Source organism: Maylandia zebra, linkage group LG6 (genome assembly GCF_041146795.1).
Source record: "Maylandia zebra isolate NMK-2024a linkage group LG6, Mzebra_GT3a, whole genome shotgun sequence".
NCBI lineage: Eukaryota > Metazoa > Chordata > Actinopteri > Cichliformes > Cichlidae > Maylandia > Maylandia zebra.
The window spans coordinates 4842350-4986528 of NC_135172.1; the positions used below are offsets into that span (position 1 = coordinate 4842350).

Here is a 144179-nt window from a genome sequence, read left to right on the forward strand (position 1 = left end):
ATGCCTCTAAGTATACATGGTTGAATATTTCCTAATACAAATAACTACATGCAGTATTCTACCATATGCAAACTTATATCACTAAAAGATTATACTGACTACTAAATACAATTTTCCATTGACAGTATCACTCCGCGAGGCTCCACCTACGATAGCCGTAATGCTCCAACAATCCATCAAGCGGTGCGGCTTCGTAGCCGTACTGAAACATCTGACAGATTTTCGAGCGCCGTGTACATAAAATCGTTTCGAGGTCAGTAAACACAACCAGAATTCATACATAAGGCACACGGGATTTAAAGGGGCTCTGTCAACTTTCAGAAAAATCAAAGGATTGATCAGTGCTTTGTTGTGTATCTGACGGACGAAAAGCTAAACCAGTTCCACACCACTGAAGTCGCAGCATTTTTACAAACCAATTCTGGTTCATCGTTTCATTCAACGATCCACTTTCGCCCTTCTCGTTCTCCTGCTTTTTCCGCCATGCGCGTATGAAAACAAAGGCACTGCGCATGTGCGTTTTACCCATATTCTATCGCGATATTTCATTTTCTTATTGTTGCCCAACATTATACCAGTATTACTGTGAATGGTATGATATGGCCCAGCCCTACTTGTCGCCCTTACAGGGTGAAGAGAAATCTGCCAAAATCTGGAGGTTGCGTCTAGTAATGAAAACATTATGGCCCACTCAGTTTTGCAGTAATTTCCTCTGCATTCAGGAGAATGTATCTCTCTTTCTTTACTGCTTTGTTTAAATTCTTCAAATCCACACAGATGCAAATCATTTTTCCGAGGAACCGGCACCATTAGTGCGCACCAGTCTGAAGGATCAATCACAAATTCAATAATACAATTCTCTTCCATTAGCTTTAATTCCTCTTTTACTTTTTGCAAAAGAGGCAAGGGGAACACATGAGCAGTGTGCACTCTGCATGGCTGAGCATTTTTTTTTTTACTAGATTTTAACAGGTTCTGTTTTAAGTGTTCACCAGCCCTGTCTTCATTGTTGTGTTTCTTCTGAGCACATTGTTTGTATTTTGGCCACTTCTGACATATACTAGAAATAACAACTTTTCTTTATATTTTATAAATATAAAGAAAGCCTGAAACTTACCTAAATAGACCAAATGACCACCCGGGCTGCACATTGTAACATTAGGCTTTATTTCCATCTTGGGAGTTAATTTATTAAGTGTCTCTTGTCCCATTATGTTTGCATCGACACCTGTGTCTATTTTGAATTTCACTTGTATTGCTCCAATTGTAAACTGTATTGCCCATTGTTCATCAAGCCCTATTTCTTTTTGTGGCTGCACCCAGGAAATAAGGTGTCTGTGCAGCAGTCTCCCTTGTCACTTCTGTAAATATTTTGCTGTGACGTTTCCGTTCTCAATTACCCACCTTTTAACACTTGTTGCATTTTGAATTCTTAGTGGGGCACTTTTCTGTGCCTTTGTGCTGTATTTTTTCACATCCTCCACATTTTGAATCTCCATGCTCTTCTCTTTCTTTCCTTTTGGGTTTCCACTTGGCCTTTCCCCTGTCTGTTCTTTTCCTTGTACCCCTTGCACTGCGGTGTATGTCTCCCCCTGCTGGCACACATTGAGCATAACTTCACAGAGTTCACTATAGCTTATTATAAATTATAAATATCCAGAATATTATGATGAAACATATATATATATATATATATATATATATATATATATATATATATATATATATATATATATATATATGGCTTTTTACTCTAAACTGTGAACTTGTGAACTGTAAAGCTTTATTTATGGTAAGAAGATGTGAAAAAGGATGTATAAATCTGAATGTGCTCCTGTGACTGGCCAGCACGTCATGGAGTGGGTGGGAGATATTGTCCAACATTGGCCTTATCTTGGACAACATCTCTCCAACACCACCTCTCTGGCACCACCTTGAGAGAGTGCAGCTCCATCCCCTTAACATTACTGGCCTTGCGGATCAGTTAATTGAGTCTGTTGGCATCTGCAACCCTCAACCTGCTGCCCCAGGATGCATGGGTAGGTAGATGATGGTGTCCTCAGCTCCAAGGTGGGGCTGGTAACCTAACTGAAGGGGATCCTGATGTGGCCTTGCAATAGCTCGGAGATAGTCAAGCATGACTTTTTAAGCAGACTTGCCTGAGTGGAGTCTTCTAGTTTGTCTCTGAACCTGGTCATGAGTGAGAGTGGTAGGTGGGGGAAGGATGTTAGGACTTTCATAGGTGCAATGTGGAGACAGAGGGAGAGCAGGCTGACTACAGGTGAGAGGTGAGAATTAACTGCAGTGCCAAATCTTTTGAAAATAAAAAAATCAACTCATTGACTCCTCTACTGTTGGATGGCCTGTATCCAGTCTGTATCCAGCACATTCTCTTTTGAGATTGGTGAGTAGTGTTTTAATTGTTCATTGTTTATCTGCACTTTTCATGAGTCCATTGTAGGCAAAGTGTTCTAGTGTTTATTGGAAAATTGTTTACAAACACTTTGTGGAAAACTTTATTCAATCTATTGGGGGAAAAAGCATTTGAAGCTGATGCACAGATTATTGTGTGTTTTACTGTTAATTTTCAATTTGTAACATGGGTAACGTTGCAAATAATACATTTTAGGTGATAGTGAACTGTGATTATATGAGAACTTAATATGTCCTATGACACTGTCGTTGACAGGTCAGGTTTTTTTTGTTTCCCTTTGTGTCTTCCTTTTGATGCATTGCAACAAATCCTGTAATCAATGGCGAGCCAACCCCGTTGACGGACCAATTGACTTTGTTCTGTGCTGCACAGCAGAGTGTGGTAGGCCAGCTGCAACAAAAAAAACAAACTTGCTGTTCCCCTTCTTCACACACACCCCCCTGGACTTGCGGACAGTTTATTTTAAGGACTTTTTATGGACTCTACACATCCCACAAACAGGAAGGGAAGTGGGTGTGAGCGGTTGAATCTATTTTTCCAGCTCAATGGTTGTTGCAATTTGTTAACAAAGTCTATAAAGTTGCAAATGAATGTTGCCATTTGGATTTTGGTAATTGAGATTGTGGTTCATTTTGAACGTGAACTTTGTACATTTAGAAGGGTGCACCCAGGTAAGGTTTTTTTTAAAGTGATTACTGTGATTGAACCACAGAGTTGTCACTGAGGAAAATACTGGTACCAAAAAGAGATACTTTTATTTTATCGGGGCGACCATGGCTCAGGGGGTTGGGAAGCATATCTGTAACCGGAACGTCGCCGGTTCGATCCCCAGGCTCTCTGTCCTGGTCGTTGTGTCCTTGGGCAAGACACTTTACCCTACTGCCTACTGGTGTTGGCCAGAGGGGCCGATGGTGCGATATGGCAACCTCGCTTCTGTCAGTCTGCCCCAGGGCAGCTGTGGCTACAACTGTATCTGCCTCCACCAGTGTGTGAATGTGAGAGTGAATGAATAGTGGCATTGTAAAGCGCTTTGGGTGCCTTGAAAAGCGCTATATAAATCCAATCCATTATTATTTGTAAAGTTTTTGTATGTTTGTCATTTTCTTTCTTTTGCTTTCTGGGTGAGTAAAATACAAAAGCCGGCATTTTCAAAAGTCACAGTTGCCTGAGTCTCATTCAGTTTGCCTCTCCTGTACGTAGTCAAACCTACTGGTCCAAAGCAGTAAGCTCTTTCACATCAAAATTGGGTGTAGTGCATTTTTTGCTCACTCAGTTTTAATTGTTGTATCAAATCACTTTCATCAGTGCTATTTGTAGATGACTACTATTACAGCTTTCTAATGGGCAGACAAAGACGGCATATTTCTTTATATTGCCTTATTTGGAAAATGACAAACATCTAGGGAGTTAGCCTTCTTTTTTTGTCTTTGCTGTGTCCCTTACACCTTTTCAGACCTTTTATTTAATCTTTCAGAATATCAGAATAAATAGGTGCACCATGCATCTCTTCATTATGATGTTTAGCATACATTTGGAAATGGTGCTGAAAGCTATATCACTCTATTACACACACAGTACTTTAATAAAGTGAATCAAGATGTCAGATATTTGATATGAAGACCTTTCTGAACCGAGACATTCTCCTGGGCTCCAATAGACCCATCTGAAAACATTCAATGATGTGAGAGGTGATCTGCCATAAATAAAGACCAGTTTTTATTAAATATTTCATGCTCCATGTGATTGACTGTTTCATTTCCATGTTTGGAAGTCAGATTAAATGACCTTATATAGAATAGTGTGGTTTTTTTTTGTTTTTTTTTTTTAAGGATTTAATATTAGCTGGGCCAAGGATCTGCCAGTGCTGGCGGTTACTGTGTTTTTATAACCAGAAGATTGGACTAGCAGTGCTGCCTCTTTGTTTTTGTTTCTCTGTCATATACACTCACTATACCCAGGAGGGCTTCAAATGTGTTACATAAAAAACATTTTGGCTGATAGGCACCCCATGTGATAAAAGCATGTTCAGGGTTAGTGGAAGGCCAGGTGGTGCAGAGGTTTCAGCGGTGTAACAGATTTAGATACACTTTATACTGAATTTTTACTGAAACTCCAACTGACCAAGCACATACCATACCTCACCTCCCTTTAACTTTGTACAAAAAATTGACTTGAAACGTTCCTTTTAAATATACTGTGGTTATGACTAGGGCTGCCACAAACGATTATTTTGATAGTCGACTAGTCACCGATTATTTTTGCGATTAGTCGACTAATCAGATCCATTAGACGTAAAACTACAGCTTATTGCACCAGCAGCATCTGCTCTTATATAACTATCATTAGCTTACAGCTTTAAGTGTTTAAGGTATGTGCTCACTAAAAGTAAAGACAAGATGATAGTTTGTTAAATTTTTATGAAATTTGCAGATTGTTTCGGTGAAGTTTAATAAACTCCTTGCTATCTAAAATATAACAGGACACCGGAGTAAATTCTTGAGCATCTCACACTTCTGATAATCAGCTGTCTGCTTGACGTTTATTCAGCTGTGTAAAAACTATAACTTTAATCTCAGACTGATTTACTCAGGAACAAATAAAATACTAAAAAAAAAAAAGCCAAACAATAACATTTTAAGTTATCTAAGTGACTCATATATATTTAACCTGAGTAGCGAAAGACAGCGGTCGGTTTGAAAACGATTTGTGGGGAGTCCGGTGTTCTCACGGCGCTAGTGAGCCTAGCCCCCGGCTCGCTAACGAGCTAGTGGGTAACAGACGTCTCCGAAAACGTCGTAGCACTTTTGCAAATATGTGATGTCTTAATAAACTAAGGAGATATTTAAAGTTTTCACGGCTACTTTCTCGCCTGAAAATATGTTAAAAGTTTATTTTGTGACCCAGAAAGTTTAATAAGAGTAATATTAAAACTTAGTAGCAGCCGCCATTGTTGGAAACTGGAATTGGCTGGGCCGCGCTATGAATCCTGGGATATGGTGGGCCACGAAGGAAACACCCGACCCATCCTTCAAATTCGGGGAAATGAAGGACGCATTTGTCGGCTGCATTTGAAGGAGTCGATGAATTGGGACAGCCTTCGTCGCCTGGCTGTGACATAATTGGCCTTCAAATGTGCATGGGTGGATGACTGGATATGTAAAGCGCTTTGGGATCCTTAGGGACTAGTAAAGCGCTATATAAATACAGGCCATTTACCAAATGTGGTTCCTTAACATAAAGGTCATTGTTGCAGCACTAAAGTGATCCCATTAAACTGATTTTAAGTGTCGTTATTTTCCTCTGAGTTATCCATTATGTCACTAGTTAGCTGACATAAACTAATGTAAGTTTGTTAGCCACAACCAACCAAGCAAATGATGCCACATTCTGTACTGACAGAAGATGGCGCTAAACATGTTTTTAAAGCTTTAATTTTAAGCACTAATTTCTTAAATCCGGCCTCACAGTCAGTTACATCTCAAATTCAAATTCAAATTTTATTTGTCACACACACAATCATACACAGTACAACATGTAGTAAAATGCTTATTGCTGTGCAATGTCCAAACATTATACTACAGTAAAGAAATTTACAGACTTTACAAATTTTTAATTTTAGAAGTTTACAATAAAAAATAAATTACAGTTCGAAAAATTAAAGAGAAAGAGGTAATAGTGGGTGGCTGTAGCTCAGGTGGCAGAGCAGGTCAGCCACTAATCAGAAGGTCTGTGGTTCGATCCCAGGCTGCATGCTAAATATCCTTGGGCAAGATACTAACCCCATGTTGCCTACTGGTGGTGGTCAGAGGGCCCGGTGGCGCCAGTGTCCGGCAGCCTCGCCTCTGTCAGTGCGCCCCAGGGCAGCTGTGGCTACAATGTAGCTTGCCATTGCCTGTGTGTGAATGGGTGAATGACTGAATGTAGTGTTTGGGGGACCGCTTTGGGGTCCTTAGGGACTGAGTAAAGCGCTATACAAATGCAGGCCATTTACCATTAATAAGAGTTGCTTAATAGAAAAAAAAAAGTCTAACAGATGTAAAGAATAAATAAAGAATTTAACCTAACAAGTAAAGACTAAACTAAGAGTTACAGGTAAATTATAAGATAAGAAAGTAGAATGTGCAAATAGAAAATTTAAGAAAGAAATCGTAAGAAGTGTGCAAATAAACAGTGTGCATGCGGTGAAGTGATGTATAAGAGTCCAGACTGCCCCTGGTTCAGGGCCCGAATAGCCTGGGGGAAGAAGCTCCTCCTCATTCTCTCTGTTTTTGCCTTAAGGGAGCGGAAGCACTTCCCAGACCTCAACAGTGAGAAGAGTCCATTGCTGGAATGGGAGAAGTCTATCATGATCTTCCTGGCTTCGGTCTTGCACTGTTTAGTGATGATTCAACAGCAGGTCAGGAAGCTCAGAGTGAATGACGCGTTCGGTGGAGTGCACCACTCTTTGAAGAGCTTGTCTGTCCTGCTTGGTGTTGTTCCCAAACCAGGTGCAGATGTCTCCCATTAGGAAGCTCTTGAGGGTGCAGCAGTAGAAGTTCTTAAGCACCCTCAGCGGCAGATGGATGCCCCTAAGTCTTCTGAGGAAGAAGAGACGCTGGCGGGCTTTCTTGACCAGGGTGTTGATGTGACAAGACCATGACAGGTCCTGAGTGATGTGGACACCCAGGTACTGGAAGCTGTCCACTCTCCACTGGTGCATCGCTGATGCTTTGTACTTAAGTCCACGACCAGCTCCTTCGTCTTGCTGACGTTTAGGAAGAGGTTGTTCTTCTGGCACCAGTTCTCCAGGGAGGCCTTCTCGATATTGTCGGCGATTGGGCCCAGAACAACAGTGTCATCGGCAAACTTGACAATGGAGGTGGTGTCTGTTGTGGCTACACAGTCATAAGTGTGAGTACAGCAGGGGGCTTAAGTGAGATGGAGGTACTGAGTGAGATGGAGGGAGAGACACGTTTTCCCACCCTCACTGATTGTAGTCTGTCTGTGAGGAAGTTGAGGATCCACTGGCATAGTGATGAGTTGAGTCCTAGATCCTACAACTTGGTGAAAAGCTTTGAAGGGATTATTGTGTTGAATACTGAACTGTAGTCCATGAACAGCATCCTAACATAATTGCCAGTGTCCAGGTGAACCATCGTCTGTGGAACGATTAGTCCGGTATGCAAACTGAAGTGGGTCAATGGTGGCAGGAAGTGAAGAAGTGATGTGGTCTCTCACCGGTCTCTCAAAACACTTCATCACTGTTGAAGTCAGTGCTACTGGGCGGTAATCACTGTCGCAAGCGGGTTGTTGTTTCTTAGGAACAAGAACAATGATGGACTGTTTGAAGCATGTGGGAACTGCTGCTTGGGCCAGGGAGAGGTTGAAGATCTCCGTGAACACTGGTGCTATCTGGTCAGCGCAGGCTCTCAGGACCCAACCAGGGATTGCATCTGTGTCATTTTTTTGAGAGCAGGGCTCAGTGGTTTAAATTAGCCTTTGTATGTGTAGCATTTCATGGCCCCTTTAAGTACATTCTCATGATTACCTACAGCAATCATGATTTAATTAAAGACTTGTGCACTTCAGTTGAGTTTGAGAGCTTACTACTCATGTGATACATAGCTAATAAGGAGAAAATTATTTTTGTTAAATGAATTTGTCACTAAATCACTCAATCACAACAGATGTGATCATGTCAAAGTTAGCATTAACTGCAAGTGGACAGGGTCTCCTCCTACATCACCTTCTTTGAGGAAAACATGATCCCCTCTAAAACTGTCACCATCTTCCCTAATAACAAACCCTGGGTAACAAAGGAGTTAAAGGGGAAAATAAATAATAATAAGAAGCATCTTCTTCTCTGACTCTGAGCTTTAAAAGGAGGTCAACAGAGATTCCAAGAGAGCCATTAAGCTCGCCAAGCTTAACTACAGAAACACCCAGTGGAACCACCAATCAGCTTAACCTCATTACATGCATCACTCCAGCATTTCTTCACCAGGTTTGAGACCAACATATTTACTTAAATAGCCAATCAAGCTTGGCTATTCTCCAATCAGATTCCAAACCAACGTCGTGGTGAGGGCCCTCAAGAGGACCAAAGCTAATAGTGCACCTGGTGCAGACAACATTAGTGGCCAGGTCCTCAGACACTGCACTGACCCAAGACCCTGAAAAAAAACTTCACCCTGTGGTCCTCACTTCCCTTGTGATGAAAGCCATAGAGAGAATCATGAAAGAACACATCTTCTCTTTTGCCAACTCACAGCTCAGCTGGCTCCAATTTGCATGTCGGACAGGTAGAGGTATCAATTATGTCAAAGCCTTCATCATCGACACCTTTACCCTGGATGACTAGCTCATTCTCTGGAGCCTTGACTTTCTTACAGGCATCATAAAGAGAGTCTGGGTCAAAAAATAGACTCTACTTAAAGGAGTTCAAGTACATGGAGACCATCTTCAACACCCACCTGGGGTTCTCCTCCAACGCTGAGGTGATCCTGAGAAAGTGCACCCAGGGGTTGTACCTCCTTAGAAAACTGCTTTCTCTGTCAGTAATAAAATTCTACTGACCTTCCACTACACTTTCATTGACAGTGTCATCACATTTTCTACTGTCTACTGGTGGATAAAAAAAAAAAAAACTTACACAAGAATGTAAAGCTGTGTTCTAAGATTACTGGACTTCCTCCCCGATTCCTGGCATCTATTTAAGAGCAGCAGGTTTGCGGCCTGGCTGTCCCAATTCTCAAGGACTCCTCCCATGCTCCTTTTCCTTCATTTGAGCAGCTGCCATCTGGTTACAGAGTCCACTGTCCAGCCTCCTGGACCAAGAGGAGAAGAGTGACCTTTGTTCCTCTTTCTGAGAACAGAATGAGTTAAAGCTGTTCACAAGGGTCAATAACAATAAATGGGTGGTTTTAGTGTTGTAGCTGGACAAAGTGTGTGACTTTTTTATTACTTGCCACATCTGTCTCTACTTTATGATTTAAAGTTACTTTTGCAGTTTAATTTTGGATTAAATTTCTGTTTAAATGTGTTTGAATCTAGTTGGTATTTTGTAATGTCAAATATGTATTTGTTTCCATGAACTTATAAATCCATTTAAGTGAATGTTGTAAAAGATCAATAGTATAATCTTGTGGTTTTATTTTATGTTTGATCTGCTTTTTGAAATGGAACAACAGCAAAGAGTCCAGGCGCCATTGAAATTTTTGGTATATATGTTATGTAAGCATAAACTATAAGAGGTCATTCACTTTTAAAAGCGCATGTATATCATGGACATACATACTTGAAGTGTTTCATTCTATTGTTTATCTAAGCAACTGACACACCCAGTACCCCCATTTCCCTCTTACATGGTAGCACTCTCTCTCCCTGTCATTAACACACACTGACAAACACACAAATGTCATAAGTCAAAGAGGATTTTCAATGGCAGGAAGGGAGTGGGATTGTTAATACTGGACTTTACAGTAATATATGGTGTGAACAACTTTCTCTTCCACCAAGTACAGAAAGTCTAACTCCCCTCTACACACACACACAATCACAAATGCGCGCACACAAGCACACACACAGACATACACAATCACAAATGCTGTGTGCCAACATCTTATCGCTTCATCAGCAGACCTGGGTAGTTCCATTAGCTTCCTTCCCTATTATGCTATTATGGAGAGTCATGTTTACGTTTGTGTATGAGTTGTGTGCACTGCGCTGTTTGCTGGAGCCTCTACAATTGTCCCACCTTTACTTCCTGGAAACTACAACAAAAGCAAATTTATAAAACAAAAATACCAGAATCTAATCCCTAAGATATCCAAAAGAAAAACATAACATATAGACCACTTTTCACGTTTTCATTTATTATTTAATTTATTCATTGCTCAGAAGGCACTTTGAGACCTGTTCATAGTTTGGTGGGACAAACGCACACACCTTTTTCACACCAAAATTAGTGGATCTGTGCAGGTGTTTTGAGCACTGGTTACTGCTTTATTTGCTGTTTGATTTGTGATCACTTTAGCTAAGGGCAGGTCATTTACTAATCGGAAGGTTGGTGGTTTAATCCCTGGATGCTCCAGTGTCCAGTCTGGATGCCTAAGTGTCTAAGTGATAGTGACTTCCAAGTTGCTCTCTGATGCTTTCATTAGAGTATAAATGCGTGTGACTGTTAGAAAAACCTTAGGTGTAGAAAAAAGTGCTTATATGAATGGGTGTGGATAAGGTACGTTGTATAAAGCACTTTGGGTACTCAAGTAGAAAAGTGCTATATAAGAAGCAGTCCATTTACCTTTTGATTTCACAAATTATCTGAAAAACAGGGTCTATCAATGAAAAAAATAGCAGTGAGACCAGAACAATAGTAGTCATTAAGAGATATTTTCAAAATGTATTTTATTTAAATCTTTTCTAACTTGTGATGATGGAAGTAAGTATAATATACATAAACTCCTAATAATATTTGGGTTCTCTGTTTATGTCTGTTTTTTGACTAAGATTTGGCTGTAAAGAGTTTTTTTTTTATTTTTAATTTATCTAATGTTTTAGTTGCATACAACAATTCTTGTTTGTGCAAGAAATACATCATTAGTACAAATACTTCACTATTGTACTTAAATAGAACTTTCAGGTATCTGTACTTTCCTTTAGTCTTTTTTTGTCTGACAACTTTTTACTTTTACTCCCTACATTTTTAAACAGTGTGTGCCATAGTCAGGGGTTAAAGTGGGCCGGTATTTTTGTTTTGTTTTTGTTTTTTTCTTTGGCACAACACCGGCACTGGACTCCAGGTTAAAGTTGCAGTTGCGGTACTTCAGCCTCTAGCCAGCCATATAGAAGATGAGCAAGCATAAAGGTGTAACATGTTGTGGCAGATGATTTCAAATTTAAGGTTTTTATCAGGTCAACAAACATCAGCAAACACACAAACTGTCTGTGTGCAGTTTGATATACATTTTATTTAAATTTTATACATTGATTAATGACCTGCAGAATCTCATCATATTAAGTGATTCATAATTGTCACTTTATGCTTTCTCCATCTCTAAAGTGATGACATCCTTGCATTACATACTTTAGGTTCATTTTCTGCAGGCAGGTTTCTGACAGAGAACAGGCAGATTTACACTATAACATGCAGCGTTCTATAGATGGACACATAAAGAAATGAAAAATTACATGTATGTGCTAACTTTCTAAACACTTTGTTACATTTATGATAAAGTAGATTAAACACATTTATGTCGGCCTTGGCTCATAGTTCTTGTCTGTAAATTAACTTTGTCTGTGTGTGTTTCAGGTACTGCACTCTCAAAGACTGAATGAACCAGCATTGCAGCCTTGGGTCATGGTGAGCATCACAGGGAAGGTCGAAGCCGCCCACTGCACCTGTAAGGCCGGAGTCGCGGAGACCTGCATCCATGTCACTGCTCTTCTGTTTAATGTAGAAGCCGTGTAAATAATTTGCATTTACTGAATATGTACTGACTGAGTCCCACTGTTCAAAAGTTGAATAAAGAAACAAACAAATGTGTGCCTCTTTTTTTTTTTTTTTTTTATTATTAAAACAATTTTATAGAACATCACATCAGTTACAGTGTAGAATCCATGTAATTTATAGTTTACAAATGACAAAATGTTTACACAAAATCATGACAGTGTTTACATGATATCACCCACTACTAACATTTCATTGGCTGGTTTGCTGCAATAATGCCAAATAATTAGCAACTCTATAAATAGGAGGTAGTTCTGCAAAATCACTCAGTTTGTTCTAATTTGCTATGAGCTCAGAGCGCATCACAAATAAAACTAATAGGCTATAAAGAGTGATATGAACATATTTAGAACTTACCGGAATGAAAATGTCTGGAGCACCAACAGATATTTGGAGATGGAAGAGAACTGCACGTCAGCTCGTCTCACAGCTGCTATCCAGGCTAGACGCCTTCGTTTGGTAACCGATACACGAGCTGCGTCATGTTGCTTCCAGGTTGGGAAAGAATGAAAAGACAAACCCTTTTCAAGCTTATTCTCTTGCTGGTCGTGCGATCGAACATTGCAGCCGACCACACAGCAAATACAAACCATGGCTGTTGCGTGTCTTCACTCCTTTTTCGCTTGCGCTTTGTTTAGAACCCCAAAATGGCGGATCGGGCCAAAATCCTTTCCACGCCCACCCCCGTGACATCACGCTCCAAAGCCCTATAATGTATGCAAATAGACCCTGTGCACGAGAAAATGCTGACTTCCTGGTTTGAGATGGGATGTGGGGTTGTACATTTTCGGTAGCTTTACTTTGCGGTCAATCACTACTGCGAAGATATCCTCCAAAATCATGTCCAAAACTCGAAAACGGAAAGATCGCGTTAAGTTGCAAAGAGCAGAAGGTGGGAACACTCACCACTGTTGTGTCAAAAAATCTAATGATCAGTTTTGACGTTTAAAGCGTTTAGATCGATCAGTTGTTTACATCACTCAACACAAGCAGAACTGCATCACTGCAGCAGAAGACACATCGTCCACATTCAGAAGCACATCTCTGTGTAGTGACTGGTCTCATGATTTAAACAGGCAAATGTTCAGCGTTCAAACTACAGGTGAAGAATAGTCAAACCAGATGTTTCCCCCGTTATGTCGAGATCAGCTCGTCAAGTACACACCTACACAGCATGTTAACAAACCCTGAAAAAAAGCCACACAAAAAATGAATGATTGCTGGTAACGGTTTCTATACGTTAGTATTTACGAAGGCTATGTTGTGACTTACCTTCAAAATTACAGCGGTTCACCTTTCACCTCGCTGTTTCGCAGATTTTTTAGTGCAAGTTTGCATGCTTATTTTTTTTTACATCACATTGTGTCCTGCGTCCTGATCGCTGCAGACGATCTCCTCCGTGACGTCTCTCCTGTACAGTACAGAATCGCTGCATCGATCTCTGGCAGTGTGACTCTGAAGTGCAGTACTGTATGTCCACGATGTCCATGAAACGTTTTGCACCGTCAAAAAATAAAATTGGCTACTTGATTTCACCTATCACTGGTTGTTTTTAGGACATAACACCCGCGATACACGAGGGACAGCTGAGAAATATAACATTTGAATCCCTTTTCTCTTTTGCTCTGAGGCGCGGGGGAAAAAATATCGACAAGTCGATGAACATCATTTACAGAGATATTGGATAAATGCCCGAGACATCTATAGAAATGTAAATCACTGCTTGATTCATTCATTTGCTTAATTTGTTTTGGACCGTAAACAGGGCGCGAATAGGACACCGGAAACAAAGCTCCCCACAGGAGTTTCCGCACCGGAAGTAGCATATGCTAACGTGCACATAGTCTATACATGCGGGTCGAAATTCTCTCTCTCGCCATTACCATCAGATAGCTATCTGATGGTAATGGCATCCTCCACCGATTTGCTCTGTAAGCAAACTGTTGTGGGTTAGGGGAGGAGGGTAGACAGTCTCTGATGGTGCTGACACACTATCTGCTCAAGGTACTTCATGACTAAAGACATGAGGGCTATAGGTCTGTAGTCATCAAGGCTGTCTATGCCAGTCTTTTTGGGAATGATGGTGAAGGCCTTCAGAGAGGTGGAGACCGTCTTCTTCCCTGCCAGTTGGTTGCGAGTTTGAGGCTGCTGTTGGGGTTTGGGGGGTTCTATCCTTTGTAGTTAGTGAAAGTTTGGATACCTCTCCACACCTGGCGGGGGGTTGTTGTCAGTGAGGAGTCCCTCTGGCCTCCTTGGCCTGTTTGATGCTCTTACTCAGATTGGCTTTGGCAAAATGTTGTGCAGAGAACTTTTCCTCAGCCTGAAGGCTGAGTTGCGAGTTCTGATCACTGTCTGGACTTCACTCGTCATCCAAGGTTTTCGGTTAGGAAAAACCCAGATGGTTTTTGTCAGTGTTACATTTTCTACACAACACTTAATGTAGAAAAGGACAGACTGAGTGAATGTCTGCAGGTCCTGCTGTTCACAGACGGACCATTCTGTCAGATCGAAACAGTCCTGTAGTTGGAGGAGAGCATCATCTGGCCATCTTTTAATGACCCTGTTTCTTGGAGGATTTTGTTTCCTGAGGGAGATGTAGGCAGGGATGAGGAGCAGTGAGAGGTGGTCAGATTGTCCCAGGTTGGGGAGGAGTGTCTCTCTGAAGCGACCAACATGTCACTTAACATGTTGGTGGAATTTGGGGAGTACAGGTTTTAACCATACCTTAATATATCCCCTGGAACAATATGGATGCCCTCTGGGTGCTCTCTTTGCTGTTTGCTGATGATAAGTTGGAGGTGATTGAGTCAGGTGAGCTTAAGTCAGGTGAGCAGTGACTGTCTATATTTCTTCTATTATGGCACCAGTCCTGAAGCACATAAGCACAGAACCTACCACCCCTTCCCTTACTGGTTTCTTTGTTGCAGTCCTGGCAGTGTAATGTCCAGCCCAGTAACTCCATTAATGGCCTGCGGATGTTTGGATGGATTTTGAATTTAGTTACAATCAGTAGACTTCGAGACAAAGCACAAAGCGGTTGTACTAAATCTCTAATTGTAGCTCCTCGTTTTGTTTGCGAGGGTTCTGGCGTCGGTGAGGAAGATGGAGGCAGGGATTTGTGCTGTTATTTTTGCAGCTGGATGCAATAGCCAGCTCTGCATCCTCACTTTTGTTTCCTCTTCCTGCACCATCTGCGCTGCTTGCTGTTCCCGACAATAACCCACAGAGCATTAGTTAAGAGTGCTGTGCAGCTGCATACATCCATACAGAACCAAAATATGTGTGCCAAGAGAGCTGAAATCGGGATACTGACAAGATGATGGGACAATATGAAGCATTGCCCTGGTTATTGAAAAGCAGATTGTCCTGGATGATGTCTGTGACTTTCAAACTGTATTTGCCCTTTTGTTTGGACTCATCTATGCACTTAATGTGGACTATCCAGAGGACTTTTGAAGTAATTCAAAGGGTGTTCATTGGTCTTGGTACCCATTGCTCTGCCTGGGTTAAGACGTTAAAGAATCATTTGCTGAAATAGCCTGTCAGCAAAGTGCTCATGATAACAAAGCCTGTTCTCATGCTGGATTTTTTTCTTTTCTTTTTGTTTTACTGACCAAGTGATATGATTTGACTGTAACTTGGTCAATAAAGTAATGATGAAATCTTAGTGCATACACTGCAGTTATTTATTCTATGTTCATTCTAGAATGGAAAAAAAGCAATATCTGACTAATATTTCAGAAATGTCCCATTTTGATATTGTAAAGATAAAACATATTGGTAATGGCATTTTTATTTGGTATCTTAGCAGTTCTTGTTGAGGTAATATCTTTTTAACTTTGTTGCAGAGCTTTTCATGTGCACTACACTGAAGGGTAAAATATTAAAGTTTTATTCAGGAATGGTCAGTCACGCTACCTGTGGTCTTTGAGCAACTTCGTTTTGTTGTCAGATCATCCAGGGTTAGGATACAGTTAGATGCGATAATATATACGACATACGATACCATTTCAATGGAATGTAGTTACTAGAGAACGAGTGTGAAATAAATCAGGAAGTCCAAAATAGTTACTGGGCCTGAATTATTATGTAATAAGTTGTTCATAATTGTCTCTTTCTTCTTAAATGTAATTCCACACAGAAAAATACAGAAAAGTAACTGTTGACTTTGAAGTTATTATTGAAGTACTTATGAAAGATCCAACAACTAGGAGGAGGTTCCTAATTCATACCCATTCTTTAGTAGATGTGTATTTGCTTATTGTAACATGCTAGCCGATATGTCTGGTTCTGCGTTCAGGATGTATTAGAATTTAATGTTGGGTTTTTTGTTGTTGTTTTGCTTTCATGTACTATCAAATAGGTGTTCTTAGGTTGTTGGGGTTTTTTTTATTCACTTTGCATGGCAGAACTTTAGGGGTGACACAGGACTTTGTATTGCTAGAAAAACTCATTTTAAGGATGTATGTAGACCTAATAGAAATGGTATTTTTGGTTTACAGAAAAGTTTGCAAATTTTGATATTTAAAAGCCCATTGTGGAAAACTTTTCATGGTCCTTTTGTTTCAGCTTGTCCACAGCAAAACTGTACAGTTTCTAACTAAAAAATAAGGGCAACACAGCAAAAGATTTTTGAATATACTTAACTATCGAGCAGTGAAGCTAAACTAACAAAATACTTTAAGTTAAAAGTAATGTTCTCTTAACTAAAAATATGCAGTGCTGTTGTCGCATGTTGTCAATTTCTATACTATATATATATATATATATATACTATATATATATATATATATATATATATATACTATATATATATATATATATACTATATATATATAGTTCAGTCATAATGTTATGCCACATTTTTTATTTTTTAAACTTAAGTCGACACAACATTATAGCCCTTACTGGAGTGAACTCAAAAATCCTTTGTTGCTTTGCTTTTTTAACTTTATTCAAACTTTCTTCTACAGTGTTGTACAGTGTTGCTACAAAAGAATGGATCAGTGTTTAGGTTCGAGAGGTAGGCATTAAAGGTGTGAGATTACAAGGAAATAACTGGAGGCTTTGACAGTGTTTGTAACACTCACTATATTTTGCAATGCAGGAGCACAATAAACAACTTAGAAGACTACATTTACTGGGTAAAAATGAACGGTGATTCCAAACCAAATCAAATGTAAAAAATTTTTTAAATGCCACTACAAAGTAGGTATGGGTAGGATTTATACAAATAAAAACGTAATAACACAAGTTCTTTAAGTCTGTTCTCTCAAGTTCAAATTCGCTTCTTTACACTCAACTCCGGTCCAGTCAATACTTAGTCTGGCAACTTAGAAGAGGCCAGCATTGCGTTATTATCTTCTCCAAGATGCAGAGTATTCAGTATACCCAATGGTATTCGTCGTCAATGATGTGTAGGCTTCGTTTGCGTGGCCGGGGAGAGGGAGGTCTGGGCTTCTCTGCTTAGGGTGCTCCCGGAACCTAGCCCCGGATAAGGGGAAGAAGATGGATGGATGGATGGATGGATAAATAAAATTGAATTGACTTCAACATTTAATATGCTAACTGAGGTCTGCGTTTTTTTTTTTTAATGTAACTCTTGGGTTTTTGGAAGTTCCTTTGCTAATAGTAAATAATTTATACTTTATTTTTAATCAAAGATAAAATAAAAGTTAAATGAAAAATGAACTGAGTAATGAAAGTATTCTTTCTGGATTTCGTGTGCATAGACATGATCCAGCTTTGACCTAGGTAGATTAGTGTATGTGTAATGCTGCAAGAATATGAAAGATAAGACAAGAGAAATGGTATTAAGTGTCGCAATTGTTGAACATAGAACAATACTTCAAATGTGATTTTGCTCATAGTTAATTGATGCTTAGTTGCTTAATCTAGATCAGAGAATAACCAGGTATAGATTTAACAGATATAACAAAAAAGAGAAATACAGTAATGACTCTAGGATAGGCCTCACACTGAGTCTGTGTGAAGACGGCCTTGGAAGGATGGGCGGGGTGATTGAGCGACACCAAAGAGCCACTAATCTAAAACAATGTATGACTTTTTAAATGTATGTATTTTAATAAAAGAAATTGTATTGAGCATATTGTGATCAACAAACTCAGTTTCAAAGACAAGTAAAAGAAAGTATTGTTATATAACTAGATTAAAAGGAGATTATGTAGAAATTGATTTTCATGTGAGAATGAACTGAGGATAGATCTAATTGAAGATAAATTGTATGAGCTTAATGAAACATGAAGTAAAATATAATATTATGTGACTAAATGTTCGGATAACGGAATTTTCTATGTTAAGAAAAACATAGAAAAGAAGAAAATGTGATTATGTGATTTTAAAATGTAAACTTTGTTTTAAATTATGCATGCGGAAAAGTCAGATAGTCAGATTATAAGGTGTGGCTGGAAATCAGGTGATTAGATGTGATTGGATGTCATCATAGGTGAGGTGTCAACTCAGAGGATGTGACATCCAGTTAGAAAGCAGGGAGAAAAGATGACCAGGTATAAAACTTTGTGCAGAAGAGATAAGTGGTTCTTCCCTTCATTTTCTGTAAAATGAGCATTTCAGACGATTGGACCTAATATGTTGACAGTTTGAAATGAAAGCCGAGCCCCAGAGGCAATCCCTGCCCAAACTGTGAACCTGCAAATTGGCTTTTTCTCTGCTCATTTTTTATAGAATCAAGAGGATTTGGATTTCTAAATAACAGAAAAGACAGAGATAAGTGTGATCCTCCTCACAAGATCTACTCAGAGTACGTTGATTAGATACGGGCAGAATAAATGCCATTGCCAGAGTATACAGTTTACATTTCATTTCAACAACTGCTCTGTAAAATATCTACATAATATCTATCAAACATGCCTTGCATCCTCAGAGTCACTAGCTGCAGCTATTGTAATTGGAAAAACATGGTTCTTGATCATAATGTCTGTGTTTAGACATTGTAACAATAACACAGCGCTGCCACTATGGTTTGCCAGAGAGCTTATTTGTGGAGTTTGAGTGTTCTCACTGGAACAGTGTGGACTTCTTCCGGGTATCCTCCCATAGGACATTCATGCTATGTAATTTAAAATGACCAGTTACTATGAACATTTAAGGCTGTCTGTCTGTTTGTGTTAGCCCAGCAATAAACTGGTGATCTGTTCTGCTGTGAAAGCTGAGATAACAGACTGGATAACAACCTAAATTAACAATATATAACATTCAGTATACTTTATTTCACATATATATTTTATATGATACAAAAATACTGATCGGTGTATTTTTATGAAAAATACAGAAATTGCAAGAAAGTTGAAAAATAACCTTTAATAAATTATATAATCAATATCTGACATAAGAATACTGCGACATAATTGATACAAAAACCCCTCAAATATTTTAAGAGAAATTACTTAGACAGTATCTTAGAAAAAGTGTCTTTCCTTCCAATGTTCATCTCAGATCAGTCTCCCATAAAAATATCTTTATATCAAAATCAGTGCATTTATCACCTTCAACTCATCAGTTTCCCATATCTTCATCCTAATCACTAAGGTTTCGCCACATTTTTTAGGGCCCACACACGTAGCTGCCCCCACATCTAATAGGGATACTTATGACCAGTAGATCTGAGGAGAATGGGTGATAAATAGTTTTTTTGTTTTTTAAGTTTAATATAATCTTGTTAATGTCCCATAGCATGGAGGTTAGTCTATCCTTCTCCAGTGGGATGGAACGCAGCGACATATTTCATCGCTGAAGAAGAAATCTGGTTCACACCTTCGCCTTCTTACTTCACAGGAAGGCCTGACGCAACTGCAATGAAAAAAAAAAAAAAGACAGGACAGGATTAGCTTCAAAACCACTAACAGTCCAGTGTAGGTCAGGATATGTATTGTACAGTTTTAGTTAGCTGTTTACATACACTCATAGGCATATATCATGCCTATATATACAGATACATATATATATATAGATATATATATATATAGATATATATATAGATATATGTATATATACACATATATACAACAGGGCTCGCAAAATCGCTAGCCCGACGTCCCGGGGCTAGCGATTTTTCCAGTCAGGCTACCAAAATCTATCTCTGCCCTGCCCATCGGCCTATCATAGGAAGGAAAAATATATGTCAATGCTTTTGCATTCTTTCGGAAATGTAGCTGGGTAATTATGTCATTGGCATCGGTGAGCCACTGTCAATATGTGACATATTGAAATCGCGTTTGAATTTGCGCTTGTTTTTTGCTTTCACTTTGCAATCGCGCGAACTGTGTATAGAGAGCGACAGCACTGATCTGTGAGTGATGATAATTTGCGCACCAATTCCTCTGACATCGTCTTATCAATCGTTAGCTTACTATGCAAACATGACAAGTGAAATCTCCCGCAGCTTAAACATGTGAGAGGTTGATCGCGCAGAGAATCGCTGAGCATTATGTGAGTGCGTGTGTGTAAAAGCAGCAGCATATATATTTTAGTTCTGCTGAGCCAAATAAGACAGGTCAGGGTGAAGAAGTGACAGCCAAAGAAAAGCTTACCACAAAACGGAGAAGTTATGACAAATCAGACTATAAGGCAAAAAGAAAGTGCAGCTTTATGGTTTCATGGACAAAAGAATTTCTGTGGCTGCGATATGACAAGTTAAAATAACCAGGGCTGCACATAAGTGGTCCACAGGTGCGCATTCGCTGTCAAAATAAAAAACGCGCACAAGATAAGAAGTTGCAATGCGTGTTTGCATACATAGGATTTTCTGGAGGAGGACAGACATTTGTTTAGAACTCTTAAAGATGTCGAAGAAGCTCCTTTAAGCAATTACTGTGATGTTCCTCCACCTCCAAAGAAATGTCAGGAGTCCGAACCACAAAAGAAGCGCGTATTCTCGGAAAAGTGGTTGCAGGAGGTGAGCTGGCTTCAAACAAATGATGAACGCACAGAGATTTGGTGCAGAATGTGCCCTGAAAATCCCACTCTAGCGGACAAAAACAGTGCTTTTTATATGGACGCAAACTCGCGTTGCAACTTCTTATCTGGTGCGCGTCTTTTATTTTGACAGCAAATGCGCACAAGCGGACCACTTATGTGCACCCGTGTAAATAACATAATGTTCTGCCGAGTGTGTTGTTGGTTTTCCCTCGATTTCTCGATATTTCATTTTCTTATCGTTGCACAAAATTATACCGGTATTACCGTGAACTGTATGATATAGCCCAGCCCTACTGACTACGGATACTGACTACAGAATGGAGCAGTTGTCAGCCAGCTCCTCTACATGAATGACATCGAGCTGTATACCAAGAGTGAACATCGATTCAGTGATATAACCTACTAGGATCTACAGCAATAAAATTGGAATGTCGGACTGAAGAATTGTAGTCAGATGGTAACGAAGAGAGGGAACATAGTCTGAGGGGATTGCACTACCAGACTGAAGGATTGGAAACATCGAGGACAGCTACAAGTACCTGGGAATACCTCAGGCAAATGGGAACCACAAAGAGGCTACTAAGAAAGCCACAACCACCAAGTACCTGCAGAGGGTTAGGCAAGTCCTGAGGAGTCAGTTGAATGGGAAGAAAAAGATCTGGGCAATCAACACCTGCGTCCTGCTGGTGATCAGGTACCCTGCTGGGATGATAGCCTGGCCGAAGGAGGAGATAGAAGCCACTGACATCAAGAGAAGGAAGTTCCTTACCACCCATGGAGAGTGTCACCCCATAAGAAATGGAAGGACTAGTGAGTCTCAGAACCACTGTTCAGGATGAGACAACAAACATCCATGAAGATCACCACAATCGGCTGTGTGCTTAGTAAATACCTCAGGCAGCAGAAACCTGAGAAATAAGAGAAGCAAGGAGAAGAACCATCATGGAAGGACAGGCCCTTGCACGGTATGTACCACCAGCTGATATAGGAAATAACTGACATCCAGAAATCCTACCAGTGGCTGAACAAAGCTGGACTGAAAGATAGCGCGTAGGGACTAACTATGGTAGAACAGGAACAAGCTCTGAGCACAAGATCCATCGACACTGGGATCCACCCAGCAGGGCGCAAGATGCTTGCAGGCAGGAAATACATGGAATGCCATAACCAAGTGGCTGGCATAACATCTGTGCCGAATACGGCCTGAAAGTCCCGAGGTCAAAATGGGAGACACCCCAACGGGTGGTTGAGAATGACCGTGCTAAGATCCTATGGGACTTCCAGATACAGATGGACAAAATGGTGATGGTTAACCAATCAGATGGGGAGATATGTGACACACATAGTGGGTAAAATTAAATAACTGTATGGCATGCTCAAAGTAACTAAATGAGCATGTCAACTTTTTTCTATTGACATGACATTTTTTCCTAATGTCAATAACAACCCATCCAATCCGCACATAACAAAATCAAACCATAGATGTCCATAAATTCAGATGCCCATAAATTATGTGTAATAATTAGAAATGACATAGGGAAAAGGTACTGAACACACAAAGAAAGGGAGGTGCAAAAAAGCACAGAAAATCATGGCACCGGCTGAAATTTATTATCAGAACTAAAATCAGCTGGTTCTGTCTAATGGCCTCCAAATAATGGCCTATAAAAAGTGCCTCTTTACCAAGACACAAGAAACAGCTCATGATGGGTAAAATCAAGGCCATCTCTCAAGACCTTTTCAACCTTAGTTTTGCAAAGCATACTGATGGCAATGTTTACACAAGAATTTCTCTTTCCATAAAACTATTAAAAGAGCCATAATTCAGAAGTGGTAAGAACATCATTTTACTATAAACCGGCAACAACCAGGTACTCACTGCAAGATTTCAGACAAAGGGTTTAAAAGGAATTATCAGAAGAGTTGTCCAAGAACTAAGGATCACTTGTGGTGAGCAACATAAAATCCTGGAATCAGCAGGTACAATTGTTTCAAAGAAAACAATAAGTAATATGCTAGTTGCTATGGCCTGTATGCACGCTCACTATGCAAGGCTCCATTGCTAAAGAACAAAAGGGATGTGGAAGGGGGTTTAAATTTAGCTGAACAACATTTAGATAGGCCTGTGAAATACTGGGAGAATACAGTCTGGTAGGATGTGACCAAAGCTAAACTCTTTGGATGCCATAATACTCACCATGTTTGGAGTTCACAATATACTGCATATCTACAAATATACTTGGGCTCATACAGTCCCAATCAAAAGTTTAAGACCACTTGAAAAATGGCAAAAAAAAATATCATATTTTGCATGGTTGCATCTTAACAGTGTTTTAAGTAGAGCTTCTACATGCAACAAGAAGAAATGGGAGTGAGACAAAACATTTTTAACAACCCCCCCAAAACAGAAATCAAAGTTCCAAACATGACCTCAGTAATGAGTAGCTCCACCGTTATTGTTGATCTCTTCAAAAATTTGTTGCAGCATGCTTGATGCAAGCGTTTCCATGAGGTGAGTGGGGACATTTCTCCAATTGGTGAAGACAGTCGCATGAAGGGCATTTACTGTCTGGAACTGTTGTCTATTTTTGCAAACTTCCATTGTCATCCATCCCCTAAGGTTCTCAATTGGATTTACATCAGGGGAACATGCAGAATGGTCCAAAGGAGTGATTATTCTCCTGGAAGAAGTCCCTTGTCCTGCAGGCATTGTGTACTGTAGCGTTGTCTTGTTTAAAAACCCAGTTGTTACCACACAGTCATGACGGATGCTCTCTGCAACATCTGCAACATCAGCAGCTGTTTGATGCTCCTGCACCTCCTGAAGCTCTATTGTTCCACTGAAAGAGAAAACACCTCCACTGTGGTGTGTGGAAAACATCTCAGGTGGGATCTGCATGTCATGCCAGTAACACTGGAAACCATCAGTACCATCAAGGTTACATTTTTTTCTCATCAGAGAATAAAACTTTCTTTCACCTTTCAGTGTCCCATCTTTTGGTGCTCTCTTGCAAAGTCCAAACGGTCAGTTCAGTGGCACATTTTTGCACAGATTTGACATTTTAAAGGTATGTGGTCCTAAACTTTTGATCAGCTGTTAATCAGCCTGTTTCAGTTTAAGCGTTGTTTTCAATAAATTGCATGCTCAAAAAAATGTTTTGTCGCACTCCCATTTCTTCTTGTTGCAGGTTAAGATCCAACCATACAATTTTTTTTTTTGCCTTTTTTCAAGTGGTCTTAAACTTTTGATTGGGACTGTATATATCCCTGTACATATGTGTAATAAATGTTCTGTGTTCTGTGTCCCAGAAGCCTGCAAGTTCTCACTTCAGCCAACACGGCTTTAAGACAAACACTTTCCTGTATGTTAAAAAGGTCAAAGGTTACAAATAGTAGCCCAAACTACTCCCTTTAGAGTTACCAAATGATTTATAGCCAATGCCAGATTTACCAGAGCTTTCAACACAACAGAACAATGTGAATGTTTAAATTTCTTACTTTCCATCTTGATGCAATTAATCTTCTTTGAAATTATCTGGAGTTTTTTTTAGCCTAATAAGAAAAAAGTCAAATAACTGACTACTTAGCTATTTTGGAAATAAAAAAAATGTTCATTTCTCAGTCATAATTGGCAACAGAAAAAGAGCTTACATATCTTAAAATGATATGTCCTAGCTCATGTTTGGTTGACTATAACCTAAAACGTAGGCCTCATTGTCCAAACAGACAGACAAGCCTTGTAGCCAAGGAAGTTTAAGGAACAAACAATGATTTAATCCTTTATTATACATACTTTATCATTATAAATTCTGCAATCGCCCATGCTTTTTCAGCTGCACAGGGTCTCACGTGGTGAATGACAGAATATTTAGTTGCTGTTACTTAATACGACCAATAAAGCCCCTTTGAAATACACAGATGAGTTCAAATGGACAAGCATAATTTCTTTTAGACGCATGTTCATAGTTACATATGCATAATGATCAGATCCCAGACACTAGATTCCTACTGTTATGTTCTACTCATAAATCACACTCAGACAGGGTCACAGTGGGTTGAAAGTGGACCAGATGGAAGGATGTGTGTGTATGTGTGCACGTTTCCTCCTGTGCCATAGAGGAAATGGTTAACTGACAGCTAGGAGAAGTCATTAGCACACTAGGGTCTTGTGTTACACACCGTTGTACTGCAACAAACCCCTACATACTGGTGTGGGATCAGTGCCTTACACAGTGCCACTAACATCCTGAAGGTTTGAGTGTGTGCATTTATGTGTAGCTGTAGAGATCTTTTCCATGAAAGTGAAAAAAATGAATTGCAAAGTACATCATTAGTTAAAAAATACTTGGTACATACAGTAAATTTGCTAAAATGTTTATACTAGCATGCTTCACCTACCAAGTCAGTAAGGTAAGGAGTGAGGAGTCACAAAACACTGACCAGAAAATAGAAAAGAAAGCTTTTATTATTGCATGTAGAGGGCTGGCCATACACTGTACAGCATACACTACATTGTTAAGTTTCTAAACACAAACTTAACAATGTAGACATAGAAGAGCCACCTCCACAGGACAAGACTCAGTCCATCTTCATCTAAAGGACAAAGGTCACTCTTTCGAGGATGCCAATATTCACATTTTGGACAGAGAGGACAGATGAGTTTGAAAGAGGAGTGAAAGAAGCCATTTACGTCCACTGTGAACGACCATCTTCTCACCACATTCCCAAACCAGAAACCGTGGATGGACAGATCGATCCGCACTGCAGTAAACGCCAGGACCGCCTCCTACAACGCGGGTCTCGCCACTGGCGATATGAGCGCCTACAAAGCGGCCTCATACGGCGCGCGGCGCGCGGTGAGAGATGCCAAACGCCGGTACCGGGAACGTGTGGAGTCCCACTTCCACCAGGGCGACACACGGAGTATGTGGCATGGACTACGCACCATTACGGACTACAAAGCCAGGGACACTGCGCTGATCAACGCGGACTCTGCATTCACCAACGAGCTGAATCAGTTCTACGCCCGTTTCGAGGTTAGCCAGGCAGCTAATGCTATCTACCGCCTGACTACCGAGGACAGTGACGTCATCAGCGAGAGACCGGTGACCAGCATCGCGGAGCATGACGTCCGAGCGGCACTGAGGAGAGTGAACACAAGGAAAGCGGCGGGGCCAGACGGCATCACCGGCCGTCTGCTGCGCTGCTGTGCTGACCAGCTAGCAGGTGTGTTCACTTACATCTTCAACGAGTCCCTGGCGAAGTCTGTGGTCCCCACATGCTTCAAGAGATCCACCATCATCCCTGTGCCCAAGAACAGCAAACCCTCATCCCTGAACGATTACCGGCCAGTTGCACTGACCTCGGTAGTAATGAAGGTGTTTGAGAGGCTGCTGAAGAACATCATCTCCTCCTCCATCCCAGACACCACAGATCCGCTGCAGTTCGCCTACAGATCCAACAGATCCACAGAGGATGCCATCGCCCACGTCCTACACACCACTCTCAGCCATGTGGACAAGAAACAGGGTAACTATGTGCGAATGCTGTTTGTTGACTACAGTTCAGCGTTTAACACAATAGTGCCCTGCAGACTGTTCACAAAGCTCAGGGATCTGGGACTTAACATCGTGGTGCCAGGACAACCACCTCCAGCTGAACGTCAGCAAGACCAAGGAGCTGGTGGTGGACTTCAGAAGGGGTCAGCACAGAGACAACAAGCCCATTATCATCAATGGAGCTCCAGTGGAGAGGGTGCAGTCCTTCAAGTATCTTGGTGTCCACATCTCCTCAGACCTGACATGGGCTGCCCACATTCAGGTCCAGACCAAAAAGGCTAGGCAGCGCCTGTATCACCTACGACAACTGAGGAAGTTCAGGGTCTCTCCAAAGATCCTCAGGATTTTCTATACAGGCGCTGTGGAGAGCATCCTCACACAGAACATGACATCGTGGTTTGGGAACAGCTGTGTGAAGGACCAAAAAGCTCTCCAGAGAGTGATCCGTACAGCAGAACGCTGCTGCAGGATTGCTCTCCCCCCGTTTCAGGACACCTACACCAGGAGATGCCGGACTAGAGCAGCGCAGATACTGAAGGACCCGTCCCATCCTGGCAACAAACTGTTCCAAGGACAGAGAGACTCCTATCCCCAAGCCATCCGTGCCCTAAACACACACACCCGCCCTCTCACATCATCTATAATTGACTGAGTCAGGACTCTTCCAGACACTAAACCAAGGCACAATGTACATTTCAATTCCTTTAATTTTAAATATGTTTATATTGTCTATCCTGTAAAATAGTCAGATGTCTATTCATATTAATGTACAGAATTCACCTGCTTGCTGCTACTACTGCACATTCACCCAATGTATATACTACATATATATATATATATATATATATATATATATATATATATATATATATATATATATATATACTACATATATATATATATATATATAACAAAAAAAAAAACACCCAGCACGCCCCTGCGGGCGGTTTATCCTTCAAGCTCGGGTCCTCTACCAGAGGCCTGGGAGCTTGAGGGTTCTGCGCAGTATCTTAGCTGTTCCCAGGACTGCGCTCTTCTGGACAGAGATCTCCGATGTTATTCCCGGGATCTGCTGGAGCCACTCGCCTAGCTTGGGAGTCACTGCACCTAGTGCTCCGATTACCACGGGGACCACCGTTACCTTCACCCTCCACATCCTCTCGAGCTCTTCTCTGAGCCCTTGGTATTTCTCCAGCTTCTCGTGTTCCTTCTTCCTGATGTTGCTGTCATTCGGAACCGCTACATCGATCACTACGGCCGTCTTCTTCTGTTTGTCTACCACCACTATGTCCGGTTGGTTAGCCACCACCATTTTGTCCGTCTGTATCTGGAAGTCCCACAGGATCTTAGCTCGGTCATTCTCCACCACCCTTGGGGGCATCTCCCATTTTGACCTCGGGACTTCCAGGTTATACTCGGCACAGATGTTCCTGTACACTATGCCGGCCACTTGGTTATGGCGTTCCATGTATGCCTTGCCTGCTAGCATCTTGCACCCTGCTGTTATGTGCTGGATTGTCTCTGGGGCATCTTTACACAGCCTGCACCTGGGGTCTTGCCTGGTGTGATAGACCCCAGCCTCTATGGATCTTGTACTCAGAGCTTGTTCTTGTGCTGCCATGATTAGTGCCTCTGTGCTGTCTTTCAGTCCAGCTTTGTCCAGCCACTGGTAGGATTTCTGGATATCAGCCACCTCCTCTATCTGCCGGTGGTACATACCGTGCAGGGGCCTGTCCTTCCATGATGGTTCCTCGTCTCCCTCCTCTTTCTTGGGTTTCTGCTGCCTGAGGTATTCACTGAGCACTCGGTCAGTTGGGGCCATCTTCCCAATGTATTCTTGGATGTTCATTGTCTCATCCTGGACTGTGGTGCTGACACTCACCAGTCCCCGGCCCCCTTCCTTCCGCTTAGCGTACAGCCTCAGGGTGCTGGACTTGGGGTGAAACCCTCCATGCATGGTAAGGAGCTTTCTTGTCTTTATGTCAGTGGCTTCTATCTCCTCCTTTGGCCAGCCTATTAATAATAATAATAATAATAATAATGGATACTTTATTGATCCCCATGGGGAAATTACTTGTTTTTCTCTGCATTTGACCCATTCACTCAGTGAAGCAGTGGGCAGCCCACTAAGCAGGCGCCCGGGGAGCAGTGTGTAGGGACGGTACCTTGCTCAGGGGTACCTCAGGGTAGCCGTTAAGTGGATTCGAACCGCCGACCTTCCGATGATGGGGCGACCACTTTACCTACTGAGCTATCCCTGCCCAGCAGGGTACCTGATCACGGGCAGGGCATACGTGTTGATGGCCTGGATCTTGTTCTTACCATTCAGCTGACTCCTCAGGACTTGCCTGACCCTCTGCAGGTACTTGGTGGTTGCAGCCTTTCTAGCGGCCTCTTCATGGTTCCCATTTGCCTGCGGGATCCCCAGGTACTTGTAACTGTCCTCTATGTCTGCAATGTTGCCTTCTGGTAGTTCAATCCCCTCAGTTCTGACTACCTTCCCTCTCTTTGTTACCATCCGACTACACTTCTCCAGTCCGAACGACATTCCAATGTCTGTGGCAACCTGCTTGAGACCAAGAAAATTGCAACTAGGTTTTCACTGCACTACCAGGAATTTCACACTAGTGACTGCCAGCAACCACTTGCCAAACACTTGCCAACCAGTTGGGGAATATAGATTTTTCCCTTGCAAAGTCCTTCTCTGTGAGGTTGAAAGAGCGGCAAAAAAAAAGAAAAAATGTTTGGACTTTTCTCAGAGGAACCTAATATTATTCTTTTTTAAACTTGCTCAGTCAATCCTATCTGAATCCATTATCACCATAGCTGTTATTGTTCCTGCTGTTTTGTTTTTCAGTGTTCCTACTCAAAAACTGTTCACACCTGGCCCTTATATATATATATATATATATATATATATATATATATATTTTGGAACAGAGGATCGCAAGTTCGATTCCTGCCTGGGGCGTCTGTATCCAGTAAGGGTCCTAAGGCTAGACCCCCTATGCTAAGCGAGCCTACCGCAGACATGAGCGAGACAGATAAATATGAAGGCATGCCGGCTCGGACGTCGCCCGGATCAACAAGGTCCGCGTCAGGTGTTGAGGAACCAGGGCACCCTGACGAAAAGTGGGCTACTGGAACAAGAAGGCATCGGTGGGCAAGAGACGAAAACAGGGCGTTGTTGGAATGCTACTACGCAAGTAACCCCGGCGGAAGGGGCTACATGAATAGGATGAGGGACCTATGGATTCTTCGATACCCAACATCCACAATGACGGCGAAACAACTAGTAGCTCAGTGTTCCAACATTCGAAAGAAGGGACTGCTCTCACAGCTAGAGATTGACGAGGTACAACACAAATGCTACGGCAAGGAGGAGTCAGGACGCCAGGTCAGGGGGGCGATATCATCACCCCCACCCGAGATTGGGTACATAGCCCCAAGTGCGATAGGAGAAGGATCGTTGAGTGCGAGAGGAACTGACCTGAAAAATAGGATCATGGCCAAGCTTGAAACCTGGATCCCCCGTAGCCGGTTACCAAGATTACGTGAAGTACCCTCAGAAGGTCTGCTAGATGATGTTAATGCAGCACTACGGGCAATACCTACAACCACGATTACCGACACTAACAAGCTGATCTACAATACGGCAGCAGTGATCAGTGAGATGCTTGGCTACAAGTTGAACAGCGACAAGGGGCAGTACCCTCCATGGAGAAGGAGGCTAGAGGGCAAGATCAAAGTAGCACGGAGGGAGGTTAGCCAACTAACGGAGTTGCAGAAAGGTAAGACAAATAAGGTGCCTAAGAAATACAGCAAGCTGTCCATACCTGAGGCCTTGGAAACTGCCAAGCAAAGACTCACAGCCTTGGCCAGCCGCTTGAGGAGGTACACCAGAGAGATAGAAGGCAGGAGAATAAACCAGCTGTTCTCCACAGAACCAGCAAAGGTGTACTCTCAGTGGCAAGGGAACAATAAGAGAACAGCACCACCAAGGCTGGAGACGGAGCAATACTGGAAGAGCATATGGGAGAAGGATGCAACCCATAACGGCAATGCTCAGTGGCTAGAGGATCTGAGGGCAGACCACAGCGACCTCCCCGAACAGGGTCCAGTAACCATCACAGTGGCAGATATCCAAGAAAGGGTCTCCAGTATGAAGAGTTGGACAGCACCAGGGCCCGACATGGTTCACGCCTACTGGCTGAAGAAGCTGACTGCACTCCACGAGCGTCTGGCAGCACAAATGAACCAGCTGCTAGTTAACGAGAGACACCCGGAATGGCTAACTGAAGGCCGGACGGTCCTGATCCCCAAGGACCCCAAGAAGGGACCGGTCCCCTCCAACTACCGACCAATAACCTGCCTCAGTACTACATGGAAGCTCCTGTCAGGCATCATATCAGCTAAGATGAACAGGCACATGGGTCAATACATGAGCGGGACACAGAAAGAAATTGGCAAGAATACCAGAGGCGCAAAACACCAGCTACTGGTAGACAGAACAATCAGCCGAGACTGCAAGACCAGACTGACCAACCTGTGCACTGCCTGGATTGATTACAAGAAGGCCTATGACTCAATGCCCCACAGCTGGATACTGGAATGCCTAGAATTGTACAAGATCAATGGGACCCTAAGAGCCTTCATCAGGAACTCAATGGGGATGTGGCGTACAACACTAGAGGCCAACTCCAAGCCCATAGCACAAGTCACCATCAAGTGCGGGATCTACCAAGGAGATGCTCTGTCCCCACTGCTGTTCTGCATAGGCCTGATCCCCCTCAGTGAGATCAAAGAGAGGGAAGGTAGTCAGAACTGAGGGGATTGAACTACCAGAAGGCAACATTGCAGACATAGAGGACAGTTACAAGTACTTGGGGATCCTGCAGGCGAATGGGAACCATGAAGAGGCCGCTAGAAAAGCTGCAACCACCAAGTACCTGCAGAGGGTCAGGCAAGTCCTGAGGAGTCAGCTGAATGGTAAGAACAAGATCCGGGCCATCAACACGTACGCCCTACCCGTGATCAGGTACCCTGCTGGGGTAATAGGCTGGCCAAAGGAGGAGATAGAAGCCACTGACATAAAGACAAGAAAGCTCCTTACCATGCATGGAGGGTTTCACCCCAAGTCCAGCACCCTGAGGCTGTACGCTAAGCGGAAGGAAGGGGGCCGGGGACTGGTGAGTGTCAGCACCACAGTCCAGGATGAGACAACGAACATCCAAGAATACATTGGGAAGATGGCCCCAACTGACCGAGTGCTCAGTGAATACCTCAGGCAGCAGAAACCCAAGAAAGAGGAGGGAGACGAGGAACCATCATGGAAGGACAGGCCCCTGCACGGTATGTACCACCGGCAGATAGAGGAGGTGGCTGATATCCAGAAATCCTACCAGTGGCTGGACAAAGCTGGACTGAAAGACAGCACAGAGGCACTAATCATGGCAGCACAAGAACAAGCTCTGAGCACAAGATCCATAGAGGCTGGGGTCTATCACACCAGGCAAGACCCCAGGTGCAGGCTGTGTAAAGATGCCCCAGAGACAATCCAGCACATAACAGCAGGGTGCAAGATGCTAGCAGGCAAGGCATACATGGAACGCCATAACCAAGTGGCCGGCATAGTGTACAAGGAACATCTGTGCCGAGTATAACCTGGAAGTCCCGAGGTCAAAATGGGAGATGCCCCCAAGGGTGGTGGAGAATGACCGAGCTAAGATCCTGTGGGACTTCCAGATACAGACGGACAAAATGGTGGTGGCTAACCAACCGGACATAGTGGTGGTAGACAAACAGAAGAAGACGGCCGTAGTGATCGATGTAGCGGTTCCGAATGACAGCAATATCAGGAAGAAGGAACACGAGAAGCTGGAGAAATACCAAGGGCTCAGAGAAGAGCTCGAGAGGATGTGGAGGGTGAAGGTAATGGTGGTCCCCGTGGTAATCGGAGCACTAGGTGCGGTGACGCCCAAGCTAGGCGAGTGGCTCCAGCAGATCCCGGGAATAACATCGGAGATCTCTGTCCAGAAGAGCGCAGTCCTGGGAACAGCTAAGATACTGCGCAGAACCCTCAAGCTCCCAGGCCTCTGGTAGAGGACCCGAGCTTGAAGGATAAACCGCCCGCAGGGGCGTGCTGGGTGTTTGTTTTTTGTTTTATATATATATATATATATATATATATATATATATATATATATACATAATGTTTTTCCTCTACACCCCCCCCCCCCCCCCAATTTTTTTGCACATGTCGAGGAGCGTGTCAGGCTACATTTCACTGTGTGTTATACTTGTATAACTATGCATGTGACAAATAAAGAACCTTGACCTTGACCTTTGGTGGTTTACAACACCAGCTTTCTGCCATCTATCCAGTTTTGAGATCCTTCCCAGATGCCTTAACGCCCACTCACATCCTGGGCCATCTGACCTCAGGAAATCACATGATAGGGTGGGGCTAGGTTTCACAATGAGCTCACCTGAAACCTTGGCTGACTGTGACCTACACCCGTTTTCACACCTTGGCTCATGTGATTAGGTAGAGGATCATTAGGGGGTCCTTTTGTCCCTCTCAGGGGGATTATCCCACAGGGCTTAAATCTGGGACTCCCCATCATTTGACCCTAGAACTGAAGAAGCTTCTCGGATGAGAGGTGAAACGTCTTCAAGCAACTTAAAGAAGTCCAGACGGTTTTCTTTCCAAGCTCCTCAGACAACAGGGTAACACAGCTGGGCCTAATCTGACATAACAAGACAGGGAAGAAGCAATACACTAACACAGGACACAGCTCTATCAAAATAAAACAGGAAACATGAGACAGAGGGTAAGACGCAAACTTTACACTGTGATCAGTGAAGAACAGACATGAGAACACAACTAACTTGACATGACACATGGAACACAGGGGAGGCACAGTAACAAAACTAACAAATATAACCGGGGCATAACTAAGGAACCTCGAAATACAAATGACCATACCAAAAATGATACCAAATCAAAGATAATTCAAAATCAGAAACTGTCATAAACACTGGGTCCCCAGACTCAGGACCATGACACAGCCACTATAAAACTTATGATTTTATAAAATATGATGCAATGCTGTCGATTAAATCAAGTATTAAGTGCTTAAAATAAACTCAATCTAAACATCTGCAACAGTAATATTAATCCATATAACACTGATGGTAACACCTTGCTGCAAAATAATAAAGATAGAAAATAAGTACTTTTACTTTTGATCATTTATGGAAAATAAATTTATTGTAGCCATTATCTAACTCTCTGTGAATAGTACTCATGGTCATTGATCAATGGTCATATTAATAATAATGAAAGTGAGCTTGAAACTCATTGTTAGCTAGTGATCTGATCCTAGTTTTAGTCATTGTGCATCTGGACCATGTATAAATCCAGGCATTTTTCCTACTGAAAATGCAAATGATTTTTTGTGATTTGGCACTATATAAATAAAACTGAATCAAATTGAACTGAAAACACTGCATCCAGAACAACAAAAACAACTTTCTAGGAAACCCTTCCCTAGTTTATTGACCATGAATCAAAACTAATAAACTGATGTTTTCTTTGAAGTTATTTTGGTCCCTGTTGGTTTCTTCTTCAGTGTGCATCACCTGTCCCTGAAGCAATAAATCATTCCAACTTATACTGCTACCTCAAGCCTCGACCATAGGTACAATATCCTATTTTTGGACATCTGTGTTTGGTTTATGCCTCATGTAAAAGAGCTTTCTGTCATACTGTTAGGTTGTCTGAACATAAATCTTGTCCAAATGTATATAAAGTCTCTGAATGTTGATCTAGGAAAACCTGTAGGCTTATATTAACTTTACAAACCTTTCCAAAATGATCTATTTTCTATCTATTTTTGAATATTTTGCATCTGGTGATCTCTTTTAGTCAAATCTGTCATGATCCTGGGTCTTTTGACCCAGCATTTTGAGTTTTAGTTTATGTTTAAGCCCTTCAGGTTTTCTAAGTTCATTTTTCATCATGCCTAGGTTGTTATAGTTCTTTGTTATTAGATTCCCCTTGTGTCTTCCACCCATGTTAAGTCTCCCTTGCCCTTCATGTGTTTCATGTCTGTGTCTTACGTTGTCTAGTTCAGGTTGTCATGTCAGCGTCTTATGTTTCCTGTTTTATTTTGAAGAGGTCTGGTGTTCCTGTGTTCCACTGTGACGTCGTTATGTTCATGTGTGTCAGCCATGTGTTCCCACTTCTCTCATTAGCCTCCTGTGTGTATTTAGTCTGTGCGTTCTCATTCAGTCTTTGTCGGATCGTCTGTGTTGTTCCCATGCCAAGTCCTGCGTTCAGGTTTTCATATATATATGCCCGCCCAGCAGTCCTCCCTGTGTTCCAGAGGCTCAGGAGAGTTCAGTCCACAACCATCATCTCCACCATTACTACTGCATGCATTTCAGTCTATAGCTCAGTCATTAGCTCTGTTAGCAGCCCAGTCCATAGTTCATTTTCCTGTGTTTCCGTTAGCTCAGCCATCTCCCCAGTGTTCAGCTCCGTCATTTGTTCCACCACCCGCTCAGCCTTCTGTTCAGCCAGTGGTCTCTGCCCCTACTGGTCCTGCATCTGCGTCAGCTGGAGGGCCCGAGGAGCCTGTCTAGCCACCTGCAAGGCCCGAGGAGCCCGTCCAGCTACCTGCCACGCCACCTGCGGCTCCGTCGCCTGGTCCAGCTTCTGCACCGCCTGGTCCAGCTTCTGCACCTCGGAATCGCCAACCACTTTCCGGGCCACCAGCTGGACGTCGCTGCCGTCCGCACGGTCGGCTGCCAGAACTGTTTCCACACCGCTGCCATCCGCACGGTCGGCTGCCAGAACTGTTTAGACTCTGGTGCTGCTGTCCTCCGGGTTGGCCCACTGAACTGAGCTTTGGACTGTCCCCTGTGCTTCTGGTGGACATTTTGTTTTGGACTTTGTTTGGACTTTAGTCTGTGCGTTCTCATTCAGTCTTTGTCGGGTCGTCTGTGTTGTTCCCATGCCAAGTCCTGCGTTCAGGTTTTCATATATATATGCTCATCATCATTGCCATGTTTAGAGTTTTGTTTGTTTTTCTGTTTGCCAGGGTTTTTCATAGTTCGTGCTTCCTTTCTAGTTTACCCAGTTTAGGTTATTGCTTAGTTTGCATTGTTTTTGCCCTTTTATTTTGTACTGTTCTGTCTGCCTTAATAAACAGCTAATCATCAGTTAAGTTTGAGTTTTAGAATGTCTGTACCTGGGTCCACTCTTCACACTCCACGCAGTTTGCCTCGGCAAACTGTGACAAAATCTATGCATCTAAAACTTTAAAAGACGTTGATTTAACGTGGCTGATAACAGTCTTTGGTGTATCTAATCGGTTATGTATAAGCTTAGATTTAATATTCACGCTGTTGATTGAAGACAAGGTTCTATCTATTCCAATCCCATTATTCTTGCCAACAATGTTATTTTAAATGAGTAAACGGCAGATGGAAGGTAGTGAACTTCTGACATCTTTCCTTACCTGCATGTGGCTTGGTGGAACCTCCTTCCTTTCAGGAAGCACTTATTTGGCGACTCATTGCATTCACAGGAGCACTTTGTCTTGTTGAGAGGCTGATGTCTTGGGCATGTCTTGCTGCATGTGCACTGACAGGTCTCCTTGTTGAATACATGGCAGGATAGGCTAGGTGGCAAGTTGCAAACACACTGGCAGGTATTGCGATTCAAGTGATGGTTAGGACCACAGTCTTGAGTTTGGTGGCACACACACTGACAACTTTCCACGTCCAGTTTCTTATTGGGGCCACATAAATCTGCTGAGAATATGTCTGTAGAGTTGGAAGAAAGAGAGACACTGATGAAGTTGGTTACTTAAACTTAGCATGAACTACATAGATCAGCACAAACTGATGGCCAAACATTCTACTTCAGGATTTTCTGGTACAGAGCAGAATTACTTTCTCACACAGATCCAGGTAGAATAGAATAGATTGAATAGAATTTTTTTTCCATTAATAGATTTCCATTAAATACACTGCAGGGTCCTGGCCTGACGAGGTAGCTCTTCTGTGTTGTGCCATCCGCTTCGCCAGAGGTTGTTTGGTTTCCCCGCTGTATAAATCCTGGCAATCCTCCTGGCAATTAACAGTGTACACTATATTACTCTGTTTGTGTCGGGGGACCCGATCCTTGGGGTGGACCAATTTTTGGCGCAGCGTGCTTTGGGGTTTAAAAGCCACAGAGACCTGGTGTTTAGAAAAAATGCGTCTCAACTGTTCCGATACTCCTGACACATACGGGATCACTACAGATTTTCTCTTAGGCAACGGTTGTCCATTTTTACAAGAAAAGGGAAAAGCCATCTCTGAATCGAGGAGGGGGCTTAAGGGTACATCTTTCTAGTGATGGGATTTCCGGCTCTTTTTAGAGAACCAGCTCTTTCGGCTCCGAACCGGCTCTTGAGGTTGTTTTGTTGCTTTAATTAATTTATTATTAACAATAATATAAAAATATGGAAAAGGAATTACTGATGTAAAAAAAAGTGGTTTTATTTATATATGCTTAAATATAAATATATGCAGTGGCCCGTAGAGACAAAGCACGTACAAACTCCAAAACACATTTCTAGCGTTAACTGAACTTCCAAAACAGAGCTACTATACAATTGAAAGCATATGTATATTGTTTGTGTATTTATACACAAGCACTCATATATATATTCAAATGATTTTAAAAAAAAATGTTAATTTACCTGTTACTACCACACACCAAATCCGGTCGTTGGTAGGTCCTGGCTTGTGTAGCCACTAGGTAACAAAAGCTCAACACTGCGCTCTAGCATCCTGGAGCACTTCTGTTGTCTTTTGTACATGTTTTGGAGTTTTTACGTGTTTTGACTCTAGGGTACCGTAAATATACTTTTATTTATTCACTCCACATAAAATGTAATAAAGAAATCTTTTAATACAAAAACCAACTATTCACATTTCAGCTTTTAAATATTTAAATTTTCAGCTTTTTCCTTTTACAAATTTAAAGTGAAACAACACAAAACACTGCAAACCACAACACAATTAAATAGAAATTACAATATGAAAACAAAAAGAAGATGCACATTCTCTGTCATATGGGCCTGCATGAATAAACTTTCTGAATCCTTTATCATCTGCAACTGAAAATAGTTGTGGATGATTACTATACCTTTATAATGTGACGTTGTTGTCCCTGGCTCTCTTTCTCTCTCTCTCTCCCTCCCGCTCTGTTCCTGTGCTACTGCCAGTGTAACTACTGCCCCTCCCCCCTTTTCCCACCGACACATCACTATTCCTCACCCATACAAATCATTGAATTCAGATGTTCTAATCACTTACATGGCCACAGGTGCATAAAATCAAGCACCTAGGCATGTAGACTGCTTCTACAAACATCTTTGAAAGAATGGATCGCTCTCAGGAGCTCAGTGAATTCATGAGTTGTTTCGTGATAAGATGCCACCAGCAACATAAGTCCAGTCGTAAAACTTCTTTGCTACAAAACATTTCAGTCAATTGTTAGTGGTATTATAGCAAAGTGGAAGCAACTGCGAACAACAGCAACTCAGCCATGATGTGATAGGTTCGTTAAAATCACAGAGCAGGATGCTAAGGTGCTGGCCAATTTTCTTACACCAAATCATAACAGACCTCCAAACTTCATATGGCCTTCAAATTAGTTATAGAACAGTGCACTGAAAACTTCATGGAATGGGTTTCCATGGCCATGAAGCTGCATCTAACTCTTACCCAATGCAATGCAAAGCATCGGCTGCATGGCATGAAGCATGGCGACACCGTACTCTAGAGCAGTGTAGTGATGGATCACGCTTCCTTGTCTGGTTATCCAATGGATGAGTCTGGGTGTGGTAGTTGTTAGGTTTAATGTATGTGTTGTAGGTTTCCATTTAAAAAGCTAGAATGCTTCTGTTTGCTCTCTATGTAACCCACGCATATGAGTACGTGGATTATTATACCTTTCTAATGTGACGTTGTTGTCCCTGGCTCTCTTTCTCTCTCTCCCTCCCGCTCTGTTCCTGTGCTACTGCGAGTTTAACTACCGCCCCTCCCCCCTCTTCCCAGCGCAAAGCACAAGGCTCGCATGCAGAGTGAAGCGGAAAAAAAGTGCGAGAGGGAGGGTGAGAGAAAGAAAGAAAAAAAAACAACAACCCACGGCTCGCGATGAGGAGCTGGCTTGCGTCGTTCACGTCAAAGGTCCCGCTCTAAGAGCCATTCCGTTCGCGACCAACACATCACTACATCTTTCGCCATCTTACAATGCTGTGATTGCAGCCATTCTCCAACTCTCTGTGAATGGTACTCATGGCCATTGATCAGTGGTCTTTGATCAATGGTCATGAGAATTTGCATAATGATGAAGGAACTGACTTCCCAGCCCATTGTTCCTTCAGTGGTGCTAGTTTCAGTCATAATGCAAATGCACTGTTTACAAGGTTGGATGAAACCTGCAGTCAGCTGAGACTGAAGAAGTCACTTGGATGAGTGACGAAACGTTTCTCCCACTGAAAACGCTACGTTCAGATGAACAGAATCAACTTTTGGAGATTTACTTACCTGGATGATTGAGCATGCATCAAATAATAAATTGTGTTTAATGATGACTTAAATGTGATATATATGCAAAAAAAAAAAAAAGAAGAAAGAAGACAAAAACTATCAAATCAGAAATGGGACAGAAGCTTTTACATCACATGGGACAACACAGTGAAGAGCAACTACCTGAACTGTGCTCCCATCGAGGTCGATTATTTTGTTAATAGTATTACATGTCATTGCGTATGACTCTGAATACTGTGACACCTCTTAAAAAAATCAAAAGTACTTGACTCTCTAGTATAACTCTCAAACATGCCCCTTAAAGCAGATGAACTATAAGCTAGAGAGGAAAGGGTGTCTCACTAATTTAGAAAATCTTCATTTAACCTGGAAAATGAGTTTGCTACTCCACAAGAAAAAAAGCTGCAGTAATTAAACCATTGCTTAAAAACCATCTAAGCTAATTATAGGTCAACATATAGACTCTAAAACAGCTAACTCATTATCTGCAGAAAAGTGGTTAATTTGCAGTTTCAGTAAGGTTTCAGTACTCATCACAGTACAGAGACAGCGTTAGTGAAAGTTACAAATGATCTGTTTATGGCCTCTATGAACTCATCTCTGTGCTTCACCTGACCTCAGTGCAGTGTTCTATACTGCTGACCATAATATTTTATTACAAAGATTAGAGCATACACTAGGAATTAAAGGTACTGAGCTGCAGTGGTTTGAATCACATCTATCCTAATAGACTCCAATTTGTTCATGTAAATGGTGAGTCCTCCTCACAGACTGAAGTTAATTATTTAACAAATTTAACATTCTGCTCCTCACATACAAGGTCTTAAAACAATCAGGCCCTTAACCTTGTACCATACCATCCTATTAGAGCACTTTACTATACAGTATAAAGCACCTTGAGATGACTGTTGTTGTGATTTAGCACCAGAGATGGGCAGTAATGCGTTACTGTAATCTGATTACTTTTTTCAAGTAACGCGTAAAGTAAGGGATTACTATTGCAAAAACGGTAATTAGATTACCGTTACTTTCCCGTAGGAACGCTGCGTTACTGCGTTACTAAAACCGTGATTTTTTTGCAAGAATGTCTCATGACAGTGACGTAAGCGAGTGCGACGTTGGTGACAACAGCTGTGTGCAGATCAACAATGGATCACATATCGATTGTGGGAGAGAGTATGAGCGTGCAGCGTTTAAAGCGCGGAAGTACTGACCTTACTTTGAGTTTGATTCCATAAAAAGTGACAAAAAATATTAGCGTCTGCTGTGCGTGGGAAGAAAACTTCTTTTTACAGCGAAAAAAAGCCCTAAACAAGAACAAAGTGCGCAACGACGTAATGGGAAATTCACAGAGAAACTTGCGGATTCTTCAACTGACCGCTGCGCACACCTGCACCAGGGCAAACCACTCTGCACACATACATAAAAAAAGACATCCTCATTATTATGAGTGAATAGTGTTATCATGTAAGGTTACTCTGAATTTCCTCTAATAGTTTTATCTAATCTAATTGAATCTCTCTACTCTAACCTCAAATACCAACAATAATATTTCACAGCCCAAAGGCTTCATTATAGTCATTAGATTTCTAAACAAGGCTACAATACAGTCAACTCACAATAACTTACATGACATGAAAGAGGTTGTATAGGAATTTTGGTGTTGTAGTTTACCTGCACTATAAAGCCTAGCTTTCTGCCATGAACCTGGCTGCAGATGAAAATGAAACTTGTCTTTTCGATTCTAGAACTTTGCAACTGGTCTCATAGAAACTGCTAATTTGTCCTTTTTTCAGTTTATTGACTTTGTTGAATTTTTTGGTCTCAGTTGAATTTGCTTGTGTTGTTGTACATGTAGTGTTTTGTCAGTGACACCACTTTTGTAATTTTGCTCCGTACCCTGTGTCCAATTATTATGTGATTAAAATACATGCTTTCAATAGGTATTTTCAAAAGTACTGCATGAACTGTTTAGATATTACAGCTGTATTTACATATTGTTCCCATTTTTAAAGGTTCAACAGTCACTGCACAACATATTGTTCAATGTAAGGATTGTTATTGATGCTTGGATGAAAATCTATTTCACTTATTGTTTGGCTGAAGTCTACAACCCTGTGCCATCACAAATGCAGTATCTCCTCCATTGAGACACTGCCAGGCCTTTGCAGTCTGCCATAGTGTCAAGTACTACCCAGTGGGGTCCAAACCCTTTTCTAGGTCTCCGCAAAATAAACTGGACAAGCTGAGAGCCAGGATTACAACACAATGAGAAATAAGAGAGCTCTAATTTTCACTGAGACCTGGCTTTCAGAAAAAGTTCCAAGACTGCCGTTCAGATACAAATTCACTCCGTAACTTAAGTACATGCCACACAGAAACAACTATTGTCACGGCTGTGGCAGCAGTCGTGTGGTGTAGTGAAGGAAGGACCCAAACTGCTGGCACTGGCTGTGATGCGAGTAAGCTTTATTGCAGAAGGTGAACACAACAAAAGCAAGGGCAAAACTAAAACATAACCTAAACTGGGAACAGCTAAAGAACAAACCTAAAATCATACAAACACGGGATGAAGAGCAGAAATGGCACAGAGGATGTTGGGCAGAGAGACACAGAAATTACACTAGGCTACACAGACGACTTGGCTGAGGTGTCCTGTGGGAGCAACACCAGAGCTGGTGATACCACAAAGTAAACAAACTGATCAGGAAGACTTTATTGTTGGCTGCAAACTGGAAACCTTTGGAGATGTTTCCAAAGGTTCTGGCTCTGTTTCCTCAAGGACAGATTCTTTTAGATCATGTTCAATAGTTTTTTACAATATATTTATCATATCTTCATCATATATATATCGTACATATATCATATATATATGTTATATATCATATAACACTTTTGTTATTGTGACGAAAGAATTTCCCAAATATTTGATAAATGAATTATTTTCTATCTCATCTTAAAGTCCTGGCAGAGTATCTCAACGGGGGAGATACGCATTTATGATAGCACAGGGTTGTAGACTTCAGTCAAACAATGAATGAAAAAGATTTTCATCCAAGAATCGTGGCTCAGGGGGTTGGGAAGCGTATCTGTAACCGGAAGGTCGCCAGTTCGATCCCTGGGCTTTCTGTCCTGGTCGTTGTGTCCTTGGGCAAGACACTTTACTCTACTGGTGTTGGCCAGAGGGGCCGATGGCGCAATATGGCAGCCTCGCCTCTGTCAGTCTGTCCCAGGGCAGCTGTGGCTACAACTGTAGCTGCCTCCACCAGTGTATGAATGCGAGAGTGAATGAATAGTGGCATTGTAAAGTGCTTTGGGTGCCTTGAAAAGCGCTATATAAATCCATTATTATTATTAAAAACCTTTAAAATGGGAACAATGTGTAAATAACTGTAATTCCTAAACAGTTCATGCTGTACTTTTGAAAATACCCTTAAGCCACTGTGGGCATGTAGCTCTTGTAGCCTTTTGAAAAAGGCTACATCAAGGCTAACAAGGCTTTATCTATCCATGATGCCAGATGACTCACAACAATTAGTTTTACTGTAGGTTCATGTTAAAGACATAATGATAGGTTTGTAGCTTGAACCTATTCGCTGGAACATTGAAGGCAATATAATTACACATCAAAAGAGGGTAGTCTCACCCTAGATAACACGGTGAGGAAGTCCAGCAGTTAAAGCACTTAGACTAGAACAGACGTAGCTACGTTAATCCTACCATAAAACAATAAGACAAGGTACGACCTCTCTCGTGCTCCCAGAGTGCTCTCTAATACACACAAAGTTTGCAGACTATCACTACACAATTGATTATACACCTCTAAGCATATATGGTTAAATATTTCTAAGCATAAATGACAATCAACAATACAAAACCTAACACATAAATTCTAAATTCAGATAAAAATTAGGTTATTGTACTTGGTACTAAACATTTTAAAAACATGGTATCTAACTAGATTCTTACTCTGGATGGCATTACGGTCTTTTTTGACCAGCATATGTCCTTCAATGTACACAACAAATATGCATATCTCTAAAATTAGAAACATTTTCTTCAGAGCCATAATGAAAAACTAGTTTATGCATTTATTACTTCTAGGCTGGACTGTTGAACAGTAGCTGATTTAATTAGAGTACTTTAATTTCACATGAATTCGGTGATGAGGTTTGATTTTAAGTAGTGCAACTACATGCAAAATTAAGAACCCCACAGTACCATTAACACTGCTTAGTACTGCAGATTTAACTTTGTGGAAGCAGATGATAATCTTATGCCTACTGCATGCCTGTCACCAGCTATAATTGTTGTTTTTCTTACTCTCTCTTTTTTTTTTTTTTTTTTCAAAATTGCTTGGGTAAAATAACCAACTGTAACTTTGCAGTATTTTCTTAAAAAATGAAAAAAAAAGATACACTCACCAGTGTGCTGCTGGGAGGGCTTTGTAGGGAACACTAGTGGAGGAAGAGGATTGACATGCATACTGGCAGTGATACTGATGCACCTACATTGCCTGTTGCTCCAGGTTTGACCAAGAGGACACGTCCTGTTGGCTAATGGACACCTTCAATAGACGGAGACAAAAAAGATTGATAGTACTTAGTTAATCCACATGTTCTGACATTTTGTTTCCTTTTTTCTGTGTTAGGCAATATAGATGTGCTCACTGGTTCACTCAGAATGCAGCAAAATGCAGCATCAAAAGAAAAGCCCATCACACAAACCATTGTGCAAGGTCTTTCTGCACCTTTGTGCTAGCAATATGCAAGAAAATCCTGAATTTAATTTTCTTGAATATATTAAATGACTTAATTCAACCTTATGTATTTTATATGATCATCAGTGATGAGCAGTCCTAAAACATTTTTAATGAGAGTGCCTTTGTTTATTTGTTCTCCCAAGTCTGGGTAATTGGTCAAGAGGAAAATAATAATTTGGACACGCATTATGTGTATATATGGACAGAGAAGAGACAGATTATGATGGAAATGTCATGGATTTAATTATTATAACAAATACATTCCTCCTAATAGATGGTTTATGCTTTTTCAGTGCTGGGGAAAAGTATTTGTATATTTATCACTCTAATAAATGTGTAAGATCACCAAAAACATCTTACTATTAGATTGAGATAACCCAAGTAAATATGAAATACAGTTTGTAAATGATGAAATACACCTTGACTTGGTCCCTAATGCTCAATGTAGCTCCTCTGTCGTAATTCCACCCCATTCTCACTTCCTCTCTGTTTTTCAACTTCTGTCTTTAATTGATATGCTGATCTCATCCACAAATCAAAGCCTTCTACCTGCCAGTTTGATCCTATCCCCACTGTCCTTGTCAAAGCCTGTTTACCCTCTCTCCTTCCCCTCATATCTGCTATTATTCACTCTTCACTCACCACTGGAACTGTTCCTGCTTCTTTCAAAGTTGCCGCCATTACCCCAATCCTGAAAAAAACAGGTCTAGATCCCAACAACTTTAACAATTTTTGTCCTATCTCCAATCTACCATTCCTCTCAAAATTCTTGAAAAAATAGTTGCTTCACAAGTCCATCTACACCTAACTGATAATAACCTTTACAAACAGTTCCAGTCTGGTTTCCGTCCTCTGCATAGCACCGAAACTGCTCTTATAAAAATAACAAATGATCTTCTTATGGCAGCTGATTCTGGTCTCCTCTCCATCCTTATTCTCCTTGATCTGAGTGAAGCCTTTGACACCATCTGTCATCCCATTCTTCTTAGCAGATTAGCTTCTATTGGTCTCTGTCATACTTCATTAGCCTGCTTTAAATCATACTTGTCTGACCGCACTCAGTTCATTCAATTAAAATCCTTCACTTCTCAGCCTTCTCCTCTATTTACTAGGGTGCCCCAGGGATCTGTCCTCGGGCCCCTCCTTTTCATCCTTTACCTTCTTCCACTCGGACACATTTTTCATAAGTATAACATTCAGTTCCACTGCTATGCCGATGACACCCAGATTTACCTCTCTAAGTTTCGCATCCATTTTAAAATAATCCTTTATACATTTAAGGCTATTCATTCTCTCTCTCCACCATACCTCTCTGATTTAGTACAGATGAACTTCACATCTGTGAAGTTCATCTGTACTAAAGAAGAGAAGATGAAGATGTGAGGCACCGGCCTCACATCTTCATCTTCTCTTTCTCTATCTGTTCCTTCCGCTCATCTGATTACAATGGGGAGCAGGGCTTTTAGTTGCTCTGCCCCTCGACTTTGGAATTCCTTACCCCCTGACCTCAGAAATATTAGTTCATTCCCTCTTTTTAAGTCCACCCTCAAAACTCATCTGTTTTAAATTGCTTATGTTTAAACCTTTGTATGCTCTTAACTTTTATCTGTTATTCTTATTATTGTGTATATTTCCAGTTTTTGTGTTTTTATTTGTTGTACAGTGTCCTTGGGTGCTTTGAAAGGTGCTATTTTTAAATAAAATGTATTATTATTATTTTTATTATTATTATTATTATTGTTGTTGTTGTTGTTGTTGTTGTTGTCGTTGTTGTGTGGATGCTTTAAGGCATCCACACTATTGAGTTCCTGTTTCTCTTTATTCTTTATCCTTTATTGTTCAAGTTGCTGCTTTCTTTGCCGCTTAACTACTCCCTCAGTTTTCAGCCGTTTTTCACCGTTCAAACTCTCAACTGTTCTGCTCTTTCTGCTAATGCTTGCTATGACTTTTGGTACTTATTACTATTATACTTTTTTAACTTTTTAACTTCCAAAATTCTGCTAAAACTTGCTTGATTTTGAAACTTAACTACATCCTCATACTTTCACGTAGAAACGCCATTCAAACTTTAAAACGTTCTCAAATTATTGGGCTATCCATGTACGATTCAGCTTTTTCATATCTGTTACCGTTTTAATTTAATGCCTCTTCAAGTTTTCAGTTGCAGCTTTGTGATTTTTCAGAAAATACATGCGTCGTTATGGTTGCTATGCAATTAACTTAGAGTGGACACTTGAGCTTTTTGAATTTTCTCTTCATGTCCGAACAACTTCTTGCTACTCGCTCAATTTCTACTCAAACCCCACAAATTATACATCAAAACGTAGGTATTTTTGCTGGCTTTCAGAAAATGTCACTATCATTGTTGTGGGAGTTACAGGTTTTTGCAAATCTCCTCAGAGCAACACAAAGTCTGAATACTCTCCATAGACGGTCAATGGAGAGCTTGTTCAAAATCAGCGCTGGAATTCTCTAATGAGACGCATTTTCAAATCGTCATATCTCCTTAACGAAGCAAAGTTAAGACATGAAGCTTGTCTTGTGCCAATATATCTTCAGACACTCCTGAAGACACTCACAATTCAAGAATTTTTCATTAACCTTTTATCATTTGGCCATGAACTCTCTCTGTGCCTGTGTGTGTGTAAAGGGCTGCACCAGGTGCAGCTGTTTAGGGGGGTAACAGGCAGCCTCTCTGATCAGTGGATTCAAATTGAGCAGCTCCAGGCTGTTTGACTGACCTGGAAACGTAGGTTGTGTCCAAATTCATGGGCTGCATCCTCCTGAGGACCCGGCCTTCGCGGTCTATGTGGGCCGGGTCCTCAGAAGGTCGGGTAGGCCGGAAGTAAATGGCTGGCGAAATTGGACGGTCTAGCCTTCTGATTAGCGTCACCGCTGTCTCGGCGGAGTTTAATAAACTCGGTCGTCTGCTCCTTGCTATCTAAAATATAACAGGACACTGTTATATTCTCGACCGTCTCATACTTCTGTTTAATCAGTTTTCTGTTTGACGTTTAGTCAGCTGTGTAAAAACCAAGGAGGAACCCACCTAAAGTTTTATTTTATCTAATCTAATCTTTACTCACAAACAAACAAAACACTGAAAAAAGCCCAACAATAAATTTTTTAGGTTGTCTAAGTGACTTATATATTACGTTTAACCCGAGTAGCGAAAGTCTGCAGTGATCTGAAAATGATGTGCTGGGAGTTGTGCCGTTCTCGGCGGCTTCAGTGACTCTCGGGCTCCCGGCTAGCTATCGAGCTGGTGGGTAGCAGACATCTCCGAAAACGTCGAAGCACTTTTGCTAATATGCAATATCTTGATAAACCGAGCAGATATTTGATGTTTACACAGCTACTTTCTACCCTGAAAATATGTTAAAAGTTTATTTTGTGACCCAGAAATAGTAGTATGAGTAATTTTAAAACTTAGTAGTGACCACCATTGTTGGAAACTGGAGTTTGGCTCGGCCGCGCTATGAATTCTGGGATATGGTAGGCCACAAAGGACACACCCGACCATCCTTCAAATTCGGGGAAAAGGAGGACGCATTTGTCGGCTGCATTCGGAGGAGTCTACGAATTTGGACAGCCTTTGGCGCGTCGCTGTGACGTTGGTTTACAAATGCGGCCTCAGGAGGATGCAGCCCATGAATTTGGACACGACATTAGAAGAAACACTATTAACAACCCCTATTCACATCCTCTCTATCTCTCTGTGTTTGCGTGTGTGTGTGTGAGTATGAGAGTGAGAGAGAGAGAGACCGTTTTTAGGCCGCATCTCATTAGTGGATTCAAATTAAATATATTCAGACTGGTTGACTGGCATAGATCCTGTATGTGTGTGTGTCTCTCTGTACATGTATTTCCATATGTGCCCATAGCTCTAATTTTGCGTATCTGCTGGCTGTTTTTCTAAAGTTTGTGAAAATTTGTTTTAGTTAAACAATAAGTAGTTTTGAGGAAAATCCACCTTGTTAAGCTGGTAATATTTGTTTTCCAATATTTCTATTTAAGTTATTAATATTCTGCTAACTCATAGTATTTCTGCTATCACATAGTATTTCGGGTATTTTTTAGTATTTATGGTAAATCATAGTGTTTTTTCTAAATCATAGTATTTCTGCTAAATATAGTATTTCTAATAAATATAGTATTTCTGCCAAATCATAGTATTTCTGCCAAATTATAGTTTTTCTGTTAAAATATCATGTCTTTGTTAAGTCACAATATTTTTGCTAAGATGTTATGTTTGGGGGGTTTTTTTGGGTTTTTTTTTTTTTGGTTTTTTTCTTGCCTGTCCCGTTTGGCTCTTTTGCCATCAGAATTATTGTCTAAAGGCAAAGAAAGATGCCCAACAGATTTACTTTACCAAATTGACCATCCCAGCCTTACTGTAATTGTCCATTTGATTCACCTTTTATTGTTTATTTTATTTTCACTTACTGAATACGGGACAGACTTGACTGGGGGAAAGAAGGGGAGAAAGAAAGAGGGAAAGAGAAACAGCTGAGAAGAGGGACGGGGGAGAAGGGCAAAAGAACTAAGATGTTATGTTAATGCTCCATGTCAGAAATATTTTGCAGAAAGCCCATGTCTCTGTCTATGTTAGGAAGGGGTGCAGCTGTATTGACAGGAACAACTACACAGCCTGACAAAGCAGACAGAAGCAGCATCTCTGATTGGTGGATTCAAATTGGGCAGATCCAAGCTGTCATAGATACAGTTGAAAATATAAAGCTGAAAAAAGCTGATGTCAGTATTTGAAAAAGGTTTTGAACTTGTAATAACTTCACAGAAGCACTGTGTTTGTGTGTGTGTGTCAAAGTCAAAGTCAACTTTATTGTCAATTCTGCCACATGTACAGGACATACAGAGAATAGAAACTTCGTTACTCTCAATCCCTAGATAAAATAGAAAATGAACATTTAAATATAAGAGTGATTAAAAATGCAAGTAAAATATTTTAAAGTAAAAAAAATTAAATAATATAATACAATTTTACATATAACAAGAAAGCTATACAATATACAATATAAGGGTAAATGACATTGAGTGCAAACCAGGCAGAGTAGTGCAAATAGGCAAATAGTGCAAATGGAGATTTGGTAATGTACGGTATGAGATAGTGTAACACAAAGTTAATGTGTGTGTGTGTGTGTGTGTGTGTGTGTGTGTGTGTGTGTGTGTGTGTGTGTGTGTGTGTGAGAGAGAGAGAGAGAGAGAGAGAGAGAGAGAGACCCTTTCTTGGCAAAATCTCATTGTAGGATTCAAATTGAATATATTCAGACTGGGTGACTGGCAGAGATCCTGTGTGTGTGTGTGTGTGTCTCTGTGCACTTGCTTTTCCATATGTGTCCATATTTGTAATTGTGTGTATTTGTTGGCTGTTCTTTCTTGTTTTTGTTTTTTTGTTTTTTTTTTATTTCTGCTCATTTGTCACAGGTGAACAACAATTAGTTTTGAGGGAACTTAACCATGTTCAGCTTTTTTCAGCTGGTCATTTTGCTTTTCCAGTATTTCCAAGTGAGTTATTACTTTCTGCTAAATCATAGTATTTGTTCTAAATCATATTAATTCAGCTATATCATAGTATTTCTGCCAAATCATAGTGTTTCTACTAAATTATAGTTGTTGTTTTTTTTTTACTAAATATAGTATTTCTGCTAAATCATGGTATGTTATAATATTTGTGCCAAATCATAGTTTGTCTGCCAAATTGCAGCATTTCGGCTAAATCACAGTATTTCTGCTGAATCAGAGTATTTCAGCTATATTGTAGTATTTTCCTAAATCATAGTATTTCTGTAATGTTTAAGTATTTTTGCTAAATATAGTATTTCTGTTATCTTATAGTATTTCTCCTAAATTCTTGTATTTCTGAGAAGTTACCATGTTCCTGCTAAGTTACAATATTTACAATATAACTTCTGCTCTTTTATTGAATATCTGCCAAGAATCATGTTTCTTTTAAGTTATTGCAGTTCTGCTAAGTAATTACATTTTTTGCAAAGTTCTTATGCTTCTGCAAAGTTTTTACACTTTTTGCAACTTTTCAGCTTTTTCAGCTAGTTTTAGCAAACAGCTTCAGCTTTACAGCATCTACACAGCATTTTCACAGGAAATGCCAATTTTTCTATTTTTTATTTCAATATTCTACACAGAATACTCCATAATGACAATGTGGAAAAAGCTTGCTTGAATTTCTTTCAAAGTTATTACAAATAAAAACAAAATATATCATAAATATTAGGGATAGTTGAGTTGGGACATGTGCAAAACAGTGGCATTACTGTACAGTATGTAGTGCATAATGTTGAAGTTCCAGTAGTGAAGGTGAGGTGTCTATGACGTGTTCAGCAGTCTGATGGCCTGGTGGAAGAAGCTGTCTCTCAGTCTGCTGGTTCGGGACCGGATGCTGCAGAACCTGCTTCCCGAGGGAAGTAGTCTGAACAGTTTATGGCTGGGGTGACTGGAGTCCTTGATGATCCTCCCCGCTTTCCTCAGGCAGCGCTTCCTGTAGATGTCTTGGAGGGAGGGAAGCTCACCTCCAATTATCCGTTCAGAGCACCGCACTACTCGCTGGAGAGCTTTGCAGTTGTAGGTGGTGCTGTTGCCATACCAGGTGGTGATGCATCCAGTGAGGATGCTCTCAATGGCACAGTGATAGAAGGTCCTGAGGATGCGGGGGCTCATGCCAAATCTTTTCAGTCTCCTGAGAAAGAAGAGGCGCTACTGCGCCTTCTTCACTGTTTTGTTTATGTGTACTGACCACGTAAGATCCTCAGCCAGATGTACACCAAGGAACCGGAAGCTGCTCACTCTCTCCACAGCAGCGCCGTTGATGGTGATGGGGGTGTGTACTTCTCTGCACCTCCGGAAGTCCACTATCAACTCCTTTGTCTTTGCGACATTGAGGGTGAGATGGTTGTCTTGACACCAGTGGGTCAGGGCGCTGACCTCCTCCCTGTAGGCCGTCTCATCACCATTGGTGATAAGACCCACCACTGTAGTGTCGTCCGCAAACTTCACAATGATGTTGGAGTTGTTAGTGGCTGTGCAGTCGTAGGTGTAGAGTGAGTACAGGAGAGGGCTCAGTACACACCCCTGTGGAGCACCAGTGTTCAGTGTGATGGGGGATGAGGTGATGCTGCCCAGTCTGACCACTTGGCGTCTGTCAGACAGGAAGTTAAGGATCCAGCTGCAGAGGGAGCTGCTCAGTCCTAGATCCTGCAGTTTCCTGTCCAGCTTCGAGGGAACGATGGTATTGAATGCTGAGCTGTAATCTACGAACAGCATTCTCACATACGTGTCTCTCTTCTCCAGGTGTGACAGGGCAGTATGTAGTGTCAGGGCTATGGCATCATCAGTGGACCTGTTGTGGCGGTATGCAAACTGTAGAGGGTCCAGTGAGTCGGGTAGTGCAGAGCAGATGAAGTCCCTGACCAGCTTCTCGAAGCATTTGCTTACGATGGGGGTCAGGGCTACAGGTCGCCAGTCGTTCAATGAGGAGATGGTGGAGGATTTGGGTACAGGGAGGACGGTGGCTATTTTGAAGCAGGCTGGGACTACAGGCAGAGAGAGGGAAAGGTTGAAGATGTGCGTGAACACTCCAGCCAGCTGAGCCGCGCATGACTTGAGGACGCGGCCGGGAATCCCGTCCGGACCAGTAGCTTTGCGCGCGTTCACCTTCCTGAAGCACTTCCGCACATCCTCCTCAGACACAGTGTGCGCACTGACGTCATCCGCGGTGCGCACACTGTCCGGTCTCATGGTGTTCGCTGTGTCGAATCTAGCGTAGAATACGTTTAGATCCTCACACAGAGAGGCCGTGGTCTGCGGTGTGCTGGTTTCCCCTCTAAAGTCTGCGATCGTGTTTAGTCCCTGCCACATCCTCCGAGGGTTGTCAAACTGTTGCTCCACCCTGTCCCTGTACTCACGTTTGGCTGCTTTGATCGTCTTCCGGAGTTGGTAATGTGCGTGTTTGTAGTCCGATGTGTTCGCGGAGGCAAAGGCGGTGCTCTGTGCCGCGCGAACATCTCCGTTAATCCAGGGTTTTTGATTTGGGAAGGATTTAACTGTTCTGGATGGGACGACATCTTCCACGCATTTCCTGATAAATCCGCAGACTCAGTCTGTGTACTCATCAATGTCCCTAGCAGCCACGTGAAACATTTCCCAGTCCGCGTGATCAAAACAGTCCCGCAGCGCAGACTCCGATTGGTCCGTCCAACGGTGCACCGCCCTACGGGTTGGAGCTTCCCGTTTCAGCTTCTTCCTGTAGGCGGGCAGGAGCAGGATGGAGCGGTGATCTGATTGGCCGAATGGGGCGCGGGGGAGGGCTTTGTACGCATCCCGGAAAGAGGTGTAGCAGTGGTCAAGTAGCCGGTCTCCACGAGTGTTGAAATGGATGTGTTGGTGGAGTTTTGGTGAGACTTTCTTCAGGTTTCCCTTATTAAAGTCCCCGGCTGTGATAAACGCCGCCTCTGGGTGTGCGGTTTCCTCACTGCTGATCGCGCTGTACAGTTCCCTGAGTGCTCGGTCAGTGTCGGCTTGTGGGGGAATGTAAACAGCCGTAATAATCACTGCTGTAAATTCCCTCGGTAGCCAGAATGGCCGGCACTTAATCATCAGGTACTCCAGGTCCGGTGAGCAGAAGGATTTGACCGGGTGCACGTTCGCATAATCACACCAGCTGTTGATCATGAAACATACACCACCGCCTCTGCTTTTCCCAGTAAGATCCTGTAACCTGTCCGCGCGGTGCACAGAGAACCCCGGTAGTTGTATTGCGGAGTCCGGTACCTTGTCCGATAGCCAGGTTTCTGTGAGGCAGATCACGCAGCAGTCCCGCATCTCTCACTGGAATGAGATCCGTGCCCGAAGCTCGCACAGCTTGTTCTCCAGAGACTGCACATTAGCCAGTAATAAACTGGGTAACGGTGGTCTGTTAGTGCGCCGTCTCAGTCGAACCAGAACGCCAGATCTTCTCCCTCTGCGTCGGCGTTTGCGGCCTCCAGGGACAGAGAACAAAGGCGTCTCAGGTGAGATGAATGGGGGGTCTGAAAATGGAGCGTCCGTGTTGCAAACCTTGAACTCCGGAAAGTTATAAGAAAGACCGTCTTTTATGTCCAGTAAGGTTTGTCGGTCGTACACAAGGAGGCATGTGCTACTCGCGAAAAAATGAAGGAAAAGTAAAATTAAACACAGAAAAAAGCTGTTGCTTGGGGGAGCTCGTGACGAGGCTGCCATACTTGGCGCCATCTTAGATCCCCATTTTATTTTATTTTATTTTATTGTTTACTCTATTTAATTAGTAAAATATGTGTACACACACACACACACACACACACGTAGAAACATATTTAGTATACACATCCAGAAATGCATATACTATTATATATTGTACATATATTTATTAGTTTCAGATGTAGCCATTCTTGTATTTTGCTTGTTTACGTTATTGTATTTTGCACAACTCTGTTGCTTGTGAAGCTCGCACACAAGAATTTCACTCACGTGTACTGTACCAATGTACCTGCACATGTGATGTGACAATAAAAGTGATTTGATTTGATTTAAATAGGTAACAGTCTTTGCCATGACTCTCAAAATTGAGCATTATGTTTCTGCAGATCATCTACAACTTGATTTCAGTCTACCTGTGCTAAATTCAGTTAATTACACATGATTTGGAAAGGCACACACCTGTCTTTAAAAGGTCCCATAGTTGACAGTGGATGTCAGAGCATAACCCAAACCATCAAGCTCAAAGACTTGTCAAAATACAATCTGAGATAACATTTTATAAAGCTCTTTTTTCAGCCCTTGGTACTTCTCGAGCTTCTTACTTTCCTTTTTTCTCATGTTGCTTTCACTTGGTATAGCTACATCTATTACTGTGGCTATCTTCTTCTGCTTATCCAACACTAGGTTAGCCATCACCACTTTGCCCATGTGTATCTGGAAGTCCCACAGGATCTTAGCTCAGTCATTCTACACCACTCTGGGGGGCATGTCCCACCTTGGCCTTGGGACTTCCAGGCCATACTTGACATAAATGTTCCTGTATACTATGGCGGCCACTTGATTATGGCATTCCATGTATGCCCTGGTTGCTTGCACCTTACTGTTATCTGCTGGATTGTCTCAGAGGCATCTTTACACAATCTGCACCTTCATCTTATTATCCCATCTGATCACTGGGAGGGCGTAGGTGTTGATTGCCCAGATCTCGTTCTTCCCGTTCAGCTGACTCTTCAGGACTTGCCTTACTCTTTGCAAGTATTTGGTGGTTGCAGCTTTCCTATCAGCCTTGCCATGGTTCTCATTTTCCTGTGGGATTCCCAGGTACTTGTAGCTGTCCCCGAAGTCGTACAATCCCCTAAGTTCTACTTTCCCTCTCTTTGTTACCAGTCGACTACACTTCAACAGTCTGAATGACATTCCAATGTCATTGCTATAGATCCTAGTGGTTTGAATCAGTGAATCAATGTCTCATCCACGACTGGCATAAAGTTTGAGGTCATCCATGTACAGGAGGTGGCTGACGCATGCTCAATTCCATAGTCGGTATCTGTAGCCAGTCTTGTCAATGATCTCACTTAAGGGGGTTCATCCCTATGCAGAACAGCAGTACGGACAGAACACCTCCTTGGTAAATCCAGCACTTGATGGTGACTTGTGCAGTTGGCTTGAAGTTGGCCTTGAGTGTTGTTCGCCACATCCCTATTGAGTTCTTGAGTAAGGTTCTTAACGTCCTGTTGATCTTGTGTAGTTCTAGGCATTCCAGGATCCATGGGTGGGGCATTGAGCCATAGGCCTTCTTCTAGTCAATGCAGGTGATGCACAGGTTGGTGAGCCTGGTCTTGCAGTCTTAGGCGACTGCTCTGTCTACCGGGAGCTGGTGGCCCCTTCTGGTGTTCCTGCCAGTTCCTTTCTGTGGCCTGCTCATGTATTGAGCCATGTCCCTGTTCATCTTAGCTGCTATGATGCCTGATCATGTGGTACTGAGGCAGGTTATTGGCTGCTAGTGGGATGGGATCCTTGGGTATTAGGACTGTCTGGCCTTCAGTTAGCTATTCCAGGTGTGTCTCATCTACTAGCAGCTGTTCCATTTGGCACAGTCTGCCACTGTGATGGTTACTGAATCCTGTTCAGGGAGGTTGCTGTAGTCAGCTCTCAGAACCACTAGCCACTGAACACTGTTGTTATGGATTGCATCCTTGTCCCATATGCTCTTCCAGTATTGCTCTGTCTCCAGTCTTGCTAGGACTGATCTCACATTATTCCCCTGCCAATCCAGACTCCACCAGATTATCAGCTCACCTTGTGTGGTAAACAGGCCAGTTTGTTTGCTCTTTCCTTGCTACTTGTTCCCGTGTGATACCATACCTTTTTTTGTCTCCAGTGTTAACCCTGCCTGCCTCAGAAACTATTTCCATGTGCATTCACCAACCTCTGCTGGATGCCATTTATCTCCTGTTGCCTGGCATCCCAACTAAACTGTATGTTTAGTTAGGAGCCACTCCACACAGCCTTCCTGCTCTCACAGGAAGCCTGTGGAAAATGTTGCTAAACTCACCTCCCTCTCCTCCCTCCCAGATCTTGCCCAGCTTCTCACTGCCAGTTTCCATTTTCTCTCGTTCTAGTTAATGTAATCCTTGTGTTAAGTCAATCTCTGACTCTTGCCTAAGTAAAGGCTCATTCATGAGTTTTTGTTTGTTTGTTCATCTCTGTAAACATTTGTATCATTGTTTGTAAACATATCATGATTGAATAAAGTCTTTAACTGATTCGTGTGCCTAATTTTTTTGCCTGGGTTCTGCATTTGTTTGCAATACCACAGTAATAAACATTACCCTGTATCACAGTATTTCATCAAATTCAAAATAATAATTAAAATAAATTGTACTTCTTCTCAGTTTGACTGTTGGATATGTTTTCTGTGTTCTATTGTGAATAAAACATTTGTTCGTGACATTCAGAACTCTATGCATTCTGTTTTTATTTACATTTTAACACAGCATCCCAATTTCTTTGGGATTGGGGTTGTAAATTATTGTATAATAAGAGACTAAATGGCAAACAGATGCAGAGGCGTTAAGACTGGTGGCAAAACCCTTTTCTGGCTGTAAGGGAAGGTATCAATTTATAATGATGCTACTCCTACATATAATGTAGAACACTTGTAAGCCATTATGTTATAAGTAACTAAATATTGTTATTAATCTTTTAATATTTATGTAACTGAAAATAAACTGAACTGTGAATTACTCTGGAAATCAGATACCTAGTTTGGATTTTTAGAAAATGCCAACAAAAAAATATATTACCCTTGAAAACATTGTACATAGAAACACACATGATCAATTATAAACCACCTGAATGTAAAAATTGTTGATCTGAAATGCCATATTTAGGGGAACCATTGACTTAGACACAGAGATGGACAACAGTGTGTTTGCAGACAGGGAAATTGTTTGAAGTCGTGAAAGCGTCTGGCAGTGAAAAAAGACCCAACATGGTTTCAATTAGAGCTGCAGTGGTTTGGATGCACAAGCACACATACAAAGTATTAGAGGATGAAGTGGAAAGGGAAAGGAAAAGTTTAAGAGAGTGATAGAAAGAGAGAGATAGCTTTCTGGCGTGAGCAGAGGGGACTTCACCTAATGTGAAACATATCTGTGTGCTTCATGTTGATGCATGAGTTTTTGCAGCTATAACCTGTTTAACTTCACTGTCTGCGTTTGTGCACATATATGTGTCTCCATATTTGTACAGAAGAGTTACAACAACCTCCAGACATGAAAACAAATTCACCATCTACTGTTCAAATATTTATGGACTAAATGTAAAAAGTTGGTTAATGGGTTTGAAGTCTAAATATACGTGATTTATATTTTGTTAGTAGATCTTTGGGCAGATCATCATATTATACACTTACTACTTTTTACCTACAAACATAATCTTAACTGTCTTACTTTCCCGAATTTAAATCTAGTCTTGAGGTATAGGAGACATATAACTTCGCCTTCCATATCTGAGCAAGTCATTACTCTCCAATTTGTAGTGTATTGGTGTATTTCAAGCAGACACACACCTGAAGAGGGCTTCTTCCATTTCCTATTTCGATTTCATTCTCACAAGTCCCAGGAAAACTGTTGGCCATCACAAAATGTGTACGCAAGCCAGTTCTGTTCCTATGACCTCATAAATATAAGTGAACAATAATCATTCTAATTCAAAAAATTGAAGGAAAAAAGAAAGAAAAAGAAACATTAAAGTTAAAGTGAAAGAAGAACAAGTTTTCAGACCATTAGAGCAAATATTAGAAAAACTGTGCCATCCATTCATCTATCCATCCACCCAATCCAGGCTTGGGTTGGGATAGAGGTACCTAGACCTTTGCCATGCCTGCAGTTGTTCTGGAGGGATACTGAGGCACTCCCAAGCCAGCCAAGAGATTTAATCCCTCTTTCCTGGGTCTCCTCCTCCTCCAGAGCATATCTGAAACACTTCACCTACTAGGTGCTCAGGAGTAGTGATATGCGAATCATATCATTCAATACTCGAGAATCACTTTACTGACTCGTGAATCATGATTCACAAGCCCAAATGACTCATTCACTGACTCATCCCTGTTGCTGTTAGCAAACTAATTTCAATAGTAGAAATATATCTAGCTTGTAATTAAAATTGTGCGGAAAAAAACAACAGCCAGTTTCTTAACAGAAACATTTCTGCTCTGAACTGGAAGAAAAAACCCTGAGTAGAAAGTTCACATCAAGACAATAGCAGGATAGACGAGATCTGCAAAGGGTGGTGCGCTCGGCAGAACGCATCATTCAATCAGAGCTCCCTGACCTGCTGTCCATCTACACCAAGCGGTGCAAGTCCAAAGCTAGGAAGATTATGATGGACCTCTCCCATCCCAACAATGGACTCTTCTCACTGTTGAGGTCTGGGAAGCGCTTCCGCTCCCTTAAGGCCAAAACAGAGAGAATGAAGAGGAGCTTCTTCCCCCAGGCTATTCGGGGCCTGAACCAGGTGTAGGACTGGACTCTCCCAAACACGTCACTATAAGACTGGACTCTCACACACGTCACCACACGCACCACCACACATTTCCTATAATCCTATAATTCCTATAATTTATAATCCTTATCTTTATAATCTCTTCTGCTATTTGCACATTCTTTACTGTAAATTCCTAAGTTAATTTGTAAATTTTTGTAGTAAATTGTAAATATTGTAGAACTTTTCTTCTGTCATTTAATGGTCGGGCATTGTACAGCTACAAGCATTTCACCCCCATGTCATACTGTGTATGGTTGTGTGTGTGTGACAAATAAAATTTGAATTTGAATTTGAATTTGAATTAGCTCCTCAGTTCACAGTAGCATCGCTCTGCTAACAGCACATTTGAGTTACTCACCCCCTCCTTTCCTGTGCTGAATCGTAGCATAAGCGAATCCCTCACTCACTCACCCCCTTCCCTTGCTGTGCTGAATCGTAGAATGAACGAATCACTCACTCACTCACTCACCCACCCCCTCCTTTCCTGTGCTGAATCGTAGCATAAGCAAATCTCTCACTCACTCCCCCCCCACCCCCCTCCTTTGCTCACAGCTTCTTCTTCTTGGTTGTTAAGGTGCATTACCACCCCCTGGCTCACAGCTCAGTGGACATTTAGATGAGAAAATATATATTTGACACATTTGAGGAAAATACTAATAAAATAAAAATAAAAATAAATAAAATACATTTTCCCTGTAGAAATCTAAATTTTTTTGCTCTTTTTTGCTCTATAAAAATAGTTGTTTTTCTTTTTCAATCATCTTAGCAGTAGGATATACATGAAAAGAGAACCAAATTAAGTTTGAGTGAAAATGTAAATTTTTTGCACTCTCTGGGTAACTGACTCAGTGACTCAAGTGACTCAAAAAACACGATTCATTTTGGTGAGTGACTTATTCAAACTTGTTTCAGTAAAAAGAATCGAATTTATCATCACTACTCAGGAGGTCTCCAGGAGGTCTCAAATGCCTAAACCACCTCTACTGGCTCCTGTTTGACATTGAGGAGTAGCGGCTTTACTGAGTGTCTTTTCTTATTATTTTTTTTCAACAAAAATAAGCACATTATAACAAGAATCAGGCAAGACAAAGAAACAGTCAAGATAGTCATTTACCAGCTCATATTTTAAAAAGCCTCGTAAGGCTATGTTAATGCAATTGGGTGATTTTCTCTCATTTCTGCATTGTAATTTGGAATCAAATGGATTTAAGGAAATGGCATTTCTTTATTTCTAAGCCAGAGCTGCTGAAAGTTCATCAAATTTTTTTACGCCAATGGACCATTGTTTTTACAGCAATGGTGGATCATGGAGCTTAGCAATATTTTTTATAAGCCAAGCTTTCCGGTTGGCTGTCTTGAGCCAATCTCTCTTTCGGCTTTGTCATGTGACAAAGTAAAAATACAGATTCAAACGGATGAAGAAAGACACAGGTGAAATGACCATGGAATGTACCAAAAACTGATCCTACACTATCTTTTGGTCTTTAGATAGAGATAAACAATGGCTTAGGTTTTGTCTGAAAATATACCCCTAATTTCCTTCAGGATTAATAAAGTATTCTGATTCTGATTCTTTCTCCTGATTATGAGAGTGATCTTGTTTTTATGGGGTTGTAAAAGAAACAGTCCACCAATCTCCACTGTTTGGGCTGTTTGAATGGGTGCAAATACATTGAGATTTTTGCACATTACATGTAGCACATTAGAGCCTCTGTTGTGGTGGTTCATTGTCTTAGATTCTGGCATTAACACAATTACTATTTATTCCTTCTAAATAAACAAATTTGTAAGTATTGTTTTAGCACAGGAAATGTGGTTGCAGGATATGGAATTCAAGAGGCTAGAGTTCATATTTTGAGGCAGGAGGTAGTCAGTGGGGCAAACTTTTGTCCAAAGGCTTCCTAGCAGGTAAATTGTCATGCTGGTTTCTGTCATCTAGTCACTTCTATGACTAGAAGTGACTGTCTTTTAAAAAGCATACACATGACAATCATAGATACATTTTTCTGTTACCGTAGCATGATAAAGAATAAAAATGGTACAGTGTACAATAAATAAACGCCACATTCCAAGTGCTATAGGCCTTATACTATGACAATTTTTTCCTGAGTGATGAGTAAAAGGTAGGAGTGCAACCGAGCAGTGCAAATTGCATTAACACATAATATGTATACCATAAAGAAGAAACAACTGCAAAAGGGTATAATGCAGAAATACATGGGGGCAGGGATACCTCAGTAGGTAGAGTGGTCGCCCCATGATTGGAAAGTCGGGGGTTCGAATCCACTGAACGGCTACCCTGAGGGACCCCTGAGCAAGGTACCGTCCCTACATACTGCACCCTGGGTTCCTGCTTAGTGGCTGCCCACTGCTTCACTGAGTGAATGGGTCAAATGCAGAGAAAAACAAGTAATTTCCCCATGGGGATTAATAAAGTATACATTATTATTATTATTATTACATGTATGAAAAAGTATGTGTGAAAACATTTGCCTAACAGGTGTGTTCTGTCGGGCATACGTTTCTGTGGCATGCCTGTCACAGAAAGAAGAATTATGTTACAGCTTTACAGAGAATGGTGGGAATGATTTCCTGAGGTGTTCTTTTTAGTAGCAGGGTTAAATCACAAGTGGGAAGGATTTCTGATGGCTCAGTAGTGTTGAATAGAGTGGTTGAGATGAATTGTCCATGAGGGAGAGCAGTTTGTTCAGTGAACAATGATAGTTTGCATGTGACTGGACATATGCAGACTGCACAAGTAACTTACCCCACCTTTTAGTGGTCATAATTTTGGCTTATATGTGTGCATTTAGCCAATTTATTATATAATATAATATGTAAACAAATAACAACATGTAATGAACATTAAATAAAAAATTCTGATATAATGTTCTCTAGGAGAACTTTAAAATGATTTTGAGGGAGGCTGGGGACATTGAGTCCAAATGAACTATGTTCTGCACCTCTGTTTGAGGCTGCTGTGAAGGAGTTGGGGCTACAAGGTGGTTGGTGCCTGTCGTGGTGGTAATTCCTAAATGAGATGTGGACCAGCAGGCCAAGCGGAATGCAGCTAAAGTAATAGTTTAACCAAACCCCAGGTGAGGGAGGAGTTTGGTGAGACAAGGAAAAAGACTTTCAGCCTGCCTCAAAACAATTTTGGGCAAACCATCAGGAGACTCAGGATGGGAAAGAGGTGTTCTACTCACATGGTGTATAGTGTAGGTGGGATGTTGCTGACTTCAACTGACAAGACAGTTGGGCGGTGGAAGGGAGTATGGGGATGAGGGGGAAGACTTGCCCATCACTAGGGCAAAATCATTGAGGCAGTTAAACAACTCATTGGTGTTTGGGTTTCTGGGGTGAATGAGGTTTCTGTCAATACAGTTTCTGAAGGCCCAGAATGTTGCAGGGTTGTCTTGGTTGACGCAACTCTACTCCATCATGTGGCACTCTGGAGTGGTTCCTCTGGATTATCAGACTGCTGTGGTGGTCACCATCTTTAGGATGGGGTATCGGAGGGTTAACTACAGGGAAATTATACTCTTCAGCCTCCCTGGGACGGTCTATGGCAGGGTACTGTAGAGGAATGTTAATCCATCTTTCGAACCTCAAATAAAGGGGGAACAATGCGATTTTTGTTCTCTGGTTGCTGAACATTTGATTAGTTCTTTATCCTCTCAAGGATATATAAGACTGTGTGTGAATTTGCCCAACCACTCTACATGTGTTTTGTTGATTTGGCGAAGGCACTCAATTTGGTCCCATGGAGTATCCTGTGGGAGGAGCATGGGAAGCATGGGGTGTCTGGCCTGTTGCTATTAGCCATTTGAGCTCTGTAATTGTTGCAGGAGCTTGGTCCACATTGTCAGCAATAACTCATTTCTGGTGGGTGTTGGACCGAGTGAGGGCTGCGCTTTGACACCAGTTCTGTTCATAGAGAATTTCTAGGCATATCCAGGTTGATGGCCAAGTGGCTTCAGAATATTGTCTTTAATTTTGCAGATAATGTGGTTCTGCTGGGTTCATCAGCTGGTGGCCTCCAGCTCGCACTGATTAAGGGGAGAAAGGAAGAGGAGATTGACAGGTGGATTGGGGCTACGGCTGCAGTGATGAGGACATTGCATCAGGTTATTGTAATTAAGGGAAGAGATGAGTGTAAAAAAGCAAAACCCTACCCTAGCCTAGCTTATTATCACAAGATCTGAGTACTGAGATCTGGTGAACACAATAAATGAGATCCTGGATACAAGCGGTGGTAAATAAGCTATCTCCGAAGGGTGGCTCTCCCTTAAAGAAGGTGAGGAATTCAGCCATCCAAGAGTGGTTTAGAGCAAATTCACAACTCCTACACATGGAAAGGTGCCAGTCAAGGTGGTTCAGGGATCTGACTAGAATCCCTCCTGGATGAGGTGCTTCGGGCATGCCCCACCAAAGGAGGCCATGGGACAGACCCACGACACGCTGAAGAGATTACCTTTCTCAGCTGGCCTGGGAATGCCTGGAGGTGTCTGGGGAGAGGGAGGTCCTTGCTTAGGCTGCTGCCCCCACGACCCAGCCCTGGATAAGCAGCAGAAAATAGATGGATGGATTGATGGAAGAAATCTTAGTTCTCACCGTCAATCGTTTCCAATATGAAAAGTACACCTCTGTTTCAGGTAATGCTCCACAGCGTAAGCCACTTTGTCTGCACCTAAGTAGATCACACTTGGCTGAACAAAGTAAAAAACATTTGTCACTGTAAATATGCGGATTTGTGTTAAATTATTTGCCATTTTATTCCATTCTATAACAGCAGTGTTTTCAGAGGACACAAACTGGCAAGAAGAACTTGCTAAGAGAATTCCAAGGGTCAGCTGGTCATAAATCCCAGCATGTATCATGCAGGTATAAGCACAGGAACATACAAATGCCATAGTTAACCTAGAAAAGGTTAAAGGTCTTAAATAATCAGGCCCCATCTTATCTTAATGACCTTGTAGTACCATATCACCCTATTAGAGCACTTCGCTCTCGCTCTGCAGGCCTACTTGTTGTTCCTAGAGTATTTAAAAGTAGAATGGGAGGCAGAGCCTTCAGTTTTCAGGCCCCTCTTCTGTGGAACCAGCTTCCAGTTTGGATTCAGGAGACAGACACTATCTCTACTTTCAAGATTAGGCTTAAAACTTTCCTTTTTGCTAAAGCATATAGCACTTTATATAGCCTCTGTAGAAATTATCCACATATCTCACTTATCTTAACTGCACTACTGTATAGCTCTGTAAATAATCATTCTGTACATACGATAATTTTTAACCCTACAACTGTTTACAACTTGCATAGTTCCCATTTCTGTATAACTGTATATCTCAGATTTCTGTAAAGTTATTTATTTCATATTCTGTATAGTTTTTCATATTTATATCCTGTTCATAGCTTGTACTCACTACAGCCTGTACATACCTATAGTTATAGAATATTCACAACATACTTCATACCGTGTACATTATAACATACCATAATAGACCCATTCTGTAATATACTTACATATCTATACTATTGCTAATATATATTGTAATATATCTATATCACTAAAGCACTTCTGGATGGATGCAAACTGCATTTCGTTGCCCTGTACCTGTGCATGTGCAATGACAATAAAGTTGAATTCTATTCTAATTCTATTCTATATAGTTAGGGCTGGACCAGGTGACCCTGAATCCTCCCTTAGTTATGCTGCAATAGACGTAGGCTGCCGGAGATTCCCATGATGCATTGAGTTTTTCCTTTCCCGTCACCTTTCTCACTCAGTATGTGTTAATAGACCTCTCTGCATTGAATCACATCTGTTATTAACCTCTGTCTCTCTTCCACAGCATGTCTTTCATCCTGTTTTCCTTCTCTCACCCCAACCGGTCGCAGCAGATGGCCCCGCCCCTCCCTGAGCCTGGTTCTGCCGGAGGTTTCTTCCTGTTATATAGGAGTTTTTCCTTCCCACTGTCGCCAAAGTGCTTGCTCATAAGGGGTCATATGATTGTTGAGTTTTTCTCTGTACCTATGAAGCTCCTTGAGGCGCCTTTTGTTGTGATTTGGCGCTATATAAATAAAGTTGAATTGAATTGAATTGAAAAATTTGCAATGTGTTGAATTGCAACACCTGCTGTAGATACACACAGTCCAGGAACCAACCATCGTCATAATAGAATGAAACCACCACTGGAAAAGCAAAGGCTGTTTTATTCCTTTTCACACACAAACACACACACACACATATGCGCGTGCGCCGGGTTATTAAGTCAGATCTTGTGATAATTAGCACATACAGCTAATCTGTGTATGTACATTGACAGAGACTTACTCAGGCAATGCTCTTCTGATGATGCTGTGAACTTGCTTGTAGATATCCAGTTTGGACAGACAGCTGCACTGGGTGTGGTTGGCTACACTGATGGTCACTGGTTTCGTCCCTTGGGTGATTGGCACTCTGATCTCAAACAGCTGCAAAGAGTTGTAAAGAAGCAACGTGAATTAAAAGAATGTATATTGATATGCACTGTAAAAATAGCAATGCACATCCTATCAATTTGTCAAAGAGAGTATCTCAAAAAAGTCAATACAATGGTACATTACAATGTGAAATAGGTGAAATATGGTAATGGTCTATACTCACTGAGAAGATAAGGGCCTTCTCTAAACAACTATTCAGGAATGGAAACATAGTCTAAGGCCTAAAACCTATTAGCTTTATTTTTCTTTTACTAGTTTGGGGATCACAATATAACTAGAGAATAACTAGCCCGTGTTACATATGGTTTATGTGTTTTGAAAATGAATTAAAAGAAAGAGAAAAAGTCTAAAGCCCCATACACTTATAAAATAATTTGCTTGCCAGACATCACTTGGTAGCTAGTGAACATTCAAGGCTCCAGTGGCGTAGGTAACCCTCAAATGGATTTACCACCCAGTCAAATGTCAATCAGTGTCATCCTTCACTCCCAAATATAGTCTGTTCAGCTGCTCCATCACACTTAAACTTGCACATCAAAGGTTCAGTGTGTAAAATATCACAGCTAGATCCTAGTAGGTTGCAGATCACAGTTAACTGAATTCTTTTTTCATACACCTCAGATTTCAAGTGCATTAATGCTGAGCACATTGGGCACTGTAAGACAAACACATTTCAGTCAGCCAAGAGAGATCAAGAACATTACATTTAGACTGTAACACCTGCGGTTGGCCACTTTGGATTTCCCTATAGCAGTGCTTCTACTGCTTCTACAAAGATCACCAAAAAAAATTTGGCTTCAATTCATTACCAGTACTTTGGTTTGGATCACTTTTTTCTCAGTATATAGTAGTATATCATATATATCATGTATCAAATCACAGAGTACAAATGAGTAGAACTGTCCAAACTTTGACTGGTACTGCATTTGCATCACCTTATCCCCAATCTCCTCTAAACTTCCTTTCATTGTGGCATTGTGTGATTCTGAGTGAGGCAGTTTAGCCAGCTTTACTTTGCTAAACAGTCAATCTGGTGAGCATTCTGGTACAGCATACCCAGTTACCAGTAAGTACTTTTCTACACTGCCAGTTGTAGTGTTGTAAAAAAAATTTTAAAAAAATATGATTCAGTGAATACAGTGAAGTATCTGTATAACATCTTTTGCCTGGTCAATGCACAAAGTTGCAATTTGACCGAGAGAAGACAACAGCAATAAAATGTTAGTTTTCACTGGCTGAAAGAGGGGCCAAGTGCAAATTATACTGGCATTTTAAAATAAGATTTGCTCTGATTATGCAGTATGAAAGCTCAATGTGTGGAGAAGGGCGTAGTGGACAATTTTAAGATACCAATTCCACAGCCACAATTTGTACAGCGGGAATGGCTTCTTAATTTTTTACAAGAGAGCAAAAAAGAGCAAAAAAATGTTTTCTGTAAAGGAAACATTTTGTTCTCTCAGCTTTTGAACAATGACATTTTTTATTAAATTGTGCCTTTTGTATCAAAACAGTGGATTTTAATCCAATCAAAGATGTGCAGATTCTGCAAACAAGTGCAGAATTTCAGCTTTAGTTCAAAGGTTTAACAAAGCATTTGCATTATTATAGAATTTTTTATACATCTTTAATCACAAAAAAAGTATTTTTGATTGCAGACTCTGACAATGTAGGCAAGGAATCTGAATTTGTGTTATTTCAGTTATTACATTATATATAGTATAATGTATATATATATATCTGATGATGTCTAAGGCAGGAGAAGGAGGGGAAAAGAGGGGTAGGGGTACAATAAAATGATAGAGTGCAAATAGAAATACACAATATATTGCCAACTGGTCCTGTAAGAAAAGAAAGCAAAGAAAGATAGAGCACCAGGACCACAGAAATTAGAAAATACACAGATACATAAATCAAGAGTCTTGTTGTAGTGTGAGTGGGAGAGAGTTTGTGTTAGAATGCCTGTCTTTGTCACAAATGTACTTAATAACAAGGGTGGGAAGCCTCAACAGTGCCCCCCGGAAGCCAGAGGCAGACAGACATGGAACCAGGACAACTGCACCATCCGCAGCCTCCAAGAGTACTGAAGACTCAAGGCCACACATCTTGGTGACAACCGCACACCCGTTCCAGCAGAAGAAGGAGGGAGGCCCCGATGGGCTTCCCACTGCCAAAGGGCGAGAATCCCAGAGAGTCAGGGGCAATGGGCATTCAACCCTGCTAGAGCCTAGCCACCCTGGTACGAGTCGGAAAGGACCACCCAGCACCCGGCAGCGTCAGAAGGTGATTTTTTTCAGGGGCTCCTCCATTGCGTTTCCCTGTGTAGACCTGCAAGTTACATGCATAAGATGAACCTGCATCACAGGCGCCCAAATCTTTATACCATGCTTGGCAGGCTTAGATGGTATATACTGGGCAGCAGCCCTGAAATGGCATCAGCTGCTCATCAATGATGACATTGGGGCCAGGGTTGTAAAACAGTTGAGACCGGCCGCTCATTTGCCCCACACCATCCTGATGGCAGCTAGCTTGTCTCTCTGCCGTCAAGCTGGTCTATGATCATGGTCATCAAAACGGATGGTCCTGGAAATTATTTTGAAAGTTTTCAGAGACATCCTGGTCCAAAAAAGATCTCTGCCAGTTTCTTCATCCTGCAGGGATTCTGTGGTCTCCCATTTGGACCTGAAAACACCAGCAAGGATAAGAACCCCAAAGTAAGCATCCAAATCGGTTTTGTCCAAGACTTTCCATGTCTTTCCAAAAACTCTGCTTCCTTTAAATTGGTGCAATCCAGGATGATTTTCTTGATAGGGTATTGCATGCAAAGGTCAAAAGAAGACTTGATGTTTTTTGCATGACTGCCCAGCGTGTAGGTTCTGGTATTATTCGAATCACATTGGTTCACATTGGTTCATTTCGTAAGCAGGAAGACCATTCAATTTTGCCATCTTTTACCATCCATACGGTGTTATTTGCAAGCTGCTGACAGTCTGCTCACTGGTCTTGGGGCTGGCTGCTCCCTGCTGGTCTTGGGGCTGGCTGCTTGCAGGCTGGTCCTGAGGTTTGAAGCTTGCTAAACTTTAGAGCTGGCCGATGCTCATCGTCCTCTTCAACCCTCACATTCTTAAACTTTTTCCTCTGCATCGCCATCAAAACCCTCTGTCTCTTCCAATAGCAACTGTAAGGCAGTCTGAACAGAGAATCGCTTTGCCATCTTGATCAGGTGTGGAACCACAATGAGATATTTATAGTGTCAGGTCCCCAATATTCATTCCTGCAAGACAAAGGGTGAAACGTGTGGGAATGTGTGTGCAGACAGTGTTGGGTGCTCCAATTTTGCAACCTTGTGCGGGAACAGCACTGCTGGGTCACACCTGGGTCAATTCGCAATGCTTTACTTTCTCCTTCTCTCTCTCTCTCTCTCTTTCTCACACACACACACACACACACACACACACACACACACACACACACAAGCCCAGAGAGGAGGAAGGAGAAATGAGGGTACACAGGACCTATGATTTCCACACTTCCACTAGCCACGGGTCCAGTGGACCTGAAGACCTTGCCTGTTTCTTTCTGACTGCCCAGACTCATTCATGGCCAATTTACAGTACCATGCATCAGCTGCACATGCTCGCAGGTGCTGGAGCTCAAGCAGATATCAAAGACGTTTAACAGGAACGACTACTCGGTCACTGAATCCCCAGGTGTCCGTGTCCATGTCTGAGTATAATCTAGGGTTAAGTGTTTTAAAGTATGTGTGCTCATATCTGATGCATCAGAAACTACAACACAGTTTCTCTATATGGTTAGTGGTAATGCAACAAGGTCCTGACTTTGACTCCACCATCTGGCTGTGGCCTTTCTGCGTGGAGTTTGCATGTTTTCCTCGTGTTTTTGTGGGTTCTCTTTGGGTACTCTAGCTTTCTCCCACAGTCCAAAGACATGCAATTCAATCCATCAATCAGTCTTTATTAACAGACCTTATGTCCATAGTTAAAGCCATAATATACATAAAATTAATTTTGGTTTAATCAATTTAACCAAAAATCTATTTCAATATAACCTAACCCCAATTTAAAAAAAAAATGGGGTTAGGTTAAATGATGATTCTAAATTGCCCATAGATGTGAATGTGAGTGCAAACTGTTATTTGTTTCTATGTGCTAGACCTGTTCAGGGTGTACCCCCCTCCCTCTCGCCCTATGACAGCTGGGATAGGCTCCACCCCACTCCACCTCTCAGACCCTGATAAGTAAAAGCGGAAGAGAATGAATAAATTATTTATGTCAACATGAAATTTATCATACTTGCAGTGATAACAGAGAAGCAATTTACTTTCATATTTATGACAACTATTCATTCATCTGGGCTTAAAATAAACTAATGAAAAGTTGCATGAAAAAATGGCATACAATATACACCCAAATACAGTGAGCAACAGTTACATTCACATTCTTCTGTGGCATAGTTAACTTAGTTAACATAGTTAACTTAAATAGTTAACTTCCTGTGCTGAGTGAATCCACTAAAACAGTTCATCTGACTCAGAATGCTACCCCCCGTTCATTCAAGCAGTAATGAATAGGAAATGAATAACACAGCTGACTTAAAACTTAAAACTTAAAACAATAAGCCATCCTACAATTCATAACTGAGTCCATAAAAACAGCTATGTGACAATTAGAAGGTGAGGGAATATACTCTTTGTTTCAAGGTAAGTGAAAATCCAATGAACCACTTGGTGCCTCTGCTTTAACACAAACTGTGTGACTTTTGATCAGCTGCAAGCCCTCTGTTTTATTTGGGGTTTTTTGCCCTTCCATGTCTGCATACAAACACACTGCACCCACTTTGCTATGGTTAAGGAGAAACAAGTTCAGGTAAACTTTTGCAATTCTGGCACATTTTTTAAATATAAAACTCTTCTTGACTTTTCAGAATCTTAGAATCTGAAGGAAGGAACGCCTCAAAATTACAACATCAGAAACATATTTATGCTATGCTTTTTTCAGTTTGCAAAGTGCAATTAATCAATGGACATTTAAGTATCATACAAAAGTCCAATTTTTGTTGTGATTAATTCAGTCCCAACGGAGGAACAACAGAAGTCCTAAATAAGTTGATTGAATACATCAGTTCGAATGATAAATACCATAAGTACCATTGTTTTTCTTGTGACATTACCAATAAGTGTGATGTGTCACATGGCCCTCTTCCTATTGAAAAAACAAAAGTTGTATCCAAGATGGCCGACTTCTAAATGGCCACCATGGTCACCACCCATCTTGAGGAGTTTGCCACTCACATATACTAATGTGCCACAAACAGGACTTTAATATCACCAACCATTCCCATGTTATTACGGTGTATCCATATAAATGGCCCACCCTGTACAGTCTCATCATGTACTTAGCTGTGCATGTCCTCATGGTGTTCTAATGTTTTGCACTCTGCTCCTTGTCGAGCTGCTAGAGAACTACATACTGCATGATCTGCCTCTTCAGGAAATGTTTAAAGACAACATAATCTAATCTGTACAACTTCCACATTTTTGAAACACTGGCCTGGATCAGCAGCAAGCAGTAACATTTACTTTACTCCAAATGAAACATTATCATGTTATATGAGACATCAGCCTCGAACGACTGCTTGCATGCCTCGGCTCCTTGTGTGCATTCTCCATGCGAAACATCATTGTTATCTGTCACAGCTGTCTGTGTTCTGAGCAGTGTCGGTCAAGTTACTTGAAAATAGTAATTAGTTACTAATTGCTGATTTCTTATTTTCAAAAGTAACTAGTTACTTAGTTAGTTTTAAAAAGCATGATACAAAACCTGAATAGGTAATAAAGTAATAGACCTTTCAACCCAGTTCTATTTTTTCTGCATATTTGAGTATATAAAACTGAATCAAATGAAAAAGCCTCTTTAAAAAAAAAATGTTAATTTGAATCTTTTAACTTTATGCACATTGCATCAAGCAAAAAATAATTCATATGCAACAGTCTCTGACTTGAAGAAATGTGTTTAACATTTAAACCTATGTTCTGCATATTCCAGCATATAAAATAAAATAATGTTTTTTTGTTTACACTCACTCTTTCAAATAGATGCAAGTAAAACACAGCAAAAAAATAAATAAAATCAAAGACTCAGCGACACTGAGTCCTGTCACTCTTAAATCTATTGTCACCTGTTTAGCAGGAGTGGGGCCGGTGGGTGGAGGTTTGCCCTTTGCGGTCATGTCAGTGGGGGATCCGGGGGTTTCTCTGTGAACGTCACATTCCCGTGGCAGCGTGCAGGGTGCTCGCTCAGATTTGAAGTTTAATTTTTCACTTTGGAAACAAGTTTTATTCCCACGCAGAGTGTACAGCAGACACTAATGTTTTGTCACTTTTTACAGACTAAAACTCAGTAACCCGTTGCTGCCCATATCTGGTCCTGAGTGTCTTTTAATTTCAAATTCAAATTCAAATTCAAATTCAAATTCAAATTTCAAATTTCAAATTCAAATTTTATTTGTCACGTACACAGTCATACACAGTACGATATGTAGTGAAATGCTTGGACAACTGCTCGTGACCTAAAGAAAACAAAAAAGGAAAAGGCTATGAATAAGATAGGAAATAAATATGAAAGATTAAAAAGGGTAAATTTAACTAGGAAGGAATAAAATATAAATTAAGGTTAAAAATGAAATAACTGTACAACACAAATTAGAATGAAGGGTAAATTTAACTGGGAAGAATAAGATAAAATATATAAATTAAAGTTGAAAATAAAAAAAACTGTACAACAAAATACACAATATAGAACTATATAAGAATGTATGAAGAAATATAAATAAATATATACACAATAACAGCAGCATATACACAATAACAGCAGCGTGATTTAAGTAATGAAGTGAAAACAATGTCCAGAAAGTCCAGTGTGTGTGTAAGAACTATATGTGTGGGTCAGGACTGTGTGGTGGTGTGATTGAGAGACCGTATCGCCTGCGGGAAGAAGCTCCTCCTCAGTCTCTCTGTGTTGGTCTTCAGGGAGCGGAATCGCTTTCCTGACCTCAACAGTCTGTTGTTGGGATGGCTGAGGTCCTTCACGATCTTCCTGGCCTTGGTCCAGCACCGCCTGCTGTAGATCGAGTGCAGGTCAGGGAGCTCGGAGCGGATGGTGCGCTCAGCTGACCGCACAACCCTCTGTAGAGCTCGTCTGTCCTGCATGGTGCTGTTCCCGAACCAGGTTAAGATGTTTCCCGTCAGGATGCTCTCTATGGTGCAGGAGTAAAAGTTCCTGAGCACCTTGGAGGGCAGTTGGAAGTCTCAAGCGTCTGAGGTGGTAGAGACGCTGTCGGGCCTTTTTCACCACGGTGTTGATGTGACAGGACCATGACAGGTCCTGCGTGATGTGAACTCCGAGGTATTTGAAGCTGTCCACTCTCTCCACTGGGCACTCGTTGATGACGGGGGTCTGGTAGTTCCTCTCCTGCTTAGTGCTGAAGTCCACTATCAGCTCCTTTGTCTTACTGACGTTTAGAAGGAGGTTGTTCCTCTGGCACCAGTTCTCCAGATTCCTAATCTCCTTCAGGTAGGCCGTCTCGTTGTTATCAGAGATCAGGCCCACCACGACGGTGTCGTCAGCAAACTTGATGATGGTGGTGGAGCTGGTAGTGGCCACACAGTCATATGTGTACAAAGAGTACAGCAGGGGGCTCAGGACACACCCCTGGGGGGCTCCAGTGCTGAGAGTGGTGGAGGCTGAGACATGTCCGCCGATCCTTACTGCCTGTGGTCTGCCAGTTAGGAAGTTGGAGATCCACTGACACATAGATGAGCTGAGTCCCAGATGCTCCAGCTTGGTGGTGAGTGTGGAGGGAATTATGGTGTTAAATGCAGAGCTGTAGTCTATGAAGAGCATTTTAACATAATTCCCCCTTCTAGTGTCCAAGTGAGTGAGTGATGTGTGGAGGAGATGAGAGATGGCATCGTCTGTGGAACGATTTGGACGGTAAGCGAACTGTAGTGGGTCCAGTGTGTCTGGTAGTGAAGAAATGATGAAGTCTCTGACCAGGCGTTCAAAGCACTTCATCACTACTGAGGTGAGGGCTACAGGGCGATAGTCATTGAGAGAAGCAGGGTGGGGTTTCTTCGGGACAGGAACAATGATGGACTCTTTGAAGCATGTGGGGATCACCGACTGAGATAAAGAGATGTTGAATATCTCAGTGAACACAGGAGCTAGCTGGTATGCGCAGTCTCTTAGGATACGACCTGGGATGCCGTCTGGTCCTGCTGCTTTCCTGGTGTTCACTCTCTTGAAGGCTCTCCTTACTTCATGCTCGGAGATGACGAGCACGTTTCCGGTGCTGGCAGTATCTTCCTGTCTGCAGCCGTTAGCGCCGCTAACACTAGCATTGTTGGAGACCTTAGCTGCAGCCTCGAAGCGAGCATAGAAAGTGTTCAGCTCGTCTGCCAGAGTCACGGCCGCGTTCGTCATACCGGTTGTTGGTGCTTTATAGTCCGTTATTGTCCTTAGTCCCCGCCACAGGCTCCTAGAGTCACGCTGTTGGAGTTGTGACTCTAGTTTCCTCCCGTAGCGCTGCTTCGCCTCTTTCACCGCCCTCCGCACGTTATATGACGCGGCTTTGTACGGGTCCATGTCCCCCGTCGTGAGTCCCGTGTTGTAGGCAGCGGTGCGGGATCTCAGAGCGTCGCGGATGGTTTTATCCACCCACGGCTTCTGGTTGGGAAACGTTGTGATAGTCTTTGTCTCCACGGTATCATCCGCTAGTTTCCCGATGAATCCCACAACCGCTTCCGTAAACACGTTGACATCATCATCGGAGCTGTTTCTGAACATGCCCCAGTCTGCGTCATCGAGTGCGTCCTGTAACGCGGCCACCGATTGATCCGTCCAGCGCGCGACCTTCCTCTGAACTGGAACTTCCGGAATTTAACAGTGGTACTGAATAATTAAGCAAGTCACTTTGTAAATGTCCCAAAAGGCTGGTTGACATCTTCCACCTACCCTACCATAATCAATGCATAATCGATTTCTATAATAATCAATAAGAACAGGTTAATCTGAGAAAATATCTTATGCTGACCCAAGCCACTCTGGATGTCATTCTAAGAAGATGGAAGAAATGAGATCCACAGGTTTAGTGCCCTCGATGGGGAAATGCAGAATAGAAAACATTTGTCTGCTACGCACAAGAGATAGAGAGAGAGATGCAACAGCTGGCTATGAAAGCTTGTTTCCTACGCGCTCCTGGCATATGCAATGAAAACAGTTCTCCAGTCTTTTTGAGGGACATTTGAAAGCTCTTCTTTGGATGTTGGCTGACTTTTGGTTTCGATCCCTGTCAGGATGATCCTGCACTGCTTAAATAACGTTAAGGTCCATCAATATGCTTTTAATGTATTGGCAGTATGTTTGGGATCACTGTCACGTTACAAAAGAACAAAAAAAACAAATCACACACTTTCCAGATGGAAGTGGATCCAAATATGACAATACTCAATTTTGACAAGATCCCCAACACTGCTGGCTGAAATGCAGCCCTAAACCACAAGTGAGTGGCTGGAATATTTTTCAGTCATTACTCCATACAACCTGCTGCCACTGATTTTAAGTCCAGTTCTTCTTTGGCATACCTCAGTTTCTTCTCCCTGTTGTTTTCCTGTAAATATGAGATTCTCGGTTTCAGATTCCCAGATTTCTCCGTTCCTATGTAAGGTTTTTGCTGGAATTTTTCCTTTTTACTAAGACCATGACTTTCAGATACTATTCATCTACTTTAGATATTTTTTAGGCCTACCACGTTTTTGCATTTTTTTCAATTTCCTCACTATTTTTAAATTCACACCTTATACCATGCTGGCAAGGTTTGGGGTAACAGCGCTTTGAATATGACTATTTTATGCCTATCAAGATGTGTTATGTTTTGCATTTTTCCTAGATTCAATTAAAGAAATGGGAACAAATGTGTTTTAGTGAGAGGCCTGTTAGGTTTTGTATTGTTGATTGTCATTTATGCTTATAAATATCTACTTATACATGCTTAGAGTTTTATAATTAGTTGTAGATTGGTAGAGGTTTGATCCTTGATAGTCTGCAAACTTTGTGTGCATTAGAGAGCACTCTGGGAGCATGGGAGAGGTCGTACCTTCTCTTATTGTTTTATGGTAGGATAAACGTAGCTATATCTGTTTTAGTCTAAGTGCCTTTTCTTTAGATGAACTGCTGGACTTCCAGACCAGCAGGTTTAGGGAAGTCTTTATGGGGTCACACTCTGACCACACACACACACACACACACACACACACTAGTATTGTTCACATGTATACCTATGTAAGATGTTATATGTTAATGACCCTATGCATATTCATGTAACCACAATAAAAGGAGCGCTATGGGGAACCTGGCTGAGAGTCTGACGGAGGTCAAGTGGTGGAACAACACTTGGCTCCAGGCAGGTCTCCCTCATGCACGAGTAACACGAAGAACTTTGCCTACTTGGTGTTCAATGCTTTTGCTGCGTTTTTAAATTGTCTCGTTCCAGCGGTGGGCCTGTGCTAGACAGACCCAACATTAATTGGTCCTTCAAAGCCGGATCCCTAGAATTGACATTCACTGAGGGGAAAAGGAGACATGCCGAAAGACGTCAGCCAAGACGTATAGAAGTTCCTGTAGTAAAGTCCCGAGACATGAGAATTTGTCATCGGGCCGGTGGATTAGCTGTCTGTTTTTTCTCCTCGCTGGATGGTGATTGACGGGATTCGAGATTAATGCAAGAACAGCACCAAGTAAGTACTGTTCAAAGAAGAGCGCTGTAGCTGCGCGGGTTCACGCGGACCTGAGCCGTGCAGTTAATCGCAGGCTTATAAACAAAAGAGAGCAACGCCTATGCTGTGCGGTTTCACGCAGGCAGGTGCAGCTCAGTGACTGCGCGGGTACACGCGAGTCCAGGAGCTCAACGGCCGTGCGGATTCACGCAGGCTGGGGAAAGTTATAGGCCTATTTGTGTTGTTTGTGTACGTCTGTGTCAGTTGTTAAAAGTAATCTGCATTAAGCTTAGGGTTGCTCAAATTCAGTACAATGACATATGAGGTGAAGTGATAGATGAAAAAATTGTGAATGTGTCTGACGTCACAGTGTCTTTGTGCACTGTGTAAAAGTAATTGCCTCCGATTGTGAGAGCGGTGATGTCTTAGTTTGTCACTTTCAGATGAAAAGCAGACCTGAATCAATTTTCCACATGCAGCGGTCGGAAGAAAGTTATAGTTTAACATCACTGGAAACGTTCAGGCCAAGTTTATTATTTACAGCTCCATGTGTCCCTCAACCTCACAAGCGAGCTCTCACTCCTCCCTGAAGACAAGGAATGCAGCTCCAAAGAGCAATAACATGGCAGATAAAGAGACAGCAGCAAAGTCCTGAGCAAAGAGACCCAGCAAGCAGCAGCAGTGTGGACAAACAGCATCAGAGAAGAAGGGCAAACCCACCATCCTGCCTGACTGGATGAATGGCACTGTGTTTCCAACAAGCTGCACCTTCACTGTGCATGTGACAAGAACATTTGAGGAGAACTGAGGAGACTGTTGGAGTTTGACATTTGCCACCTTTGGAGTAAAATGGCAAGAAGAGACAGTGGAGGGACTCATACCAGGTTCCCCCCCTCGATCTACACACAGCTTGGAGTGATCACACACCTGTTCCTGATAACCTTGCCTGGCTGCCACTACTTAAGGGATTCCACCATCTTTGGAGAATCATTGGAGAACTAACAGTTAGTGAGGCCCCCGTTCTGTCATCTGTGATCACTCTGGTCGTCTTTTTCTCTAGAATAAATACCCCTGTCTACCTGTGCACAGATTCCTGTGGCAAAAACTGTTAGTGAGAGTGGTGAGTGGATCTGTTTTTGTGAGAGAGATTCTGTGGAGAGACTGGACCCTTGGAGAACCTTGCCCTGTGGAATCAGGACCATCCCTGATATTGTTCTTGTGTTTTGGATTGTGCTTTACCTTCACCTTGTAAATAAACATTCTGCAATTGAGTCCTGTTGACCTAGTGGTCCGTTGATAGAACAAATCAGCAATTAACATCAGAATCTGAATCAGAATCAGAAAGGGTTTTATTGCCAAATGTTGAGCAGGTTTACAACATTAGGAAATTGCTGCGGTGCTTCAGTGTAAACATACTGTCATAAATTACGCTTAAATAGACATGAAAATAAAAATAAGAATAAGAATTAAAAGTGCTACGTAGATAGATAGATATATACATGATATATACATGAGTGCAGGTGGTGATCAGTGCCAAACATGGAATGATGCAGTGAACACAGCGTAGGGTCATGTGTTAGTGGTGGGAACAGTCATACGGTTATTGTTCATGTGTCCAACAGCAGAGGGGAAGAAACTGTTCTTATGGCGAGAGGTTCTGGTGCGAATGGACCGGAGCCTCCTGCCTGAGGGGAGCAGGTCAAACAGACTGTGTCCAGGGTGAGAAGGGTCAGCTGAGATCCGAGCTGCACGCCCCAGTGTCCTGGAGGTGTACAGGTCCTGCAGAGATGGAAGTCTGCAGCCAATCACCTTCTCAGCAGAGCGCACAACACGCTGCAGTCTGTTTGTCCCTGATAGTGGCTCCAGCGTACCACACGGTGATGGAGGAGGTGAGGATGGACTCGATGATTGCAGTGTAGAATTGCATCATCGTCCGTGTTGGCAGGTTGAATTTCTTCAGCTGCCTCAGGAAGTACATCCTCTGCTGGGCTTTCTTAATGATGGAGGTGATGGTGGGCTCCCACTTCAGGTCCTGGGTGATGGTGGTACCCAGGAAGCGGAATGAGTCCACAGAGGTGATGGGGGTGTCAGTCAGGATGATGGGGGGGAGTGGAGCTGTGTGTTTCCTGAAGTCCACAATAATCTCCACTGTCTTCTGGGCATTCAGCACCAGGTTGTTGTGGCTGCACCAGGACACCAGACGTTCAACCTCCCTCCTGTAGGCAGACTCATCCCCGTCAGAGATGAGCCCAATAACGGTGGTGTCATCTGCAAACTTGATTAGCTTGACAGACTGGTGGGTGGAGGTGCAGCAGTTGGTGTACAGGGAGAAGAGCAGAGGAGAAAGAACACAGCCCTGAGAGGAGCCGGTGCTGATGGTCCGGGAGTCCGAGACATTCTTTCCCAGCCTCACATGCTGTTTCCTGTCGGTCAGGAAGTCAGTGATCCACCGGCAGATGGGATCAGGCACATTCATCTGGGAAAGCTTGCCTCGGAGATGGTCTGGAAGGATGGTGTTGAAGGCAGAGCTGAAGTCCACAAACAGGATCCTGGCGTAGGTTCCTGGGGAGTCCAGATGCTGCAGGATGAAGTGTAGGGCCATGTTGATGGCGTCATCTACAGACCTGTTGGCTCTGTATGCAAACTGCAGGGGGTCCAGGAGGGGGGCCGTGAGGGTCTTGAGATAGGAGAGAACCAGGCACTCAAATGACTTCATGACCACAGATGTCAGAGCCACGGGTCTGTAGTCATTTAGTCCAGTGATCCTTGGTTTCTTGGGGACAGGGATTATGGTAGAGGACTTGAAGCAGGCAGGCACATGACATGCCTGCAGTGAGGAGTTGAAAATGCCAGAAAACACTGGGGCCAGCTCGTTTGCACAGTGTCTGAGGGTGGCAGGAGACACACCGTCTGGGCCGGGAGCTTTTCGAGCATTCAGACTCTTAAACTGCTTCCTCACATCTGCTTCATGAATATGAAGAGTTGTGGTGGGAGGAGGTGGTGTGAAATCCTCTTTTGTGTGGGGTGAGGAGGGGGATGTTGTAGGTGAAGTGTTTGATGATGGTGATGGCTCTATGGAGGGGGGAGAGGTGGGGGAATTAGTGTCCAAAGTGTCTCTATTGTTGGGGCCGTTGGAGGTGTGAAGGCTGCCTGATGGCTCGTCAAAACGGCAGTAAAAGTCGTTAAGGGTGTTGGCCAAGAGCAAGTCATCAGTGGAGTGGGGGGTTTTAGGCTTGTAGTTGGTGATATTCCTAAAACTTTTCCACACAGAGGCAGAGTCATTCTCTGAGATCTGCTGCTGCATCTTCTCAGAGTGTTGATGTTTAGCAATGTCCACTTCTTTAGTGAACCTGTACTTGGCCTCTCTGTAGCAGTCCCTGTCTCCGCTTCTGAACGCCTTTCTCTTTTCCAGCCACAGCTTTTTGAGTTTAGGAGTAAACCAGGGTTTGTCATTATTATAACTCACCCTGGTGCGTGATGGCACAATGCTGTCCTCACAGAAGTGGATATAGGAGGTGACGGTGTCCGTAAACTCGTCCAAGCTTTTAGAAGCAGCCTTCATTGTGTCCCAGTCTGTAGACTCCAAACACGTGTGAAGCTCCTCCTCAGCCTCGTTGCTCCACAGTTTTTTGGTCCTCACAACAGGTTTGGAGAGCTTCAGCCTCTGTCTGTACGCGGGGATTAGGTGGATCATGACGTGGTCAGAAAGTCCGAGTGAAGCGCGGGGCACCGCACGATAGGCCCCGCTGATCGTGCTGTAACAGTGGTCTAATGTCCTCTCCTCTCTGGTCGGGCATTTAATATACTGCTTGTATTTGGGAAGCTCATGGCTCAGATTGGCTTTGTTAAAGTCCCCAAGAGCAATAATGAGAGAGTCCGGGAATGTCCGCTCCATGTGCAGTATCTGCTCCGCGAGTGCGCACTGAGCTGCCTGCACATCCGCATCTGGCGGGATGTAAACAGCGGCCAAGATGAATGAAGCAAACTAGCGCGGAGAGTAAAACGGTTTGCAGTGAATAAAAAGGTATTCCAGAGAGGAAGAGCAACATGGAATCAGAGTTAGTTTGTAGGATCCTCTCAATTCACAAAGCTTAGCTCAGAAAACATGAAAATGCTCTGGAGAGCAGGGCACAATTGTTCAAAAGCTTGCCAAATTAAAAGATATGATGAAACCTCCAAATTTTGAACCAAATGTTAACCCTACTCCATCTTTGAGTTCCACACAGGTACTGCATTTGGAGCTTCCACAGAAGCCACTTTTTCTGGCGAGCTAGAAAATAGTGGTGGATATCTCACACAGTGTTTTTTAGCTTTTCGGGAACGCAGTAGAACTTTTTCCTCAGGCTGTGTAAAATTGCCTGCATGGTTGAGCTATTGCCTGCAAGTGTTTTGAGAGCTCAGGCAGAGTATAAATGCACTATATAAGAACCAGTTTATTTACCATTTACAAGCCCTGAGATGGGCTCAAGCTGTCCTCAAGTCTAATCGAAAACTCTTTTTTGAGCACTTCATCGCAGAGTATAAAATTTCTGACAAGGGATTGAACCCTGATCAAGGAGTCGAGGAGTGTGGTAAAAGGCAAATTAGCTACAAAGGATCTTAATGACTCACTTGATGCCTTACTTTCTGTGTAAATGTATCAGAATGGATGACCATATATGGGAGCATAGGAGAAGACACTGCAACTGCCATGGATCATCGGCCGAGCCATTTCTGGAACTGAAGGGGTTGCCCTGCAAAAGCTTGGCCGTACAAGAAATGAGTCAGAGGAATTCTGTAACATTTCATTGATGCCTGACCTGTGCCACCAAAAAAGCAGAGCCTGTCAGTAACTGTAGGGATATTGGTGGGTAAAATAAACAAAGCTAACTGTCAACTCTCAGACCCACTCACTTGAAGCATTAGTTGACTCAGACACCGAACAGACTTTTATTGATCAGACTCTGGGTAATGATTCAGTCATTCCCCTGATCACACTTCCCAAAGGATTACAAATTTCTGCAATAAATGGCACGTGGCTCCCACAAATAACCCGTAAAACTCAACCTGTTTCTCTCTCTCTCTGTCTGGCAATCACCCAACACTGAGGCAGGCAACACTGCCCTGGTTCTCAGAAACCCTTGGCTCAGCACACATAACCTGAACATTGATGGAACACAAACGGTATCTCCAGTTGGAGTCTCAGGTGTCATCAGTCCATTTAAGTAACTGGTATTGCCGTTTGGGACAATACCAGTTGTCTTTCAGACCCTAGTCAGTGATGTCCTGTGTGACTTCATCAATCACTTCTTTGTGTACCATAATAACGTTCTGATTTTTTTCTAAGTCAGTTACAGAACATGAATGTGATGTCTGCCTTCAGCAGCTTCTGGAGAGCCGCCTGTATGTAAAAGGTGAGAAATGTGAAATTCATGTCGAATCAGTGTCATTCCTTGGGTTTCATTGTTGAAAAATGCCAGTTAAAAGTAGATGCCGTGAAGGTGCAAGCAGTGATTGTGTGGCTAGTTCTCTTGAACAGGAAACGGTTTGGTTTTGCAAACTTTTAGCGCTGTTTCATTGGTGATTTCAGTAAAGTCACATTACCATTGAATCAGGTGAGCTCTATTTTTTACCAGATTCAACCTTATCTTAACCTATAGACCCAGTTCCCGTCATGTCAAGCACAAAGTCCTGTCCCGGAAATTCGACACCTTTGACAACTCCTGACAATGTTGCCATCCTCCTGTATCACTGGTTTGTTCACTTGGCAGACTGATCACTAATCTGAGCTAACACAAACGTAAAATTTACATGTCACCCTGAGAAAAACCGCACCATCTTTTTTCTGCAACATCTATTTGGAGGCCATTTCTTGCTAAACATGTCCAAGAATATATTTCTGCCTCTGTGTGTGCAGAAATAAATCCTCCAGCTCTCTTCCTGCAGGGCTGCTAAGACCCTTTCTCATGCATGATTGCCTGTGGTCATACATTATCCTGGACTTTGTTACCGGCGTTCCTCCATTTTCAACAACCCTAATACTGTTGTACTTACATAACTGATTGCTTTTTTTTTTTTTTTTTTTTTTTTTTTTGTGTCCCGTTTGGATCTTTAGCCATCAGAATTGTTGTCTTAAGGCCAAGAAAGATGCCAAGCGGATGGTGAGAAGGGGGGGAAGAAAGAAAAAAAAACAAAAACAAAACAAAACAAACAACACACCTGGGTCACCTGTATGGAGAAAAAAAACAGAAGAGAAAGCAAACAACAAAGAGCAACATAATAAAAAAAAAAAACAGCACCATCACAATAAACTAGCTAGCAGTAGATATCAGTAGATACTAAATAATAAACGATATTGTGCAGCACGCAAGATAGAAAGTGCACAATGTGCTTTGAGGCAGCAGCCAAGAAAGCTGTAGTCCGCGTCTGTGAATACCCGTGCGTACACCTGTGTGCATACAGTACCTGTGTGGATCAGCATGCTTGCATTCCAAAGGTTTCTCCATGTAAAGATCTGCTAGGGAGTGTGGGGAGCCACAGCCCCGTCCTCCAGGGCATGAAGCAGGTATGGAGGAGATCAAAACTCCAGACATCCAGAGGCCCCCAGAACACAAGAGACCAAGGAAGACCAACAGAGGGGCAGCCGCTCAGCAGCCACCGAGCAGAAGCCAGGGGGAGTTGCAGTGACGCGCCCGTGAGCTCCGCCGGCAGCCAGCTGTGCCTGAGTGACCGAGCCCCAGGCCGAGAGGCCGGGGGCACCCCACCTCCGAAGTGGCCCGAGCGAGCCCCAGGCTCCAGGCCCCGATAAGTGGCCGCCAAGGAATGAGCCGGTGTGTACCCGGACGCCCACCCCCAGACACAAAGAACCACCAACGCACCGATGTCTGAGGGAGTCCGCCACCGGCAGGGGAAGTGGTGGTGGGTGGAGATAGGCCTCCAAACCTTGGAGGGCCTGAAATGTCCCCAGAGAGGTGGCGTCTGATACCCAACCTGACATATAGACACAGACATACAGGCACACACAGACACAAACATCCATTCCCACCCTCATGCTCTCATATGCACTTACTCCACACTCAACCAACGTGGAGACAGACATAAAGAGACGCTGTACACACGATCACACTCCCCAAGCGTACTCTACGAACCGGGTCTAGGTACCCTTGCCCCTGGAGGGGGGAACTGCACCCAGACCCAGGTAGTGTTACCCTTTTCCCTGCGGTGGGGAGAGGCAGACCGCCCCAACCCCGTAGCAGCAGGGAGGCCCCACACTCCAGACCGCAGTCGGACGGCCAACTCCTCCTAGCCCCCCCGCTCCAGCAGGCCACAGAGAACGGGGGTGAGAGAAGACTCCAAACCTCCCTCCACCCGCTCATTGTAGTGTTGATGCATGTGTGTTCTAAGGTGCATTTAAAACCCAGGAGGACATGGAGCTACCTGCCAGAGAGCAGCAGGTAAGCGCATAGTCCCTCCTGCTAGCCCTCAATGTCTACGTGTATTCAAAATTGAGAGGTGGGCAACGACGCCAGGGGTGAGGTGTACACCCTGATGGTAATTTGGACTCCGTGTATCGTGCCCACCCCCAAGATCCTATATGTATGTGTAATGAGAGTGTGAGTAATGTGAATGTCTAAGTTGTGGGATAAAATTGAGGCAGAGGCAGCCAGAAGGGGACAGAGGGGGGGGTAGCCTCCTCTGCACCCTGGTGACATACCCCTACTCCAAGGCCCTGCATGTGTGGGTGGTTGTGGTGGAGCGGGAAGAGGGAGGCAGCTGGAGATGGGGAGGGAAGGAAGGGAGGGGCAGGTGACCCCTCCCTGAGGCCAGCTCCCCCGCTGACCCCAGTAGGCACTCCCATACTCCGCGACCCGCCAGGGAAAGGGGGCCCAGGCCCATCCACACCGGGGCCCAGTGTAGCAGCGCCCCCCGGCCCCACAGAGCCCGGGACAGTCCACCCAACCCCACCACAGAGAAAACTGCACCCACCACACCATCCACTACATGAGACTACATGAGACAATAGACGCCCAGGCTGAGATCTTCCTCCACCTCTCCTGTATCTCCCCCTCCTGCAGAGAGTTCCTGAGGAGACGAAAGCTCCTGCAAGATGTGACAATCTCCCCCACTAGTTGAAGAGCCCCCCAGGTGGCTCGACGCACCGGCGGCACCCTGCGCCAGGGATGGGCTCCCATGCACCCACCCGCCCACAACCCCGGCAACACACCAACCAGGACCCAAGCCCCCGAGGCCCGGCCAGGGCCCCAGCCCAGAGACGGAGCGCCCCCAGAACCTCACGCCCATCCCGGACCCACCCAGGGGCAGCCAGGCTACCAGGTCAGTAACCCACGTCCGTCAGCACAGACCCTCCCCTAGCCCCGCTGCACGCAGCCACAAGGAAACAGTCACCCGAGAGCCAACAGAGCCCCCAACCGGACATGACCGCTACCCCGGGTTGAGCCCCCCAAGGAAAATGCCTCCGGGGAACCCCCCGACGCCCTAAGCCTGTCCCTACCCCCACACCAATCACAACAATGAAGGCGGGACCAAACTATGACCCCCCACCCCCACTAGGTGATGGAGCTGATCAAAGGAGCCCAGACCAATTGATCTGATGTGGTGGTAGAGGCTGTATCAAGACTAATGTAATCTAATAGATAATTTCTATATTGGTTAGAATTAAGATTGTTTTTATTTTTCCAGTTCATGAGGACAGTTTTCTTGGCTATGCATAGGGCAGTGAAAACCATATGGGCTATATTATTTTCTGAAGTGACACACTAAGGGGGAAGTTGGAATGTTACATTTCAGACACTTTGATAAGTCTTCACATATCTCGCGCCAAAACTTCTGCACTGGTGGACAGAACCAAAGAGCGTGAATGTAATTGTCTGGTGTATTGCCTTGACAGTGTGAGCAGTTGTTGGAAGATGTAAAGCCCATCTTGAACATCCAATGACCTGTATAGTGCACTCTATGTATGGAAATTAATCATATTATTGTTTTGTAATATGTCAGGGTTATTCCAGATAGGTGTACGTTTGCATGGGATTAATGAAGACTCCGTTATTTTTAGAAACTCCCACCATGCTGTCAGAGAAAAGCTGATGTTGATACTTTTAAAGCATTCATGTCTTTTGATGTTTGAGCTAATAAATGGTAGGTCTGAAATCTCTAGATCCTTGCATAGTGCCTGTTCAACATCTAGCCAGGGCTCATCTAAGAAGGTATGTTTTAACCATTCTGAGATGAACTGAAGCCTGTTGGCTAAGAAGTATTGGTGAAAATTAAGCAGATCTAATCCTCCTCTATCCTTGGTTCTTTGTAGCATTTTTAAGCTGATACGCGGGGGTTTATCTTTCCAAAGGAATTTGGAAATATATGAATCCAGAGATCTGAACCAATCTTGTGATGGTTTGTTAGGGATAATCAAAAATAAGTAATTTATTTTTGGCAAGATCATCATTTTTATAGTGGCGACCCTTTCCATGAGTGATATGGGTAAAGATTTCCATCTAGTCAGATCGCCTTCTACTTTCTTTAGAAGTGGGATGTGGTTTAATTTAGTTAAGTCTGAAAGCTTAGGAGAAACATTAATACCTAAATATTTAATATTTCCGGATTGCAGTGGGGCAGAGGAAGAATTATGGAAGGAGCAGTTAATGGGGAGAACTGTAGATTTTGGCCAGTTAATTGAATAATCTGAAACTCTTGAAAACCAGTTTATTAGAGTAATTACCTCAGAGAGGTTGGTTTGTGTGTTTTGCAGAAAAAGCAACACATCATCCGCATAGAGACTAATTTTATGTTCTATGTTCTTACATTTTATGCCCTTAATTGTTGTAGCCTGTCTAAATGCTGCTGCTAGAGGTTCGATAAAAATTGCAAAAAGTGAAGGGGAGAGTGGGCATCCCTGTCTGGTGCCCCTCAGGAGACAAGCTGGAGGATGTCTGGTCATTTGTTCTGATACGAGCTGTTGGGGAATTGTATAATATTCTTATCCAGTTTATGAAAGAGTTTCCAAAACCAAATTTGTGTAAAGTTGCGAACAAAAATTTCCAGTTAACTCTGTCAAATGCTTTTTCTGCATCTAGATATAATATTATGGTTTCGATGTTTTTATTGTATGAGTAGTCTATTAAATTAAGTAATCTACGAGTGTTTGTTGAGGAGTGCCGACCTTTTATGAAACCAGTTTGGTCAGGATGAATTAAGAGGGGGGTTATTTTCTCTAATCTCTTTGAGAGAGCTTTGCAGATTATTTTAAGGTCTACATTTAAAAGAGAAATTGGACGATAGCTTGAGGGAAATAAAGGGTCTTTGCCTGGTTTTAGCAGGAGACTAATGTTGGCAGAATTCATATTTGGTGGTAGTCTGCCATTTTCCTCGATTTCCTGCAACATGTCGTGGAATACTGGTGCCAAAATTGTCCAGAATTCTTTGTAGAATTCTGCAGGGAAGCCGTCTGGACCTGGAGCCTTATTATTGGGCATACTTATCAGGGCTTCCTGGAGTTCACTTGGCGTCAGTGGCGAATCCAGTTCCATTGCTTGACTCTCTAGTAATTTTGGAAGAGTTACGTTGTCAAGAAACAGATCAATTTCATTTTTAGATGGGTTTATTTGTGGTGAGTATAAAGTTTCATAGAAATCCCTAAAAATGTTGTTTATTCTTCCAGGGTTATATATTGTGTTCCCCGATAAATCTTTAGCAGCACATATAGTTGTTTTTTCTTTCTTTATTTTTAACTGGTTAGCTAGAAATCGACCTGATTTGTTACTGTGTTCAAAATTCTGCAAGCGAAGTCTTTGTATAAGGAATTGTGTTTTTTTTATTAATAGTTTCATTTAATTCTAGTTTTGTCTTGCGTATTTTGTTCAATGTTTCCTGATCTTGGTCGCACGCGTAGGCTTCTTCTAGTGATTTGGTGTTTTTTTCTAATTCCTGAATATTTTTGTTTTCTTCTTTCTTTTTGTGTGATGAGAAAGAAATTATTTTACCTCTCATCATTATCCTGGACTTTGTTACCGGCGTTCCTCCATTTTCAACAACCCTAATACTGTTGTACTTACATAACTGATTGCTTTTTGAAGGCTGCTCGTTTTATTGCTCTTCCAAATCTTCTTTCTACTTTCAAGACTGTAAATAAGTAAGTAAAGTTTATTTATTAAGTGCTTTTCACAGACAGGCAGTCACAAAGCGCTGTACACAAAGATTAAAATAAAAAGTACAATCAATAGACATTATGCACAATGTAAAAGGTCAAATATAACTTAAATAATGTGAAGAATATAAAATACGTAGATCAACAAAAGGCTTGTTTGAATAGAAAAGTTTTTAACTGCTTTTTAAAAGAATCCACAGAGTCAACCAAACGTAACTGGTGGTAGACTGTTCCACAGCCTTGGTGCAACAGACTGAAAGGTTCTATCCCCTTTTGTCTTCAGTCGTGTTCGGGGAACAACCAACAGACTCTGAGTCTGTGAGCGGGGACGACGAGCAGCAGTGTATTTTGTAAGAAGCTTGGATAAATAATCTGGGGCCGTTTAATGCTCTGTATGATAAAACAACGCTTGCTAGAACGAGTTAGTAGTCTGGCTGCTGCGTTTTGTATTGCCTGGAGGAGAGAGAGAGAGATGATTTATCCAAGCTGGTAAACAGGGAATTACAGTAATCTAAACGCGATGACACAAATGCATGAATGAGTTTTTCCAGTTCAGCTGACGAGACCATATGTCACAGTTTAGAGATGTTTGTTAAGTGAAAGAAACACTGCCCACTTGCTCACTGATCATGTACTCTGGCTATACGACATCCCCTTGGACATAATCTTTGACTGTTGGCCCTGGTTCACCTCGCAGGTATAGAAACAACACTGTTCAGCAATTGCAGCCAGGTCAGTCTTTCATCCTCAGAGTAAGTGTCAAACTGAGTGAGTAAATCAGGAGCTGGAAGCCAGCTTTTGCTGTGTCACTTCGGCTACTGGACGGTCCCCATTTGAATCATCACTTGGGCATCATCTTCCACTATTCCCCACTACAAAAGGTGAGCTCTCTGTCCCTTCCATGCAGCACCACCTTCACCACAGTCGCACCTTCATATCCTCCAGGTCAGAAATTGGTTTTCTACCAAAAAATGTTTCATTGCATACTGAGTCAAAGAAATGATCTCTCAACTTCGTTGGATCTTTTAAAATTAAATCCATGACCAACCCAGTGTCTGCTCACCTGAAACTGCCTTGTAACTTGACGATTCATACATTTTTCCATGCCTCTCAGTAAAAACCACTCTGTTATGTCTAGGCCCCCCACGAGCCCAGTTCAATGACAGCCAGCCAGCCTTCCCTGTAACACGAATCCCAGACACTATGGGAGAGGCTTCCAATATGTGGTTGACTGGGAAGGTTATGGTCCAAAAGAACACTCCTGGGTGTCACAGATAGTCAGGGAATTCCACCGTAGGCATCCCAACAAGGTTGGAGTGTCGCCATGAGGCCCTGTGGAATCAGGACTTTTTCTATATTATTATTGTGTTTGAATTATTGGTTTATCTTCACTCTGTCCTCAGTAAACCTTTCGATTGAGTGCCTCCTGCCTAGTTACCCCTTGACAATACACAAACATAGAACATAGAAGCAGGTTAAGATGTACCTGATGTTAACACAGAAATGCCACCAAATAATGAACCAGTTAAAATTGGATTCACCAGGCTTTATTTCTTCATTATGAAAGCAGGTTTAAAGTAAAAAACCAAAAATGCAGCGACAAACTACAATACGGGATAATCTGTGATTTATTATAAAATTAGTATAATAAAACCTTAACTTTCAGTTATTTTTGTATCAAAGAAAACTGTCATTACACAAGCAGTTCAAAGGATTTGGGTTTTGTTTTTGTCTATTTCCACACTTGTACTTCCATATCTTTTTTGTTCTCCGCAGGCAGAGTCATGGCTGAAGCTGTCATCTCAGCCTGCCCTGTGACCGCACTGATGACTTTTGCACTTCTGCTGAATCTGAGTACAGTACTTTACTGGGTAGATGGCAGAATTCCATCAGATCATTTAACCTCCTTTGGCACTATGTGGATCCCAATGAAAACCTGTTATCACTTCACAGCTTTCCTTAACTCCTTGTTTCAGTCTGTTCCACAGCTCCTCGTTTCCTGAAATCAAGCTCATCTGCTGTTCTGATTTACCTGCTTGTCGGAAGAGCTCAGTAGCCATCATCAACCTCCCTCACCTGACTGCCCACTCTCTGGCACTACATGCTTTGCCATTCATCCATTCTCTTCTGCTTATCCTTGGGGGTGCTCTAGTCTATCACAGGGTGAGAGGCAGAGTAATCCACCAGCCAACCAGACTCCCCCATTGACTCAAACCTGGACCCCCCCGAGGATAACTCCATTCCTTGTCCTCTGACAACATTTTCATTCCAACGTTGACCTTGAGTAATCTTGCCTCTTTTCTCTCACAGATAGCACTTCCATGCTGCCCACCGGTTCCCAAGGCCATTAACTTAGTGCTCAATAAAGCTTTTAAATCACTATCAGTGTCCTGAATCTGTCTATTGTGTCCAAACATTGTAGGTAAATGGCCTGTATTTGTATAGCACTTTACTTGGTCCATAAGGACCCCAAAGCGCTTTACACATTCAGTCATCCACCCATTCACACACACATTCACACACTGGTGATGGCAAGCTACATTGTAGCCACAGCTGCCCTGGGGCGGACTGACAAAGTGGTCTTAAGGTGTGCTGACTGGGGACTACTAATGCTTATCAATAATAATAATAGAAGGAAACATTTTAAAAGATATAAAACAATGTGCTTACATTTTTGCTGAGGTAACCAGTGGAGATATTCCTGCATTGTTTGTCCTCAGAGTGGCAGCATCCTCCACATCTGTAGACGGACACACATGGTGGCTTATAGAAGACGTTGGTAGGAGCACCAAACTCTCTCCCCACATCAATACACACTTCTCTGGGAGAACACTGAGTCTTCCTCCATTCTGACTCTATACCTGCACACAGAGAGACAGTCAGACCACTGTTACGGTGACTTGTTGTTCTTCCTAATGTAGTATTTATCATGTATATTGTGGAGAGAAAAGCAGACCTAATAACAATCATTTGAATAGATACATTTTGTTTTATTACAGTGGCTATGATTTCTGTGCAAGATGTCAAATCCTAGTTGACTCATTCAATCTCAAATGAGCATGGGCCTTGGATTAGATTTAGAACTGGATACATTCACTAAAGCTTAATTATAGTAATTCTAGATGATCCAAAATCAAAGAAGACTCACTCTCCTCTTTATGAAACTGAAAGAATTAAGAAGTAGAATTTGAAGAAAGAACATAATAAACAAAACATAAACATACTTTTCAGGATATCCAAGTTGAGGTAGACAGCAGCAAATGTTGGCTCTTCTGTATCACCCAGTGGCCTAAGCTGACGGACCTGTGACTGCTGGGAGAGTTTGGAGGATGAAGATGCAGCAGCAGAAAGTTTGGATTTACACTTCACAGCAGCCCAGTATGAAGGATAGATGAGACTCATCAGCTCATCTACACTGGAGGCTGAACGCAAACTCTGTTCCAAGTCTGGCGTTGGTGAAGTGTCCTAAAAGTGAAAACAGACACCTTTACTCAGAACACTGCTTTCACTGAGAATTATTACATATTTTATAATAGTCAAATGAAGAGGGCTAGAAACACTTTTCTACCTAAATGAATGATCGTAAAATTGTATTTTTGCAAGCTAGAAATTTCAATGAGGTAACAGTCAAGGCCAAAGACTGGTTTCAAGTTTGGATCAACACAATTCAAATCAATATTGGAGTTAAGGCAAACATCCCAAACTAATTCATTTCAAATTGTCCAAAGCATGCCCTAAAACTTAAAGGTTATTTTCTTAAACGCAAATAAAAATTTCCTACTTTTTAATGTCAATGTTAAATACCCCTAAATTCTTCACAACAAAATCTTTAATCAGAGTCTCAGAAATATGACTCTGACAAGACTATCAGCCTAATGACTCAAAGCCTTTTCCTATGTAACCTATGTATACTGGGGACCTTTATTCATTTTGTAAATCACCTGTTTTTGTGGGAGCACTTTAAATGGCTTTGACTTTATGACTTTTATGAATATAGAAAAGGATTCTTCAGCATTCTTCAGCACTGCAGCTTTCTTACTGCTGCCAGTTGGAAGACTCGAGGGTGAAACCACAGGAACACTGGGAAAAAACACTTTTCTTTTCTACTACAAAAGTATCTGAAGTAACAAGGCATTTTTGTTGCATCAACAACAAATAAAGTTTGTGCAAGATCAGTGAGGCAGTTCATCTTATTGGTTTACCATGAGCAAACACTTGCTTTGGATATCACAAATGAAGAACACGTGCTAGTGGTTACTCACTGCCAAATGTCTGTCAGTATGACGAGGATCTTAACCAAAGGGCAGGAGGGTGGGAAGAATTACAGTATGCATCACTTATAAGGTTTCCAGTCTGATGGAGTTATTGAATAGATAAAGCAATTTACTGCTGTGAACGTAGGCAGCCATACAACATATTTAAAACACCTTAAAAAAGCCCACTGAAAAAAGAAACAATACAAAACAAAATGCAAAAAAAAAATAATAATAATAATTAACGGAGAACTGGAACATCAATTCTACCTCAAATAACACTGGAGCTGCTAGTCCATTACTCCGTCAGTCAGTTTGTGCGTTTTGGGTGACTTTGACATATCAATGCATTAGTCCACAGGTGAGCCCATTTTAAATGGCTAAACTCCATTTAGCTTTTCAGAAGTGTTTGGTTAACTCATTCTTTTGGCTGCTTCTCCAAGCTTGGGTGTTTGTGCAGATCCCATCTTCTACTGCAGATAATATGCTGTTTATGGATGACATATTTTGATTTTTCATTTACTCTGTGGGGTACTAAAGACTTCCAGTCTATTGGTGGAAACAGACTGGAAACAGTCTTTAGTCTTTTTTTCTTTTTCTTTTTTTGCCTGTCCCGTTTCGTTCTTTTGCCATCAGAATTGTTGTCTAAAGGCAAAGAAAGATGCCCAACGGATTTACTTTACCAAAATGGACCATCCCAGCCTTGCCGTATTGGTCTATTTGATTCACCTTTGCTTTTATTGTTTATTTTATTTTCATTTGCTGAACATGGGACAGACTTGACTGGGGAAAAGAAAAGGGAGAAAGAAAGAGGGAAAGAAAAAGAGAGGGGAAGAGGGACGGTGATAAAGGGCAAAAACCAAAAACCAACAAAACAAACAGACAAAAAATACAAATATCAATCACCTGGATCACCTGTTGAAAAAGAAAAAAGAGAAAACAAGCAAAAAAAGAGAGCAATATACAAAATAACATCATCGCAATGATCTATGTGAATATAACAGTAAATACTAAATATTAAACATTATTGTGCAGCACGTAAGATCGACAGCGCACAGTGTGCATTGAGGTAGAAGCCAAAAAGGGTGTACTTTGTGTCTGTGAGAACCCGTCTGTACACCTGTGAGCGTGAGCGAGCTTATATTTAAAAGGTTCCTTCATGTAATGATCTGCTAGAGGGTGTGGGGAGCCATAGCCCCGTCCTTCTGGGCATGAAGCAGTTATGGAGGAGATCAAGGCCATCAGAGGCCCCAAGAGCAAAGGAGACCAAGGAAGACCAACAGAGGGGCAACCGCGCCACTATCCCGGAAAGAGCTGAGGAGAGCCCCAGATGAGGGGTTGCTCAGCAGCTGCGGAGCAGAAGCCAGGGGGGGTTGCAGTGACGTGCCCGTGAGCTCCGCCGGCAGCCAGCTGTGCCAGAGTGACCGAGCCCCAGGCCGAGAGGCCGAGGGTACCCCACACCCGAAGGAGCCCGAGCGAGCCCCAGGCTCCAGGCCCCGACAAGCAGCCACCAGGAGTGAGACGGTGGGTACCTGGACGCCCGTACCCGGACACAAAGAACCACCAATGCACCGATGTCTGAGGGAGTCCGCCACTGGCAGGGGGAGTGGTGGGGGGAGATAGGCCTCCATACCATTGAGGGTCTGAGATGTCCCCAGAGAGGTGGCGTCTGATACCCAACCTGACATATAGACACAGGCATACAGGCACACACAGATACAAACATCGATTCCCACCATGCTCTCATATGCAATTACTCAGCACTCACCCAACGTGGAGACAGAAATAAATAGACACTGTACACTCAATCACACTCCCCAAGCGTACTCTATACCCCAGGTCTAGGTACCCTTGCCCCTGGAGGGGGAAACTGCACCAGACCCAGGTAGTGTTACCCTCTTCCCTGGGGTGGAGAGAAGCAGACGGCCCCGACTCCGCAGCAGCAGGGAGGCACCACACTCCAGACCCCAATTGGATGACCAACTCCTCCTCCCAGCCCCCCCACCCCAACAGGCAACAGAGAACGGGGGTCTGTGAAGACTCCAAACCTCCCTGTAGTGTTGATGCATGTGTGTCCTAAGGTGCATTTAAAAGCCAGGGGGGCATGGAGCTACCTGCCAGAGAGCAGCAGGTAAGCGCATAGCCCCTCCTGATAGCCCTCAATGTCTACATGTATTTAAAATTGAGAGGTGGGCAACGACGCCAGGGGTGAGGTTGTACACCTTGATGGTCTTCTGGACGACGTGTAGCATGCCCACCCCCAAGGTCCGATATGTATGTGTTATGAGAGTGTGAGTAATGTGAATGTCTAAGTTGTGGGATAAAATTAAGGCACAGGCAGCCAGAAGGGGACAGAGGGGGACATCCCCCCCAGATGTCCCCCTGCACCCTGGTGACACACCTTTGCCCTAAGGTCCTGCATGTGTGGGTGATTGTGGTGGAGCGGGAGAGGGAGGCAGGTGACCCCTCCCTGGGGCCAGCTCCCCCGCTGTCCCCAGTAGGGAAAGGGGGCCCAGGCCCATCCGGACCGGGGCCCAGTTCAGCAGCGCCGCCCGGCCCCACAGAGCCTGGGACAGCCCACCCGACCCCACCACAGAGAAAACTGCACCCACCCCATCATCCACTTATCTTCCAGACTACACAAGACCATAGACACCCAGGCTGAGTTCTTCCTCCACCTCTCCTATATCTCTCTCCACCTGCAGAGTCAGTTCTTGGAGAGAGGAGACCTCCTGCAAGATGTAACAGCCTCCCCCACTAGTTGAAGAGCCCACCAGGTGGCTCGATGCACCGGTGGCATCCTGCACCAGGGCTGAGCCCCCATACACCCACCCGCCCACAACCCCGGCGACACACCAACCAGGATCCAAGCTCCCAAGCCCCCGAGGCCCAGCCAGGGCCCCAGCCCGGAGACGGAGCATCCCCAGAACCTCCCACCTGCCCCGGACCCACCCAGGGACAGCCAGGCTCCCAGGTCAGTAACCCACGTCCGTCAGCACAGACCATCCCCTAGCCCCGCTGCACGCAGCCACGAGGAAACCATCACCTAAGAGCCAACAGAGCCCTTAACAGGCCATGACCACAACCCCGGGTTGAGCCCTCCAAGGAAGACGCCTCTGGGGAATCCCCCGACACCCCAAGCCTGTCCTCACCCTCACACCAATCACAACAGTGAAGGTGGGACCAAACTATGACCCCCTACCCCAATAGGTGATGGAGCTGATCAAAGGAGCCCAGAGCAATTGATCTGATGTGGTGGTAGAGGCTGTATCAAGACTAATGTAATCTATTAGATAATTTCTATATTGGTTAGAATTAAGATTATTTTTATTTTTCCAGTTCACGAGGACTGTTTTCTTGGCTATGCATAGGGCACTGAAAACCATATGGGCTATATTTTTTTCTGTAGTGACATAATCTAAGCTGCCCAACAAACACACTAAAGGGGAAGTTGGAACGTTACACTTCAGACACTTTGATAAGTCTTCACATATCTCGCGCCAAAACTTCTGAACTGGTGGACAGAACCAAAGAGCGTGGATATAATTGTCCGGTGTATTGGTTTGACAGTGTGAGCAGTTGTTGGTAGACGTAAAGCCCATCTTGAACATCCGATGACCTGTATAGTGTACTCTATGTAGTATTTTGTATTGAATTATTTTAAGACTGGGATTTCTAAATAAATGAAAGGTTTTTAAGCGTATCTGAGACCAGAAGTTTTGGTCTAAGTTAACTGATAAATCCGCTTCCCATTTTGCAATAGGAAGTGATACAGGGAGTGCAGAATTATTAGGCAAGTTGTATTTTTGAGGAATAATTTTATTATTGAACAACAACCATGTTCTCAATGAACCCAAAAAACTCATTAATATCAAAGCTGAATGTTTTTGGAAGTAGTTCTTAGTTTGTTTTTAGTTTTAGCTATTTTAGGGGGATATCTGTGTGTGCAGGTGACTATTACTGTGCATAATTATTAGGCAACTTAACAAAAAACAAATATATACCCATTTCAATTATTTATTTTTACCAGTGAAACCAATATAACATCTCCACATTCACAAATATACATTTCTGACATTCAAAAACAAAACAAAAACAAATCAGCGACCAATATAGCCACCTTTCTTTGCAAGGACACTCAAAAGCCTGCCATCCATGGATTCTGTCAGTGTTTTGATCTGTTCACCATCAACATTGCGTGCAGCAGCAACCACAGCCTCCCAGACACTGTTCAGAGCGGTGTACTGTTTTCCCTCCTTGTAAATCTCACAGTTGATGATGGACCACAGGTTCTCAATGGGGTTCAGATCAGGTGAACAAGGTGGCCATGTCATTAGTTTTTCTTCTTTTATACCCTTTCTTGCCAGCCACGCTGTGGAGTACTTGGACGCGTGTGATGGAACATTGTCCTGCATGAAAATCATGTTTTTCTTGAAGGATGCAGACTTCTTCCTGTACCACTGCTTGAAGAAGGTGTCTTCCAGAAACTGGCAGTAGGACTGGGAGTTGAGCTTGACTCCATCCTCAACCCGAAAAGGCCCCACAAGCTCATCTTTGATGATACCAGCCCAAACCAGTACTCCACCTCCACCTTGCTGGCGTCTGAGTCGGACTGGAGCTCTCTGCCCTTTACCAATCCAGCCATGGGCCCATCCATCTGGCCCATCAAGACTCACTCTCATTTCATCAGTCCATGAAACCTTAGAAAAACCAGTCTTGAGATATTTCTTGGCCCAGTCTTGACGTTTCAGCTTGTGTGTCTTGTTCAGTGGTGGTCGTCTTTCAGCCTTTCTTACCTTGGCCATGTCTCTGAGTATTGCACACCTTGTGCTTTTGGGCACTCCAGTGATGTTGCAGCTCTGAAATATGGCCAAACTGGTGGCAAGTGGCATCTTGGCAGCTGCACGCTTGACTTTTCTCAGTTCATGGGCAGTTATTTTGCGTCTTGGTTTTTCCACATGCTTCTTGCGACCCTGTTGACTATTTTGAATGAAACGCTTGATTGTTCGATGATCATGCTTCAGAAGCTTTGCAATTTTGAGACTGCTGCATCCCTCTGCAAGATATCTCACTATTTTTGACTTTTCTGAGCCTGTCAAGTCCTTCTTTTGACCCATTTTGCCAAAGGAAAAGACGTTACCTAATAATTATGCACACCTGATATAGGGTGTTGATGTCATTAGACCACACCCCTTCTCATTACAGAGATGCACATCACCTAATATGCTTAATTGTTAGTAGGCTTTCGAGCCTATACAGCTTGGAGTAAGACAACATGCATGAAGAGGATGATGTGGACAAAATACTCATTTGCCTAAAAATTCTGCACTCCCTGTATTGATTTATCTGTTTTAGAAAATATTCTGTATATTCTGGATAGTAATTTGGGGGTTTTAAGAGTAAGAAATTGTACCACACTTGATGGTGTTTGTAGTTCAGCTTGACCGGATTTAAATTTCTTTTTTACTATGGATTTAATTTGTTGATATTCTAAAAATCTTTCCTTTTTGATCCCATATTGTGTAACTAGTCTGTCAAATGGAATAAATTCTGTTCCTTCTAATATATGTTCTAAGTATTTGATTCCTTTACCACTCTAATCTGGAAAGTTTATCATATTATTGTTTTGGAATATGTTAGGGTTGTTCCAGATAGGTGTACATTTGCATGGGATTAATGAAGACTCCGTCAATTTTAGAAACTCCCACCATGCTGCCAGAGAAGAGCTGATGTTGACGCTTTGAAGCATTCATGTCGTTGGATGTTTGAGCTGATAAATGGTAGGTCTGAAATCTCTTAGATTAAAGTGCTTGTTCTACATCTAGTCAAGGTTCGTCTAAGAAGGTATGTTTTAACCATCCTGAGATAAATTGAAGCCTGTTGGCTAAGAAGTAGTGCTGAAAGTTAGGTAGTTCTAATCCTCCTTTATACTTGGTCTTTTGTAGTGTTTTTAAGCTTATACGTGGGGGTTTATCTTTCCAAAGAAATTTGGACATACATGAATCTAGAGATCTGAACCAATCTTGTGGTGGTTTAGTTGGGATCATTGAGAATAAATAATTTATTTTTGGTAAGACCATCATTTTTATAGTGGCAACCCTTCACATGAGTGATATGGGTAGACATTTCCATCTAGCCAGATCACCTTCTACTTTCTTTAAAAGCGGGATATGGTTTAATTTAGTTAGATCTGCAAGCTTGGGAGAAACATTAATACCTAAATATTTTATATTTCTCGATTGCAGTGGTGTAGAAGAAGAATTATGGAAGGAGCAATTAATCGGAAGGACTGTAGATTTTGACCAGTTAATTGAGTAATCTGATATTCTTGCAAAAGAGTTTATCAATGCAATTACCCCAGAGATATTGGTTTGTGAGTTTTGGAGAAAAAGTAACACATCATCCGCATAAAGGCTGATTTTATGTTCCACATTCTTGCGTTTTATGCCCTTAATTACTGTATTCTGTCTAATTGCTGCTTCTAGTGGCTCAATAAAAATTGCAAACAGTGAAGGGGAGAGTGGGCATCCCTGCCTGGTGCCCCTCAGGAGACAGAAGCTGGAGGATGTCTGGTCATTTGTTTTGACACAAGCTGTTGGGGAATTATATAATATTTTTAACCAGTTTATGAAAGAGGATCCAAAACCAAATTTGTGTAAAGTTGCAAATAGAAATGTCCAGTAACTCTGTCAAACGCTTTTTCTGCATCTAAAGAAAATATTGTAGTTTCGATGTTTTTACTGTATGAGTAGTCTATCAAATTAAGTAATCTACGTGTATTTGTTGATGAGTGCCTACCTTTTATGAAACCAGTTTGGTCAGGATGAATTAAGAGGGGGGTTATTTTCTCCAGTCTCTTTGAGAGAGCTTTGCAGATTATTTTAAGGTCTACATTTATAAGGGATATTGGACGATAGCTTGAGGGTCTTTGCCTGGTTTTAGCAGTAGATTAATGTTTGCAGAAAGCATATTTGATGGAAGTCTGCCCTTTTCTTTGATTTCCAACAACGTTCTGTAAGAAATTGGGGCTAGAATCGTCCAGAATTCTTTGTAGAATTCTGCAGGAAAGCCATCTGGACCTCGAGCCTTATTATTGGGCATACTTATCAGGGCTTCCAGGAGTTTTATTCCTAATTTTAATAGTTTGCTGATGCGATGACAACAAATATGTAAAATCAGGCTCATATTTGACGGGAATCATAGGAATCAGAAAACATGAGGGTTCACAAATTCACTTCTACAATGTCTTAGACACATTGTACTGCATACATATTTCATTCAATTCAATTTCATTTATATAGCTTTAAATTACAACAGCAAGCTCTTTATATTATAAGGTAGAGATCATGCAATCACAGTACATATGTATGCATATATATGCAGTACATATGTATACATATGCATACATATGTATTAGTTGTGCAACAGATCAAAAATCTCACGGTTCAGATCAGATCACGGTTTTAAGTCACTGATTGGATCAATTTTCGGATCAGCAAAAATAGAAAAAAAAGACAAAAATTCGACTCGCCATTTCCTTATTTAAATATTTTTTGCCTATTAAAAAACATTCAACTGAAGACTCATTCCAGGCACTTATATAAAAACAAATTAAGGTGCAATATGGACATTATGGACCATGCTGGGCATCCTCTGCATCCTCTGCACACAGCCATAAACAACCAGAGGAGTCTGTTCAGTGAAAGGTTGCTTCTCCCAAAGTCAAGGACCAGTAGACTTAAAAAGTCCTTTGTCCCACATGCCAGCCATCAAACTGTTTAACTCCTCGCTGGAGGGGAAACAGGGACAAAGGAGGGGGGAACAAGTAAGCTGTAGTGCCTTTTCACTGTGCAATAGTTTTTGTTCATATCCAACAGTTTCAATACTTGAAATGTGCCATTCCCTTGTATTCTTATTCCTATTTATTCTATTTATCCCTTTTGTATTCTCTGTATTTATATTTGTGTATATATGGTATATTTCTGCTCACATTCTGCAACTTCTGTCGGTGCTGTGCTACTGGAAACTGAATTTCCCGGAGGAACCCACCCGAGGGATAAATAAAGTTTTATCTAATCTAATGTAATCTATAGGGCAGTACAGGGCTTTGTATCTACCACTACTTGTGAGTATTTATTATTTAATCTGCTCTTTCACGTGATTCAGTTTATTTTGAAAAGTCTCAACAGGATCTTGAGCTTTATTGTGAAAGGTTTATGTGGAACATAAACAAGCGGACACGCGATGGTGTTACCGTCGTTGTTGCTAACGACAACGCATAAAAGCAGGCGCTTGTCCGTCTGTAGTGTGGTTATATTAAATATAAGAGAAAGAGAGAACTTTAAGAAATTAATATAGCCACTACAGTGACCATCAAAACGATGAAAAAATATTGCCATAAACAGTTTATTTTGCGGCACCACAAAACAAACGATAGCATAAAATGAAACGATAGACTTTTTTATATTGTCAGCCGATATATATCATTATATCGAACAGCCCTACACCACTCTACTTTTAATTATTAATTATTATGAATCTCCAGCTCTCTTCCACAACGTGTAGCTCCCCTGTTGCTCCAGGTGGGACACGGTAGGTGTCTGGTGATTCCCACCTATAATATACAGATATAATAGAGTCTCAGGTAGAGGACCTGAGCTTAAAGGATAGACTGCCCACAGGAGCAAGAGGGGTATTTTTCTGATGTGTGTGTTTGTGTGTGTTTAGAATAATATTTATGAATGATCACAATGTAAAGAATCAGACTGACAGTAACAATACAACTGTTTTGTGCAAGCAACACTGTACACACAGACATGCATGCATTTATACATGTTGTCATTTAATAATTAGAAGGAACACACAGCAGAAAGTGGAGCACACACTTTCCTACTAGAAAAATGTAGTAATGTTATCTTACATGTCTCTATATACTTACTGGAGTTTCTCCGTACAGATTTTTTTTCCTTTCTCCTAATGTTTATGTCTCCATATGTCTGACTATTGTTTTGTTTTTGTCTAAATCCCCAAACCACCCACCCTCTCCACACACACACAAACAGACACACACACACACTCTGACCCTTTACGTGGGAAAAACTTTTCCCAGCTGTCGCATGAATTCCATCCATCCATCTATTTTCCTACTTTTACCCAGTTCAGGGTTGCAGGACTGGAAGCCAAAACAATTGAGAACAAAATACTCCTAAATAAGACTTGTTTGTCACCTGATAAAGGGCACAGTTTCCTGCTCTGACTTCAGAGCAGGAATCACAAAGCTGACTGGGAACTCAATAGAACTGACATCAAATCAGCCACCATTTTGGCCTTTCCTGCTATTTACTTTTTCTAGAAGATTTAAACATTTGATGGTTAGAAACTACTTTGGAAAATTAACACAGACACTGCCATATTCAGCCAAACATTTTAATATGGTTGGCATTATATTAAAGCACCCTAATGATCATTTTACTTGTGTTAGCCTATTAACTTCTAAATGTGCATGTAGTAAACTGCTGTAATTTTCCCGAGTGTGGAATACATTCTTAGACAGATATCAAAACACAATCATTCATATCTGACTGGATCCTTGAGGTTAATTATCCAGCAAAGTGAACAGCTCACAGCACGGATTTTTGTTACAGATAGGGGCTCTTTAGCTTTTACCAGCAAGCTTTTTCAAATTTTCTAAAAGTTCCAAATTTCTGTTACACCAGATGTCCTTGAAGTATCACACTCCACTTTGTTGACCTAAAGCTGAACCAAGAGTTCAATGCAGTTTCCAAGATTTTAAGCAAACCAACTACCCTGGGAAAAATAAGTAAAAGAACTTGTGTGATTGACTGTGTTTAGTACGCACATGTCTTATGAATAAGCTGTAGTTTTTCAAATTAATGACCTCGAAATGCATTTCAGTGTAGTTTATTCACAACAAGAGTTCATTCACAAGATCCAATTTATGGCAAAAGTCATCCCAAGGCAGAACAAGGAGACAATGTAGAAGAGAGCCAAAGACTAATAATACCTAACGATAATAACTGATAATAACTAGTAGAGAGTGTCTCTGTCTTCTGAATCCAAACTATTCGAGACTTGTTTGTGATGAGAATGATTTTAAATTCAATTTTGGTTCTCAACAAGGAGTCAATGGAGCCAATACAGGAGAAATACGCCCTTGCTAGTCTCTGTGAGTATTCTAAGGTAATGCCATCCAGAGTAAGAATCTGCTTAGATACCATATTTCTAAGATTTTCAGGGCCTTGTTCAATAACCTCAGTTTGATCTGAATTAAGAAGTTAGCGGCCATCCAGGTCTTTATGTCTTCAAGATATTCCTGCAGTTTAACTAATTGGTGTGTGTTATCTGGCTTCATGGATAGATAGAGCTGGGTGTCATCTGCATAGCAGTGAAAATGAATACTATGTCTTCTGATGATACTGCCTAAGGGAAGCATGTACAATGTAAACAGAATTGGTCCTAGCACCGAACCCTGTGGAACAGAAACAGAAGACAGCAGGAGTTTTGATACGAATAGAAACACAGAAGAATCAGTTGAGAAGCCAGAGGCCTGCATGCGTGTCAGAGACCTGAGGTAATATTTGTAATTATGAGACTTAGAGAATTCAGAGAATTGAAAACTGTACAATTAGAAATCCCAAATGAAATAACAAAATTTCTTTTTGTATATGCATTTAGTTGTGTCAAATATTCCAACTCAACAATCCCAAATAGACTTGAGTACATGTGCATGTAGTAAAACAAAGGACAGCAAGCTATGGAAACTAATTGATGATTTACTTAAACAAAAAAGTGCAAAGTTCACTTAAAATAAAGAAAGTCAGTTTATATTTTCTCATCCTCTGGTAAATATCATCATTTTATGGCCTTTCTTGGCCTCCTGTAACACTTTGAGTCATTTTTGATGAGAACATGTCCTAAAATGTGATTATTTAATAAATATGTAGGACTGCTTTCTTTCTTTCACACGGTGATTTGCATATGCACAATTTACCCAAAGAGAATACCTTTGGGTAAATTGTGCCATTGATTATGAAAGTAAAACTGTAGATTTTGATCTCAGAAACTGTCTAGCTATATAAAAGTTAGACAAAATCAACACAAAATTACTTAAGGTTTATTTAAAGTTATTTTACAACATCAAAGGCCAACTGTGTCACGTGAGCACATCAAAAGTCAATTTTCTTAAACAAGGCCTAGCACCACATGAACACATGTTCAGAACAAAATGAAATTCAAATGAAGACAAAATTAACTGGAATTCTCTTCACACATCTGGCCAGCTCCATAGCATCCCACTTGTTGATGCTACCCACTGCTCCCTTCTGGGTGTACTGCAAAGTTTTTGTGGTGTGGTTATTTTTTGTTTGTAAATGGTAAATGGACCGATTCTTATATAGCGCTTTTCCACTCTCCCAGAGTACTCAAAGCGCTGTATACAACATGCCACACTCACCCATTCACACCCACTTCTAAACACAAGTGCAAACTAATCTGCATTCACACTACGATGAACGTATCGGAGGGCAACTTGGGGTTAGTATCTTGCTCAAGGATATTTGACATGCAGAACGGGGAAGCCAACGATTGAACCACCAACCTTCCAATCAGTAGCTGATCTGCTCTACCACCTGAGCCACAGCCACCTATGTTTGTTTGTTTTTTGTTTTGTTTTTTTTATGCACATCTTCTCTTGGGATGACTCCATCACTTTCTTTGAAAGTGAAAATGGGCTTTCCATTCACAAACCTATTACTACTTCACCTTAAAAACTTTGCACCAGTGTCGGCACCATCAACCTTCTCAACTAATCCAACGCGGTTGTAGGATTTGGTTTTGCCTGCAAAGTTCACAATGATAATCACAATTACTTTCAGATTTAGAAAAGTTGAAGCTCTATGCTCCAAGTACCCAATTTTGCTTCTCTGTGAACTATCTGCATTTTGATAACTGATAATGAGCATTTCCTGGGTAAATAATTATTAATGTTCTCTACTACTTTTTCTTAAATGCACACTTAACCCAACCTGATTTTGCCTCTGATATCTCTGCCAGCTGGATCAAAATATCATTTCTTTGTGCATACTCAAATACTGTGAACTGGCTTTTGAGAATGCACAAAGTAAAGAACACATAAAAGCTGCTAGTGCTTTTAAATGATCTGCCAGCGCTTTCTTCATATTTTTGTCAAAGACAAGTCCAGTTCTTTTAGTTCTGCTAGTTGGAAAAGAAATGAGGCTATATTCTTTTTAGTCTTATTTCTTTTCCAACTAGCTTTTTCTTCTCCATGTATCGTTTTAATGTCATCCTGAATATGTTCATTTTCCTTGCCACCTGATGAATGGACTTCCCCTTCTCCACCTCATTCACTGCTCTCCATGTGCTCTAAAGGAGTGGAAGCCCTGCCTGTCCTCCCAATTAAAACTCTGATCTATTTTTAGTTTCATTATTTTTCTTTTCATATTATTACATTAAAATGTGTTTAAAATATTCATAAGTTGGGGTGAGTTGTGCCACTGCCACACTTGCCTTACTCTGAAAGGCAAAAATCAGTTTTTGAACTTAAGTGTGCTTAATTCTCAAAGAGGCTCTCTTCTTTGCAGGATGAGTAAAGTGGCTGACTCTTCAAAAATGAGCGGTCACATGACCAATTTCTTCTTTGGTTCCCTAGAAATAGTGGGTGGCACCCCACTTTCCCCTACTGTCTTATGGATTACTGACTACGTAAGTCAGGTAGTACGTGAGACTTGGCAGTGCTCTGATTTGCTCTTGTGCAGTGTGTGGACTGTGCTGTCTCCATTCCTGTTCACCTTATAAGCCACAGACTTTTAGTATAACTCTGGGTCATGCCACTTACAAAAATGCTCTGATTCTGTAGGGCTTGGATGCATCAGTCACAGACAGGAGGAGGGGTACAGAGCATTGAGTGTATGGTTTTTGTTGAGTGGATTGGGAAGGGAAAATTCTCAATATAAATAAGACCAGAGAGATGGTGATTGACTTCAGCCTGCGTCTATTCTGAGAAAGGATTCTCATGTGGTATGGGAATACGAGTAACTTGGCATCCTCAATGACAACAGGAGGACGAACACAGGGGATAAGCAGGCTTTATTTCTCTAGGAAGCCAGTATCCTTCAATTTGTGCAGCAAAAAGATGAAGATCTTTTCTCAGTCACTAATCCTGAGCACAAAGTACTTTGCTGTGGTGTGCCAGGGAGCAGCTTGGGAGCTGGTAACATCAACAGACTAAATAAATTGGGTAGGAAAGCTGGCTCACAGAAGGAGGCCACAGAACAAATTTCTGTCCAACATGGACAATCCTGACCACACACAACACTGAAATCTTAATAGTTTTTTCCCCACCCTGCACACTAAGACATGTTATTGCACTTTTTTGATATTCAGCAGGGGATCACTTCAAGTTAGACTTAAATTTACACACTTAAGTTTGTTCACTTTAATTTAGTAAGCCATTTTAAATTGTGTTTTTATACATTTAAGCTTTTATTTACACTATTTGTCTATTTATTCTTAAGTGTGCTTAATTCTCAAATTTATTCTTTGTGTTTAATTTAATTATTTAATTGTTTAATTTATCTTGAACAGCTGTAACAGAACAGTTTCCCTAATCTGGGATAAAGTACATCTCACTTTAACAATCATGTAATTTCTCTTCCCAAACGTAAAAAATATGTCACATTTAAAAGTCTGTCACACTATTTAAAAAAAATAAAAAATAAAAAAGATAAATCAGATAACATCTGCTTTCCAAAACTCATCAACCCACACAGTGGCTACAGATTAAGTATGCTGCTTTTCTGCTCAAGATTTTCTAGCTGAAAAAAGAAAAGAGAGAATACAACACAGCAGCCACAGTTTTAGTAAAGTATAGGTTAAATCTGAATATATCACAGGCAGTCAAAAAGAGCTCATCAGTGTTACTTTTAACTACATTTGCATTTGAATGTCATTAAAGTAGGGAGCGTGGGCTTTATGTGAACCTTCCAGTGACTGTAGAAATAAAGCAGGTGAGTGGCAGTTTATGTGGTGCTTTCTTAGCGGGTAGTAGCTGTGAAACAGCAGCAACAATGTGTGACACATGTAATGCTGAGCTGCTGAAAGCTGTACTCACAGGCAGACAAAGGCCTGTCTTAGTTTTTATGTGTATCAGAATGGATGACAACGTGCGGAAGCATAGAAGACGAAGAGACTGTAACTACCATGGATCATCAGGTCAAACCATTTTAAGAACTGAATGGGTTGCCCCCAGAGAACATGGCCTTAGAGGAAGTGAGTCAGAGGAATGCAACAAGCGGCTTATGCAGCACCAGCCTATCAACCTGTACTTGGAGGAAAAAGCTGCTGCCGGTGTGTTTTCTATAAAATTGCCTTACCATTGACCAACTTGTTTTTCATTGGAACAACTCTGCCTCCAAAAGCGTTTGACAGCTGCAAACTGTGTTTTGCCTCATTCAACTTGAACTGACGACGCTGTTCATAGGGGAGGTGGATGTCTCCGACTCCAGTTTGTTAAGATCTCTTGTGATGCCTAATCTTCGAAGTCCAGTAGCATTGTGTCTGCTGCCATTGCTTTATGTCTATCTGCCATTGCTTTATTAATTACTAATTTGCAGTCTCAAGAAACCTTGAAGCTGGAACTTTTACTGACAGAACAAGTTCCAGATACTTTTCAGGGAAAATCACCTAAGAATAATAATATTTATAATGCAGAGATCACAGAGAAGTTACTCTGGTATTCGGTTAGTAAAGACTTCTGTTGTTCCAGACAGTTATTCACAGTTATTCACTAAACCATGTCCAGCACACAATTCTGATATTGTTCAAGTTGTGTCAGATGTCATACACTCGTACACTTTCTGTACTATGAAACTCAAATAGCCACAGAGAGTTGCACGCAGCATGTTATATAGTACTAGAAAATGCCCTGACTGCATTCTTTAAGATAAGGCTTAAAGAATGGCTGAAACACCAAAAGCAGTATCTAACAAATATTTTGTATAACTAACACCTGTTAACTTTCATCTGAAGGATCAACATTGTTATTGAGCACACATTTACTCTGGATAGTTTGTTGGTATGAAGAATATGAGCAATTTAATTCGATAATAATTATCTTCATGTCTACAATGATTGTCTAGTGACATTATGTTTTTTATGTTGTGTTAATGGGATTTTTCAGATGTTTAATTAATATGTGCTAAAAGTAAATACTAAAGAAAAGGGTTACAATCAAAACTTGCTTGCTTGATAGAAGTGTGTATACCTAAATATTCAGTGTTGGGAAGGTTACTTTTAAAATGTATTCCATTACAGAATACAGAATACATGCCCCAAAATTTATTCTGTGACGTATTCCGTTACGTTACTCAATGACAGTAACGTATTCTGAATACTTTGGATTACTTAATATATTATCGTGGTTTTTACAACAACGTGAATGTACTATTGCTGTGTGATTTATTACTATTACTGAAGGTCCGTGACTCCGAACTGTAGTAAAGGGACCTCTGACTAATATGGCGGGGTGCCTGTCAGCTTGTAGCCGAAAAATAGCTTTACTTTGTTGTCTGGGTCAACTTTTCTTGCGAAAGACAGAGGCAGGCGTTGAAAGACTGCTCCAACAGAGCTTATTGTTTTCGGAGGAAAACACGAACACAGTGTACAGTTGAGTCTTAATAGCTTACTTACAACTGGGCTCGTCAGGCACTCTTCTTGGCTGCAGTGGTTATTATTATATTTACAAGCTTCCAGCTCCCGTTTTTCCTCGATGACAACTCGTACCTTTCCACTCCCCTTTTTCTCCCTCCTCGCGCTCACAGACCCATAACGTGTATGGCAGTCCATTCTCCCTGCAGCACGGACTACACTGCCCATGATGCTACATTCTTTAGAGCTATGCTTGTAGCATTCTGCCTGTTAGCTTAGCACAACAACAACAACAACAAAAAAGCGCTCTCTCACCCAGGAAACACACAGTCGCAGAGAGAGAGCGAGCGTCGCCCTGTAACCATGGCAACCATAACGCTGCCGCCTGGAACAACAGAACGTAGCTGTCAAACAAAACCCAAACAGTCCTGACCCGCGACAAAATGAAACGGGAAAGTACCGCAGTGTAATCCATTTATTTCAACAAAGTAACTGTATTCTGAATACCACCTTTTTAAACGGTAACTGTAACGGAATACAGTTACTCATATTTTGTATTTTAAATACGTAACGGCGGTACATGTATTCCGTTACTCCCCAACACTGTAAATATTAGCCACGATTACGTCGACTATCAAAATCGTCGATGACTGATTTAATAGTCGACGCGTCATTTGAAGCTTTGTAAGATCCCAAAAGACGCAGGAATAAGTAGCAGGATTTAAGAGTGTAATAACGGACTGAAACAGAAGATGGCAGCACCGCATATACAAGGATGCCAGCTGCCGTTAAACCCCGAAGAAGAAGTAGCTCTGTCCCAGAATTCATAGCGCAGCCCTGCTTAGTTTCCAACAATGGCGGCAGCTAGTTAGTTTTAATATTACTCTTATTATTCTTTCTGGGTCACAAAATAAACGTTTAACATATTTTCAAGCGAGAATGTAGCTGTGTAAGCCTCAAATATCTGCTCAGTTTATCAAGACACCACATATTTTCAAAAGCGCTCCGATGTTTTTGGAGACGTCTGTTACCCACTAGCTCGATAGCTAGCCGGGGGCAAGGCTCACTAGAGCCGTGAGAACACCGGACTCCCGGCAAATCGTTTTTAAACCCACCGCCGTCTTTCGCTACTCAGGTTAAACATGATATATAAGTCACGTAGATAACTTAAAAATGTTACTGTTTGGCTTTTTGTAGTATTTTATTTGTTCCTGAGTAAATCTGCTTGGCTGAGATTAAAGTTATAGTTTTTACACAGCTGAATAAACATCAAGCAGACAGCTGATTATCAGAAGTGTGAGATGCTCGAGAATATACTCCGGTGTCCTGTTATATTTTAGATAGCAAGGAGTTTATTAAACTTCACCAAAACAATCTGCAAATTTTATTAAAATGTAATAAACTATCATCTTGTCTTTATTTTTAGTTAGCACATACCTTAAACACTTAAAATTGTAAGCTAATGATAGTTATATAAGAGCAGATGCAACTTTGTTAAGAGTTGACAGAAATCTCTTGTCATGTTTTAACTCAAGGATACTCCTTGGCCACACTGGCATACCCTCCCCCCTTTAGCATTGATTTCTAACATGATGAACAACATAAGCTTACAGAGATCCACATTATGAGGCAGTCTCACAACCTTGATATGAATTTGCATGCTATCTAGGACCCCTTTTTTTTCTTTTTTCACTGCCTATCTTAGCTGGCATGGGTTAAGAAATGGTAAATGGTAAATGGCCTGCATTTGTATAGCGCTTTTCTAGTCCATAGGACCCCAAAGCGCTTTACACTACATTCAGTCATCCACCCATTCACACACACATTCACACACTGGCGATAGCAGGCTACATTGTAGCCACAGCTGCCCTGGGGTGCACTGACAGAGGCGAACTGTGCTTGGGGTAACTAGCTCAGTGTACTATGTAGTATAATGAAAGATGGACCCAGTGTGTCATAGCATGTGATAGTGTGACGTCCCTGAATGCTGCCTAGAGTCACTATGTGATATGGCGGGACAGAATGGGTGTCTTAAGAGTATTTGGTTTAGCATAATGCCTACTTCTTTTACACCATTGTTCTATGTGACATAGGACTGACATTTCAGCTGTTGTGATTTGGTGCTATATAAATTTTAAAAAAATGTATTCCCTCCATGAATCAAAACCTTGGTGGAGGGGTTTGTGTGCCCCAGGGTTCCCAGGAGCTATGTTGTCGGGGGGCTTTTGCACCCTGGTAGGGTCACCCATGGCAAACTGATCCTGGGTGAGGGACCAGACAAAGACTAATTCAAAATACCCCTATGAGTATGCATTGACGGAACTGTTCACGCTGCCAGGATAGAGTTACCAGGGCCTCGCCCTGGAGCCAGGACAGGAGAGGGTGCCAAAGGGTAAGCGTGTGGTGCTGGTGGGCACAGCCCTAAAGGGACATGGGTCCCATCCTGAAGGCCCACCACCCACAGGGGGTCAGGTGCAATGTTTGTTGAGCAGAGGCCCTGGCGAACATCCCTGACTACCAAAACTAGTGATTGGGACATGGTGAGTTGGATCAGGTGGTGTGGGAGGATGCTGGACAGACCTGGCACACCTAAGTATATAGTGACACTACTCTAGGAATGCCTGGCAGAGGCCCCAGTCCCCAAGATCTTTTCTAGGTGTAGAATTGGAAAGGAGGTTTACCCTAATTGGAGAAGTTTAAGTATCTCAAAGTATTGTTTATGACTACATCTGACTACAATGTCTTCTGGGTGTTTTTTTAAATCGACCACAGTCATTTTATTTTTTCACAGTGGTAAGGTTATGTATATTTTCAGCAGGCAGTACGTGGAACCAAAGGGTACATATCTCTGTACTGAGGCAGAGTAGTAAGCCTAAGCTGGATAAATCACAAAACATTCCTTCAAAATGGTTGTTAATTACACACTACATTCTTCTGCAGACTCCAGGGGTTTGTGAAATATGAGTGAGAGATACAGACAGACAGCAGTAGGGGGGAGATTGGTAGAGGCTAGACAGAAACTAAGAGATGAAAGAGAAACTTTGTGGTAACTGGTTCAAGATAAAAGCTTAAAATCTATCCTTAGTCCTATAAGATGAAGTAAGTGATGGACCAACATAAACCCACATACAGGATGATACTGAGACAGATTCAGTGAGAGAGTGAGGGAAATACACTGTTAATTCACCACATCTATTTCAGAATTTAGGGTCATTTACAGTTTCTATGTTACAGATCAGTGTAAACCATAAACTCATTTAAAAGATAACAGAAACAGCAATATTTGACTTGCTTTTTCATCCCTACTTCTATTCTCAATTTGTCAAGATTTCCTGGAGTGAAAATTAATACCAGAAACACAACTTGCACTGTTTCTGTTCAGTCAGATGGAAAATCTAGTGCTCAGCATGAACAAGTGTAGTAATATAAGCATGAGATGTTGTGTAATGACCTCTGCAGGAAACATACTCTAAACCCACTCCTGAGTAAGACCACTTTGTTATGTAAAAAACTGGCATGTTAACACAGCTTTAGACTTTGGTTGGAAAATTTAAATTTCAAAACCTCCACTCATCAGTCTATTGGTGAAGAAAATACTAATGAAAATAGCAGGATGTGCATTAGTGTTCATTTCAAGTTTTATACTTCTACCTAATTAACAGAAATGTTCACGTTTCATTATACAAACCAATTTTTAAACCATGTGTCAAGTTTAATAATTCTTTTTCACTTACTGCAACCGATAAGTTACCACTTATTACCTCTAGTATAGACATCAAACAATTGGTCAACTGTCCACACAGAAGGTCAAAAATACATAATTAAAGAAAATGTTTCTTGAGCACATGAGGAGACAGAAGATAAACATTATTAATTGAAGACATCAGATTTAAAAACAGGCGTTATTGTGATGTGGACTTTTCAAAGCTCCACCATGCCAACATCTGAGGTCTAAAGAGGCAAAAACAGGCCAAGAAACGGAAAAATAAAGTTGTTCAAATTGGAAAGATAAGAACAGCATGGAAAAATTTGACAGCATATGCCAAAAATGCTCTGGCAAACATGTGCAAACATGTGCCAGTAGCAAATATAAGGCCAAATGCGGGGTGGTAGCTAAAATATGTTTTTTTGAATAAAACCCACACAGAATTCCCATTCTCAATCTCCTTTTCAGCTCAGCTCTACAGTGTTTCAGCATCTTTCAGCTCACTCCTTTTCACTTTTAACACAAACTAGAGATGGGACGATGCCACTTTTTTTATGTCCGATACCAATACCGATATCATAAATTTGGATATCTGCCGATACTGACATGAATCCGATATAGTGTATTTTTTAATCAATAAAAGTGGTTTTTTTTTTTATATCTTGCTGCATTTTGTATAAGTTCATACTCAAGTTTAAAAAAAAACAAAAAAGCAAACAAACACTAAAGCTATTCTGTTAAACCTGTATGCAAAAAATACACTGCACCCAAAATATTTCATAGTTCAGCAAGCAAGCTAGTTTGCATCTCTTTCGTCCACTTTTGTCTGTACGCAACGTTACTCTCCACCTCGCCTCTCTCTTGCACTGAACACAACTCCCCCTCCCCCATCGCTTCACCTGCAGGCAACGACAAGATGGACACGGCAGCTATCAAAGATTAGCTGGTCGGTAAAAAGAAAACATTTGGAGGTTACCATTTTAGTGCTGTTAGCATTAATCTTGTTAAAATGACGTTAATGCCATAATGCGGCGAATCACCGTTAACGAGTTACCACGGATCGCCCCGTGCCTGGGGCTGGATGGCGTCACTCGAGGCTGTCAGTTTCACAGTAGTCTTTGTTATTATGCTCAGCGTCTTTAGTTTACATTTCGACTGCACAATTGTGAGCTTTTTGTTATGCACAAAAACAACATTTTTTTTAATTTATGGATCATTATTTTAATAAATGCTGATAATTTATTTCTGAGTAATCTTTCATGTACATCTACACTGTATGTTACTACAGAGATGTGTGAGATCTGGGACACAGCTTTGATAAGAACTCTCTTTTTGTTCTTACTTTATGGCTAAAAAAAAAATCGAGATATATATCGTATATCACCATCCAGCTAAAGAATATTGAGATATGAATTTTGGGCCATATCGCCCAGCCCTAATACGGAGCTAATAAACTTAAACCCTACACCTTCCACCCTATTCTGGTATTTTAAAGAGTAAAGAAATATTAAACAACCTAACTAATAGGGTTGCCAACTCCCAGCAAAAAAAAAAAATAGGGAACCACCCCCCGCCTCGTGATGCTTAATCGACGTAGTCAACTTTAATTTAATGCACGTGTAAAAAAAATTTAATAAATAAATAAATAAATAAAAATGCACAGAAATCAATTATTTTTCTACAATAATTACATAGATTCAACATCTTTCTTCAACAGAATTGCAGACTGCACAGATGGTTCCCAAAGGAAAAAGTACTATAGCTGACTAGGGTATATTAGACTTAATAGTTACTATATACAGTAACGGACACACATTTTACATCAGATTAAAACTTTGGGTGTAAGATTCAGATAATTATTTATTAAAAGCTAGACATTTTAAATGAGAATAAGAAAGAAAAGTATTTCTTTGTGCCCCCCTTTTGCCCCCCTGGCAAAACTTTGCTAGATCCGCCCCTGCACAGTTACCAGCTATCAGCTACGTAGAAAAGGATCCTGGTGTAGAATTTATTTAATAGTACTTTCTAACAACAGCGTATCAAGCTTAAACGTGCTGCTGTTGTTTAGCCGCTGGCTTCCTCTTTCAGGCACAAAGTGGGCAATAAACAAACAAAAGAGACGGAGTCATGAAAAGCCGATCAGCTGATCAGTGATCAGTTTCATGATTGAAGTAGCAACAGGAGAGGGAGAGAGAGAGAGGCAGTCGCTCCATATATCAGTTGTTAAGCTTAACGCTGGAATGCTTTACAAACATTCAGAGATGAACTTACACACTTGCTTTACTTCTCTCTGGGATAATGGGATAACTTTCTCTGAGATGAAATGCCAGTTTGGTAGCGAGGCTCCAAAATGCTCAATTAGACACGTCTCACACGCCACAGCCGCTCTATCACTAACGCATACTGCTCCGACGTGCTAAGGTTATGAGCTGAGTTACACCATGTCGCAAGTTTTCTAAGGTGCTTTAGTGATATTTAATGGATCGGATTAATTTTTTTATTTCTCTCCTATATCAGATCCAGTAATTTAGGTCAGTATCGGACAGATACCAATACGTAATATCGGATCGGCCCATCTCTAACACAAACATATGACTTTGACACCCACAATGCCATTGTCTGGGCTCATCCTGTGGTTACTTTTTCAATATTTAACAAAAAAATCTTTTTATTTATTGATATATTAGCCAAACTTGTCAGCATTCATAGTGGCAGTATGAATAGCCATTCATGTAAACTTACAACTACATTACTACAACATCTATGAAAACACTGATCTTTCCAACTTCAAGAGTTACGCACAATCTGTGGCCCTGCTCATAATAGTCAGCTCTTCGATGATGACTGACTTATACCTTAGCAATGCTGCCAAACCAGCGGTCTTTCACCTTCTTTCAAAACACAGAAATAAAGGAGAGGATCTTCAGACACCCACCAGATTTAGATTTAATGTGAATTCAAAAAAGGCAAACAAGCATGAGTGTGCCCACATGTCAAAGCCTTTTCAGTTAGAATGATTTGAATTACAAATCTCTTCACAAATGTAGCTCAACTTCTAACGACGTGATTAATTGTACATATGAATACAAAGCATTTTACTGTATCTTAAAAATCTCCGCATCTTAGTTTGGCTCTGATTTTTTGCTTACCTGTATTATTAAATCTTCACTGGAAGTTAACCTGTGGCTCTGACTGTCACACATGTCTGGGGTTGTCCCGTATTGTTGCTATAACAATGATATCACAATGACACTTAAAATAGTTTATCAGTATTATCGTGGACAATATGCTATAGTACAGCTCTAGCCTCTACCAGGCAGAGCAGCAACTATTCTAAGATGTTGGAACAGAGGTGGCAACTGACTGAAACTCTGTCTGATTTATGGTAACAATACCTAAACCTCAAGACAATCGAAGAGCTTTTGCCAGTTCCTCTGGTAGGATCCACTGAGTCTTTGAATGTGCCACTGTCTACTTGAGTGGTTAAAGTTGTAACAGTCTCTGGCCTGCCTCCTCTTATCAGAGGGCCTTTGAAGTCCACTGTGGCAGGGGTGGAGCAGTGGGTTCAGGGTGTGGTGTCAGGGGAGGCTAATACACATAGTTGACCTTTATCATCTGATCACATCTCCCCATTTGAGCATCTGCAACAGGTTTCCAGCTGTCTTCTCAGCTGCTGCAGAAACTGTTCAAAAATAAAAAAAATAAAAAAAACCTCCACATGTAATAAAGGACCCATGTGTGCATGGGTAATTTATTGACACATTGGTGCAAAAACCCAAGCTGCAGTGTGGTGGACCTGCAATCAGCCAGCTGAGGCGCAGGCCCAGATGGTGGCCGAGCTGACATGCAGCAGGAGCAGGCTGCAGTGGTTTGCCACCAGTTTGAACAGCTGCAGGAGTATGAGCCCTGAACAAAGGTGTTGGACAGTCTGGTTGCTTAGGCTGGTCGCTGGCGCCACTGCAGTTCACACCGGGCCCACGAGTATGCCTCGGCAGAAGGAGATGACCTCCAAAAAATGAAAGTCAACACGTTCCGGACCTAATCACCGCCTCACTGACCAGTCAGAAAAATAATTGACAGATTAGTTGACTACCAAGTTAAACTTTAATTGCACCCTTACTTAATATAAAAGCAACTGAATGCCTTCTAGCCAGAACCACACAGTGAGAGTAGTTCCACTGAAAGTCTCAGTAAAAACTCATTTCAATGTGCTAACATTTAGCACGCTGTAAATTAATGCCCAGTATGCTGCCAGTAACAACAAATTTGGCCTTTAATGTGTTTGTTAAAAGTCCCTAGCACATGCAGTATTTCAATTTGTGGTTAAAAAAAAACAAACGAAAAACAAACGTTCATCTGTTATTCCAGGAGTGGGTTTGTGTAATGTGTTATTATTACCCTGCAACACTATTTATATTCTGAAATTGTTTTTGTGATCAGTAGGTTGATAGGGTTTAACTAAAAATATACATATAAAGCTATCAAGCAAAAAAAAATAAAGTTAAAATCTTGTGGGCCAATGAAAACGTGGAGGAGAGGTAAAAACAAAGAGGAGCTAACAGGAAACTGGTAAAGATAAATGACAACAAGATTCACTGGAGAGGCTGACTGGGAATCCTTCCTTCAAGACCAAGCCAAATGTAGTAAGTCAAATGAATCAGGGAAGGATGATACACAAGTGTGCATTATAATGTCTCACACACACACACACACACACATGCACACGCACACACGCACATTCCTTGCAAGGAGTTAAACATGTTTTTTCTTCTAGATCACATATTAGAACACGTGTCAAACTTAAGGCCCACCAGCAAAATGTGGCCCGTCATGTTATTTTATGTGGCCCATGAGAGCATGTGCATGATTGTCTTAAAATAAGTTTACTATATGGTGTTTAAAAGCGCACACTGACTATAAACTACATCTCCCAAAATGCATTTGGATTGTTTGAACCCTAATGCCCCCGGTAGCAGGGGCAAGAGGGAGAACTTCTAGTTTGACGTGATGTACCGCCAGATCTGATTTTTAAAATACAGATGTGTATGGTATCCACAGAAACATCAGAATCTCAGCTAAAAGCTCATAAAGCCATTTCAACGACCACCAAACAGCAAAAACAGCAAACAATTAAAGAGCAGGTAAACAGATTCTGCAAAAAGATCTTACTTTGGCTGTCTTGCTGCCACCACGATAAAATTGCACTTCCTTCACGGCTCTACCTTTCAGGAAAGTTTATGTTTTTCACTTTCTACAACAGAAATCTGTTTGTTTTATGACTACAGCTAAAAAAGAACAATATCAACAAAAAAATTGAAAGTTTGAGCAATGACCTACCAGAATTTTAAGAGCTTTTTCTTTAACATGTAGAAAAACAGTTAAATAGGCCATTTGTTTACACTCACATAAGAGGAGTTTCACTTGTCTGGTCTGCTTAAGATCAAATCGGGCTGTATGTGGCCCACAGTGTACAATGAGTTTGACACCCCTGTCTTAGAAGAAAAGATACCTAGTAGGGAGCGCTCCAATAGAGGCTCCAATATTCATTACGCTTCATAGCTTAATATATAAATCCCATGGATGAGCTCCAAAGCAATGTGTAAAACTGTAAGAAACAACAGCAGTCCTTCTTCTATAGGCTCAGTGGGCACTGCAAAGTTGCACGTGAACATGAACTAGTTCTCCATCTGGTGAAGGTTCAACTTAAAGTAACCCATGGCAAGTTTCCAGAAAATAATAAGAAATAGCAGTGCCAGCTGCAGTCCAGCACTGTGGAGTTGGAGTTTGCCTCACTGACAACAGCTGAATGACTTTAAGGACTGCCACCCGAGCAGCATTGTCAGCCTCAAGGAAACAGAAGAAAGGAAGAGCTTGGGGTAATTTACTTGGACAACATTGCTCAGTTAAAGTCTGAGCAATCAAAAATCTGATTATGTTAAATTTGGTGCTTAGCAGCAACTAGCAAGGGAAAGAAAACGCAAGAAGCCAGTCTGTCTTGAAAAGGTTGACAGCAGGGATGACTTGGTGAAACTTCTCAGAGTAACAGCCAGAGCTACAAGAGAAACTCATCATTGCAGCTTACAATACCCTGAGATCACATGACTTCATGCCACTGCTCAGCATTTATCTCTGCCACCTCACCCTCATCAGACACAGTGAAAGGCCCCCCACCCAGACCCACACACACAAACACCCTTGACCCCTGTGACACCTGCCTCCATTGGCTCTTTTCTGTGGCTAATTTGAAAATACCTCTTCCTAATCCCTACTGCTACCCACCCCTGCTGCCCTGAAAAATGTTCCCTTCCTCTCCTCCAGTTCCTCTGTTCATTCAGTTCAATCTGTGTTGCTGGCAGCTTTTTGGTGGTGTATTAGTCCAACTATTGCTGTAACACTCAACAGGTATGTATGCATGATCAAGGGCGATCGTGGCTCAAGAGTTGGCAGTTCGTCTTATAATCGGAAAGTTGCCGGTTCGAGCCCCGGCTTGGACAGTTTCGATCGTTGTGTCCTTGGACAAGACACTTCACCTGCCGCCTAGTGGTGATGGTCAGAGGGGCCGATGGCGCGATATGGCAGCCTCGCTTCTGTCAGTCTGCCCCAGGGCAGCTGTGGCTACACCTGTAGCTGCCTCCACCAGTGTGTAAATGTGAGAGTGAATGAATAGTGGAATTGTAAATGCAATCCATTATTATTATAATAGCAATTTAACACAAGCCAGTTAAGATCCTCTATGTAAAAAAAAAAAGATGCTGGTTCATGAACCAATGCTTGAAATCAAGTGTTTCTGTGTTCCTTGACCTGAGATGCGGGGAAAAAGTGTTGAATCAAGATGAAATGAACTATATACACTGATCACGCACATTATGACCACCTGCCTAATACTGTGTTGGTCCCCGTTTTGCTGGCAAAATCTCTCTGACCCATTAAGGTATGGACTCCACAAGACGTCTGAAGGTGTGCTGCGGTACCTGGGACCAAGATGTTAGCAACAGATCATTGAACTCCTGCCAGGTGGGGCCCCCATTGATCGGACTTGTTTCTCCAGCACATCCCACGGATGCTCAATTAAATGTCTATGGGATCCAATCGATATCTGTGGAATCTGGGGAATTTTTGGTTTGTGGCAGGACACGCTATCCTGATGAAAGAGGCCATAGCCATCGGAAAATACTGTTTACATGAAAGGGTGTCCATGGTGTGGAACAATGTTTAGGTAGGTGGTACATTTCAAAGTAACAGCCACAAAACCCAAGATTTCTCAGCTGAACGTAGCCCAAAACATCACACTGCCTCCACTGTTGCTTTCGGTTGTGGACAGAGGTCAGCATGGGACCGGTCTGCCACTGTGCGGTCCCATGCGCAACAAACTACAATGCACTGGGTATTCTGACACCTTTCTATCAGAACCAGCATGAAGTTTGTCAAATCAATTGGACTGGCCCACGCAAGCCAGCCTTCACCCCCACATGAAATCAATGAGCCTTGTCCCTGTCGCTGGTTCACTACTGTTTGCCACTGTCCCGGGGCAGGGATAGCTCAGTAGGTAAAGTGGTCGCCCCATGATCGGAAGGTCGGCGGTTCGAATCCACTTAACGGCTACCCTGAGGTACCCCTGAGCAAGGTACCATCCCTACACACTGCTCCCCGGGCGCCTGCTTAGTGGGCTGCCCACTGCTTCACTGAGTGAATGGGTCAAATGCAGAGAAAAACAAGTAATTTCCCCATGGGGATCAATAAAGTATCCATTATTATTATTAACATAGCCCACCCACAAATAGATGAAGAGATCATTTGTGTTTCAAAAAAACTTGAATATTCTTGTCCATTCAGTTACTTGTGCAAATAAATTCTCTGCAATATGCAAAGACTTCAACTTGATTTAAAAATAAAAGTGAACTTTTAGGCTAACAAACAATATCCCACATACCGTAGAAGAGAAGAAGCTACTTCTGGCTGCTCACAAGAGGTCACCACAGTGGGTTGCTCCCTGAGTTTGGGATTTGGCAGAAGTTTATGTTGGATATAGATAGTTGTCAACAGAAAAACAGCTGTACCAGCGTGAACAGCTGGGATAGTTAGTATTGGTGTTAACTCTTATGATGAGCAGTTATTTCCTTTAAGAGACCAGTAAATAAAGTTACATGTGAGACTTACATTATTGACTCCTCTAAGCTTTCACTTTATTCTAGGTCTCTTAAATACTAATACTAAACTAGTCAAAGTCTGAATGGCTGCAAATCATAAACTTGCTTTTCTCCTGATTTTTGGTCCCAGAATCTTTAAGAAAACAGGGGCAAGAGAAGACAGAGAGAGATCACCAGTCCATCTTTCATCCATACTAACTTTCAGTTGGACAACAGCGGGATTATTTCATAGTCTTTAGAAGTCCACTCCCACCCTAGCTTAAAACACAGTTAAAGAATGCAACAACAAGGTTTTCTTTCTATATTCACTCTCGATTTTACTTTTTAGATATTGCTGTATTGTTCGGATACACATCTTCATGCATGAGTGACACTTGTGTAGAGTTCTGTCTATTCTAAACTAACAAAATGTCAGTGAAGACAACTGTCTGCATTCTTAAGCAACAGGAACCAGAGTCACATAGGGAACCCTGCACCTCATTCCTGATCCCTTCATGAACGCAAAATGAATGAGATATTCAGCTGATCACGTTAATCCCTAAATATCCACAGCGTGAACAAAGTTGATAATATACTGTGATTCAGTGGGAACGCCATCTCTGAGTCACTGGACGTCCTCAGTGACTGCATCAGCTGAAACTTTACTGTAAGCAGAGACGTGCGCTCCTTTCAAACAGCTTCACACTCACCGGCTCATCCAGCTGCTCCTGCTCGTAGTATTCATAATAGTCGTTGAGACTCAATGCGCTGCCGAGCGTGGTGTTGAGAAGGTATGCCAGTAAAAGAGAAAATCCTCGTAAGTGCATGTTTATATGAGCAACTCCTGAAGTGTTTATGATCCGAGAATTGTAAAAAATGTGGAATTAAAAAAAAAAGAAAGCTCCCCAGTATCTGCGCTCCCCTCTTTCTGTCGCTGAAAACACACGCTCGCTCTCTCTCGCTCTCCTTTGTCTTCTTGGCAAGGTCCAGTACTTTCTCCTTGGAGGGCCTGTGTGTGTGTGTGTGTGTGTGTGTGTGTGTGTGTGTGTGTGTGTGTGTGTGTGTGTGTGTGTGTGTGTGTGTGTGTGGATGAAAGCCCGGTCACATGGAAACTGATAAATCCGGAGGGTCAACAGAGGCTGTCCCGGCAATTAAGAACGCCAAGGCGCACAATTACAGGAAAATAGGCTGCCTTCAAAATAAGAGCATACTAGTAACCACGTCTCTGAAAATACAGCTCAGAGGATGGCAACAGTAATCGATCATTTCTACTGACCTCTGTCACCAGGGCCCTATTTCAGGAAGCCGGTTTAGAGCAAAATCTGAGTAAGTATACCGTGAGTTAACGAAAACTCTGGGTTTTCGGTTTCACAAAGCGAGTTCAGCTGAAGCCTGAGTGAGTCACTATGACGACACACGCCGTGAAGCTAACCTGCCCCCTAGCAGGTTTACTACAACTAACCCTGACTGTCTCCGCCTCTTTGTCGGAAACCTGACAGTAGGAAGTGTCGGACATGGCGTGTCCCTTCCTTGAAGAGCCAGTAGATCGTGAAGCCCAAATTCTCCACAGAGCTCTCCGCCGGGAGAGAGTGATCAGAGCGCGTGTGGACATTTTATCATTACCTGATGATTTTCTGTGCGAACGTTACCGTTTCTCAGCACAATCTATAAGTTATTTGGATAACATCCTCAGGCCATATATTACGCATGTGACACATCGCGGACATTCTCTCAGTTCTGTACATATTATTTGTATTGCACTTCGGTTTTTTGCAAACGGGAGCTTTCTGTATAATATTGGTGACGCTGAGCACGTTTCCAAGGCTACCGTCTGTCGGGCGGTCAGGAATGTTACAGTTGCACTGAAACGTCTCCTGTACTCGTCTGTGGTGTTCCCCGGTCATAGACCCACAAGATTTATCAAAGAGGGATGCCACAAAATTGCAGGTATCAGGATGAACAAAACTTAATTCATGATGTGGTGATATTTGAACTACTACTTAAATTTTACATTTATTCTCACGGTTCCCAGGCGTGATTGGCTGTATAGATGGCACTCACATTCCAATCATTGCTCCTTCAGTAAATGAAGGAGACTATGTGAACAGGAAGTCTTTCCACAGCATTAATGTACAGGTACATAGTTCCCTGTAGCATTTCAAACTAACAAATTATTTCATTATAGTAATGGATGCTAATTTGTGTTCTCTGCACTGTGAAGATCATATGTGATGCTGCCAACATTATCACAAATGTGGAAGCCAAGTGGCCAGGCTCTGTCCATGACTCACAAATATTCCGTGAATGTACACTGAGCACAAAATTTGGACATGGTGAGTTGAGAATACTTTAAAATATATAAAGACCAATTGCTTCAGGGACATTTGAACTGAAGTGTATCTATCTGTCTTAGGAGAGTTCACTGGCTACTTGCTTGGTGATAGGGGGTATCCATGTTTACCCTATTTGCTTACCCCTTACCCTGACCCTGAACCGGGCCCACAGCAGCGATATAATCTGGCTAATTGCAGGACAAGAGCCAGAATTGAAATGACTATCGGAATGCTTAAGGCCCGGTTCCAGTGCCTGCAAAGACTCAGGGTCACCCCAGAAAGGGCATGTGACATTATTGTGGCATGTGTGATTCTTCACAACATTGCCACAATTAGAGGAGAACACTGTCCTTCTGAACCAAACATCAGCAGTGATCCAAACCATGAACATCCTGACCCTCCCACGGACATACAAGATGGAAGCGCAGTCAGAGACACCATATGTCACAATCATTTCTTTTGACCCATCACCTCAACATGTTGAAAGAAGAATAAACAGATGTCTTGTTCAACTGGCTTTATTGGTCGCCTGTGTTTCCTGTACACAAAGTATTAAAAGATGTAAACCTCATAAAGTGTCTCTGTTGCTTCCTCCTCTGTAACAGCTGTCAATGTTTCTTCATTATTTTCCTGCAGTAAAGAAATAAACAACATTGCTGTTCTACTGTAAACTCATATAATCTGTGGAGTATTAAGAGTACTCACAATTGCATGTTGGTCTGGCTCAACAGGAGGCTGCACCAGATGCAGTACACCACCACCATCAACTGATAGAATATGAGGTTTATACAGGTCACTTATAACTTACAAGGGACCAAATGGCAATTAACAAACATACCAAGCACCTTACACTTCATTGTCATTATGCTCTCAAAGACAACCAAGCCTGAGGGAAGGCAAAATCAGTAGGAAAATAACTTCACTACAAAATAATCCATTATGGTAAAGAGTTTATCAAATGAATGAGTCGCACTGCAAAGGTGACTGTGAAGAAAGGATGTATGCACATCATGTATTATTTTGAATTTACCTCTTATGTAGGCACTTGTGTCTTGCGGGGTTATTGACTCAGAGGATGTCCCCGCAGAGATGCCTTCGGCCACAGGGCGCCCACTGTTTTGGCTGAGGGCCAACTGCTCAGCCTCTGTGAGTGGTGGTGGTGGAGGACCCCCACCTGTTTTTCGGGCCTCCACTTTTTTTTTCTGTTGGCTATAACGGGCCACATTTGAGCATACAGAGTAAGCAAATATGTACTTGTAATGTGCTCAGATAATTTCAATAAGTGCTTACAGAAAGAAAATTAATGTAGCCTCTAACTGCAATTGATTTACATCGGACAAACAGACCAAGCACTATGGCTCATAATACAATTACACCTTACCTGTTTGGACTATATTTTTATATTTCATTTTTACTTGCTGCCAGGAACGTTTGGGGCCTGTTGGGTTGCACCTGTGCTCACATCACGTCACAAAATAAAATGTATAAAATAAAAAATAAAATAAAATAACGTGTTAAATGGGTGGAAATCCCTAGATCAATGTTTAAATTAACACTCACGCATTGACTCTGTCGGTTATGTTTTGCCATGCATGCTCCCTTTCTTTTGCAGCTGAGGCTGTGTTACTTTTTTTCCGCGGAATTTGCATGTTATCGGCATATGCTGCCATCAGTATTTCGGCGTCAAGCGCTGTAAAATACATTGACCGCGCCTTCTTTCCCTCCGTCTCCATGGTGACTCGCTTAATCTGTGCTCCACTAATCAGGGCTTTATGTGTCCTCGTGCGTGCGCTTAACTTGGGGTTGTAGCAACTCCGCGTTGATTGAACTAATTGTTATCAGCCTTTCTGAAACCGAATATTCCGAGTTGGACAGTTCGGGGTTACTCAACCCTGAGTATCGTTTTTCACTCTGAGTTTTCTAAACCGGCTTCCTGAAATAGGGCCCAGGGGCCCGTTCTTCGTACGTCGCTCACTACATCCAAGATCAAATGACACATCCAAGACCAAACCATCGCGCTAACCGTGAGCTCGCTAATCCGGTTCCCCGAACACACCTGTTGTTGACGATTAGTACAGCTGGACGCAGTAATGTGACATCACTGGGTGTCGTAAAAGGGGCTACGCATCGATAGTAGAAACATTGATTGGCAACCCGCTGATTGGTCGGCGAAAATGTCGAAGGGGCGCGCTCGGTATTTTCCGGCAGCAGAGCAAGAACTCTTGATTGAGGGATTTCAGGAGTTTCAGAGTTTAATTAAAACGCAAGGGAACACTGCAAAGGCTGCAAAAGCAAGGAGAGAGGGCTGGCAGGAAGTTGCTGACAAATTAAACTCGTAAGTAATTCAATAATAACAATAATAATGGAGTGGATTTATATAGCGCTTTTCAAGGCACCCAAAGCGCATGACAATACCACTATTCAGTCACTTTATTATTTATTCATAGATTTATTATATTACACTATATTATCCAATATTATATTACATTATATTATATTGTTATATTATAAACCCTTTCACATTAGAGCCACAACAGGACCCACTAGAACATGGGAACAAGTAAAAGTGAAATATAAGAATATTCTACAGAATGGTAATATTTATCACTTATATTGCTTTTCGTCTCTTGGAAAGAGACCCTGAAATACTCTGTTAGTTTGTTCATAACAGCAACCAAGAAAAGGGCAGAGCAACAAAAGACAGGTGGTGGTCCTGCACCCCCTCGTCAACAAGTTGGTTAAGTAAATAATACCCTCACGGGAATATCGATATCTCTCTATGAGCACACTGTCGCGCTGAGGTAAAGGATCCTGTCTGTCCCGCAATATACGCTGAATTCTGAGGACTCTCCTTATCAATCTTGCACCTTCCGCAATGGGCTGCTCGCGTAAACGGACAGGACATGGCTGCGACAGACTTCCCAAATCCACCTTGGCTTTTATAGCCGTGGTCTCTCATCTTGATTACACGAAGTGATTTGCAATTACTACTCTGAAATATGAATTACATCTGTAATAATCACATACATGTAATAGAATGTTAATAGTACATTTCCCTTTTTTAGGAAATGACCTGTATGTATCTGTGTGACATCAATAAAAGGATCAAGTGCTGCATTATCTTTAGTTACATTGATGTTATTTATTTATGGTGAAACAGTGGTGGAATATCGCTGTTGCTTTCGTATAAATGAAGCGGACATACCTGCGTGGCCGCGATCTAATCCTGTTTACATAAAGTAAACCTGCTCCCGAGCAGGTTTACGCTTACGGCTCTGTTGCTATGACAGCAAGTCCCGGATGAGTTTCGGGGAACCGAACGATCCAAGATCACGCGAAATCGTCAACAATCTAATCCAGCTAACTTACTTAGCGAGGTACGAAGAACGGGCCCCAGGTGACAGAAACTGCATCAACAGTTTGTTTTTGTTTTTGTTTGGTTTTTAGTTCTTTTGTAGAATGCTATATAATACAAATAAGTTATATGTGTAGAATAGTACTGAAGAACGGAAGAACAGCCCTTTATTGTTATTGTACGTGTACGACGAAATTATGGACAGAGTCACAGCTGAAACTCTTACTCCAAAAATAAAACATTAGCATATTCATTCTTTCATGGTTGTTGTGGTGCTATCACGGTTAAACTCAATTATGATTTGATGGGAAAAAGTTGTTTTGCAAGCTTTTGATAACTAATTTAGTCTCAAGATTTGACAATATTTACTATAATTTAAGCATGGGTTTCTGCAGTAATGCAGTATTTTGCAGTTGTTCGTGGGAAAATCAAAATGACACCAAAAAAGTAAGATGCATTTATGGTAATTTCACTGCATTCAATAACAGTGAGATAGCACAGGTTTGAATGTATTTTACAAGTTGGGTTTTGAATAACCTAACTTCAGCAATCAGGTATGTGGTCAACACAAAGTGGGAATGTTTCTATGGTATGTTTCTATCCCCAGTGGGGATATAAATAATTTAGCAGAGGCAGGGATCTAATTTTTTAATGTTTCATTTTCAGGGCTATTCATTTTTAATGCTCTTAACTTGTACTTTCTGCCTTGACCAAAAAATTTCCCACTTTCCAGGAGTTAATAAAGGTTTATCTTATCTCTTATTAACCATTTTGCCCTTAGATTGAAAGAAAACAAAGGAAAAATATCTGCCATAACTTATTAATGCTACAACACATTTTGATGAGGAACTGAAACTGAAGGTCACATAAACATTATATACTGTTGGACTGCAGGTCATTGACCCTGGTGGCCTGTCAAACTAACCAGCTACCTTTTAAACTGGCTCATTCATCATCACACTTTTTTCTTATTTTTTTCTAAATGACATATTACATTAATATGTCATTTATGCCATCAATTATGTTGATGCAATATATGTCTTCAATCCTACATCACCCACATCTGAACAAAACAGAGTATCATTGTTCCGGGCATTCTAGAGTGAATTCATGCATGCGTTGCATTTAATGAAGCCATTTACAATTGTACACCTCAGCATTCTGTTGGTACTTATGAAGATGCAATTATTATTCCTTGTGTGTGTTGAGCTTGGCAGAGCCTCAGTGCTATCACAGCTGCATGCAAAACCTACAAAATCATTCATCTGCATCTGCTTTTTAATAGTCTGTAGGTCCATGGTAAGACTACTGCCACAAAAACCTAGCAGGACAAAGACTTCTCTGCTTATTGTCAATGATGGACACCAAATGATTTAGGAAGCAAGTCGATATATCGTATATCATTTAATATTGTATAATGACTTCAAAAATGTGCCTTGAGTGGTCAACAGTCCCATTATATTAAACTAGTTGCTGGTGTTTATGCTGGTCTGTGGTCTCCTTTGCTGCTGTTGTGGTGTGGCTGGTGGCCCTTGAAGACTGGTTTTCTGTGTATCTTTAACTGTGTCTCTTTAACAATGCACTGGCCCCACCCCTGAGTGGGATCTTCTGTGGGTGTCATCCTTCCTACACCTGCTTCATATTTTCCTGCTTCCAGTCATTCAGTCAAGACTGTAAATGTTTGACTGAATCCAAACTTTGCACGCTCTCAAAGTAAGCACTCACCTGTTCCCTGACCTGCCCACTCTTACTCTGGATCATTCATAGATTTGTGTTCAGTCAAAAGCTGCACAAGCACTCTCTCCATGCCTTTGTAAGCCAGCTATTTAAGAAAGACCAACTCAGTAAATTCCCCCCGCCTCTGTTTGCACCTTATCACCGCTGGATATTTGCTAACTCTCTGTGTCTTTTGGCAGAGCTCCTGTGCATCATTCTTTGGAGCTGTGGAATATCCCCTGTATCAGCCCACTAACTTTCAGCCAGCGCACAGTAAATAAACATTTAAAATCTATCCACTGCTTTCTGAGTCTGGTCACTGGGTGTGTAATTAGCTTCATTATAATAGATGCAGATCTACCTTTTAATAGATTGGTGCATTATCAATTTAGTGGTTGATATTTTTTCCTCATTTATGGCCACAAGCGGCGAGTAGCTATTTTCAAAGCGTTGATAATAAGATTCTCCTGAACGGTTTCTGGATTAAGGCTTAAAAAAAGCTCATAACAGAACCACTGCTCCTCAGCATCAAAAAGACCTAGCTGTGGTGGGTCAGGTGTCTGAATAGGGTGCCTCTTAGGTGAGTAGGTATTTAAAGTTTATGAGGCAAATAGAGCCAGGCATTGTAGTTTTGATGTACTGTTTTTCAAAAAGCACTTATCAACCAACTCAAACTCTTAAGGTGGCTGGGTCATTATGGAAAAAATAATTTATAACCCTAGTTGTTAGTTATGTTAAAAGTAATGCAATGAATTACTTGATTTAAAAAATAATTGATTATATCTGCAGAAGTGTAGAGTCCACAGTGAACAAAATGAGCTGCTTCAAATTTGGCGAATAGCATTGACAGATAGAGTGACACTTATTATACAGGCCTCAGGCTCTAGGCCCAAAAATGACATATACACAGAGACACAGAAGCACATATACACACATACTTAAAACTCTGGTGAAGGGTAAAGGCAGTACTGTGCAGGAGGTCTGTCTCCATGTTGAAGTCTAGCCAAGATTCTTTTATAGTGTGTGTGTGTGTGTGTGTGTGTGTGTGTGTGTGTGTGTGTGTGTGCGCGCGCGTGTGCGTGTGCATGTGCGTGTGTGTGTGTGTGTGTGTGTGAGAGAGAGAGAGGCCACTCTACAGACATTTAGGGGATATGAAATACTTCAGCATGGCCAGCATTCCAAAGTATTGCGAGACACACCGCAGACTAGAGTCATACGAAGCAACAGTTAGCTGGGGTCAAGACTGAGACAGAAATACAGACTCCTGCATATGCATATTTATAAGTACGCTTTGTTTTAGATCAATGCATGCAAAACTTTCTCCACCGAGGTCCAGGGTCATGTTCCTTCTCACCAGGTGGACGTCTCACAGATACCGGGGTAAGCGAGGTGGGTGGGTAGTGAAACTAAAGGCCTGGTTGTCCCACTCTCACAAAGATTCCCTGTCCCAAAAGGAATTGGTTTCTCACATCTGTCTCTGTGGACTCCTGGTTGGTACCTGTCATTGGCTTGGATAAAGGCCCACTACATGTGCGCCAGCAAGGAGCAAATCTCCCAAACCTGCAGCCTTTGACATTGTGACAGTGTGTGGTTTGTATCTCCCCATTTAAGTTGGATGCTGGAGCCTGATGGGAGAGCCGTGTGTTGTGAGGGGTTGATGAGGGCAGCTGAAAAGCTGGGCAAACTCGAAGTCCAAGCAACACTGTGAATAAAAAAACACGGCTTGCAACACTGTGCTTCTCTGGCTATTCCATTCTACATGCCAAATATTCTTGAGCAAGATGGTAACCCCAAATTGCTCTCTGCTGCATTCATTAGAGTATGAATGTGTGTGAATGTTAGATAGAGAGCACTTGCCAAGAAAAAAAAAAGCTTGTATGACCGAGTGTGAATGGGTGAATGAAGCATGTGTGCTTAGGTAGCGTAGAAAGCACTATATACAGGGAGTGCAGAATTATTAGGCAAATGAGTATTTTGTCCACATCATCCTCTTCATGCATGTTGTCTTACTCCAAGCTGTATAGGCTCGAAAGCCTACTACCAATTAAGCATATTAGGTGATGTGTATCTCTGTAATGAGAAGGGGTGTGGTCTAATGACATCAACACCCTATATCAGGTGTGCATAATTATTAGGCAACGTCTTTTCCTTTGGCAAAATGGGTCAAAAGAAGGACTTGACAGGCTCAGAAAAGTCAAAAATAGTGAGATATCTTGCAGAGGGATGCAGCAGTCTCAAAATTGCAAAGCTTCTGAAGCATGATCATCGAACAATCAAGCGTTTCATTCAAAATAGTCAACAGGGTCGCAAGAAGCATGTGGAAAAACCAAGACGCAAAATAACTGCCCATGAACTGAGAAAAGTCAAGCGTGCAGCTGCCAAGATGCCACTTGCCACCAGTTTGGCCATATTTCAGAGCTGCAACATCACTGGAGTGCCCAAAAGCACAAGGTGTGCAATACTCAGAGACATGGCCAAGGTAAGAAAGGCTGAAAGACGACCACCACTGAACAAGACACACAAGCTGAAACGTCAAGACTGGGCCAAGAAATATCTCAAGACTGGTTTTTCTAAGGTTTTATGGACTGATGAAATGAGAGTGAGTCTTGATGGGCCAGATGGATGGGCCCATGGCTGGATTGGTAAAGGGCAGAGAGCTCCAGTCCGACTCAGACACCAGCAAGGTGGAGGTGGAGTACTGGTTTGGGCTGGTATCATCAAAGATGAGCTTGTGGGGCCTTTTCGGGTTGAGGATGGAGTCAAGCTCAACTCCCAGTCCTACTGCCAGTTTCTGGAAGACACCTTCTTCAAGCAGTGGTACAGGAAGAAGTCTGCATCCTTCAAGAAAAACATGATTTTCATGCAGGACAATGCTCCATCACACGCGTCCAAGTACTCCACAGCGTGGCTGGCAAGAAAGGGTATAAAAGAAGAAAAACTAATGACATGGCCTCCTTGTTCACCTGATCTAAACCCCATTGAGAACCTGTGGTCCATCATCAACTGTGAGATTTACAAGGAGGGAAAACAGTACACCTCTCTGAACAGTGTCTGGGAGGCTGTGGTTGCTGCTGCACGCAATGTTGATGGTGAACAGATCAAAACACTGACAGAATCCATGGATGGCAGGCTTTTGAGTGTCCTTGCAAAGAAAGGTGGCTATATTGGTCGCTGATTTGTTTTTGTTTTGTTTTTGAATGTCAGAAATGTATATTTGTGAATGTGGAGATGTTATATTGGTGTCACTGGTAAAAATAAATAATTGAAATGGGTATATATTTGTTTTTTGTTAAGTTGCCTAATAATTATGCACAGTAATAGTCACCTGCACACACAGATATCCCCCTAAAATAGCTAAAACTAAAAACAAACTAAAAACTACTTCCAAAAACATTCAGCTTTGATATTAATGAGTTTTTTGGGTTCATTGAGAACATGGTTGTTGTTCAATAATAAAATTATTCCTCAAAAATACAACTTGCCTAATAATTCTGCACTCCCTATACACTGAACAAAATTATAAACACAACACTTTTGTTTTTGCTCCCATTTTTCATGAGCTGAACTTAAAGATCTGAAACATTATCTACATATACAAAGGACCCATTACTATCAAATATTGTTCACAAATCTGTCTAAATCTGTGTTAGTAAAAGCGAAGCTCTCAATTTACCGGTCGATCTACGTCCCTACCCTCACCTATGGCCACGAGCTGTGGGTAGTGACCGAAAGAACGAGATCACGGATACAAGCGGCAGAAATGAGCTTCCTCCGAAGGGTGGCTGGCCTCTCCCTTAGAGATAGGGTGAGAAGTTCGGCCATCCGGGAGGGGCTCAGAGTAGAGCCGCTGCTGCTCCACATCGAAAGGAGCCAGTTGAGGTGGTTCGGGCATCAGATAAGGATGCCTCCTGTGCGCCTCCTGGGTGAGGTGTCCCGGGCATGTCCCACCGGGAGAAGGCCTCGGGGCAGACCCAGGACATGCTGGAGAGATTATATCTCTCAGCTGGCCTGGGAATGCCTTGGTGTTCCCCCGGATAGGCTAGAGGAGGTGGCTGGGGAGAGGGAGGTCTGGGCTTCTCTGCTTAGGCTGCTGCCCCCGCGACCCGGCCCCGGATAAATCAGAAGAAAATGGATGGATGGATGGCTATCTAAGGTTACAGCTTGGAGCAGCTCATCAATGGAATGTTGAACCCCCTGAGTTCGTAAAGCCCGGCTAAGTGTAAGTTTCCTTTTGCGATTGCTTGGTGTAGTGTTAACACTCGCTTCTGTGCGTAGATTCCCTGGACCTGTTCGTGTTTCCTTCCCTGGACCCCTTGTGCAGTAATGTGGACTGGAGTGTGAGAGCTGAAAGGTGTGAGTGGCAGAAGAGGAGTGCTGTCTGAGGAGAGAGTTACGGAGCATGTCTGAGCGGAGAAGAGATTAGATCAGCAACTACTGAAGATTTGTGTGTGTGGATTTCCTTCCCCTTTCCTCCCCGGAGCCCTGGAACCCCACTTGTAAATATTCTTGCACCCGGATGATTGTGTAAATAAATTGTGAACTTTTGTTTTCCAAGCTGTGTCTGCACCTGAGTCCGTTCAGTCCTGTGTGACATAATATTTAGTAATTCAGACTGGACAGTTTTACTCTTTGGTGAAGCTGAGAATGCTTTACTGCTTTTTTTGTGAACTTTTGTTCCCTAATTATTTTTTGCAAATTTTTGGTTTCTTTGTTGGTGATTTGGGAGCAGACACAGTTCCTGAGGGCATGAGGTTTTAGGGGGGGAAATAAAAATAAAAAATAAGCTGGAAAATAAAAATAAAGTTGATATCAAGCAATGATGAGATGGTCCTGCTGTTCTGTTTAAACAAGAAAGGAAGAAACTGTGAGTCTGAGTTCATCTGAATCTCAGGAGAAGGCAGCAGCTGGTGGTTTGAGACAAGCTGTATCACCACCACTTTCATACATATTTTACGATGTCAGAGGGCACTTTGAACTCTTCTTGGAAGTGTTGGGACCACATCTGAGGACACAGAGAAATAATTTCAGAGCCCCACTGACCCAGAGCTGTGTCTAGCTGTGCATCTGAGGTATGTGTATTGAGTACTGGAGTGTGTTTTGAGCTACAAGTGCAAATGTTGCCAAATACAGCCGACTGTGTAGTCAGATCTGTTTACACAGATCTGAAAAATCAGGCTAGGTTAAAAAATAAATAAATAAATGCCACATATTCATCCAGTGAAATCAAAGCTGCATTAAAAACAGTTGACTCTGAAAATTATTTTTTAACACATGAAATATTTGCACAGATTTTAGGCTCCTGGTGTGCAAAGAATGGAAGCCTCCTTCCTGGTTCATCCATCCATCCAATCTCTTCCACTTATCATTGTCACATACTGGGGGATTTAATAAATTTGGCCAGATTTCTAGAAATGAATGCTGCTCTAGCTAAAAGTCAAGGTCAAGGTCAAGGTCAAATTTATTTATATAGCACATTTCAAACAGCCGATGCTGCACAAAGTGCTTAACAATATAAAAATGGTATTAAAAAGCAATAATGTAATACAATAATAACAATAAAAAACAATAAAAGGACAATAAAAGAATTAAAACAATAACTAAACTAATTCAAATAAGACCAAAATGCTTGGGTCATAGTGTGTTAAAAGTCAGGGCATAGAAATGTGTCTTTAGTAATGATTTAAATTGCTCAAGTGTTTGTGCAAATCTAATATTTAAGGGGAGACTATTCCAAAGTCTGGGACCTGCCACAGAGAAGGATCTATCACCACAAGATTTGAGATTAGTCCGTGGGATGGACAGCATTAGTCTTGAGCTAGACCTCGTGGTTTTTCCAAGAGCATAGGCAGAGAGGAGCTCAGACAGGTAAGGAGGGGCTCGAAGGGCATTAAGTGACTTAAAAACAAAAAGTAAAAGTTTAAATTGGATCCTGTAGGAAACAGGAAGCCAGTGTAAAGAAGCTAAAACTGGGGTTATATGCTCTCTCCATTTGGTACCAGTTAGCAGGCGAGCAGCTGCATTTTGAACCATCTGAAGACGATGGATGGTGGCCTGATCTAGACCATAATACAATGATTTGCAGTAGTCTAATCTGCAAGTAAGAAAAAGAGGTATGGCTTTACCTTGGCTAGCTGTCTTAACTGAAAAAACAGGACTGAACTACTGCACTCACCTGCTTATTCAATTTAAAAGAACCATCAATGTAGACACCGAGGTTTTTTACATGTGTTTTACAATACGAGGAAAGGGCGCCCAGAGTTGTGTCAATATGATTAAAGTTGCCAAAAATGACAACCTCAGTTTTATTTTCATTTAGCTTTAAAAAATTTAATGACAACAACTGTTTGACATCATCAAGGCAGCGTAATAGGAGCTGCGGATGGTCTGACCCTGCTTTTAAAGGTAGATAAATCTGCAAATCATCAGCAAAACAGTGAAATGAAATGCTGTACCGCGAGAAGATGGAGCCCAATGGCAACAAATAAAGTGCGAACAGGGCAGGACCCAAAATAGAGCCTTGAGGTACACCGTATTTAAGAGGGGCTATTTTGGAGTTGTGGGGGCCCATATTGACATGAAAAAACCTTTCTGACAAATAGGACCGAAACCACTGTAGGGCAGATCCTTTTAGGCCAGCATGAAATTCTAGCCGTGATAACAGGATGTCATGGTCAACCGTGTCAAAAGCTGCTCACAAGTCCAACAATAAAAGGGCAGCAGGGCTGCCAGAGTCCAGAGTTAAAAGAATATCGTTAAAAAGCCTTAAAAGTGCTGTCTCAGTGCTATGTAATGATTTAAAACCAGATTGAAATTTTTCAGAGATCATATTAAAATCAAGGTGGGCCTGCAACTGTAGGTAGACCACTTTCTCCAAGACTTTAGATAGAAAAGGAAGCTTTGAGATAGGCCTGTAGTTGGACAGATTAGTTGGGTCCAGGTTTTGTTTTTTAAGAAGAGCTAAACTATTGCTTGTTTAAAGCATGATGGGACGCAGCCTGTAGCATTAATTAATCTCAGGATGAAAGGCCCGACAGTATTAAAAGTGCTTTTAAGCAAGCTCGGGGGGGAGACAATCAGAGGGGCAGTGTGATGATCTTAGGTTACTAACTACCCCGGTCAAGTCATTAAGTGAGACTGGATCAAACTGCTCTAAGACAGCTGAGCACACAGGAGAAAGACTCGGATCTGAGGCAGCAGACAACGAGACAAGGGCCCTAATCGATAGGATCTTGTCATTAAAAAATGCTAAAAAATCATCGCACATACTTGGTGAAGAAATGACTCCAGCATTATCACGTGAACTAAGAAAGCGATTAAGAACGTTAAAAAGTACCTGAGGCCTGTGACTGTTTACTGACACTAAGTTTGAGACAAACTGTGTCTTTGCAGTTTTTAAAGCTTCTTGGTAAGCAGAAAGACGAGTCCTTAAAATCTGTAGGGAAACGTGCAATCTGTCCTTTTTCCATCTCCTTTCAGCACGTCTGTAGTCACGTCTGAGGGAGCACGTATGTTCATTCAACCACGGCTCTGATAAATGCTTAGCGCGCACAGTCCTGAGCAGAGCAATAGAGTCCAAGATATCAGTGCAGGTAGAATGAAGAATGTCCGAAAGGTCCTCAACACTTTTACAGTTGGAGATCATTATTCCAGAATCCATAAAGGCAGCAGAAAAAGCGGGCACTGTTAGAGTATTAAGCGCTCGCTTTTTGCGCGCTGGGACGTACGGCTTATCTACCGAGCAGCGCAGCGTTAGAGTGAACAACACAGGAAGATGATCGGAGATGCGCAACTCAGATATTTCCGTGATGCACACATCCAGCCTGGGGGAGAGCACCAAGTCCAGTGTGTGACCTTTTTCATGCGTGGGACCAGTAACCCACTGGGTCAAGTTAAAAGAGTCAATAATATTTAAAAAGTCCTTGACCAAAAGTTAAGAGTCACAGCAGACATGGATGTTAGAATCACCAAGGATTAAAAAACTGTTGAATTTAAGAACGATTCCAGCCATAAAACCTGAAAACTCTTTGATAAAATCCTTATTAAACTTGGGAGGGCGGTATATGCGGGCACACAGCAAAGGCGCAGCAGAGTTCAGGTGTAACTCAAACAGCTGGAGTTCGAAACTAGAAAATGTGTCGTGCTGTAATGTTTGATGGCAATGAAATCGAGCGTTGAACACGGTGGCTAAGCCTCCCCCCCTACCAGAGGACCGAGGGAGGCTGAAGAATGAGAAATTAGGAGGAACCAGTTCTAACAAAGCTACAGACTCACCGGGTTGAAGCCATGTTTCTGTCAGAAACAGAAAATCCAACTGTTGTGACTTTAGGAAGTCATTTAATACAAACATCTTGTTTGCTAATGATCTTACATTTAGTAGAGCCATTTGATGTGTGTAGATCCTAACATCAGATGTTCCAGCTCGGTTAAGTGTGCGAAGATTTCTGTGGTCCACACTGCATCCACGGGTCCGGGGCCGCTTAGGGAAATAGAATGCTGAGAGCGGGAGATCAAGTGTCGTGGGAGCTCCAGGGACAACAGGCAGGATCCATCTAAAGATGCACTCTGCTGGTCCAGTAGTTCCACGAGAAGCACGGAGAAGAGCTCGGACTTTAATGAGTGTACCAGCCCGCTTTCCTCGTTTCCTCGGGCGCTTCTTCCAGGAAGTGGTGTAGGAGTATTGGCACAGATAAACCGGGATACAGGGCTCAAAAAGTGGTGGAGGAGGCCCATAATCATCTCCTGTCTCCGTTTGTTTAAGAGCCAGGTCATACGATGCTTTGATTTCTAAGAGTACAGTAACTGGCGATAGTACACACGCAGAGCGAGGGCATTTAATATAAAATAGAAAAGGATAAGGCTAGCAAAAGTCAAAGCAAAGCTAGTAGAGTTGACAGACGTGTCGCCGTGCATACTGCTGGCGCCATCTTCAGTGCCTGTTTTAAAGTGCGATGGATGCCATCTCTCCTAACATGACCACAATTTTGGTAGAAATTTTCTGAATTATCTGTAAAACACATATTTCCTTGGATACTACTGGTATAGCCAGCAATGTAAGGAGAACATGCAGCGATACATTTCACTATGAGTTAGGAGTGGGTTTCAATATTGATTTATTGATTAAAATAGATTTTAGCTTTAATAAGGTGATATCGATTCATTAAAATCCTGAATTGATTTTTAAATATACATGTATTTTCCCAGAAACACCAGAATCTCAATTTAAACGTCTCAAAAATATTTAAACAACCACCAACCACCAAACAGGTGGCTTAGAAACCACTACTTTAGAAGCCTCAGCTAATAGCTAAGGTTATAGCTATGCTAGCGAAGCACAGTGGAAGACATATCTTGTTCAAAAAATGCTCCAAGTGACTCACACTATTACTAAAGCTAAGGTAATTGTAGCCCGGGTATATTTTATGGGGCTAAGTTTTATTTCCAGTTGGATATATCTTTTTTTTTTTTTTTTTTTTTTTTTTTGCCTGTCCCGTTTGGCTCTTTTACCATCAGAATTGTTGTCTAAAGGCAAACAAAGATGAACAACGGATTTACTTTACCAAATTGACCATCCCAGCCTTGCCGTAATGGTCCATTTGATTCACCTTTTATTGTTTCTTTTATTTTCACTTACTGAATACGGGACAGACTTGACTGGGGGAAAGAAGGGGAGAAAGAAAGAGGGAAAGAGAAACAGCTGAGAAGAGGGACGGGGGAGAAGGGCAAAAAACAAAAACCAACAGAACGGGCAGAGGAAAAAAAAATGCATATATCAATCACCTGGATCACCTGCTGAGAAAGAAAAAAGAAAACAAGCAGAAGAGAACAAGAGTAATAGAATAAACAACATCACAATGATATATGGGAATATGACAGTAAATACTAAATATTAAACATTATTGTGCAAGCACATAAGATCAACAGAACACAGTGTGCTTTGAGTTAGGAGCCAAAAAGGGTGTAGTTTGTGGGTGTGATCACCCGTGTGTACACCTGTGAGCATGGACGCGCTTGTTTTTTTTTTAAAAGGTTCCTTCATGTAATGATCTGCTAGAGGGTGTGGGGGGGCCACAGCCCCGTCCTCCAGAGCATGGAGCAGGTATGGAGGAGATCAAAACTCCAGACATCCAGAGGCCCCCAGAACACAAGAGACCAAGGAAGACCAACAGAGGGGCAGCCGCGCCACTATCCCAGAAAGAGCTGAGGAGAGTCCCAGATGAGGGCTCACTCAGCAGCCGCGGAGCAGAAGCCAGGGGGAGTTGCAGTGACGCGCCCGTGAGCTCCGCCGGCAGCCAGCTGTGCCTGAGTGACCGAGCCCCAGGCCGAGAGGCCGGGGGCACCCCACCTCCGAAGTGGCCCGAGCGAGCCCCAGGCTCCAGGCCCCGATAAGCGGCCGCCAAGGAGTGAGCCGGTGTGTACCTGGACGCCCGTCCCCGGATACAAAGAACCACCAATGCACCGATGTCTGAGGGAGTCCGCCACTGGCAGGGGAAGTGGTGGTAGGGGGAGATAGGCCTCCAAACCTTGGAGGGCCTGAGATGTCCCCAGAGAGGTGGCACCTGACACCCAACCTGACATATAGACACAGACATACAGGCACACACATATACAAACATCCATTCCCACCCTCATGCTCTCATATGCACTTACTCCACACTCAACCAACGTGGAGACAGACATAAAGAGACGCTGTACACACGATCACACTCCCCAAGTGTACTCTACAAACCGGGTCTAGGTACCCTTGCCCCTGGAGGGGGGAACTGCAGACCCAGGTGGTGTTACCCTTTTCCCTGCGGTGGGGGGAGGCAGACCGCCCCGACTCCGCAGCAGCAGGAAGGCCCCACACTCCAGACCGCAGTCGGATGGCCAACTCCTCCTCCTAGCCCCCCCGCCCCAGCAGGTCGCAGAGAATGGGGGTGAGAGAAGACTCCAAACCTCCCTCCACCCGCTCATTGTAGTGTTGATGCATGTGTGTTCTAAGGTGCATTTAAAACCCAGGAGGGCATGGAGCTACCTGCCAGAGAGCAGCAGGTAAGCGCATGGTCCCTCCTGCTAGCCCTCAATGTCTACGTGTATTTAAAATTGAGAGGTGGGCAACGACGCCAGGGGTGGGGTGTATACCCTGATGGTACTTTGGATTCCGTGTATCGTGCCCACCCCCAAGATCCTATATGTATGTGTAATGAGAGTGTGAGCTGGATATATCTGAATAGTTCTGTTGTTCGTTCTACTGTGTTGTAGTAGTAATAAGGAAGTGTGTTTAGGTGCTTTTACTTTGAAAGGGAGCGGGCGGAAGGAGAGAGGAGAGAGCGGAGCCAGCCACGAGAGAAGAGAGGAGAGAGAAAAGCGTGCGCGAGATGCGGCTAGGGTCTACAGAGACTTTTTTCCAATGGACAGTGAGGATAAATCATCCCACGCCCACGGCTGAGTAACAGAGCGTGACTGTGAGGTGGTGCAGCCCGGACTGGTTTGCACTGTTGCCTCGAAATATCCCTAGTTAGCGGCGTGCTAACTTGGCTAATCGGAGTTAGCCATGAAGGCGGACTTCGCTGGATGTCACCTGACCTGCACAGAGTGGGAGGCTACTGACTGCCAAGGCGGGCCGATCAGGTTTGCTGCCTAAAAGGAGTAAGCGTGCAGCTCGGCGACCTAAGGGCGTGCCGTGAGTGTATTGTGGACAAAAGACTAAGGTTTCCAGGTAGGAGCACCATTTTGTTTTCTTTTAGGACCGTTGGTTCCTACGCACCCTAGCATCGATCCAGGCCTGCACCGAGGGGACTTGGGAAACTGGGTGGTGTGAGAGTGTGTGTGTGTGTGGGGCCCATTACAGTAAAGAACTGTGTAACTGTTATTATTGTTATATTTTGTCATTGCAAGAGACTTCTTACTTTATTGATTTATTGGGTGTTTACCAGTTCCTTCAGTAAACCTGCTTGGTTTAAACATAAGAGCTTGTGTCTAGTACTGTTTCTTATCTATAGTTCAAAGTAAGGTAAAAGTGTATCTGTGTGTTATACGTGTGTAAATCAGGGGAACTTGCACTGAGGGCAACTAAGTAAGTTTAAGATAACTAGAACTCAGGGCGTACCCGGCTATAGTGGAGTAGACAGTCAGGGGCGCTACATAATGCTGTGTGAAGTAAGCATCTGGTTAGATATACTGCTTCTAAGATTTTTAGAGCTGAGTACTTTAACCTTGTTTTTATCTAAATTTAGAAACAGGAAAATAGAGGTCATTCCTGCAGTTTAAGTAACTGGTGTGAGTCCTCATGGGTATCATCTGCAAGTATCATTGAACGATACTTACTAAAGAAACTATGTATAAGCATGTATATAATGGTCCCAGCACAGAACTACTTAGAACGCCAGTATTAACTTTTATGTGTGAAGAAGACTACATATTTACATGAAAAAGTTGGAGTCTGTTAGACAAATGACATCACAACATACTCTGATCTCTGAAATAAAATATTATGATAAAAAGTACTGAACATTGCACTTGGGTCATGCAGGACAAGCACAGAGTTGAGTACACTGTCCACCATTTGTAAGCTTCACTAACACTGTACTATGATGAATTCTGAAACACAACTTAAATTCCTTTTTTTTTTTTTTTTGTTTCTCCATGTAACGATCTGCTAGGGAGTGTGGGGAGCCATAGCCCCGTCCCCCAGGGCATGAAGCAGGTATGGAGGAGATCCAGGCCCCAGACATCCAGTGGCCCCAGAGTACGAGGACCAGAGGAGGACCACCAAAGGGGGGGGAACCGTGCCACCCTCCTGGGAAGAGCTGAGTAGAGCCTTAAACGAGAGGTCACCCAGCAACTACGGAGCAGAGGCCAGAGGGGGTTGCAGTGCCGTGCCCGCGTGCCCTGCCGGCAGCCAGCTGTGCCAGAGCTTCAGGCCCAGAGGCCTGAGGGCATCCCACCCCCCGGAAGGAGCCCAGCCGGGCCACAGGCGCCAGGCCCTGCCAATCGGCCACCAGGAGTGAGCCGGTACATACATGAGCGCCCAGCCCCAGTCGACAAGAACCACCAACACACCAACGTCTGAGGGCATCAGCCACCGGCAGGGAGTGTGGTGAGGGGAGATAGGCCTCTGTACTTTGGAGGGCCTGAGATGTACCCAGAGAGGTTGAGTCTAAGACCCAACCTGACATATAGACACAGACGAACAGGCGCACGCGGACACAAACGTGCATTCCCACCCCCAAATACACAACCAAATACTCTGCACTCACCCAACGTGTAGACCAGGGGTCCCCAATTCCAGTCCACGACAGCCGGTGTCCCTGCAGGTTTTAGATCTCATCCTGGGTCAACACACCTGAATCACACGATTAGTTCATTACCAGGCTTCTGGAGAACTTCAAGACATGCTGAGAAGGTCATTTATCCATTTAAATCAGCTGTGATGGATCAAGGACACATCTAAAACCTGCAGGGACACCGGCCCTCGTGGACTGGGATTGGGGACCCCTGGTGTAGAAAGACACAAATAGACACTGCACAGACAGTCACACTCCCCAAACATACTCTATATCCCAGGTCCAGGTACCCCCGCCCCCAGAGGAGCAAGCCGCACCTAGACCCAGGAGATGTAACCCTTCTCTCTGGGGTGGAGGCAAGCGGACCACCTCCTTATCTGCAGTAGCAGGGAGGCCCCACATCCCAGACCCCAATCTGATGGCCAGCACCTCCTCCCAGCCCCCCAGCCCTGACGGCTAACAGAACCGGGGTGACCCCAAACCTCCCTACGCCCGCTCATATGTAGTGTTGCTGTGTGCTGTTCTAAAGTGCATTTAAAACACAGGAGAGCATGGTTCCTGCTTCCTATCAGAGAGCAGCACGGCTCCTCCCGAAAACCCTTAGTGTCTATATGCATTTAAAATTGAGGGTAGGGCACCAGCGCCAGAGGTGGGTTGGAGTACACCGACCCTCCTCTGGATGCTGTAAAACGTGCCCAGCCCCAAGGCCCTATATGTATGTGTTATGTGAGAGTGTGAGTAATGTGGATGTCTAGGTTGCAGAATAAAATTGAGGCACAGGCGGCCAGAAGGGGACAGAGGGGGAGTGCCTCCCCTGCACCCTGGTCACATACCTGCACCCCAAGCCCTGCATGTGTGGGTGGGTGTGGTAGAGCGGGAATAGGGAGGCAGCTGAGGATGGGGAGGGAAGAAGGGAGGGGCAAGTGGCCCCTCCCTGGGGCCAGCTCCCCCGCTGACCCCAGTAGGCACCCCCACACTCTGGAACCAGACATAACTTTAATTCTTAAAATACACCATTCCATTGGCTCAGTTAGCTGTCTTACAACTACTTTTTCAAGAATAACTGAACTTAATTAAAGTTTGTAGATTTGCTTATAATTAGCTAAAACAACTGGGTCAAGTGATGTTTGCCTACTGGTGTTGGCCAGAAGGGCCGATGGCGCGATATGGCAGCCTCGCTTCTGTCAGTCTGCCCAGGGCAGCTGTGGCTACAACTGTAGCTTGCCTCCACCAGTGTGTGAATGTGTGTGTGAATGGGTGGATGACTGGGTGTGTAAAGCATTTTGGAGTCCCTAGGGGGGACTAGTAAAAGCGCTATACAAATACAGGCCATTTACCATTTAATGTTATTTTACCAATATGTTAATATAGGACAAGGTTCAGTTAGCTCTGCACAGAAACAGCTGGTAAAAAATGTCCTCCAAAGAGCTCATTTTTACTTTCGTACTTTGTGTACATTTCAGCACCTATTGTCACGGTTCGGGGCAGCGGCCGTGTGAAGAGTGGAAGGAGGACTCAAATGCAGCACTTATTCAGATGTGAAGGGTGATTTATTAACAATACCAGACATAAAGTGGAGATGGCAAACAGAACTAAGGACGAACTAAACTGGGATAAACTACACAAAGGAGTGGCAAACCTGAACATGAAGGGAGAACAGCAGGGAGAGCACGCAGGGGATTTCACAGGGTATGAACACAGACGACGCGACGAGGAGCAGAGGAAATCACACACTATAAGTACACAAAGAGACACTGGGAAATCACACACAGGTGGGGGAAACAGCTGGACCTGATTAACCTGACGAGACAGGGGAACACTAACACCAGGGACCAACAGAGGGAGCACAAACCCAGAACCCAGTGTCTAAAATCCCAAACACAAACCATCCCAAAACAGCCATGAATAATAATGAAAGTAATAAAAATAAAGAACATAAACATAAAGTCACTGAGTCATGGTCGCAGGACCATGACAGTACCCCCCCCCCCTCAAGGGCTGGCCCCCGACAGCCACAGAAACACACCACCAGATCCGGGCGGGCGGCAGGGGGCCCAGGACGGAGGGACCGGGCCAAGACCAAAGACGGAGTCCCCAGAGTCCCAAACAAATGTTCACAAAAAAAAAACTCACAGGGGAGCAGAGTCCAAAACACAGTTCAGGTGGCCGGCCAGGGGCCCGATAACACAGGAGGCCAGGATGGGACAGTTCAGGAGGCCGGCCACGAAGAAGGCCGTGGAGGCGCACAAAAGGTTCAGGAGGCCGGCCGTGCGGAAGGCAACGGCGGCCACTCAGGCGAAGAGGGTCCGGGGGTCGGCCGTGCGGAAGGCAACGGCGGCCGCTCAGGCGAAGAGGGTCCGGGGGCCGGCCGTGCGGAAGGCAACGGCAGCCGCTCAGGCGAAGAGGGTCCGGGGGCCGGCCGTGCGAGAGGCAACGGCGGCCGCTCAGGTGACGGCGCCCGGCCAGTAGCCTAGCCAGCGGTCCAGAAAACGTTTAGCTCCAGACCCAAACGAGGCTGGGCCAGGCGAGGCTGAGGGCACGGAAGCCGGGACCGCAGCAGGCGGAGATGATGATGCAGACACGGAGGCTGGACCAGACGATGATGCAGACACGGAGGCTGGACCAGACGATGATGCAGACACGGAGGCTGGACCAGACGAGGATGCAGACACGAAGGCTGGACCAGGCGAGGCTGATGAGGACGCTGAAGCTGAGGCTGGACCAGGCGCTGCGGGTGAAGATGAGGATGCTGTGGCCGAGGATGCGGGCACGAAGGCTGGACCAGACGAGGATGCGGGCACGAAGGCTGGACCAGACGAGAATGAAGCTGGGCCGGGCGAGGACGAAGCTGTAGCCGAAGCCGGGCCGGGCGAGGCTGAAGCAGAAGCTGAAGCTGGGCCAGGCGTGGATGAAACCGGGCCAGGCGTGGATGAAACCGGGCCAGGCGTGGATGAAGCCGGGCCAGGCGAGGATGAAGCTGAAGCTGGACCAGGCGAGGATGAAGATGAAGCTGGACCAGGCGAGGCTGAAGATGAAGCTGGGCCAGGCGAGGCTGAAGCTGGGCCAGGCGAGGCTGAAGCTGACGCTGAAACTGGACCAGGCGAAGCTGACGCTGGAGCTGAAGCTGGGCCAGGCGAAGATGAAGCTGGACCGGGCGTGGATGAAGCTGAAGCCGGACCAGGCGTGGATGAAGCTGAAGCTGGACCAGGCGAGGATGAAGCCGGGCCAGGTGAGGATGCGTCCTCAGGCTGAGGTGTGGCCGTAGCAGGTGGTAGCACTGCCGGTGGTGGTACTGCAGGAGGCGGCGCTGCATCCACAGGTGGAGAAGCAGCCACAGGTGGAGAAGCAGCCACAGGAGGCCGGACGGGCTCCTCGGGCCCCCCAGCAGGCGAAGCAGGAGGCTGGACGGGCTCCTCGGGCCCCCCAGCCGACGTGGCAGCCGGTGTGGCATGAGGCCGGACGGGCTCCTCGGGCCCCCCAGCTAGCGAAGTAGGAGGCTGGACGGGCTCCTCGGGCCCCCCAGCCGACGTGGCAGCCGGTGTGGCATGAGGCCGGATGGGCTCCTCGGGCCCCCCAGCAGGCGAAGCAGGAGGCTGGACGGGCTCCTCGGGCCCCCCAGCAAAAACAGCCGCAGAACCAGCGGGCACCGGGGCCCCCGGCACACACAAAACAAAACCAGGAGGCACGTGGGCCTCTGGCACACACGAAACAAAACCAGTAGGCACGTGGGCCTCTGGCACACACGAAACAAAACCAGCAGGCACATGGGCCTCTGGCACACATACAGAGGGCTGCAGCTGCGCAGAGCACTGACCCTGCTCAGGCAGTGACAGCCCGGTGCAGTTCACAGCTGGCATCTTGGCCTCCAGGGGTCCAGAGTAAGCTGAGGGCAGTAACCCAGCCTCTGGGGAAGCCCCGGAGTGAGCAACAGTCTCTAATGTTGCCAGCTTTTGAGGAACAAGTCCGTAGTGAAACAGTTTGTCTCCCTGCTCAGAAACAGCGGTGGAAAAGCAGCGTGAAGGTTGTGACTCAGCCATTAACTGAACTACGGGTTGCGGCGATGCTAGCGGTGGTGGTGGCTGAGTGGCTAACTGGAGCGGCGGCAGAACATGTAATTGTGCCCTTAGGGAGGCTAACGGTGGAGCTACAGACTGGGAAGCCTGTGGCTGGACACAGAACTGAGCCGGAGAATGGCGATAAAGTCCTGGCTCAGAAGGAGCGGCAGAGACACAGTCTGTTAGTTTTGCAGAGGGTTTGTACACGCCCACTTGGGAAGGATCCGTTACCACGAAGGTAGGTAAGCGATCCGTACAGTCTCCCATCCCGCTCTGAATAGCTCCAGAAAACAGAGTCTCGGAAACTGGGGAAGCCAGAGCATCTCGCTCGCTCACCGCCTCGGGCTGCTCGAAAGAAAAAGCAGACGGGGGGTGAAGTCCAAGGTCCAAAAGAAGAAACTCCCGCTCCCACGAACAAAGCGAGCCCAGAAGCCATGGGAGACCGGTCACCAGACGCTGTAGCTGCCTCTCTATAGCGCGCTGGGACTCCCCGCCCGGGTTTTCCAGCCACAGGTCGATGAGCTCCTGTGTGGCATCGATGAGATTCTCCCGTAGCTCCTTAGACGGATTAAGCGCTGCTGGGTCCATTTCGTGGTCGCGTCGTACTGTCACGGTTCGGGGCAGCGGCCGTGTGAAGAGTGGAAGGAGGACTCAAATGCAGCACTTATTCAGATGTGAAGGGTGATTTATTAACAATACCAGACATAAAGTGGAGATGGCAAACAGAACTAAGGACGAACTAAACTGGGATAAACTACACAAAGGAGTGGCAAACCTGAACATGAAGGGAGAACAGCAGGGAGAGCACGCAGGGGATTTCACAGGGTATGAACACAGACGACGCGACGAGGAGCAGAGGAAATCACACACTATAAGTACACAAAGAGACACTGGGAAATCACACACAGGTGGGGGAAACAGCTGGACCTGATTAACCTGACGAGACAGGGGAACACTAACACCAGGGACCAACAGAGGGAGCACAAACCCAGAACCCAGTGTCTAAAATCCCAAACACAAACCATCCCAAAACAGCCATGAATAATAATGAAAGTAATAACAATAAAGAACATAAACATAAAGTCACTGAGTCATGGTCGCAGGACCATGACACCTGTACCTTTTTACTTTTACTTGAGTAAAGAAGTTGAATTAGTACTTCAACTTTTCCCAGTGTATCTGTACTTGCTCTTAGCTTAAGAATGTCTGTACTTTCTAAAAGAACCCAACATTAATATTGATAGTAGGGTTAGTAGTCAAGAGCATTTGAGTTAAGGTGCACAAGTGTGAGCAGTTTCAGGTCTGACTAGATGAGTAACTTGTATACGAGCAGCATTGTATAAGAAGCAGAAGGACCTCCATTACTTCTTTTTCCATCATA

At 42.7% G+C, this 144179-nt stretch overlaps 1 protein-coding gene across 4 annotated transcripts; it reads right to left on the bottom strand.

Moving 5' to 3' along the window:
• Window positions 1–16986: 16986 nt before the first annotated feature.
• Window positions 16987–119359, bottom strand: vegfc (vascular endothelial growth factor c). 4 transcript variants are annotated; one of them, XM_076884536.1, is made up of 7 exons: window positions 118785–119354; window positions 89530–89770; window positions 88976–89166; window positions 64228–64367; window positions 43564–43619; window positions 35965–36271; window positions 16989–19751 (listed from the first exon to the last, which is right to left on the bottom strand). In XM_076884536.1, the coding sequence occupies exons 1-7, from the start codon at window positions 118899–118901 to the stop codon at window positions 19643–19645; spliced, it is 1161 nt and encodes a 386-aa protein (XP_076740651.1). In that variant the 5' UTR covers window positions 118902–119354; the 3' UTR covers window positions 16989–19642. The 4 variants fall into 4 exon arrangements, with proteins under 4 accessions (XP_012777599.1, XP_076740651.1, XP_004562284.1 ...); XM_004562227.2 differs by having other exon boundaries at window positions 16991–19751; window positions 43477–43619; window positions 118785–119349; XM_076884537.1 differs by lacking the exon at window positions 16989–19751 and adding an exon at window positions 62368–62450 and having other exon boundaries at window positions 36203–36271; window positions 118785–119359.
• Window positions 119360–144179: the final 24820 nt, after the last annotated feature.

Excerpts from the sequence above, each read along its gene's own strand:
- vegfc (XM_004562227.2), bottom strand. The coding sequence starts at position 118,901 with ATGCACTTACGAGGATTTTCTCTTTTACTGGCATACCTTCTCAACACC. Across the intron at positions 64,368-88,975 it reads CTGGTTACCTCAGCAAAAAT|CTGTTTGAGATCAGAGTGCC; the intron begins GTAAGCACATTG and ends AACTCTTTGCAG. Across the intron at positions 19,752-35,964 it reads TTCCACCAAGCCACATGCAG|TTGCGTCAGGCCTTCCTGTG; the intron begins GTAAGGAAAGAT and ends TTTTCATTGCAG.